At 42.3% G+C, this 144,179-nt stretch overlaps 4 protein-coding genes across 9 annotated transcripts in view; 3 read left to right on the top strand and 1 right to left on the bottom strand.

Moving 5' to 3' along the window:
- The window catches only part of CUNH11orf97 (chromosome unknown C11orf97 homolog), a 16,114-nt gene extending 1,061 nt beyond the window's left edge, over positions 1-15,053 (top strand). Inside the window, exons 2-5 of one of the 2 annotated variants that reach the window (XM_032852785.1) lie at positions 3,314-3,418; positions 10,323-10,448; positions 14,631-14,657; positions 14,689-15,053. In XM_032852785.1, the coding sequence (XP_032708676.1) occupies positions 3,314-3,418; positions 10,323-10,448; positions 14,631-14,635 (236 nt within the window). In that variant the 3' untranslated portion in view covers positions 14,636-14,657; positions 14,689-15,053. Of the gene's footprint in view, positions 1-3,313; positions 3,419-10,322; positions 10,449-14,630; positions 14,667-14,688 lie in introns of both variants that reach the window. The other variant, XM_032852786.1, reaches the window with a different exon arrangement.
- On the bottom strand, positions 6,408-6,881 carry LOC116864943 (60S ribosomal protein L23a-like). The gene has a single exon (XM_032852784.1). The coding sequence runs from the start codon at positions 6,879-6,881 to the stop codon at positions 6,408-6,410; it is 474 nt and encodes a 157-aa protein (XP_032708675.1).
- A 14,192-nt stretch (positions 15,054-29,245) lies between the features above and the next one.
- On the top strand, positions 29,246-112,048 carry PIWIL4 (piwi like RNA-mediated gene silencing 4). 5 transcript variants are annotated; one of them, XM_032852779.1, is made up of 20 exons: positions 29,246-29,350; positions 67,412-67,490; positions 70,503-70,634; positions 72,397-72,611; positions 77,543-77,664; positions 79,203-79,283; positions 80,580-80,777; positions 82,438-82,549; positions 86,864-86,987; positions 90,222-90,339; positions 92,643-92,754; positions 95,283-95,467; positions 98,065-98,137; positions 103,149-103,349; positions 104,332-104,435; positions 106,824-106,894; positions 108,282-108,435; positions 110,190-110,315; positions 110,426-110,573; positions 111,490-112,048. In XM_032852779.1, exons 2-20 carry the CDS (start codon positions 67,478-67,480, stop codon positions 111,604-111,606), a joined length of 2,406 nt encoding a protein of 801 aa, XP_032708670.1. In that variant the 5' UTR covers positions 29,246-29,350; positions 67,412-67,477; the 3' UTR covers positions 111,607-112,048. The 5 variants fall into 5 exon arrangements, with proteins under 5 accessions (XP_032708670.1, XP_032708665.1, XP_032708667.1 ...); XM_032852774.1 differs by lacking the exon at positions 29,246-29,350 and adding an exon at positions 66,114-66,229; XM_032852776.1 differs by lacking the exons at positions 29,246-29,350; positions 104,332-104,435 and adding an exon at positions 66,114-66,229 and having other exon boundaries at positions 106,824-106,881.
- Positions 29,425-31,810, top strand: FUT4 (fucosyltransferase 4). Its single transcript, XM_032852780.1, has one exon. It carries the CDS (start codon positions 29,702-29,704, stop codon positions 30,902-30,904), a length of 1,203 nt encoding a protein of 400 aa, XP_032708671.1. The 5' UTR covers positions 29,425-29,701; the 3' UTR covers positions 30,905-31,810.
- Positions 112,049-144,179: the final 32,131 nt, after the last annotated feature.

Below are 144,179 nucleotides of genomic sequence, written 5' to 3'. Positions count from 1 at the left end.
CTCCCGGGACACCTCATTAAAGAGCCACAGAACCAGTGTCTCCTAGAGAAAGGGCCTCCTCCCTCAGCATCTGTCCCAGTATGACCAGGATACCTCCTCATTCCTTTGGTTACCAACAGCATAGCAGAGGCCTTACCTAGAACAACGAAATCCAGTATATTTACATATTCAGTATATTTAAGGGCATCCTTACTCTGACTTCAAATTCTGTCTGGGAATTTTCCCGTTAAAGATGCTGGAAATGAGAGGTTCTTTAGTCCTGTGGGGTCCTAAAGGTGGGATTGATCATTCACTTGTCAATTCAGCAAATACTGAGTCCTCACTGCATGCCAGGCATTGGGCTAGTTGCGGAGTAGTGAGTGATGAATTAAGGCATGTGTCTAAGCTTTGAGGACCTCAGAAAGTCAGGGTTGGGGCATAAAGCACTGGTGCCTCATCCCCCCAGAGAACCTCCTTTTCCGGCCTCAGCCTGAGTACCCACCCACACCCACATGAAGTACCCGTTCGATGGTCAAATGTTTTTGACATCAGACAGTCTTCTGTCTCTCTGTAGCTTCTACTCCCTAATCAGATATGACCTGAAATATACACAGATGAAATGTGGTCCTTTCTCAGTAAAACATCCTTAAATTATATGAAAGTTGCTATTTGAACAGCCACCAAATTTTTCATAGCCTTCAGAGTCATTTTTAAAATACTTTGTAGCACTCTCCCCATGCTGGCTAACCTCTTCCTACATTCTCCAGTTTATTAAATCACTGAATCCAGTATTCTAGGTGTGATCAGTTTAGGATAGTGTGCTGGGACTATAACCTCCCTTGATCTGAAATGTCTACTTCTATAAAATGGACTCAGAATCAATGAGCTGTTTTGGCAGGCACACTGTATTATAAATACATATAACAAAAGCAGTCTATGTCATCCTTAGTTTCTCTTTCCCCTGTTGTCCAACCGAAAACATTTGATCCAGGCTTTTTCTCTTATTTATGCAGTAAATTTGTTTCATCCTAAATACAAGTCATTATATTTATCCCCATCAGTACCATTCCATGAATTTTAACACTTCATCCCAGGTATAGAAGCAGCCCTTTGACTCCTGAGTTTGCCATTCAGCAAGTCTGTGCCATTCTCACAATCAGTGGGTAGGCAGCTCCTCCCTGTATCCAAATTAGCAAACTAGATGGTAGTTCCAACAGTTCCGAGGATTGTCTCTGGAAGTCCCTGATCTGTCATTCAGTATCCTCAGGGTGGGCATTCTGCCTCCCACAAATACACTTTATCAAATGCCTTGCTGAGAAGAAGCTACACTGTGGCTACGACAACTTCCTAATCGAGCTAGTTTAGTAACTTGGGTTGGGGAGAGTTAGGTAGGCATGACTTTTAATTTGTATGAATAGTTTTGTGATTAATATGTAATATTATAATATTATATTTAATATATATGTAATATTACATAGTAATATGTAATATGCTAATAATATATGTATAGTAGCATTCAATAAATTGCAGCAGTTATTACCAGCTCTTAACAAAAGAAAACAGTTTAGTCTGGAATAATATTGTTCTTAGTAGTTCTCAACACTTAGTAATTACTGTTCCTCATTAGCTGTACTCACAAGCCATCTGTTGGCTAACCCAGTCAAAATGTTGGTGAAGATCAACATAGGTTGTTATGTTAGAGTTTGTAGAAGGTTTTTCTTTTTTCCCTCTTCTCTCCTTACTTTTCTTGCCTTCCTTCCTCTTTCCCTTTTATCCTTCTCTCCTTCCTTCCTTCCTTCCTCCCTTCCTCAATTCCATCCTTTTTTCTTTCCTTTTTGGAATGGGGAATATTTGCCTATACTAAGCTCTTTGCTGTTCTAATTTTTCTCAGTTCCTCAAAACCTTTAGTGATTTCCTCTGTAAATTCTTGTAGCAGCAGGGCTGAAATTCGTCAAGAGACTGAACTTAGAGCAGGCGATCTCATCTGTTCTACTGAACTATTACCAGAATTTTCTTCCCTCTTAGCCATGTTACTTAACCCCTTTTCTATCTTACGATCAAAGCTAACCCCCATCTTACATTCATATGACTCCTAAGTTTTGGGAAACAAAAATGAGAGGCAGAAAGTATCTAATTCTACCTTGTTCATGTCTGAGGGTGTGTTTGAGTCTTCATGACCAGGAGTGACCCAGGACCACAAACAGAGGCAGTGGTCTCTTACCCTGTTTGGGCCAGTCCATACACAAGTCAAATCTCTTCACCTGTGTTCTTTATTGGTTAGTCTGAGAAAAATGATCACATCTGAAATAGCTAACATGTTGGGTTGGTTAGGTTTTCCATGGTTCCTTGCACTGAGCTTTTGAGTACCAAGATTAGAAATACTGGTTCCCTGACATTCACAAGGCTGCATTCACCAGATTCTGTCCTAGGACTCTGATGAGCTGATCAGAAAACATCCCTGCCCTATGGTATTTATGGTCTGATAAGGAAGACATATATTCAAATAATAGTTACATAAATAGGGACATATAAAGCAAATGAAGCCATTTACAAATTGCAATAAATGAAATGAAAGAAAAGAGGAGAGTCCTATGCAAAAAAAGGATCCAGGTACATGGTACAGTTAGGGAAAGCATCCCCAAAGAACTGCGCTTTAAGCCTATACTTGATATTTGAGTAGAAGTTACCCAGGCAAAAATATTAGGAGAAAGGCAGTTCAGGCACAAAATAGAATGTACATAGGCTTTGGTGTGGGAGAGGACAGAAGGGCCAACGATGGAGTGAGATATTGGTACTTAGAACAAATAAGCTGGTCCTCTGATGTCCTACATGGCCAGGCTTAGAGGCTAGGAAAAAGTCATATGTCCATAAGCAATTCGCTACTACAGCTCACATTTACCTCTCAAAATGATGATTAAATAAGACTGAGGTTGTCCTGTGTTATGTAGCTGGATTGTAAGCTCCATGGGCATATCTGTCTTATTCATTGCTTGTCCTCTGCCCCTAGCCCAATGCCTGGCACTGAGTAGGTCTTTAATAAGGATTTATCAAATAATTGAGTTTTCTTAAAGCTAAGGAAGGAAACTCCCTATATTTCTTTCTAACACCTAAAAGAGGTGCTGAAATTTAACCATAAAAGTTCAGGAATTATGTGAAAGTATAAGGTCCCAAAAGAAACAAAAAGGGATCTTTCCAAAATAGAGTCGTAGCATGAATCAGCTGCTGTTTGTGTGGATGCATGTATCTTTTTAAGAAATATTGATTCATGTAGGTATAATGGAAAGTTTGGCATAATATTTATGATAAATAATCAATTTTATTAATGTGTTTGCAGGGAAGAAATTCTTGTATTCTGAGCCACATAAGAGAATTAAGGAAGTATTAGAAGAAGAACTTTATATTAAAAGAGATGAATGCCACATTAAAAATCCACCTGCAGGTAATCTCTGTGACAGACAAAGTGTACTTATGAAATGAATACGAAATTACCTATTTAATGGTAGAGTGATTATTTTATTTATTTATTTATTATTCTTTTTTAAAGATTTTATTTATTTATTTATTTATTTGACAGACTGAAATCACAAGTAGGCAGAGAGGCAGGCAGAGAGAGAGAGGGGGAAGCAGGCTCCCCGCTGAGCAGAGAGACTGATGCGGGGCTCGATCCCAGGACCCTGGGATCATGACCTGAGCTGAAGGCAGAGGCTTTAACCTACTGAGCCACCCAGGCGCCCCGATTATTTTATTTATTACAAAACCATGGCTATCAAAAGAAAAATGGATCCTTGGGAAATTCTTGAGCTAATTTCATACTTATTTTGCCTGTGTCCAAATAAGCTTATTTTTACAAAAAAAATTGCCTAAGTATCAGTATCTACATTGCTGTCCCACATTTTTGGCAGAGTTATTTCTATTTAATGAGAAGTAGAATTTTTTCCAAGAAAAGCACAGTAACATCTTCAATCTTTATCAATATAAATGTGACCAAGAACAGTGGTTCCCAGAGTTTAGATTTCATCAGAATTACCCAGGAACCTGTTCAAAGTGGGCTACTGGTACCTATCTCTAGAGTCCCTGGCTCAGTAATTCCTGGGTAGGGGGTCAGCAATTTGCATTTCTACCAAGTTTCCAGTTGGTTTTGGAGCTGATGGTCCAGGGATTCGATCTGAAGATCACTGACCCAGAAGAATCGAAGTCATTTACATAGGTCAAATCATCCCAGGATTTTACTGTATATACATATAGTTTATGGGTTATCTCTCTAGGCATTGATAGTTCATTTGAGAAAAGACATGCTTTAAAAGCCCAGAATCCCTCACAGACTTTTTTTTTTTTTTTTAAATAGGCTCCATGTTGTGGAGCCCAATGCAGGACTTGAACTCACAACCCTGAGACCAAAACCCATACTGAAGTCAAGAGTCAGAGGCTTAAAGGACTGAGCCACTATTCCCCTAGTGGTTAGAAAAAATTTGAAGTCTCATGCTATTCTATTTTGGGGTTACTTTCATTTATACACTTAAAAATTTTATAACATATAACAGTTAGATGATGTATTATTCTTATTGGATGCATTCGATTGTGAGATAATCTAAGTGATTATAAAAATCCATTTTTCTAAGCAATCTTTTTAAAATGTCCCTCAAGTAAAATGGAAATGCTTGGGCTGCGTTCTCATAACCTCCACCAGAGGTCGCACAGAGGTGCTCTTTTAGCCTAGAAAATCCGTCAAAGCTGAGAGTGGATTCTGTAAGGTTAAATTTTAAAGGGGCTTTACTTATGGAAAACAAGCTACTAATTTTGTTTTTCTTTTTCTGTTCTTAAAAAAAAAAATTAAAATGGCTGGACGCCCCGTGCGCTTGGCTACAACAGGAATCCAGCCTCTGGAGGGGGTGTCGTGCCTTCTGCTTACTCTCCAGGCATTGGCAGCTCTGGGCGAGCCACTGAACTTTCTATTGCAGGATTTTCTTGTGACATACTCCTTTAAATATATGCTGAGAGCTGGGGCTTCATATACGCTGAGAGCTGGGGCTTCTCTTTCTGGGGAACACAGCTTGTCACATACATGCAGAATTCCGCATAAAACTTTTAGGGACTCGTATGGCTCTGACATCCTCGCTTCCTGGATGTTAAGAGTAAGTACACTAGACCCATTGTCTCCACTTCTCCACTTCTTGTTTACTCCTTCACCCATTGCAAATAGTCTTTGGTTCCCATGAGCCTGTTCTTTTCCATGAAACTGTTCTTTTCCAGATGGTGAATGACCTTCTCTTGAAGGTCAAATCCAATGATCTTGAGAATCTAATACAATCCAGAAACTCATCAAACTCAACTTCTCTGTATCCTCTGATGTAATTGTTTACTCCTTCCCTTTGGGAACACTTTAGCCTGGAGGTCAGAATGGTTCAGCCTCCTGGTTTTGCTGGTACGACTCCCCATCGTCTTTGCTGGCTCTCCCTCCTCCTCACCTCTAAACTTTTCTAAGCTCAGTCACAGGCCCTTTTCTCCATCTATATTCACTCCCTGAGTGATCACATCTAGTCCTGTGTGCTAATGACTCTAAAATTTCTATCTCTAGCCTCTGCTTTCCCTGTTGAATCCCAAAAGCCTGTTTAACTCCCTACCTGTGTGTCTACTAGGTCTCTTGCACTGAACATGTCCAGAATGGAACTCTTATTCTATACCACTCTTCAACAGCTTTTCCTCATCTCAGGAAATGGCATCCCCATTCACTCTGTTGCTTACACCAAACACTTGAAAGTCAAATCTTCACACTTCATATCCAGTCCTCAGCTCATCCTGTTGAATCTGAATGGAAATACATTGCAAAGCTGCCCAACTAAAGCCTTGTCCAAGCCGCCATCATCTCTTACAAGCTCAGTAGTAGCATCCTCTAGCACCTTCTACTGCTGTCCCCACAGTGCATTCTCTGCAGAGAACCCAAAGGGATCCCTTACAACATAAGTTATCGTCCACCACCTCCATGTTCAAGACCCTCCGATGGCTCCTTATGATTCTTAGGCTAGATTTCAGGCCCCTGGTATGGTCTGCTCACCTTTCTGAAGCTCACCTTTCTGAACTCAGCTCCCACACTTTCCCACTTCACTTTAGCTATACGGCTTTCCTTGATGTTCTGGAACATGCCAAACCCATTTTCACCTCAGAAACCTTCCACTTCCCCTAGACCATCAATTGTCTTTTTCCCTCTTCCTTCAAGTTTCAGCTGAAATGTCACCTTCTCAGAAGTAACCTTTCTACCAGGTTAAAGTAGAAACTACTTACTCTCTCAATTACTCTCTAATCTTTTATACAACTTTCTTCTTTCTGCTTTTTTAAAATCACTTCTTGAAGTTACATATGTGTCTGTATATTCTTTTTTTTTTTTTTTATCATGAAAAAACTGTATTTAGATTTAGCCAGCTGGACTCAGTTTAGATGATCCCAATTTTGTTGGCAACATCCAAAGCATCATAGTCAGGGGCCAGCCGAACATATGCCTTCTCCTCTCCATCAGGCCTGATTAAGGTGTTGACCTTGGCTACATCAATGTCATAGAGCTTCTTCACAGCCTGTTTGATCTGGTGCTTATTGGCCTTGACATCCACAATGAACACAAGTGTGTTGTTGTCTTCTATTTTCTTCATGGCTGACTCAGTAGTCAGGGGGAACTTGATGATGGCATAGTGATCAAGCTTGTTTCTCCTGGGGGCGCTCTTTCGAGGGTATTTGGGCTGCCTTCGGAGACACAGAGTCTTGGGTCGTCGGAACGTAGGTGATGTGCGGATCTTTTTTTTGTGACTGTGGACGCCTTTCAGCACCGCTTTCTTGGCCTTCAAAGCCTTTGCTTTGGCTTCGGCTTTGGGAGGGGCAGGGGCTTCCTTCTTAGCTTTCGGCGCCATCTTCATAAAAGGCGTGTCTGTATATTCTTTATTGACTATCTGTCCCACAAGAACATAAGCTGCATGAGGACAGGGTCTTTATTTTGCTTACTACAAATCCTCAGGAAAGCCGTGTGATATAGGTATTATGACAATCCCCCCCCCTTTTACGGATGAGTAAACTGAGATTTTGAGAGGTTTCTACTGTCCAAGGTTATGCATTAAGTAAGTGGCAAAACCGGATTCCAAACTCCAGTCTGATCTCAAATTCATTGGCTTTTTACCCACTATAGTGTTTCTAGTGATGTATTTTGACCAAATCCCATGGTCCTGTTCTGCCCTTGGCTGGCCTGAGATTTCTGCACTACTTGACATAATTGATGGTTCTCTCCTTACACCTTGTTTTTCCTCAAATTCCTTGACACTGAAATGTCCTTATTCTTCTCTTCCCTGGATATTTCTTCTTATTCTCCTTTAAGAAATTTGTTTCACTCACCCTCAACCCAAAATACTCATGTTTACCATGGTGTTGCCCACAGTCTTCTAATCTTGTTCCACTGGCTCTCCCTGGATCATCTTGGCTATTCCCATTGTTTCTACCACTACCTCACTGTGATGGTCCCTGTTGAAGTCTGTGTGTCCAGGCTCAGCTTCCCTTACTGGATGTCCCCTAAGTACTCAAGATCAACATGACCAAAATGAAACTCATACCTCTCCTCAACTTACTCCTCCCTGTATATCACCCATCCAAATGCATGACGTGGCACGATGGCCAAGTCCAAAACCACAGAGCCATCCTCCATACCCACTCCAGATCACCATGACTTGTATTTAATTAGGCTGTCGGGGTATCTTAGTTTGGTTCAGGATCCCAAATAGTTGACCCTTATACCAGGCTCATCTTGCAAACATATAGATATTTTTATTAGTTCTGCATTGTATTATTTTTAAAGATTTTATTCATTTATTTGACAGACAGAGATCACAAGTAGGCAGAGAGACAGACAGAGGGAGGAAGCAGACTCCCTGCCGAGCAGAGAGCCCAATGCGGGGCTCGATCCCAGGACCCTGAGATCATGACCTGAGCCGAAGGCAGAGGCTTAATCCACTGAGCCACCCAGGCGCCCCTGCATTATATTTTTTAAATAAAGCAACCAGTTGTCAACATTTAAAAAATGAGGACTTTTTACAAACGAATCTAGATTTCTAGATTATCTTGGGTGAAGATGGAGAGGAGGCAGAGAAAGAAAGATTGACAGCCGAATTGTCATTCACACATGGCAGCAGGGACTGGAGTTGGCTTACGCTGCCCTGGCTGGCTGCCCATTCTGTCACCCATCGGCATGAAGGTCCCCAGCCAGGTGGGGCATATCACAAACTATGCTTACACAGAAGATTCTGAGCTTCTGGAAGGGATTTAATTCCATTCTCTTAGCTTCTCTCTCGTCCTGCCGCCCTTTCCTTGTCAGGTTGTGTGCCAACACTGTGGCCTCCCTGGCTGGCCTCCCTTCTTTGTCTTTCTTCTTCCTCCTGGAATGCGCATGTCCAGAGGGAGTTGGATTTCTCCTAAAAAAAAAAAAAAAAAGGCGTTTCCAAGGACATTTGTTCTTCTTTCTAGACCTCTTTTTCTTCAGTGGAACATATCACCTCCTGTAACTTCTTCACCCTAACATCATATGAAATCAAAGTAGCGCTGTTTTTTTCTAGCAGCCTCTATTCCTGAGTATAGTAAATACTTATCCATAATTACATTTTGCTTTTATTTTTCTCACCCGTTTCTGAGCATCTGCATTTACGTTTGAGGTATTTTCCCTATTAAGTTGTAAACTTCCAGATACTCCTGGATTCCAGATTGCATCAGGAAGTGCACAACTTGATTAGATTAGTATAATTTTTCTATCTAATTTAATGTGGTTTTTCTACATAGTTCTGCCTCCTGAACTTGAACTGTTTTCCATTTGCCAGAACATCTCTCAATGTGGAACAAATCTAAATCCACTTCTTTGGTTTCTTCCCGGGAGGTATATACAGGAGGCATTTCCTAAACATCCGTGGACTCCTAAATCTGAGAGTCTCTAATCGAGAGGCTGGAGAGCAGCTCTTTTCTGTCTCTAGACAGGATAGAAGAGGAGGAAACTGGCTGGAAGGGTGGGGAAAGATTTGGGTTAGATACAAGGAACAGCTTAAACTTTGTAAGGTTTTGACAGAAGGAGATTGTGGAGTTTTCCTTGAAGGTCTTTGAGGGTGGGGGAAGAAACGAGCTTGGCCAGATACCTTCAGCTACTTCATTCAGGAGTGGGGAGGGAGAGGACAGTATTGACATTCCACGTGGTGAATCAGCTCATCAAAACAGAATCTGAGTCCATGCTTAGGACAGGAAAATCATTGTCCTTGTAAAAATAATAGCTACCATTTACTGAGTGCAAAGCACTGTACATCCATTTCATCCAAATCCTGTAATAATTCTTTGAGCTAGATATTATCCCCATTTCAAAGCTGAGGAAACAGAGACACGTTGGGTTCACTAACTTAACCAAAGCCATACTCCTGGCAGATGGTGAAGGAAAGACGGAAACCCAGATCCCTTCTAAACCCAAACACCGTGCCCCTAATCATTACAGGGTCCGGAATCCTTTAGGGAAGAATCAGACGTTAGCGTGGTTATCAGTAGGCAACCTCGGATCTGTGGACATTATTTGGGCATTATAATTTGCAGCTTTAGAAATGGTAAAAACAACATATTTAACTAACTTGAATAACCTTACTTGAGCTGGGTCACTGTTTTTTACAAGACAGATTTTCACCAGAGGCTTGTTGACTGACTCTCAAGTGCTTTTAAGATACGGAGGACATTTCAGTGCAAATCAGATCACTAACAGTACTTACTAAATGGCATCAGGAGTTAAGATGACAATTTGCTTTGTATCAATGAGTAGACATTGTGTCTGGAGTATTAGTCTATGGTGTTTCCAGTGAGCTTGTTGTTTTCATTCAAGGGGCGATTAAGTAGCATCTAGGTCAATTTTTTAGAAGATTGTTGAAAGTATTTGCTAAATTAATATGGTAACTTTGGGCTATATTATCTTTGGAAATATTTGTATTTGGACGAATTAAATCAAAATCAGATAGGGCAGACCCCATGAAGTGTCTGTATTAACCAGTTTATTTCCAATCCTTTTGTGTGTCGGTGTATGTGTTTCTATATTGACTTCTCACCTCTGTCTTCAGGGGCCAGGTAAATGATCTAATAGCACTGTAGAGGTTTAACTGCCTATGAGAATAATTGAATGAACTGGAATAAGAGATGAAACAAATGCTAAAGACCTTGGGTAGTTTGATTAATCAAGCAAAATTAAGCTCCAACCAAATGACTGCAAAGATAATCACCAAGTAAATACTTCTAAAAGATGTTGTACTAAAAAGAAACCTAGCTAATAATTGTCATCTTGCTTCTGAAAATATTGACAGTGGCCCTGGAAGGGATTTGGAGCATTAAAAGGAATCTCCCAGTGGGAGGCTTGAAGCTGGGACCGCCGAGCAGAAACAGTTTGCTGCCGCAAGCCAAGTTCTATTCAAGGCACGGAGGGCTGAGAAGTAAGATCCTGATATTCTTGACTTCTGCTGAAAGCCCCAAGTGTGCTGATTAGCTCACAGCTCAGTGGTGGATGTTTTATTTCAAGTTTTCAATCAAGATGCAATCTTTTTTTTTTTCTTTTAAGATTTTATTTATTTCTTTGACAGAGAGAGACACAGCGAGAGAGGGAACACAAGCAGGGGGAGTGGGATAGGAAGAAGCAGGCTTCCCACTGAGCAGGCAGACCGAAGCAGAACTCGATCCCAGGACCCTGGGATCATGACCTGAGCCGAACGCAGATGCTTAAAGACTGAGCTACTGAGGCACACCCCCCATTTTTTTTAAAGATTTTATTTGTTTATTTGAGAGAGAGCACAGACAGAGAGGGAGAAGCAGACTCCCCACTGAGCAGAGAGCCTGACTCGAGGCTTGATCCCAGGACCCTGAGATCATGACCTGAGATGAAGCAGAGCCTTAACTGACAGAGCCCCCCAGGAACCCTGAAATGCAATCTTGTTTTGATTTGCTTCTCCTGAAGTTACTTTTGGCTTAGCCACACTATCCCATTACGGAACTTAAACAGTTAATAGTTAAGCTGGGCAAATTTCCCCATGGATACAATAGAAGTTCATACTCTTGAGTTACACTTGACTCTTTACTTTTTATGTACGAAGACTTTCTGGCACACAGCCAGTCTGGGTGGACTTCCTGGCACACAGCCAGCCTGGGTGGGGAGGAATCTTGCACTGTCCCCTTTTTTCCAGATCTTTGCTTCCCGGTGGAAATGAGGAAAGGGAGATAAGGGAATTAAGGAAGAATCAGGCAACTACTTTGCCTGGCTCCCTGAGTTTCTCCCTATTTGACGTAAAGGCCACCCAGCTGGGCCCGACTCACTGGTCCCCACAGACATAAAGGTTGGAACAAAATATTACTCACTCCTCACTGTCATAACCAGTGTCTGCCTGAAAATTGGTGATAGAATGTGGAGAACGTGGGGGTCTTGGCATGGAAACACCAGCAGTGTCCAGATACCCTAGGGACCTGAAATAGGGTATATGAATCCTAAAAATAGTTCTGCAATTGGGAGGTCACCCTAGGATGAGAAGAGAGAAGTGGGTAAATGCCACGGTTGGGTAATTTCACCCAAGAAATGACTTGTAATAGCAAATGCTGTATCACACTTATTTTTCTAGATTCTTCATGTATAACCTTCGCTTTAATCTTTACAAGAATCACGTGAAACAGATAGAATTCAGTTTTTTAGATTAGGAAATGGAGGCACAGCAAGGCTGAGTAATTGACTGAGAGCCACTCAGCCTGTGAGTGGACCTTCTGAGATCGGAACCCAGACAGCCAGTCTCCAGTGGCTTTTAACCACTGATATGATTGCCTCTATGAGCCAAACTGTGCCCAAGAGTTGAGGGGGGTCTGTTGAACCTAGAGTGGGGTGATACCGCAGAGAAAGTGCCGCAAAGGAGAAGGGTCTCCTGGGAGGCATCCTCTAAGATCTGAATTCAGTAGGGAGAAAATATAGTCACTGAGAGACTGAGTAACATGGTGAAAGAAAGAAAAAAAAAATTTGTTACCGGAGGGATTCATGTAGCAAAAAGGAACCAGTATGGAGATTTGGGGTCTACGATAAAGTAGTAGAAGCCACCATTTACCATGTGATGGGCACAACGGTCAGTGTTTTATGTAGCTATGTAATTCACATGATCGCATAAGATGGGAGTTTTAATCTCCATTTTCCCAGTGAGGAAACTGAGGCACAGAAACATTACATTACTCAAGATCCTGTGTCTAGGAGGTTGTGAGGGCAGAACAACAAACCTGTGTCCCGCTGGCTTCTGAGATGATTCTCTTAACTTCCAGTAACTTCTAGTCACTGGACAACAAGGGTGGAACCAGTGGGGGTGGTAGTTAAACCCACACAAAGGCCAGGGCTGAGGGCACGTGGGGTTAGAATGATCCTGGGAGACGACTAAACTCAAAATCCACAAAGAGAGCAGTGTCCTGAAGTAATGGTTGATTCAACTCAAGTCTGGGCCTCTTGCCCATTGGGGGCTGTTTATTTCAACTTTCCACTCAATTTGTCAGGTTCTAATTATAGTGTGTAAATCCATCAATCCAAGAAAACTCCCAAAGCTATTTATTTTTAAAATGAATGATTTTCTAAATGCCATATTATAAAACTGGTTTGAAGAACAAATTACCTTCATGTGAAGACATTAAAGTCCAATTGATGACTAAATTCATCAGGTGGGAGCATCTGATTTTTGAAAAATGGGTGTTTGACTTTGACCATAATTGCATTATTTTCACCCATACAGTGTAGGAGAGACTTGTTCATTGCTCCCACTCATTTTTACTCACCCACAGTAACTTCTTAGTGGCCTCCAGGCCTCTATCTACAGCCCATGTCAAGCACTTACAGTGATCATGTTATAAACTTTTTTTGAGAGAGAGAGAGAGAGAGAACATATGCGTGTGAGTGGTGGGGGCTAGGGAGAGGGGAAGAGAGAATTTTAAGCAGACTCCACACACAGCATGGGGCTGACACAGGGCTTGATCTCACGACCCTGAGATCATGACCTGAGCTGAAACCAAGAGTGGGACGCTTAACCAATTGAGCCACCCAGGTGCCCCAACAGTGATCATGTTATAATATATAACTGCTATAGTTATATATCTTAGTTTCATATCTGTTAGTTATCAGCTGCATTTTGCTGTATGAACTCCTACCATCTGCTATACCAATCACAACTGATCAATCTACATGAATCAGACTGATAATGAAGAATTAGACTTCTCTCATTATCAATAAAAAGGTAGATGAGAGGCACAGAAATATCGTAGATGAACACATTCCACAGAGAATTTTACAACATTGATCAGCAGTAATTCATACACGATCAGAAACTCCAGGAAAGCATAAACTGTGTCTCTTTCATTCACCACCATGAACGTAGCATGGTGCCTGACCCAGCAGGTACTCGGTCACTTGTTGTCGTGAGAATGACCAATGAATGATGAACCAGGAAGCATATGTTGGATGCCTACTATACGTTCGGAATCGTCTTGCTGCTGACCCACATAAATCTCTCCCTCCCCAGAAGTATTAGGCTTTCCCTACCTGAGTCTGCTAAATGAAACAGAATGTAAACAATAGAGGGAAAAGCAATGGAACCTATTGATTTTAGTGTGTCAATCGTGAAAAGTTGCATATATTGTACATACACCTTAGAACCGATTCTTTCAAAGACAGGTTTTCCATAGATTAGCATAGTTCCAGGAACTTCTATAAGATATACTTCCTTTAGATAACTCAGCCAGTCCTTAGGCCATCTTTTTCCTATTCACTTGAGCTTTTTTTTCCTCTTTCTCATGAATAGCATGGTCATTGTAGTTATGACTCTTCCGACATTTAAGACACATTTAAATTTTAAATAATTTAAAATTTAGAATCATAATTATCTAATTTTAGTTCTAAAACATGTTTCTCTTAGAAACTGCGAAGCAGCCACTGTCTTCATCATACTAATAAGTTATATTCCTTTCCTTCTGTCATCTCCTTCTTGTTCTGTGGCATATAATACAACAACTAAAGAAGTTGTCTAGCCCAGTATTTCTCAAGCTTTTATGTGTCTGTAAATGAGAATCTTATTAAAATTCAGATTCTGATACAGTAGGTGTCGGGTAGGGTCCAGGGTTTTGCATTTTTTTTTAAGCTCTATTTACTTATTTGAGAGAGCATGTGCACATACACATGTATACAAGTGGGGGAAGGTCGGAGGGCAAGGGGGAGGGAGACTCTCAAACAGACTCCTTGCTAAGTGTGGAGCCTGACACAGGACTTGATCTCACAACCCACAAGATCAGGACCTGAGCTGAAATCAAGAGCTGGATGCTTAACCAACTGAGCCACCCAGGAGCCCCTACGATTCTGCATTTCTAACCAGCTCCCAGGTGATGCCAGTGTTACTGGTCAGGACACTGTACTCTGAGCAATGAGGATCTGGAAGACTGAGCAGTGGGTTCTTTAGTTACCTGGATCCCATGGGTGTGGTTGTTATATTCTGCTCTACCAGATGAAGTGCTGTTGGGAATATTAAGTCAAATTTAGATTAAAATGGGATTGGGATTAAAGAGCATTTCACCAAAGTAAAAATTTGCTGATTTTTTCACTATTTTCTTTACTCTAGGATAAGATGAATACGTTTTTTTCCATCAAGAAGACACTTCCTCCAAAAAAAAAAAAAAAAGAAGACACTTCCTCCACCTGATGTCTGAAAAACAGAACCCAAGCTTGTTTCACAGTTTAAGATGTATAAAAAAATCTATATTCTTATTGTTGGTAATTAATTCCAATCTATAAATTAATCCAAGGCAAGGAAAGACTAGTGGCAAAATTTGCTAAGCATCTGGAAACAATGAAGAAGAATATTATACTTACCTTTAGTTGGCACATTTGAAATACACTGGGTTTCTAGTTAGGTTATTTTATTAAATATGTGAAACATGATAAAAATGAAGGCATGTTTATTGAGTCTTTACTTGAAGGTAAGCATTATAAACCTTAACCCTTCACTATAGTATAATTATGCTCATCCATTGAAAAAATAAAGCAAAACAAAACAAATAGAGGTGCCTGGCTGGCTTAGTCTGTAGAGCATTCAACTCTTGCTCTCAGGGTTGTGAGTTCGAGTTCAAAGTTGGGTGTGGAGCCTACTTAATTAAAACAATAACAGTTTATTTACAAATGTATTTATTTACAAATAAATTAGTAAAAGAAAAATGTGGATGAAAAGTCTCTAACTCAGAGACAACCATTTCAATGCTAGTTTTGGTAGAGCTCATCATTTCTCTAGAATCTGTCCACTGAATAGTAGGGAGCCAGGTAATTTATGGAGATCTAAAAAAGAATTTTACTAATACTATGGAGCTAAAAAGAGGTTAAAAGGAAGAGGAGAAAAATTCTCCCCTACCCCTTGTCAAAAGTAATATATGTGCAAGTATAGAAAAGCTGGAAAACAAAGAAATATAAAGAGAAAAATATCTAAAATTTAATTCCCAGAAATAACCACTGATAACACATTGATGTTTTTATTCTTTTTTCCTGTGCATGTTTTATTTTACATGTTTGAAATCACTATGTGGAATATATACATTTATTATTCCTTTTAAGGTAACATTATACAACTTCCCATTCATTAAAATAGAACTTTTTTGGTGGGGGGGTTGGAGTAGAGTTGGTACACAATGTTACATTAGTTTCAGGTGTACAGAATAGTGATTGGACAACTCTATACATTATGCTATGCTCACTACAAATGTAGCTACCATCTGTCACCATGCAACAGTGTTACAATACCACTGGCTATATTTTCTATGCTGTACTTTGACCCTTATTTATTCCATAACTAGAAGCCTCTACCTCCCATTCCCCTTCACCCATTTTGCCCATCCTCCCCTCCGGCAACCACTTGTTTGTTCTCTGTATTTACAGGTTTATTTTTGCTTTGTTTATTTCTTTTTTAGATTCCACATAAAAGTGAAATCATACAGTATTTGTCTTCTCTAATTTATTTTACTTAACATAATATCCTCTAGGTCCATCTCCGTTGTCACAATGACAAGATCTCATTCTTCTTTATGACCGAGTAATATTTCATTGTATATATACACATTGTATATATACATATTGACATCTTCTTTATCCATTCATCTGTCAATGGACACATAGGTTGCTTCTTTATCTTGGTTATTGTAAATAATTCTGCAATAAACAAGGAGTGTGTAGATCTTTTCAAATTAGTGTTTTCTAAAATATAACTTTATATGATTACATTTAAAAATCATAGGTCCTAAATTTTTGTGTCTATCACTCTATTGTTTGGACATTTGGGTTTTTTCAGTTTTTCATTTTATACATAACTGTTGTAATAATTATTCATGTCCTCTTAAAAAATTCTTTTTCCCTTTATCCTGATTTTATACCTTTCATTTTCCTTCCTTTCTAGGCTAAGTTCATCTTAAAACATTTTTCTGTTCTCATTTCAAGTTCATTTCTCAGTTTTAATGTAATAAATCAAGTTAAGTCAACAAACGTTTGTTGACTAGGTATGTCCCTTTCCTACTTAAAAATATTTACACTGTGAAATAGTCAATAATCTCTTGAGTCAAGATTCAAACTTTTCCAGATTTAACATAAAAATTTCCAGTTAATAAATGCACACTACAGGAGATCCTACATGTCAAACAATTCCAGCCACCACCATGTTTATGGAACTCTCTCACCACTGGCTACTTAAAAAATGGTGCTGTGGGCCAGTGGCTAAAATCGGAAGACTAAATTTTAAATTAGTCAAGAAATATAACACCCCAAACCACCTGGCATTGGGTAAAGCCTTCATTATTCTTATAAATCTAAAATCTCAACCTTCTAAAAATTCTTGCTATCACCTTTTTTGCATGTTTATTAGGATACCACACCAAAAGTATAGTGGGTAGGGAATACAACTTTTTTCATCTGTTGAAATGACATCTTGTTTGCACTTGAACTCCCAGTGTGGCTTTCAAACTCATACACAGGGATTTCCTTCCTCATTTCCACTCTACTTCTAACCAATATACAAACTCACCCTTGTTTATCCCCCTTGCGGCCTGGTGCTCTGTTTGAGCCCCCCACTTCCTGATCAGCTGCTGACCAACAAGGACTGGTCACGTGGCTCAGTTTCCTTGCTAGGGTTTCTATCCTTATTCTACTTTGGGTCACTGATTCTTTTGGTGGTTAAATTCTGTTCTTCATTGCCCCAATGTACATCTTCCCAAATGGATTCCTATACAGGGTTTTTCATGCCAGCATTATGTATAATAGTGAATAACTGAGACCATCTAAATGCCAAATACAGGGATGTTTTAAAAAAATTATTATATGAGGGCTGCCTGAGTGGCTTAGTTGGTTAAGCATCTGCCTTTGGTTCAGGTCACAGTCTTGGGGTGCTGGGATCATCAGGAGTCCACTTCTCCTTCTCCCTCCGCCCCTCCTCCTGCTTGCACACACTCTCTCTTTCTCTCAAATAAAATCTTAAAAAAATAAAAAATTATTAAAAAATGATTATATGATACAGCTTTTGTTTTAATTCAGTAAGCGTTTTATTAAAATAAAAACTCTTTGAAAACCATAGTTATAAGGACACTTTTTCAAAGTGATAAAAATTTATAGCCATCTTAAATCAATAGCCATTTTAATACTTTTCTTCAAGATTTTATCTTTAGGTAATCTCTACACCAATGTGGGGTTTGAACGTACAATCTTGAGATCAAGTCATGTGCTCCAAGTGAGCCAGCCAGGCCCCTCATTTTAATACTTGATGAAATATACTAGAAGTGTCCCTTCTAAGATCAGAAATTTAAAAAAAAATTCTTTTTTCCTAGAGATGTTTGCAGCTTGTTCATTTTTAGTTTTCATTTTATATGCTTCTGGCCCAAGAAGTCCTTGAATTTTCTAAGTTCAGGCTGAAGAAGTTTCTGTAGGATAACTTGATGTCATAGGGCTTGCATCCCACTTCCCAATTTAGCCAAGGAGTCACAGCAAAAGTATCTGGGAGCCACACAGATGATAAGATTAGAAGTAGAAAATAAAAAGTCAAAATGATTGGGAAAACTATTAGTTGCCCAAGATGGGACAACTTTTTTTTTGAAAGACAGCATTTTCATCTTACTTTTAAAGAAATGTATCCACTGGTTTCTCTTAACATATTATTTGTTTTACAACTAAAATATTTGTAAAGATAAAAATTATGCAGTAAGAAGAGTTTGTTGCTGTTGTTGTTGTTTGATTACCATACTATAACATGACAAGTATCTTAGAGCCTACTGTTGGTGGGGGGCGGGGGTGGTCGGGATCTATCAGGCAGATGACCTCGCTGGTACTGATCAAGTAATTCTGCATCGAGTGGCTGCAGGTCACATTCCTGGGAGAGGCAGACACTGCAATGAGGTTCAATGTGAAGTCTTGGTTTGCTCATGTGGGGCTCAGACACAAGTGTGTCCATGTTGGGCTTGTTGTGGTTTGTTTTTAACAATCTTAACACTACACAAGTACAACTGAGGCCTCCTGTGCCACCCAGTGTGACATAACATGAAGTATCCAGCCTTCAAGGAATATCCTTATCAAAAGAGTGGAGTGTACTCAAGCCACAGATAACTTTGTTTCATAGGAAGTGTGGAGATGGGGAACAAGTTAAATGACAGCACCGGGAGGCAAAGGCAAGTCCAGAATGTGCAACACAGCACAGAACACTGACCCAGTTTCTTTGCGAGTCAATTAATTACGCAGGTTTAAACGTCATGGGGCACTACTTGAGAAAAAGAGAGACTGAACAGATCCAACAACAAAATGTAATGTTCAGACTTCGTTTACATAACTGATTCAAACAATGCCTGCTAAAAAAGATAACTTGGAGACAACTGAGAAAATTTTAACTTTCATTTTAAACATTTAATTTAAAAACTGGACTGTTTTAGAAAGAGTTTAAAAGAATTTTTGTCACATTTGTAGTCTGATAATAGCATTGTGGTTATGTAAGAGAATGTCTATATATTTTTAAGATGAATGCTGAAGTACATAGGAGTAAACTGACATAACTTAGAGGATTTACTTTAAAACAAATCAGAAGTCAAAGCAAGGGGGTTACAAGTGTTGGGTCCCCAATGTTGGGTCCCCCAATAATGGGTCCGTGATTAATGGAGCAAGACTGATACAAAGCAAAGGCCAAGCAAAGCTTTATTTCGCGCCAAGCATCAAGAATCAAACCAACCGTTGTCAAACCGGTCGGAGCCTCCCCTTACAGAGAGGGCGACCCCTCTCTGTTTCACAGACTAGCTTTTATAGAGCAAAGGCCATGTGGTTGGGCCTGGCCATGCACCAGTGGCCAATGAAATTGTAAAACACAGAAAAAGCTGCACAGTCATGCTAGGTCACACATAAGTGACCAATTGAATTACAAATTACCCTGGTAGACATTTGAACCAGCCTATCACCTTGGTCAGAATTGGTGCCCAAAAGGTACCCAAAGGGCGGGGCCCATACTCCTTGGTAGCTAGGAGACAGTATGCGACCCCACTGATTCAATACCTCCACCTGGCCTGACCCGCCCTTGTACTTGGACTTTGTTACCTGGGACTGGTTTCTGGGACTTGTTTTTAAGTAAGTTCCCCTGGGGTGGGGGGGCAGGGGCAGGGTCAATTTAAGTTTTACAACAAAATGGCAGTTCAGCTGGGGTGCGGCCGCTCTGGTTGAATAGGCCCTTGCACAACAAGCACACGTGGGAGATCTTAACAATTGTTGAATCTTGAAGGGAATTAGGGGTTCACCCTCTTATTTCTACTTTTTTGTATGTTTACAAGTTTTTCATAATAAGTTCTTTTCAGGTATTTACTTCAGATAGAAGGAAAGATTTATTCATGGAGATAATAGGAGGGTTAAGGATATTCCTTCCTTGGTAGTCTTTATTTACTGCAAAGCAAAGCAGGGAGGCCTGGGTGGCCCAGTTAGTTAAGTAACTGCCTTCAGCTCAAGTCATGATCCCAGGGTCTGGGGATTGAGTCCCACATTGGGATCCCTGCTCAGCGGGGAGCCTGCTTCTCCCTCTGCCTGCTCTGCCTGCCGCTCCCCCTGCTTATGCTCTCTCTCTGACAAATAAATGAATAAAATCTTAAAAAAAAAAAAACCCAAAGCAAACATAGGAGTTAGACCCCCTCTCTAGAACTGTTCAGCTCATAAAGATATTCCTTCCTCCAAGAACTGCCCACTACCCTATCCCTAATTCTCTGCCCACCCCCCAACCCAATCCACGGACCACCACCACTCAGGGTTCTCTTCTAGGCCACAGCTAATTTCACCAGGACAGACAAAGCCCAAGATGTCCCAGTTGGATTCTTGCTGCCAAAGATTCAAAATTCAAAATCTGCCCATCAGACTCTGCTGCTAAAGAATTCTGGAACTAGGGAATACTATATTCTACCAAGAGACGTGGAGAAATACAGAAAGGCTGATCTAGGAGGGTGCGAGTAGAGCTGTGAAGAAGAAAATGAAGCAGGTACAGCACTCCAACAGCGTTCCTTGCCCAGAGGGCTAGCTGCAGTCCTCCTCTTGGGCTCTAGGAGACCCACTTCTCATGTGATAGTAAATTATGTCCAAGTGAGCACTCTCTCCTGGGCCGGCCTTGGGTAGAGATGCCAAGGCCTTAGCTGCCAGTGAGTGACAGATGAGAACCTGGCAAATGCTGGTGGTGGAGGATGTTGCTGGAGACTGTCCCTCAGTGGAGGGGGGAGGGGGCTTTGGCCTCACAGAAGGGTTAAGACCCTCATTATCATTTCAGGAACATTCTGCCGAATAATTGTTTAACATAATTAGCTTTTTTACTATCTTTCATAAAACCCTTTATAAAACAAAGAGGGTCTCGGGGCACCTGGGTGGCCCCGGCAGTTGTGCGACTTGACTCTTGATTTCAGCTCCAGTCTATGATCTCAGGGTTGTGAGTTCGAGGCCCACGTCGGGTCCATGCTGGGCGTGCAATGAAGCCTAGTTAAAAATAAAAATAACAAATAAATAAGTAAATAAGTGTTAAAAAAAAGGGGGGGTTCTATGAGGCTCAGTTCTCACATGAACATAACTTGTGTCCCCCACCGTGCCTTTTTTTCTGGTCTAAATCTGCCTCTAGTGAGTCATTATTACCATAACTAAAAGAACCTTTACTAATACAATGGTTTTAGTTTTGCCTGGCCTAATTATAGTGCTTGGGCTAAATCGCTTCCCTCTGGTTTATAATTCCACATCTCTGTAACTAAGACAGAGGGAGAGCGGAAACTACCTTGTGGAGAGACTCACGTCTACCCCCTTTCCCCAATGGAAACGGGCTTTCCTTTCATTTAAAAAACTTCCTTGACAGCCTGACAAACTTTGTCTAATGACTTCTACGTGGAGAGGAGAGAGTTGTAAAGACAGGCGGCCTAAAAGATACTTCCAGTCTGACCATGTCCCTTGATTCATGCAGAGGTGGCAAAAGGCAATTGAGGTTAATTGTTCTGGAAGCCAATGGGCAGGGTTACTGAAGACCAACACATCTCAGGTTCTGATATCAGCCTTTGAACTCTTTAGATCTGGACTTGCTTTAAGTCCGGACTTGTTCTTTAAGTCTAGACTTGCTCTAAAACTGTGATTCAACAGGGTGGATTTAGTGGGATAGCTAGCATGTCCTCCAAGGACAGAAATGTTTGTCTGTTTGCCGATACAGGACTCAGTTCCAGGACCCTGACATCATGACCTGAGCCGGAGGCAGATGCTTAACTAACTAAGCCACCCAGGCGCCCCCTTTTGTAAGTTTTATAAGCCCAAACAAGGTCTGACCCTAATGCAGCCTTTAACTGTTAATATAGGACAATTCTCAGTCCTGTATTGTTTGGAAAAACAAACAAACAAACAAACAAACCCATAGTTCTACAAGCTGTTAAAGACAAAGCTATCATGCCGAAGTATATCTAAGTAAAGAAAAACTAAAGTATTTCATCTTTCAAAGGAACACAGCAAATCCTGGGGCTGTCATATCGAAATCTTCAGACAACAATCCCCATCACTCTTTTTCAAACCATGGATGGGGAAATGGGCTAGAAAGCTTCAGGGGAGCTGAGAGGCAAAAGAGCTGTTCCATGGTGGAAGGAGGGAGCTGGGGGCTCTGTGAACAGGGGGTCAGACAGCATCTACCACATACACTCACATCTAATCTCTCTAAGAGTCGCTGGTATTTCCTTGCTGTCTTGGATGATCCAGGAAATGAGGTCTTTGCACAATGAGCTCACTGGAGAAGGAAGCTTCCTTTTGATGCGGAGCCCAGTGGTATGTGGTGTGGTTAGATAGTTGGGGTTGTGCTTTTTCACCTGTCTCTCTTTCTCCCAAGACCAAACGTTTGTGGCATTGCACTGAACATTACCAAGTGTAAGGACAGACCAACGTTTCTTTCCAGAACTGCTGAAAATATTCCCATTATAACCAGCATTACTGATGTGATTTCACCCTTTGGTGTCATGCGAGACTTCTGGGCTGTGGCGTATTTGGCCACAGGAAGCTTGACCTGGAATCATGAAAATTTGGCTATCTTACTCCTCTGAGCGACGTCCACTTTACCTTCCCTTTCCCACACTTCTCCAAAATCATTTGTATGTCACTGATGTAGTTCGCTTTCACCCAACAAGTATTTCTTAATATTGCAAGTGCCTCAAACCCTTTTTTTAGGGGTAGACTCACGGGAATGGACGCCATGGAACCCAGTCTGACCCCCATTCTGTTTTGATGGGCTGCTTGAGGGGTATTGACTGATCAAGGCAGAATTACCTGACTTTTAGGAAAAAAATGCATCTTCTCTCCATTTTTTTTCATGAAGTATGCACTGGGGCTATGTGAGAAGTAGGGTCAGGACAAGATAGGGAGGAGGGGCAGGTAGTCAGGAGCCCTTCTTCAATCTGCAGAGCGTTGGGGTGCCTCCCCGAGTTAAGGTCTGGTCCCCAATAAGGTTCTGGTTGCCTTGAGTATAGCCACACGCAAGTACTAACGTGGGTCAGGTCCCACAGTAAACCCTGTTCAGAGATGTTTGAGTTTCTGAAACTGTAGGATTTGTCCTAACTCACTTGACTAAAGACCCAAGTACACTTGGGTTGGAAGTAGAAGGACAGCGCTGGTGAACCTGAAGGGGATTGGGGGAGGCCAATATGATGCCTATAATATTTACTCTACGCTTGTGCTATATTATTTATCCTTTTTTTTTTTTTTTTAAAGATTTTTATTCTTACGTTCTCTCTACACCCGACCTGGGGCTCGAACTCACAACCCCAAGATCAAGTCATGCGATCCACCAACTGAGCCAGTCAGGAGTCCCTAGAGTCCAAAGTCTTTTGCACAATCTTCGTGACTGTAGAAATGGTATTGTTTTCTATGTGTCTCATGAAATGTAAAATTAAGTGTGATGTTCATTCATTCATTCACTCATTTACCTATTCATTTATTTCACAAATACTTATTAAACATCTCATATGTACCAGGCGCTACACACTGTGATATTAAAATATTTATTTCCATGTCAAAATAATTTTTTTGTGTACATTTTATATTCTATAACTTTCACATGTGACTACAAATAATCTCTATCTTAGGAGAAAGTCGTTTAACAGGAAAAATGCAAAGGTAAATCTTCCAAATATTTATTTACTTATTTAATTTTTTAAAAAAGATTTTTTTTATTTATTTGACAGAGAGAGAGATCACCAGAGAGACGGGGTAAGCCTGCTCCCTGCTGAGCAAAGAGCCCGATGTGGGGCTCAATCCCAGGATCCTGAGACCATGACCACAGCCGAAGACAGAAGCTTAACCCACTGAGCCACCCAGGTGCCCCAAATATTTAAAGAATCGTGTAAATATTTCTGACTTTAATTAAAATTTCACTATGTACATTTTTCTGAATATCCAAACTCTTTGTATTACCTTGCAGTCAGGTAAGTGTCTAAGAAGAACTAGAGTGCATAAAGAGTAAACACCTTAAGTACATATAGTAAGTTCTCATATTGACTATTCCTAACAATGTCTTTCAGGGCCAGGAGATTATTGCACTTGGATAAAAAGGAAAAACCTTGTAAGTTGGTTTTGGTTTTTCTACTCATGATTGAATAGGGCAACAAACCATAAACTCTGGATGGTTATTGAATTTATGTAATGCTTATAATTTTTTAAAGATATTATTTATTTGACAGAGTAAGAGGCAGCGAGAGAGGGAACACAAGGGGGGGGGATGGGAGAGGGAGAAGCAGGCTTCCCCGCCAAGCAGAGAGCCCCATGAGGGGCTTGATCTCAGGACTCTGAGATCAGGACCTGGAAGGCAGATGCTTAATGACTAAGCCACCGAGGCACCCCATGTAATTCTTATAATTTTTAACTAACAACCATTTCCACACTCAACTGCCCAATGATGCACAGTTGAAATATTGTACCTTACAAAGGAAACAGTCTCCACCTATTTGCATCCGTGTTAGCCTTTCCAACCACACCTGCTTGTGGACGGCAGCTCATTCCCCAGTAAGTACATAATCCAGGGAGGGACTCTGAATTGCCCTTTTGTCTCTTCAAGTTAAAAAAAAAAAAAAAGGAAAGTGTACTCAGCAGGTCAATGTTCGCCACAGAAATCTCAGATCCAATCACAAATAGCAACCCATCTGAGGGCAGCCTCATGGAGCCTCGCTGACAGCTGGGAGCCCAAGGCAGTCAAAATGTGGTCCTCGGTTCCCAAAGAAGTATCAGATCGTTAGGGGCAATACCATTTCTTTTCTTTCAGTGCCCTCGGTTCTTGGCCACTTCGAAGAATGAAAAGGTAGACCAGACAGAGTGTTGGGCAGCAAGGTTTATTGAGTGATAGTATAAAGCCCCTAAAGAGAGAGGGGATTAGAGAGGGTTGCCGCTGGAACTTTTTTAAATTAATTTTTGAAGATTTTATTTATTTGACCTTGAAAGAGAGAAAGTGCACAAGCAGGAAAAACAGCAGAGGGAGAAAGAGAAGAAGACTCCCCACTGAGCAGGAAGCCTGATGTGGGGCTCGACCCCAGTACCCTGGGATCATGACCTGAGCTGAAGACAGATGCTTAACCAACTGAGCCACCCAGGCATGCCACCACTGGCATTTCTAAGTCTAGGGGTTTTTATGGGCTTGTTGGTGGGCTGTTTTCATCTGATCAAGCCTCTGTGCATGTCACCCCATTGGGTTTTTGTCATCTATCTACCGTGTGGGAAAGGGTGGAGGGCTCCTTCCAGGGGTGGTATAAAATTCTTTTAAGGGTGTTTCCTCTTAGTGTGGGGGCCCATTGTCCATGCCTGCCTTTCTTCCAACTACCCTTCATCAAAATGTCTCTGGTGAGGAGCACCAGGACAGCTTACAATTAACATTTCCCTGAGGAAGAGCAAAGAATGAGTTAGACTTTTAGCAACTGGAGATGTCTTTGGCTTTGGCCTCAGAGAATTCTGATACTAAATTCTGGGACTGAATAGATCATCCTTGGACACATGGGGAAGTGACGACTCATTCAGCTAGAGAACATGCACCTTGAATTACGGACCTCTCTTCTACCTTGCTTTAGCAATCCTCAGGGGCCCAAAGCCCTTCTTTATACCTGACCTTGTCTCCATGCTTGCAACTGAAAGCCATTCTTCCTATGGAACATTCTGTGGAAACTAAAAGGGCTCTAAATCTACCAGAAATATTTGTTTATTGTTACCAAATTAAGATGAATCCAAGAATTCTCCATTTTTTTTGAATTCTTAAAATTCCAAGGTGATTTAGAGTTCATTTAGAATGACAATTCTTTTTGTATGGCTAATAGATATGTTGTTTTGGCCTGCCCACCAACCGTCCCATCTTCAGATAACAGCACTCAATCTTTTACTTAGGAGAACTACCCTCCCCTATTGTTAGTCCAAGAGGTTTAGATAAACCTGTCCTGTAGCTCCAGAAGAGGATCTCAAGAGTCTCCTGACCTCAGTGATTGTTTCAAGAATGAGCACTTGGTCCAGGTCAGGCCAATGGGAGTCCTGCTAATTTGATGGAGTTTTTGATGCTTGTCATCAAGGTTCTAATTCATGTGTAGCATTTACCCCTGAAAGCTTAAGGGGCTTCTTAATGTCACAGCAAATAATTCATGTAGCCTTTTTTCCTGATACTTCCACCCTTTCTAAGGTGTAAGATACCAACAGATTGTTGTAAAATACCAAGAGAGATACCAACAGATTATTTCAGCAATACGAGCCCTCATTCATTCAACAAGAATTCATTGAGATGATGGATACTACTCCATGCCTGGTTCTGTGCTAGGGATGGAGTTATGAATGAAACGTAATCCCTGCCCCCACGGTATTCTGGGAGACGTATATATGGGAGCATATAGGAGGGTCATGGAATCTTCCCAAGATTTGTGCATATGGGAAGGCTTCCTGAGGAAAAGGCCTGGCCTCCTACCTATCTTTGTTCTCCTTTAGTTTTAATTTAATCTCATTCTCCCATCTACTATTTTAGTTCAGGCATTTTGTTTCATATCTGAATTATAGCAATAGCTTTCCAACTGGATTAGATATTTCTGCTCTTATCCTGGTCCCTAATACCCAGTTCATCCTTCACTGATGAAAGAATGATTTTTTTTTTTTAACTTAGAAACATTTTACTAAAAACAACAACAACAACAAAAACCCCAAACCCAAAACATTTTACTAAAGTATAAGATGCAGACACAAAGATACATATGCAAGTCTACAGTTTAATGAATTTACTCAATAGAACACACCCATTAACCAGTGTGTATGTCAATAAACAGGGCTAGCACACCAAAGCCTATCTTGTGTCAACTTCCATATACTCGCCACCCCTCACAATGAGCTTGTACAAATACTAATCCCATTATATTGCTCCCTTGTTTTGTTAAAGCCTTTTGAAGACTCTCTCCAGCCTTCAGGCTAAAAACTCCCATCTCCTTAGCCAAACTAAACCGTAGTGACTTCTAACCAACCATCCTCATCCTCACTGTCTGGCTGTTGGTATGCTGCCCCTTCTGTTTACACTAACATTTCAGCCTGCTTCCTGATTTCAATGGTCCCTAATTACTCCAGGAGCCACCTTCTCAAAGCCTTCTAGGATTCCTTCCCTCTGTTTCAGATTCTTGAAGGTAGAAATAGTATTTTTTATTCCAGTTTCCCAACTGTTTAAATAAATAAATAAGAATACTCTATTCCTTTAAAATAAGAACAAACCATGACCCAGGGAGTAAATGAATCACTCGGTTGTAGAGAAGTCATGATGGGTTTTTATCAATCCAACTATACCCTCTTCTATCCCTTCCCTTAACATCAAGATAAGACTAAACAGAGAGTTGTATCCTTCACACTACCAAAATAAGTAGAGACCATGGAAATTGATGTTCTTGAGATGACTCTGACAATAGAATTTGACAGAAAAAGAAAGAGAGAGAACACAAGCAGGGGGAGCGAGAGAGGGAGAAGCTCTCCCCAGGATGCTGGGATCATGACTTGATCTGAAGGCAGACACTTAACTGACTGAGCCACCCAGGTGCCCTGCTTTTTTGTTTGTTTCTTTTGTTTGTTTGTTTTGTTTTTTAATTAAAAGTGTAAGAGTGGAAGTGAAATTCCTAATTTCAATGACAAATTGGCTTAAGTAGCTTGAAAATGATTCTGTGAAATTAAAAAAACAAAACACACAAGTAAGGTTTTAGTGTGTAGGAAAGTGTCACTAGGTTGATGGGTACAGTCAAAACTGTCACTGTGGGCCAGGAGGCAAGGCACATGAAACCATCTTTATAGAAGCTTTTATAATCTATACTTGATTTTTAAAAAAAAGATTTACTGTTTATTTGTGGGGGGGGGGGCAGAGGGAGAGGGAGATACAGTCTTAAGCAGACTCCCAGCTGAGCCCAGAGCCCATCTGGGTGGGTGTGTGTGGCGGGGGGGTGGGGGCTGGATCTCAAGGCCCTGAAATCACAACCCTGAGATCAGGGACCTGAGCTCAAACCAGGAGTCTGACACTTAACCCACTGTGCCACTTAGGTGCCCCTACAATCTGTACCTGACTTTTAATGAGAAAGTTCTTCCCGGGAAATTCTAATGGCAAATCCAGGTTTATCTTCTGTATGCATAGCATCAACCATACCTGACAGGATGGCCCCATTCTCAGCAAATCTATTTCTCCTCTAACATCCTATAACTTAATATGACACTAGGCTGGGGGAACCACCATGCACAGCTGTGTTCTACTAAAAGTTCTCTCCCAGCTGCCGCCTCTCCTTAGGTCAGCAGCCCACCTATGGCCTATTGGAATTTCACTGAATAAGAGTTTAATAACTTAAGTGAAGGCCCAAGTTCTGGGTCTAAACCCAGAAATCCAAATTCAAGCTGTAGGGGAAAAAAGGCTCAAGTGACTGTAGAAGTGGATGCCTGGGTTGTGACTCACTGATGCAGGAGGGATTGAGATCCTTATCTTTTACATCCTAAACTTGGGTGCTGTAGTTAATTATCCTGGCCATCATTTTACAGTCCAGAGTGTTCTGCGTCATCTTCATGAGTACAGAAATTCGGTTGTTTCTTCCGTGCTTAGTCAAATGAATAGTGCTGTTCATTCATTCCTTTGACTGAATAGGCAGGAAGTGCCTTGAGCACAAAGGCCACAAGGGCCATACCTTTATCTTCCGCTTACAAGTCCTCCTAGCCCCATACCAAGAAAGCTATGGGCTAGCACTCAGAAGTTATTTCGAGACGGAGGGAGGGAAAAGAATGTTTCCATTGCTCAGAAAATGTTTTATTCCTCCGATCCTCTCCTCGAGAGGCAGGCAAAGGAAACGTTCTTGTGACATCAGGGTTTAACTATCCTCCCTGGAAACTTGGTTTCACAAAATGCACTACCGCTCTGTGGGTCGCGCTGCCGGCCGGTCTCCGCGGGTCTTGAGGTCACGGTCACCGCCACGGTGGCCGCGCCTCAGCCCGCACGTCCCCGCGGCCTCTCGGGCTCCCTCCCTCCGGCAGGCGTCGCTGGCCACAGCAGGGCGGTGAGGAAGGAAGAGCACCCGATCTTCCGTCCCCGCCCCCCCCCGGGGTCTCGGCACCCCCGGCCCTCCTTGCCCAGGAACCCGCGCCTGCTCTGGGGCTCTCCGCACGCGCCCAGCGATGAGCCGAGTCCCCGATCTGCAAGGCGAGGGTGCAGGCCACCGCGACTGAAAGCCGGGGCGCAGCTGGGAGAGAGCCGCGGGCAGGCCCCGGCTCAAGGCCAGGGTGCTGGACGCGCGCAGAAAGGCCCGGGACCCCCGGAGGCGGGATCCCGGGGAGCGGGTGAGCGGCCTGGGCCGCGCGGCGGGGCGTCCGGGAGCTCCGGACGGGGTGGGGGCGGGCGGAGGCGCGGCAGGAAGGGCCCGCGGCAGCCGCGGGGGTCGGGCTGGGGGCACGGTGGAGGGGAGGGACGGGGCGGCGCCCGGCTGGGCTGCCCGGCCGGCTCACCTCGCTCAGGCGGCGCGCCCTGCGGGAACTCGCGGGGAGGAGAGCCAGACCCGCGAGCCTCGGGATTCCGGGACCGCCCTCTCCCGCCCCAGGGCCAGCGGCGAGCGGCAACGACGGCTAGAGCCGCAGCGGCAGCATGAGAGCTGGCTCCGCCGCTCTCCGCCCGCGGACGTGCCTGCGCGCGCCATGGGGGCGCCGTGGGGCCGGGCGGCGGGTCGGGGCTTCGGGCGGCGCCGAGGCCGGGGGTTTCCGCGGGGCGCTTCGGCGCTGGCCGCCGGCCTGCTGTGCACCGCTCTGGCCGCCTACTCCTGCTGGACTCGGCTGCCGCCGCTGCCCTGGGCGTCCCCCGCCCCGCGGCGGCCGGTGGGCGTGCTGCTGTGGTGGGAACCCTTCGCGGGGCGCGACAGCGGCGCGCGGCGGCCCCCGGACTGCTGGCTGCGCTTCAACATCAGCGGCTGCCGCCTGCTCACCGACCGAGCGGCCTATGCGGAGGCCCAGGCGGTGCTCTTCCACCACCGGGACCTCGTGAAGGGCCCCCCCGACTGGCCCCCGCCCTGGGGCGTCCAGGCGCGCGGGACGGAGGAGCTGGAGTTGCGGGTGTTGGACGACGAGGCGGCGGCCGCTGCCGAAGCCCTGGCCACCTCGGGCCTCAGGCCCCCGGGCCAGCGCTGGGTGTGGATGAACTTCGAGTCGCCCTCCCACTCCCCGGGCCTGCGCAGCCTGGCGGGTAACCTCTTCAACTGGACCCTCTCCTACCGGGCCGACTCGGACGTCTTCGTGCCTTACGGCTATCTCTACCCCAGGACCCATCCCAGCGACCAGCCCCCGGGCCTGGGCCCGCCGCTCGCCCGGAAACGGGGGCTGGTGTCCTGGGTGGTGAGCAACTGGGACGAGCGCCAGGCGCGGGTCCGCTACTACCACCAGCTGAGACAGCACGTGGCGGTGGACGTGTTCGGCCGCAGCGGGCCTGGGCTGCCGGTGCCGGACGCCGGTCTCCTGCACACGGTGGCCCGCTACAAGTTCTACCTGGCCTTCGAGAACTCGCAGCACCTCGATTACATCACCGAGAAGTTCTGGCGCAACGCGCTGCTGGCCGGGACCGTGCCGGTGGTGCTGGGCCCCGACCGTGCCAACTACGAGCGCTTCGTGCCCCGCGGTGCCTTCATCCACGTGGATGACTTCCCTAGTGCCTCCTCCCTGGCTGCCTACCTGCTCTTCCTCGACCGAAACCCGGCAGTCTACCGTCGCTACTTCAACTGGCGCCGGAGCTACGCCGTGCACATCACTTCCTTCTGGGACGAGCCCTGGTGCCGGGCCTGCCAGGCTGTGCAGACCGCCAGGGACCGGCCCAAGAGCATACGCAACTTGGCTCGCTGGTTTGAGCGGTGAGGCCGCTCTCCTGTGCGTGTATCCCTGGGGAGGTCAGATGGGCAGCTTTTTGAGCCTCGGCTGTGCATCTCCTGGACTCCTGAATCATGGGACGGAGTTTTCCAGACACCCATTTGTACTCTATGGGGAAATGGTAGTTTCCATATGGCTAATCAATATTACTCAGCGCAAAGACTGGGTGGGAAGAATTCCTGGTTCTCATGGGGTTTTTGCATAAACAGCAGTTGGGCTCTGTCTGCTGTCCCTGAGCATCAGTGTTCACCTGTGAAGGGAGCCCTTCCTTACCGTGTAACTGGTGCAGAGGAGAAGAAATAGCTTATCTACCGGAAGCCTTTGAGTTAGTTGCTCTGGCTTTCCTCATCGGCCCCAGGCCACGTTTGTGGTCTGTGTGGACTCCAAATCTACACTCCCGTTTCACTGCGCCAAGGTGCAGCAAGCCTGGGGTTTAAGAAGGCGCCCTGTTGTGGAACAGTGATAGGACTAGGCCACCGGTGGGTCCTCTTTGTTGAATTCTGAAAAGCCTCATCTCCTAAGAAGAAGGAATATGAGAAGGAGGGTCACCCAAAAATCCATTGACAGTTCCTTAACAAGTCCTTTTTATTCCCCTGCTCTATGAATGCAAAGAAGATGTTAGATTGCCCTTGAAGGGGAGTTCAGATGAATCTATAGGTATACCTCACTTTTACAAATGTATTTTTGAAATGTATTTTTGGAAAGCTGCTTTTAGATCAAGTCCCAATCACTGCTTTAGGAGAGTTCAGAATTTAATGCAGCCCTATGGAGAATCCCTTTGCAATGTGAATGATCATCTAACTTATTTCCTCTGTGTCTATGTTTTTCTATAACTTAAAATTTTTAAGAAGTGTATTGAAATTACAGATGTGAAAATAAAGTGGAAGCAACCTCTCCCCTCTTTCCAGAAAGCCAGCCGTGTTTACAAACAGGAGAAGGAAGCCACGGTGTCACTTTCCACAAAATTACTTGTTCTCATCTATTTCACTGGACCAAAATTTCAGCAGGAACATCAGTCTTCCAGGGGTGCTGATATTACCTGTTTGCAGAACAAGGAAAGATGGTACTGCATTATGGAATCATGGAAGAGGAAAAAAGTATCTGTTAGTGCTAGTTTTTTTCCCCTTCCAGTCAGTTTTTGGTAAACTGTTTAGTTGCTAGGGAGTGGAACTAAATTAGTTTCTGCAGTGAGCTTTCGGTTTTGTTAAAATCCAAATCTGCAACTTTGCTTAGGGCCAGCAGGTTCCCCTCCTGGTCTGCATGGTAGTCAAGTGCATCTTTACCTTCCTAGTATCCTTGATGCAGTATCCTGGGGCCAACTTTGAAAATACATGTTACTGCCTTGGAAAGTTGTTGAATGAATAGCTTAGTAGGTGTCCTCGTGTGCCTGCTCTGTGCCAAACACTGGGCTGCAGGGGCCAGGAAAGACAAAAAAATGTGTAAGGCAAGGAAGGTCCTTTAAAGTCTCCTCGAATTGCCACTGCCAACAAGTAAGTAATTAACTTGATAAATCAGTTGGCAGAACCTATTTGTTTAAAATGACATTCTTTAATGTAATACAGGCTATAGGTCAATAACTAGAAAGCCGGTTGATTTACAGCCTCAAACAATGGTTTCTTTTTCTCCTAGATTTATTATTTTCTTCTAGCTATATTAAGAAATAATTAGCACATGTCACTGTATACGTTGAAGGCATAGAGCATGATGGTTTACATAAAATGTGTGATGGTTATTGCAATACGTTCAGCTAACATCCATTATCTAATACAGATACAATATAAAGAAATCCTCGATTTATTATAATAAGGACCCTCAGCGACTAATTATTATGGGTGTGGTACAAGATTAATCAGGTTTATATAAAGTTCTGCCGTAAACAGCAATTGTGCACTTGATTAGGACAATTAGCTGAATCATAGAGTAAGTACTGTGTCTGCATTTGTTGCAGACTCACTTGAAAGGCTGACTAAAATCCAACCGCTTCAGTTCTTTTTCTTGAAAGGAGAGAGTAAAGGGGTTCCTGGGTGGCTCAGATGGTTGGGTGTCTGCATTCGGCTCCGGTCTCTGGTCGTGGTCCCTGTCATGGTCCCCATCATGGTCCCCATCATGGTCCCCGTTGTGGTCCCGGGGTCCTGGGATCTGGCCTGCATCGGGCTCCCTGCTTGGCGGGATGCCTGCCTTTCCATCTCCTGATGCTTGTGTTTCCTCTCTCACGGTGTCTCTCTGTCATATAAATAAATAAAATCTTAAAAAAAAAAAAAGAAATTAAAGCCCACCGATAAAATTGCTTTATTTAAATATTACAGTGTGGGTGGCATTACAAATTATTAGCTAGCCAATAAAGAAAAAGTTAAAAATTCTATTCTTTTAAAAAAATACTTTATTTGAGGGAGAGAGAGCACACATGAGCGTGAGCACGAGTGGGTGGAGGGGCACAGGGAGAGGGAGAAGCGAACTCAGATAATGACCTGAACTAAAGTCAGAGTCATTGACTGAGCCACCCAGGTGCCCAGAAAAATTCTTTTCTTGAAAATGAGTATTTATGAGATACTGGTGTTAACGGGGAATCTACATGGGGCACCGGGAGAGTGGATTTTGGAGGTAATCTGGCTTAGATTTGATTCCAGCTGTGTGACCTCTGCAAATTAGTAATAACCTTGAACCTCAGATTCCTTATCTAGAAAATGGAGGAGGACAATACTTCACAGCTCATCGTGAGCATTTGGGGAAGTAAAATAAATAAAGATGCCTAACACATAGCAGTCAGTTGGCAAAGAGAAATTTTTTCTTTGCCTTTTTTTTTTTTTTTTTTGCGGTGATTTCAGGGTTCCTCCTTATGTGTTTGTATGTCTACAGTTCTCAACATATATTTCAGGATATATCTGAAATAAAAAGGGGCCTCATACTGTATTTCAAATGTATCCCTAAAGCTAAACCATATGATTTCAAGAATCACCATTGTTACTTAGATTGAACTTGCATTTTCAGACTAGGAGGAAGCACCTATGCTTGCTTTGAAAAAAAAAAAATTATCAAATTACATAGCTACATGAGTAACTATTATTTTACCATGCTTTTCTTGGTGGTAAGTCTATTTAAAACTGACCATATTTATTAAATATTTTGCTGAAGGAAGGTATACTTGAATTTTTACTTACGTGCAAATTCTGGGTATAGAAGGAACAATATTTTTTAGACTGATCTTGTCAGAGTAAGAAATACAGCAGTTGCTCATTTTATGTTGTTTTTCATACTCTTAAATTGAGTAGGTTAAAATTCATATGCCCAAAGTGCATTGTACTCAGTCAAGTGCTACAGAGTTCCAGTACACTCTAGATCTTCAAAGTTCTAGAGCAGGGTGAGCAAACCCGCTGTAAAGGGCCAGAGTAATTATTGCTGGCTTTGGAGGCCATCTAGTTTCTGCTGCTGCTAAACTCTGCTGATGTAAGGGCAAAAGCAGCCTTTGCCAATACTAAACAGTTGGAGGGGCCTGGTTTTGGCCGTGGTTTGTCAATGCTGTGCAAGACTTCCAGCCATAGAAGGAATTTGGGAACCCACCTGATGGGTATTTCTTAGAAGGGATTTAAGAATTGGAATGAAGGGATTTTGGAGGCAAATATTCCTGGGTTCCAGATCAGCTTTGCAACATTTCCTAATTGTCTTATCTTGGGTACATCATCTAAGCCTTCTGTGTTTTGATAGTCCCATTTCTAATTGAAGGTAATCATCTATAGTTTACGGAGGTTTTGGAATAATTAGATCAGACACTTAAAGTCCTTGGTTTAGTGTCTGGCACATAGGAAGCACCTGGAAGATGTTTGCTGTGACTATCACCAGTCCATTGTACAAAGGAAGGAGTCCAGACGTGCCTAAGTTTACGGTCATAGTGGCAGAACCAGCTGTGCTTATCACAGGTCAAACCCCTTTGAGCCTCTGTCACTTGAACTGCAAAGTGAGGGGGTTGGACAACGTCTTTTTGGGGGATCTCCTAGTTTCACTTGCCATCATTCTGTCGACTGGCACCCCAGGGCTTAAGAACTAATTCACCTCCCCATGAGCCTTCCTTACAGTCTGAAAATGACTTCCTGCCCAGCAGCAGTAAACTGGCAGAAAGTCAGGCAGCAGAAAACCCGGCAGCAGAAAGGGAGAGACTGGTTTAGCGTAAAAACATGCATCTATATATATGACACACACACATATATCCAAGTGTCACCTGCCTTAGATATGAGAGAAGGGAGCCAAGTTCTTGGTAATTGGTATGGTGAATAATCGCATTTAATGTGCTTCACGTCATTTTTGGATGTATCTCAGGGACTTTTTATGCTGCACATTCTTATACCAAATGAAGTATTTATGTATGCGTGTTCAGATTATTTTGGTAAAATGATTAAAGTGTTGAGATGGAAAGCGACTCCTTGTTTATAATATCTATCCCCCAGGCACTGATATGTACAACCGGGACATGTGGGGTGTTTATTGGTTGAGGGGTTTCTGTAAGGTCATCAGTCCTGGATTAGTCACTAAAGTGTGATGGTTTTATCTCTTCCGAGATGTGCCAGGTCTAATTCAGCTCGTCCTCTTTTCTTTCTTGCCTGGCTTCTTCACTTGAACCTGGTGACTTGTCCCCAAGAACATAAGTAGGGTTTTCCTTTCTCTCATTCCAATTTATTTTACTAAGTGCTCCAACACACTCCTGTTTGGTAAGCTGAATAATGCCATTTTAATCGAATTTATTTTATTTTTAAAGATTTTATTTATTTATTTGACAGACGGAGACCACAGAAAAGCAGGCAGAGAGAGAGGAGGAAGCGGGCTCCCTGCTGAGCAGAGAGCCTGATTCGGGGCTCGATCCCAGGATCCTGGGATCATGACCTGAGCCGAAGGCAGGGGCTTCAATCCACTGAGCCACCCAGGTGCCCCGAATAATGCCATTTTAAAAGAGAATAAAGACTGGGAACAGGATGGTGGGCAGAGGCATCCTTCTTAACAGCTGATGCTTAAATGATTGAAAAGGGAAAAACATCAAATATTTTCTCTGCATTCCTTTCTCCAACACAAACACACACACACACACACACACACACACACACACACACTGATGTGTTCATTTCAGTAGATTGTGAAAAGTGATGATGACCAGTGGAGAGTAGGAGCAGGCATGATAAGGGGATTCAAAAGTGAGGACTCAATAGTGAATAATAAATGAGTGCAAAGGAGGGTGCCCCAGAAAGTCGGACAGCTGGTGATCATATGTGGGAAGTGCAGACAAAAAAGGAAAAGGCAAAGACATTGAAGTAATGGAGTGAAGTGTTCGAAGAGCAAGTGAGAAGAGCAAATAGAAAAGAAGGAGAGGGAAGATAAGCAGTAACTGACATGTAAAGAGGACCAAGGAGGAACAGAGGCGCAGAGAATGAGGGAATAGAGTAAACTCTCCATTTGGTGCCATGTTCTGAAAGGCAAGCTTTGTTCCACCTTGAAATACAGCATTTGTTGGCACACGGGAAGTGAAATCAAGAAGTCTGAACTCACCGACGGGGAAAGTCAGGACCTTAACAAGGAGTACACTAACATTTCAGCAGATACAGAAAACTGTCCCCTGATTTCATTACAAGAGATTCTTGAACTCTTGTGAATGCTTCTTTTTTATCTTGCAAAACCCACTTTTGTTGCAGGTTTCTGTTTGTTCATTTTTTTTTCTTCCTGTTTTTGTTCTTTTAATTCCTGGTTGGCATACTTCAAGTGTACTCAGTATCTACTTGTAGAGAAATTTATTATTTTTTTTATGTAGCCATAATCACCGAATGACTCCTTTGAAAAAGAGCCCAAGGGAAATAAGAGACTCAGTACATTGGACGGACTAGTTTCATGGGGAACCCTGTGACAAAACTATTTCAAGTAAGGGGTACAGGATTGGATTTTTGAGATCTTTTAATTCATGGGTTTTTTTTTTTAAAGGTTTATTTATTTATTTTAGAGAGAGAGAGTGTGTGTGTGTGTGTGTGTGTGTGTGAGTAGGAGGGAGGGCAGAAGGAGAGAGAGAGAGAGAATCCTTAAGCGGACTCTCTTCCCCTACATGAGGCTCAATTCCAGGACCAAGAAATCATGACCCGAGCCAAAATCAACAGTCAAATGCCCAACAAACTGAGCCATCCAGGTACCCCTCAAATTCCTGTTTTTAAAATATATAGACTTTATGGGGTGCCTGGGTGGCTCAGTGGGTTAAAGCCTCTGCCTTCCGCTCGGGTTGTGATCCCAGGGTCCTGGGATTGCCGCTCGGGTTGTGATCCCAGGGTCCTGGGATTGAGCCCCGCATTGGGCTCTCTGCTCAGCAGGGAGCCCGCTTCCTCCTCTCTCTCTGCCTGCTTCTCTGTGGTTTCCGTCTGTCAAATAAATAAATAAAATCTTTAAAAAAAATAAATAAAATATATAGACTTTTATCTAAATATACTAAAAAATATTGCCCTGTTAGACCATGAGTGCTAAACATTTTAATCTGAGTTGTTTTTAAGAGCGGAGAAAAATGGGCTATTCAACACTTCATGAACATTTCTTTAAAAAAAAAAAAGATTTTATTTGTTTATTTTGAGAAAACACAAGCAGGGGAAGGGGACGGAGGGAGAGGGAGAGAGAACCTCAAGCAGGCCGAGTGCAGAGCCTGACTCAAGGCTCTATCTCACAACCCTGAGGTCATGACCTGAGCCAAAATCAAGAGTTGACCTCTTAATCCACTGAGCCACCCAGGCGCTCCATTAACACACATTTCTTGTGAGGTCACAGACTAAGTCTTTTTTTTTAAATCTTGACAGAGATCACAAGTAGGCAGAGAGGCAGGCAGAGAGAGAGGAGGAAGCAGGCTCCCTGCTGAGCAGGGAGCCCGATGTGGGGCTCGATCCCAGGACCCCGAAATCATGACCTGAGCTAAAGGCAGAGGCTTTAACCCACTGAGCCACTCAGGTGCCCCCACAAAGTCTTTTTGATGTTCTTCCCCCAGATGTACTTCTGGTCTCAACACTTACCTACCTGATTATTTTCACTAATACTCCAGTTAAAAATAAATGTCATTATGAAGTATTGCCTTCAAAATGACTAATCTCTATAGGGATTTTGCTCTCCTAGCAACTAGGAACAGCTTGCCCCTACCCACTGATTTTTTCTCAGTAGGTAAACATTTCAGAAATTTCTGTTGCACTACCTGAAACTTAGTCTGAGATACAATTAAGCACAGTTATCTTAGTGATCAAGTCTTTAGATAAAAATGAATCTTATCTAATAATTTATCATGGCTCTTTCTTGGAGAGGTACAAATTTGTGGCTTTTAAACAAGAATTGTTTGCCAGAAGTTCACTAATATTTATTACTTATTAGACTCCTACTAAACACAGGGTGCTTTCCATATATTTTTCCCCTTTACATTGAAGCCATTGTGGTAGGCAACCTCTAAGACGACATTCATTGGTCCCCCACCGCTGGTATCCACGCCCCTGTGTCATTATCTCCCTTTGAGTGTGGTCTGGATTTATAGACTCAATTACTTTTTTTTTTTAAGATTTTATTTATCCATTTATTTGAGAAAGGAGGAGCAGAAGTAGGGTCAGAAGGAGAGGAACAAGCAGAAATCTCTAAGGTGGGGGTGGGAAGTGAACCCATGACCCTGAGATCATGACCTGAGCTGAAATCAAGTGTTGGATGCCCAACGGACTGAGCCACCAGGTGCCCCTTTAGGGACTCATTTCTAACGAATAGAATATGGCTGAAGAGTAAGGCTGAAACTTTGAAATATGGTTACTAACAGTTTGGTTTTCTGTCTTGGGAGCCCTTTCTTGCTTTCTAGCTTGCTGGCTCTGAGAGAAGCCAGCTGACATGGCGTGAGCTGCCTTGTGTCAAGAGACTGAGGAAGGCCTGGGAAATTCATATAAGTTGCCCTCAGTCCACCAGCTCAAGAGCAACTGAGTGCTGCCAACCAGATGAGTGAGCTTAGAAGCAGTTCTTCCCAAGTTGAGCTTTCAGATGTGTCCTCACACTCCGCTACCACTTTTTTTTTTTTTTTTAAAGATTTTATTTATTTATTTGACAGAGAGAGAGAGCACAAGTAGGCAGAGAGGCAGGCAGAGAGAGGAGGAAGCAGGCTCACTGCTGAGCAGAGAGCCTGATGCGGGGCTCAATCCCAGGACCCTGAGATCATGACCCGAGCTGAAGGCAGAGGCTTAACTCACTGAGCCACCCAGGCGCCCCACTCCGCTACCACTTTAAGGGCAACATCAGGAGCGACTGTAAGTCGGAGGCCCCCAGGTGCACCACGCCTGCATTCCTGACCCACAGAATCTGTGAGATGATGTTTCTCGTTTTAGGGTTTGGAGGTATTCGTTGTGTAACAATAGCTGACAAACGCCATCATTAACCCTATTTTAGAGATAAGAAAACTGAGAATCAAACTGGATAATCATTTATGAAGATAATACCTGAGCCCAGATTCTGGCTCTGTTTGGTTCCAAATCTTTCTTTTACTAGTATCCTGCTTTTCACTAAGTCTCATTCTTGTATTGACTGTGATGTAGGCTCCTCTGTCCTGGTTATTTCACTTGAGTTTCACTAGTCCTCAGCTACTGATACGGGTAATCTTCTTAAGTCCTGTCTGTTTGGGATATGGGGCATATACTCAGCACTGGCTTACCAGGGAGCTTGCTGGGACTTCCATGGCTGGGCATTTGGAAAGACATTTGGTTAGATTAGTTTTGCCTACTCACTCACTAGAAGCAAGGCCTTTGGTTGCGTGCCAACAACCCTTACTATAGTATCTCCTAGAGCCTGGAGACCTCATGTGAGGGCTGATATCAAGCTAACAGCAGTTGTGATCTTCTGGACTAAGTACAAGAGTCTCCAGGTGGACAGGATGAAGGTCCAGACAGGTAACTGCAACCTAGCTAGTTAAGATGTTTGGTCCATGTGATTTAAAGCAGGATCTCCATCCCATGCTAGAGCCCAGTCCCTAGAGGGAGGAGGTTGGTTAGAGCTAGAGAAGATTCCAGGTCTTCTGAGCAGAGCTGGGGTGAGAGAGGCTGGAAAACACAACTGGTCTTCTCGACTGGTCCCTCTGGTGCCAGGTTCCTCATGACACTAGCTTTCTAGCTCTCTGCATTCTCAGTGATGGAATGACAGTGAATACTGGCCACATGAAGAAGTAGTGCTGGCCCTCAAGCAGCGTGTAGCTGAAGAGAGCATTGATTTCAGCTCCCGACTCACTGTAACCACAGCTCTAGATTTTCCCAGATCCCCCAATTTACAATATTTTGTCATGGATGCACATTCATCCCATTTCCTAATACTAGATTTTAAAAAGATACCATAAGTTTCTGCCATCTGTGGTACATTCCCCAATTCAAACGTGACAAAATCCTTTTGGCGATGAGTGAATGGAAAGAAAAAGGGTATGTGTGTGTTGGAGGCCAGAGAGATGTTGCTGAGCTGCCTACTGGTGCTTTGATTATTTTTTTGCTTTTAGAGAACCAGAAATTTAGGGATTAAGGGTTTTTCTGTGTTCAGGAGATGCTCTCTTGGATTGAATCTGAAAAATCTGAATACACTAAAAAAAAGGTTTGCAAAGGGATTTAATAGCAGTCTATAGAATTTTGTCTCAGTACGCATTTTGATGTGGTATGGATTTATGGATTTCCTACATGAAATCTAAAACTTCTCTAAAACTGTGACACTAGAATGTTGTCTAGCTCTTAAATATCAGCTGTTTGTCCTAGAGTCATAGCTCTGGACTTATGTTCATATATCAGGTGTCTTTGTTCTAGAATTATGTTTCTATTATTAATAGGTTTGTATTATTTAAACTGTAGGCAAACACAAATAACTAGAAGCTATGAGCAAATGTGGGCAATAGTTCCAGTTAGCAGAACTCAGAATCATTGCACTGACCTTCAATAGTGTTTTAACACTAACAGCCTGACAATTGGTTGCTTTGCTTTTCATACCATATTATATGCATATTTATCATAATCATTTATATTACTTGAATTGCATATTGTACCAACTTACTAAGTTTAAGAGTATCTGGGAGAAAGCATTGTTATGCCAAAAGTACATTTTAAAAGTATTTTTTTTGAAGATCTTATTTATTTATTTGACAGACAGAGATCACAAGTAGACAGAGAGGCAGGCAGAGAGAGAGAGGAGGAAGCAGGCTTCCCGCTGGGCAGAGAGCCCAATGTGGGGCTTGATCCCAGGGCCCCGGGATCATGACCTGAGCCGAAGGCAGATGCCGTAACCCACTGAGTCACCCAGGTGCCCCTTAAAAGTATTTTTTAATTATTAGATTTTTCCCTCATGCATGGTTATTTAATTTATTCATTTTGCTTAATTCATCTAAGCCTAGCTCTCTGTCCCCGTTAATTATCTAAGTAGAGCATAGTGTCCTTTTCTGCCCATTCCCTGCCACTTCTCCTTTTTCTCAATGCAGAGGAGGAAGATTACAGTTATATTTTAGCTATTTGATGCTATTTTTGAGATTAAATGTGGGCCTATAGAACCATGATCAAACTGGAACAGTACATAGTAACTGTCTGATTTGCTGGTCATCTTGACGTTGTCTAAGCCATGAGACTTGTATTTCCTGAAAGGTGCTGCCATATAGACGATCCACAGCCAAGCAATGTTAAAATATGCGAGTCCCCTCCAACCCCATATGTACTATTTTCTGCAGCTATTATAATCTAACTTAATCGGTATGCATTTCATATCTGAAAACAGGGAGTGGTGGTGGGATAACTAGAAATCCAAAATCAGTCCATCAGATTTATTGATGAATGAGAAAGTAGAGAAATATACATTTACATACTTATTTTATAGCTTTTATTGATGTATCCAGCCATCGTTCATCCATCCACATCCATCCACTCAGCCATTCATGTAATCAATACATATTTTCACGTAATAGGTATCATGCCAGACTCTAGACACAGAGGTGAAAAACGTGGTCCCTGTCCTCAAGGAGATGACAGGCTAGAAGCAGACACAAATGAAGCAATGATTTTCAGTGGACTGATTAGAATCAGAGCACAGGAATGTATGAAGCGTAATGGGAGCACAGATGAGGGCTGTCAACTTCTGCTTGGGTGCTGAGAGTGAGCAGAGATCATGGAAAGTGTCCCTTGATTTTGAGATGTTTGAGTGAGTCCTTAAGTATGAAGAGGAGTTACCAGCACACTTTCGAAGCGAAGAGAAGAGGTACGTATTTAGGAGGAACTAGAATAGGCAGAGCCTGTAAGTATGAGAGAATATGGTGAGTTAGAGGAATACTGTGTCATCCTGGACAGGAAGACAAGGGCATACTGGGGCAGGAGGAATGTAAGGGGGCTAGAGACCATTCTAGAGAGCAAATCAGGATCTGATCGTGAAAAGTCTTATAAATGAAGCTAAGAATTTTGGATTGCTTCCCAAAAGGGGAGAGAACCATCAAAGGCTTCCTTTTGGTTTGCCTGAAGTAAATGTCAAAGAGGAGCCATGGCCTGCCTTTGCGGCTGCTTCCTCATTTTACAGATTTCTGAGCAGATAGCCATCTTAGATGTTCACTTCCTTGGGCTCATTTGCATGTCTGAAATCTAATGAAATGTAGATTTCATTAATGAAAACTAATGAAATGTTAGTTCAGGTAATTCACTCCAGTGATTCTGATGGCACAGCACTGCCGGTGCCCCTCCAGGATCCAGGAAACAAGTCTTGCGGTCAAGTTCCATCATTCCCTACATTTTCATTCTGCCTCTTTGGGCACAGTCTCCCCCCACCCCACCTGGTTTTAGCAACGCCTGATCTGTTCTCTATTGCCATATTTTGCTTTTTGCTAAAACATCATAAATAAAACTGAGCACTAGGTAGACTTTCAATTTGGCTTCTTTGGCTTAGCATAATGCATTTGGCCCACTTCAATATTATTGCATGGATCAGTAGTTCTTTTAAAAATTTTATTTAAATTCGGGTGCCTGTGTGGTTCAGTTGGTTGGGAGACTGCCTTTGGCTTGGGTCATGATCCCAGGGTCCCCGGATCGAGTTCCGCATCGGGCTCCCAGCTTCATGCAGAATCTGCTTCTCCCTCTGACCTTCCCCCCTCTCATGCTCTCTCTCTCACTCATTTCAAATAAATAAATAAAATCTTTAAAAATTTTTATTTTCTTTAAATTCAATTAATTAACATATACTGTATTATTAGTTGCAGAGGTAGAGTTTAGGTCTTCATCAGTTGCATACAACACCTACTGCTCATTCCATCACGTGCCCTCCTTAATGCCCATCACCCAGTAACCCTATCCCTCCACCCTCTTCCCCCCCAGCAACCCTCAGTTTGTTTCCTAGAGTTAAGAGTCTCTTATGGTTTGTTTCTGTCTGATTTCATCTTATTTTATTTAAGTAGTTCCTTTTTATTGCTGAAGAGCAGTCCATTAAATCTTTGTATATTCTGTATACATGTTCTTTACCTTTGTGTGTGTGTTTGATAGACTTTCTATTTTAGTTTTTTTTTTTTAATATTTTATTTCTTTATTTTAGAAAGAGAGAGAGAGAGCAGAGAGGGAGAGAGGGAGACACAGACTCCCTGCTGAGCAGAGTCCCACATGGGGCTTGAACCCAGGACCTTGAGATCCTGACCTGAGCTGAAGGCAGACGCTTAATGACTGAGCCACCCAGGTGCCCCAACTTTCTGATTTAGAGCAGTTTTAGTTTCACAGCAAAATTGAGAGATAAGTACAGAGATTTCCCAGATGTCCCCTCACCCTCATTGTCAATATCTCCCACCGGAGTGATACATTTGTTACAACTGATGAGCCTGCACTGATACACTGATAATCACCCAGTCTGTTTACATTAGGGTTCACTTTTGGTGTTGTACATTTTATGAGTCTGGACAAATGTCTAATGACGTGTATGCACCATTACAGTTTCATACAGAGTAGTTTCACTGCCTTAAAAATCCTCTGTGCTTTACCTCTTCAGCCCCCACCCCTCAAGCTCCTGGCCACCGCTGATCTTTCTACTGTCTCCATAGCTTGGCTTTCTATAATATCATACGGTCAGAATCATACAGTATTAGCCTTTTCAGATTGGCTTCTTTCATTTACTAATACGCATTTAAGATTCTTCTACGTTTTTTAATGGCTTGAGAGCCCAATTCTTTTTAGCACAGAACAATATTCCATTGTCTGGATAGACCATGGTTTCTCTATCCATTCACCTACCAAAGGACATCTTGATTGCTTCTGAGTTTTGGCAATTATGAGTATGAGTAAGACTGCGATAAACATCCATATACAGCTTTTGAGAATGTAAGTGTTCAACTCCTTTGGGTAAATACTAAGGAACTCAATTACTGGATCATATGGTAAGAGGTGGCTTATTTAAGTTTGTCCCTTGAACCGTACCACTTATCCATAATCTCCCAGGTTTTAAAAATGAGTAGAAATAATAATAATAATAACAATAATACTTATTATTATTATTATTTTGAGAGAGTGAGAGAAAAAGGATGCAATTGGGGTGGCGGAGGGGAAGAGGCAAAGTGAGAGAGGGAATCTTAAGCAGGCTCCATGCCCAGCGTAGAGTCTGATATGGGGCTCAGTCTCATGACCCTGACCCTGAGATCTTGACCAGAGCTGAAATCAAGAATCAGAGGCTTAACTGACTGAGCCACGTGGATGCCCCAAGAAATGATTTTATTGTTGCCTTAGTAACTACAACTACATTCTTCTTCTTTGTTGTTGTTATTTAAAGGTCTGACAATACTGTCCTTTTTCTTGATGTACTGGGAAGAAGATGGTTCAAGATACTCCTGTCTGGGAGACAAATATGGCCCGTGGGCCAACTTTGTGTGGGACCATTCTTGGCTTTAAGTCAGTACCACTGTCTGGGTCAGGACACTTAGTAGACAACTCCATACTAATAACTAGGCAAGTCCTGTTATTCATTTATTGAGAAGGACTGATACGGTATAAAGATCATTAGTTCGTATAGTACTGGCAGCTTGCTCTTAAATTCTTATTCTGTAAAGCAAATCAGCGAGACTGACTATAGACTGCTTACTTTGTTTTCACTTAGCCGTGTATCTGTTTGAGTCTTCAGGGCATAAACACTTTGCCTGCATTATTTTCTGAGTCACACTTTTTTTTTTTTTTAAGATTTTATTTATTTATTTGACAGACAGAGATCACAAATAGGCAGAGAGGCAGGCAGAGACAGGAAGGGAAGCAGGCTCCTGGCTGAGCAGAGAACCCGATGCGGGACTTGATCCCAGGACCCTGGGATCATGACCTGAGCCGAAGGCAGAGGCTTTAACCTACTGAGCCACCCAGGCGCCCCTGAGTCACACTTTTAAATGAGCTTCTGTTTATCATGCTCCATACATATCTGAACAAAGAATCCTTAGTAAGGCAGATACATTTTTTAAAATTTCAATAATAGATCCATTTGCTTCTTTCTTTTATACCTTACCGTATTGTATTTATTCTTTCCACCAGTCTTAACAGATAAATTCCTCTTGGAAAAAGAAACAAATGTCTGTGCTCATTACATCTAACTTATTTTAGTTGAAAGCATTTTTACTTGCCAGCAGTCCTCTAGAATGAGTAATAAAGTTCCAAACTTTTTTTCATATTTCATAATAAATAAAATAATTGAAAATATTATAGAGTACTCTTGGAAATTAGTCATACCCAATTCCTTCTTTAAAGGTTTAACAAGGTACTTTATGGCCTAGTAATTCCATAAGCATGTAGCATACATCATAAACCAGAAACCACAATTATTTAGACATCAGTTTTGGCAGAGCGGCTGTTCTGCTTGAAATTCCATTTACATTCTTTTGGGATTATGGGTGTAATGTCTCGCTTTATTTATTATGTATGCTAGTCCTGGACTAGACTCTGAGCAGTGAGCAAGTTGAACTAAGTAAGCAAGATACAAGTTTCCGTGTGTCATAACGCACGAGAGTGAATAATTTTTTGTCTTATGTTAGTAATCTGCTTTCATACGTGCCAAAATTGCTGAGTCATTTGGGAAACAAGATTAAAGAGTTAGAATGCAAATTCTTTACAAAAAAAAAAAAAGTGAAGCAATGGGACAGTATTAATCAGAGAAGAAAAAGTGATGGGGAGTTTCCTCCTGGTCTTCAAGCATCTTCAATCATCTAACAAATAATTTTGCGAGGCGCTGGGACCAGAGTAGTTGCTGGGGATAAAGTATCAAGTATACAAAGTTCAAGTTCTCTTGGTGGAACCATATGGAGGGAATGAAAAGTGTACAAGTAACACAATAAATAAAATAATTTTCTATAGCACCTGAGGGCTCAGGATGTTCAGGATGATATCCAGCATCTTTTATCTTTCCGGGAGCCCAAAGAGAAAACAGGTTTTGCACCATAGAATAGGAAAGAAATTCCTTTTGCAGGGAGAGTAGGTAGGGGTTGCCCTAAGGGGGCAAAGCAGCAAAGAGAAGGTGAATGTTACTGAACCTGCTATGGAGCCATCTAAGCCGGATACTTTCTCACATGTGTGAGAGTCTCTATTTTACAATCACAACACACCCTGTGAGTTAACTTTTTTTTTTTTTTAAGATTTTATTTATTTATTTGGCACAGAGAGAGATCAGAAGTAGGCAGAGAGGCAGGCAGAGAGAGAGGAGGAAGCAGGCTCCCTGCCGAGCAGAGACCCTGTGGCGGGGCTCCATCCCAGGACCCCGGGATCATGACCTGAGCCGAAGGCAGATGCCGTAACCCACTGAGCCACCCAGGGGCCCCCTTGTGAGTTAACTTTTATGATCCCCATTTTGCAGATAACGAAGCGGCCACTTACTTGCTTAGGGCTGCATATCTCATCACTGCTGAGCTGGGGTTGATTCTCTTGGACTCTAAGGCCACTTGTTTTCACTGTGCATGGTCTTGAGTGCTTGGAGATGAAATATTGCCATTCTAAATCTTTCAGCTTGTGCATAGGAGTCCTTAAGTAGCTTCTTGCTCAAAAGTAAGGAAAGAGACTGAGTCTCACACCTGTTTTTTTAAGGAGGAGAGTCTAGTTTTTAATAGGACTTAGTGTGAGATACCACTATATAAAACAGATAAAGCAGACCAGCCCTGCTAGATTTGGGGTGCATTGTTAAGAGCTCACCCCCCTTCTGATGAATCCCCCTCAGTGAAGCTCCACTGTGATTCAGGAACTTTCTCCTTGCCTAGTGGTGGACATTTTAAAAATAGTTACTAAGAAACAAAGTGAATAAAGCCAAGTACTGATAGGAGGGAAACAAAGAGGAAACAGAAAGGGGTAAGTCAGGAGACTCAACTCATCCCCACAGGGTGGGAATCTTTAGATATTCATTTAAAAATGGGATGAATAAGGGTGCCTGACTGGCTCAGTTGGAGGAGCACGTGACTCTTGATCTCAGGGTCATGAGTTCAAGCCCCACGTTGGGTGAAGTGATTGCTAAAATAAATAAATAAGTAAATTTAAAAAAAAATGGGATGAATAAAATGGATATCTGTGGGGTTAAAACAATTTAATACAGCACTACCTAATGTTGGGTGGGACAAAGGGACTCCCTACTGCTCTCCCAACGTTAAAGGGCCCCAAACAAGTCTACTCTATTTACCCCTGTTTGGAGAAACTCAGGAAGTTAAAATGCAGGGATTGCAAGGAGGAAACTTGACCAGCAATACCCCGGGGCAACAAGCCAATTAAACAAGTTAAAGAGTCACCAAAGGGCCTGGGCCCCTTGTTCAACTCCCAGCTGGGAACCCAAAGCCTTTTGCACAAGAGGGTCAGGGGAGTGGAGAGGAGAAGTTCCCACGATTCTTTGATTCAGGAGTCCCACAGACTGTGGTACCAAAATCCACTGGTGAGGCCCTCACTCAGGGTACAGTTAGTTTTGAGAGCATGTAAAGTAAGGGTCTGTAAAATGATGAAAAAAACTAGAATGTTGAACCAGGCTTTATGTGAAGTAACTGTGTCTCATTGCTGATCTTAGGAGGAAATTAACCAGTATTTGTTTTGTTTTGTTTTTTGTTTTTGTTTTTTTAAGATTTTATTTATTTATTTGACAGGCAGAGATCACAAGTAGGCAGAGAGGCAGGCAGAGAGAGTAAGGAGGAAGCAGGCTCCCTGCCCAATGTGGGGCTCAATCCCAGGACCCTGAGACCATGACCTGAGCTGAAGGCAGAGACTTTAACCCACTGAACCACCCAGGTGCTCCAATAACCAGTGTTTTGCCATGAAGTATGTTTGCTATAGTATTTCTCATATTTATGAGAATAGAATTTCCTTCTACTATTAGTTTATTGAGTGTTCTTTTTGTCATAAAAGGGTTCCAGATTTTATCAAATACTTTATTTTTTCCATCTGTTGAGGTAAGCATGAGTTTTTCTTTTTTATTATTTTATTATATTATTTATTATTTTATTAATATGGTATATTATGTTAATTGATTTTTTGGATGTTAAACCAATTTTACATTCCTGGAATAAATTCCACTTAGTCATGTGTATATTTCTTTTTATTTGTTGCTAGGTTTAATTTGCTATATTTTCTTGAGGATTTCTGTGTCTATACTCAGGTATTGGCTTTTCTATCCTTGTGATATCTTTGTCTGGTTTTGGTGTCTGATTAATACTGTCCTCATAGAATGAGTTGGGTAGTGTTCCCTCCTCTTCTTTTTGGAAGTTGTTTGTAAATAATCATTATTAATTCTTTAAATATTTAATAATTTAAATATTTAATTATTTAATTAAATATTTAATTTAATAATTTAAATATTTAAATAATCATTATTAATTCTTTAAATATTTCGTCAGTGAAGCTATTTATCCTAGGCTTTTTGAGGGGGCGGGGGGAGAGGATAGTTTTTGGTTATTGATTGATTCAATCTTTTATCTTGTTATAGATATATTCATACCACCTGGTTCTCCTCGAGTGAGTTTAGTACTTCGTCTTTCTATGAATTTGTCTATTTTGTCTAAGTTATCTAATTTCTTGGAAAATAATTGTTCATAATATTCTTTTATAAATCTCTTTATTTCTCTGTGGTCAGTCATAATGTTCCCTCTTTTATTGCTGATCCTAGTAATTTGTCTTCTCTCTCTTCTTCCTCCCTCCCTCTCTCCCTCCCTCTCTCCCTCCTTCTCTCCCTCCCTTCCTTCTTTCCTTCTTTCTTTCCCTCCTTCCTTCCTTCCTTCCTCCTTCTCTCTCACTCTCTGTGAGTCTAGGTGAAGATGTGTTAGTTTTGTTGCTCTTTCAAAGGACCAAGTTCGATTTAGTTAATTTCATGTATTGCTTGTATTCCCTTTATTTCATTAATTTCCCCTCTAACCTTACTTTTTCCTTCTTTGTGCTTACTTCTGGTTTAGTTTGCTTCTCTTTTTCCTTTGATGTAAGGTGAAAGTTTAGGTAATTGTTTTGAGATGTTTATCTTATTTTTTTATTATTATTTTTTATTATGTTAGTCACCATACAGTATGATATATTTCTCTCTCTCTCTCTCTTTTTTAAAGATTTTATTTATTTATTTGACAGAGAGAGAGAGGGCACAAGTAGGCAGAGAGGCAGGCAGAGAAAGAAGGGAAAGCAGGCTCCCTGCTGAGGAGAGAGCCAGATGCTGGGCTCCATTCCAGAACCCTGGGATCATGACCTGAGCTGAAGGCAGAAGCTTGAATCACTGAGCCACCCAGGTGCCCCTGTTTCTCTTTTTTTAATGCATACATTTACAGCTATAAATTTCCCTTTCAGCACTGCTTTAGTAGCATCCCATAAAATTTGCTATGTTGTGTTTTCATTTTCATTAATCTCAAGTATTTTCTAATTTCCTTTTGATGTCTTCTTTGATCCTGGTTTTATAGAAGTATGTTGTTTAATTTCCACATATTTGTGAGTTTCTCAAATTTCTTTCAGTTACAGATAAATTTCTAATTCCATGCCACTGTGATAAGAGAACATATTTTGTATCATTTCTATCATTTTTAATTTTTAGAGGTTTGTGGCCTAGCAATGGTTTATCCTGAAGAATGTCCCATATGCATTTGAGAAGAATGTATATTCTGCTATTGTTGGGTGAAGTGTTTTGTAAATGACTGTTAGTTTATCCTGTTGGTTCATAGTATTATTCATGTCCTCTTTTTTTGTTATTGTTGACCTTCTACATAGTTGTCTTACCATTATCAAAAGTGGGATATTGAAATCTCCAACTATTGTGCTTATATTGTCTATTTCTCTCTTAATTTCTGTCAGTTTTGTTTTCATGTATTTGGTACTTGGTCATTAGATGCATATGTGTTTGTAATTATTTTATTTTTCTGATGGATTAATCCTTTTATCAGTATAGAATGTCCCTGTTATCCCTATGCATATTTTTTAAAAAGTTTCTTTTGTCCACTCCAGCTTTTTTTTTACAGTTGCTTTTTGTCTGGGATGTCTTTTCCCATCCCTTTAACTTTAATCTATTTGTAATTAAATCTGAAGTGTGTCTGCTATAGACAGCATAGTTGGTTCTTGTTTGGTTTTCAGTCTAACAATGTGCACTTTGATTCACTTGTTTAATTTATATTTACATTTAATGTGAATACTGATACAGTTGAATTTATGATGCCATTTTACCTTTTGTGTTCTGTTTCTTGTGTACTTTCCTTCATCTTTTACTGACTTCTTTTTTATTTTTTTTTTATTTATTTTTTTTTTTTTAAAGATTTTATTTATTATTTATTTGACAGAGAGAGATCACAAGTAGACAGAGAGGCAGGCAGAGAGAGAGAGAGAGAGAGAGGGAAGCAGGCCCCCTGCTGAGCAGAGAGCCCGATGCGGGACTCGATCCCAGGACCCTGAGATCACGACCTGAGCCGAAGGCAGCGGCTTAACCCACTGAGCCACCCAGGCGCCCCTGACTTCTTTTTTATTAAGTAGATGTTTTCTACTATAATTTTTAAATTATCTAATGGTATTTTATTATGTTTCTGAATTATTTTATTTTTTAAATTATTTATTTATTTGAGAGAGAGAGCGAGCAAGTGAGCATGGTGGAGAGAGGGGCAGAGGCAGAGGGAGAAGCAGACTCCCTGCTGAGCAGGAATCCTGATGTGGGGCTCAATCCCAGGACGCTGAGATCACCACCTGACCCAAAAGCAGATGCCCAAACAGCTGAGCCATCCAGGTGCCCCTGAATTATTTTCCAAGTAGCTTTTTTGTCATTTTTATTGCAGGCATTTTAAAGTTTTTTTTTTCTTTTTATCATATATAATATGTATTTATGTTACGTATTTATATAAAATTTTGATTATGTTATGTTCTGTGTCTCACAATTTCAATATTGAATTTTTTTTTAAAGATTTTGTTTTTATTTATTTGACAGACAGAGATCACAAGTAGGCAGAGAGGTAGGCAGAGAGAGAGAGGAGGAAGCAGGCTCCCTGCTCAGCAGAGAGCCCAATGTGGGGCTCGATTCCAGGACCCTGCGATCATGACCCAACTGAAGGCAGAGCTTTAACCCACTGGGCCACCCAGTCACCCCTCAATATTGAATTTTTATGAACTTCTTTTTACCATATTTTCCTTCTGCTGATTCTCCTAGTTTTTTTTTTTTCCTGTTTGTACTTATTCATTTCTTGCCGTAAGTTGCTCTTTTTTGTTATGAAATTATTTGTGTAAATTCTTTGACACCTAGGTTAAATATAGATTTCGCTAGGGATTTTTGTTTCTTCCAATTTTTGGGTTATCACAAATCCAGGGCCACTAGAAAATGAAATCATAACTTGGGGTTATTTTGGCCCAAATAGTAAAGCAAATTTAGACTATAAATGACAGATGGGTTAGCTCATGATTGCAAATTCCCCCAAAACAGTTGTTTACTCCTTTTTTTTGCTGTCTCAAATGAAATTTTCTTAGAAAACTCTTCTATTAGAGGGTAGAGCAGATTTTATTTTGTTTCATTCTTATTCTGAGAATATGAATTTTGCTTTCTCAGATTTTCAGGGAGGGGATATCTCACATGCTCCCCACATGAATAAACTCTGGGCATCATTTCCTGTCTGTTACAACTCATGAGCCTGAGAAAACCACAGCTAAGATTTTTCTAGATTTGGCAAATGCCCTAAGGTTAAAACCAACTGTTCTCTCTGGGTTATTGCCCACATTTATATTTTTGGGCCAAATGATTATTCTCTTGATAGTTGTACTGTACTTTTTGATTTTTTTACATTTTATCAATTATTTTTCATGGAGGAGGCAACTTAAAAATCAAGTCTGTGTAACTAGACATGGAATCCCATTTAGTTTTTTCACTATTTTTTACTCCTATTCTTCCCCCCCCCCCCACTCTATTTTTTCACTCCTGTTCTTTCATCTGGGACCAGGACAGGTCCTGGAATATAAGCTACTTTGTGTCTTCAGTAGTAAGCCAGTGCTGGTTTGTGAACTATTTGTTATCAAGATACAGACGGGAATTGAAAGTGAGTATGAGCAACTAAACCTCTACCTTATCTTGTCCCAGACTGGTAATTCCCCCCCCACAAAAAAGAGCATTTATATCATGTCAGTGGATCTGCTGAAGACTGATAGCTCTTCACGGTCCAGAGATGAGTAGCATAACTTCTAAACAAGAAATTTTTTTTAGACTTTTGCCAGGACCGCATAGAAACTGATGTGTTATGGACACTCTCTCCAGAAATATGTGCACATAAAGAGAAATAAAAAGTTAATATAAATTATCAGTGTATATATACACTATTCTCTGAAATCTTACAGATCTTGTTTTTTTAATCTTAGCAACAAAGGCAAGGAGATTCTGAGTAATCATTTCATCATTCAGCTTATTTGCCACTCACTTATTTGTGAGTGTAAACCAAAGTGGACAAAAGGGGGGACCTCATAAGAGACTATCAAGGGAATAAGTTGAAAGATGTCATTTGTTAGTCGTTCATTCATCCAACCACACCAAAGTGCCTACAGTGTACCAGATCAAGTTCTAGATCTCAGATCATTGCTCCCAAAATTAGAATTGACCATTCTTTTTTCCATTGCCTACCTCCAAGTTCCGCTTCTGGAACCTGTACCCTGCTTCCACATTAGAATCCCACACTGACAGTCTAGGTAGGAAGCAGAGCCCACTTTCCTCCATAAGAGAGGAAAACTCACCTTCCCAAACATTCTTTTTTTTTTTTTTAAACTTTTTTTTTTTTAAAGATTTTTATTTAGTTAGTTGACAGACAAAGATCACAAGTAGGCAGAGAGGCAGGCAGAGAGAGAGGAGGAAAACAGGCTCCCTGCTGAGCTGAGAGCCCGATGCGGGGCTTCATCCCAGGACCCTGAGACCATGACCTGAGCCGAAGGCAGAGGCTTTTTAACCCACTGAGCCACCCAGGTGCCCCCCAAACATTCTTCTATTGAAGAGAGCACGAAGTTTCAGTATTCTGGTGGTCCTGAGTCAGAGGCTGGCACGTGGTCAGCAAACCTTACCATAAGCTCCAGTGTCCACCATCACAGGAGTCAGTGCTGTGGACAATGACGTTTTTGTTCAGCACCAGGGGCTTCTTAGAAATTCGGAACCACATAGGGTGAGATTCTGGATTCTGTTCCCAGCTGTGTAGCCTCAAGCCTATTCTGTGGTGTTCCCTGAAATAAAACAAGGTGTGTATATATATGTATGCATGCCTTCCTTCTTCCTTCCTTCCTTCCTTCCTTTCTTTCCCTAACCCCCCTCCCTCTTTCTTTCTTCTTTCCTTCCTTCCTTCCTTTCTTTCTCATTCTCTCTCTCTCTCTTTCTTTCTTTCAACTCAATTAGAACAACTTGGAATCTGTTGTTCACACCAAGAAGTGAAAAGAGAATTTCAGGTAAGATATAGTCTCAGCAGGGTTTCAGAGATTTGTTTTTCAGTTTTATTGAGATGCAGTTGACATATAACATTGGATAAGTTTCAGATGTATGCCTGTTTTAAAAAAAATGTACACCTGTTGATTTGATACACTTATATATTGCAAAACGATCGCCATCCCAAGGTTAACTACACCTGCAAGTTACATAATTACCATTTCTTTTTTTGTGGTGAGTACATTTAAGATCCACTCTCTTGGCCACTCAGAGATTTTCTTTATGTTGAGTGGCTAATTTCTTCCTAAATCTTCCACCTGGCTGTACTCTGATAGAGAAAACAACGTGTATCACTCTCTTGACTTTTTGTTCACAGGAAAAAATAACATTGAAATGTGGACTCAAGTCCCATCACCACTCTGAGGGCTCTGCCAAAATTGCCCCTCAGCGATAGAACTTATGCTCCACAAGGCTGGCAGTGTTTACCTGTTTTGTTTTGTTTTTTTTCCACTGAGGTTTCTTACATCAAAGAGAGTCTGTCATATATCTGCCACACAACAAATATCAGTTGAATGAATAATCAGTATAGAACACCTCCCTGCTCTAGAGATAATATCTTTATTAATGCGACCTTTAGGCCAAATGCTGTTTTGTGGCAGCCACAGCACCCATTCACTCACTTTGCCTTCAAAGTGCTGCTCTCCTTCCCTCTGTTAGGCTCCTCCCTACACACCAACCCTCCTGCACCGCACAGGATTACATTTCTTTCTTCAGAAAAGATGACTCTAGGCTATGGGTCCTATTTTCTAACCAACTGTGAATCTAAATTAAACTCTTTCTTGTAAACCCATGAGTTTGGGCCCCTGGCTAGCTCAGTCGCTTAAGCGTCTACCTTTGGCTCAGGTCATGATTCCAGGATCCTGGGATCAAGCCCCACATCAGGCTCCCTGTTCAGTGGGGAGTCTGCTTCTCCCTCTCTCTTTACTACTCCCCTGCTTGTGTTTTCTTTCTCTCTCTCTTTGCTGAATACATAAAATCTTTTTTTTTTTAAAGATTTTTATTTACTTATTTGAGAGAGAGACAGTGAAAGAGAGCATGAGCGAGGAGAAGGTCAGAGGGAGAAGCAGACTCCCCATGGAGCTGGGAGCCCGAAGCGGGACTTGATCCCGGGACTCCGGGATCATGACCTGAGCCGAAGGCAGTCGTCCAACCAACTGAGCCACCCAGGCGTCCCTGAATACATAAAATCTTAAAAAAAAAAAAAATCCATGAGTTTGCATTGAGAGCCAGCACTTGAATAACTGGAGGGAAGGGCAGAGGAAGGGGGCAAGCTGCAGAGAAGATAGCAACCCAAGAGGAATTCAATTAAGATGAAAACTGTTGGATCCCTCCTCTCTACTAATTCCAGAATCTGATTCTTTAAAAAAAAAAAAAGGTTGGTAAAAATGGAACAAATAACCCAGGACTCAGCCCTAGAAGGAGGGCAAGACCGGGATGAATGTGAAAATGAGTCTCTTGAAGCTACAAGAGGCCTGTGGGCAGGGGTTCCCTGGGATTGGTAAGAACAATCACAGGCAGAATGACTCCTGCTGTGAGAGATGGGGGAAGCCCAGAGGAATTGAGGCCAGAACTCTACACATGAAAAAGAAGAGGCAGAATCCAAAAGAACCCACAGAAGCAAAATATAAAGACACAAAGGAGAGGGGCTGAGGGCTGGACCCAGGCCTGAACACAGGCCGACTGAGCTACATGAACCTCTTGCTGCTCAGGGACCTGGAAACAGGACAAGCTCCCCATGATGTCCTAGTCCTTCGGATCACAGGTCCTAGTGGGACAAGGTTCTACTGGAGGGACAAGGACAAAGGAGCAGAGAAGATGACCCTGCCCAAGAGTGACCGTGGTGAAAGCCCACACAGCCTCGTCCATGGCCTTGTCCATGCTAGGCTCCCTGCAGCCTCTCCTGTCCCCACCAGCAACAACAGCACCTCCAACATGCAGATTCTGGAAGGTTCTCAGTGCTTCCCCTTACTTCCTGTCTCAAACTTTACGAATCTTCTTTATTAACCCAACAACCCCATGTGACAAGAAGTAGAAAAAAGAAACTCATATCCAGACCTTTATTTTATTTTATTTTTTAAGGATTTTATTTATTTATTTGAGAGAGAGAATGAGAGAGAGCACATGAGAGGGGAAGGTCAGAGGGAGAAGCAGACTCCCCGCTGAGCAGAAAGCCCAAAGCAGGGCTCAGTCCTGGGACTCCAGTGTTAAGACCTGAGCTGAGGGCAGTCACTTAACCAGCTGAGCCACCCAGGCACCCAATGGATTTTTATTTTAAATAGGGAAGTAGGACATTACTATTTAGTGGGACATGAAGTAAAAACAGGGAGGGAGACAGCATAGCTTTTCTTCTGCTGGAACCGGAAAGTTGATGAGGGAAGAAACATGTAGGTCAATGTGGGCAGGGGGTCCTCGTGGGCAGGGGTGGGCCAGTATCCTTAGCTCCTTGCATCATGCTAATAGGAACACAGACATGTCCAGATGCCAGTGGCAAAAAGAGAAGCCAGGGGATCTGGAAGTCATGTGCTGGGAGTGGGAACAAATCTTGCATCACCAGCCTGACACAAGGCACCTGTCTCATACTGTAGGAAAAAGTAATCACGAACGAATTCAGGTTGGTCACACAAGGGTTTTGTTTTTGTTTTTGTTTTAAAGAATTATTTATTTATTTGTCAGAGAGAGAGAGGAAGAGAGAACGTGGTAATGCACCCAAGCAGGGAGAGCAGAGGGAGAAGCAGGCTCCCCCGCTGAGCAGAGAGCCCAGCCTGATGCTGGGCTCGATCCCAGGACTCCAGGATCATGACCTGACCTGAAGGCAGATGCTTAAATGACTGAGCTACCCAGGCATCCCGGTCACACAAGTGTTGACATTCTCAGCAGTCCATTAAATGCCCAAAATGTCCCACTCAAAGAATCTCCATGACACCATTGTGTCCCCTCTGTCCCAACCCCTCCCATACCCCGGGCCCTCCAGGGTCTCACCTTTAGGAACCCTAGAGACACATGAGAGCCCTAGGCACTGTCACTGCCTGGATTAGAACAATAATGGGATGTGGTCCAACCTCAGAGCGGTAACTAAAGGAAGAACCATGGGGTGGGCGAGCCTCCCCTACCTTACCCTGACCATGGGCGTAAGGGTCTCAGGGATCAACCTCCTGACCCAAACTCACTTGCAGCTGAGCATCAATCCCCTTCCTTTTTTCCTGTGGGAAGAGAATGCCATGTGAGAGCCCAGGGAGAAGACTGGACAATGAAAGCCTAGACATCCCCAGCCCTGGGCCAGAGGCTCTTGGCACACTTAGGATCTTAGTTTTGCATGTTTAGGGATCCATCTTGTTCCATGAAGGATGGTGTATGTTACCAGCCGCACAAGTGTCTCAGCCTGCTTTCTCTTCGAAGGTTCTCTAATAGTTATCCTACACCCACCCCATAGCTATATTTGTGTTTCCCAGTCCTGCCCCGAGTCTTCAGTCACAGAAGAATTTTAGGGCTCTCTGGGACTCCTTTCATTTATACTATCTTTTCACCTTTTACTGAAAACTTGGGGTATTTATGTAAATCTAGTTCTCCTAAAAACTCTCTTCAAAGTCCAGCCTCTGATTTTGAAGTCAAAGTACTGCCTGATTCCAAAGCTACGACCTCATTTTAATTTTTTTTGCAACAGCGCCCCATTCCAAGACACCAAATCCTGTAATAGTAACCTACTACTGTGTAACAAATTACTTTAAAAAAAGAAGACAACTTGAAACAGTGAACATTTATTGTCTCAATCCATTTCTGAGGGTCTGAATTCTAAGAACAGTCTAGCTGGGTATTTCTGGCTAGAGGGTTCTCATTGGGTTACTATCAACAGGTTGGCTGGAATTGCAATGATGAGGGGGCTTGACCAGGGCTAACGGATGTGTGCTCAAGCTCACACATGGGGCTGTTGGCTGGAAGCTTTGGTTCCTTGCTGGCCTCTTAGCTGGAAGCCCTGGCCTTTGACTACATCTTTATGACATGGAGCATGGCTTCTTCGAAAACACAGGAGCAAAAAGGAGAGAGCAAAAGACCACAGACCCTTTTATGACCTAAGCTCTAAAGTCACGCAACATGGCATCCACTTTATTCGTTAGAAGTGAGTCACTGAGTACAGTCCACACCCAAGAAGAAAGGAAGTAGTTGGACCCCTGGAGAGGAGGAAAATTAGTTTGCAAACATTTTTAAACTACCACACCCTATACATAAGGTATTATTATCTCCTGCTGCTTTCCAGATTTTTTTCCCTATCTTTGGTTTCCATCAGTTGAAGAGAGATGTGCCTGGGTGGTCTTCTTGGTGGTCTCTTTTGGTGTATTGAGCATCTTGGATCTGTGTGTTAAAGTTGGGGCCTTCTAAATGTGATTTCTTCAAACTTTTTTTCTGCTCTTTTCCTTCCTCCTTATTTTTGAACTCTGAATGATTGTCTATTGCCTATTATTGCCTTTTATGTATTCTTCCATGGGTTTCTAAGGATTTATTCATTTTTCATTCTCTTTTTCTCTCTGTGTTTGTGTGTGTGTGTGTGTGTGTGTGTTTTGTTTTGGATTGGGTAATTTCTATGGACTTCTATTCAACCTCACTGCTTTCCCAAGATCTTCTTTTGCGCCCGTCCACTGAATTTTTATTTCAGTTTGAGAATTTTTATTTGGCCCTTTTTATACTTTTCATTTCTTCATTCAGATTTCCTGCCTGTTCACTCTTTAATACCAAGATTTCCTTTAATTCCTTCAACATGTTTTCATTCAATTCTCTGAATTTCTTAGATCCACGTGGGAGTCTTTGAATGCTGAATCCAATATTGGGACATGCTGGGAATACTTTTTTATTTTTTCTGGGAATACATTTCTGTTGACTTTCTCATTATGGTCACATATTTCTCTTTCTTTGCATGTCTGATAATATTTAATTTAAAAGTGGGCATCAGAGATATGTTTTAGCAAATCTGGAACCTATTTTATTTCTCTGAGGATGGCCTTTATTTTTTTTCCTAGAAAGTGGTCGACCTGCCTGGACCACACTGTGAAATGGGAACCCCTGCCATGTGCAACGGTTGGTGGGTCAACTCCATTTTCGAGTATCCAGTTGCTGCATTTTTATCCCGAATCTTGAGCAAGGATCTATCCTTGCATCTGTAATTTAGTGGCCAACCAAGGATTTCGACAGTTTCTACTCCCATTTTGGCCTCACTGCCTCTGTGGTCACCTTGTTCTTGGCCCTCACTGTCTCTGTGGTCACTTATTCTTGGTATTTCCCCTAAATTTCCAGATGGACCCCAAACACACGTTCTGACCTTAGAAACCTCAAAACAGTAAGGTTTTTGCTTTCTGCTGCCTAAGCTTTGTGGTAACTGAAGAATTCATCAGTCGAAGTGTGGACTTGCAGAATTCACCAGGATCTGTCTGGTTCTTACTGCATTTTCAGCAGTTTCTCTTGAGGGTCCCACAACCACACGCACAGTTCAGCATCAACCAGAGATTTTGTTGCAGCCTGTATTTGGGATCTCAATACTTCTGCTGCTCTCTTGCTTTCATATTTTCCCCTCTAAACTTCCAATTACTCTGCACCATGAATGCCATCACCTGCCTTCTTGAGCCATGGGGGCTGCAGTTATCAATAGTCAAAGAGAAGGAGAGAGTGAGACAAGAAAAGAAAGCAAAAGAGTTAGGAGAACATGCCCATAGGTAAGAAGGTGACAACTTGCAGCTCCTACCCATTTCGTTCAAGATTCAAGTAATTCAAGATCAAAGTGCTTCTCGTGTTTTGACCTGCCTGTGTTTCTTTTTCAGTGACTTCAAATATTTGAATATTTTTGTCCAGTTTTCATAATTGTCTTCTGTGGGAAGATTTGCTCTGCCTCTTCGTATGGCCATTATCAGATGGCCCACCTTGCAAGAGGGTTTTGGGGAGAGAAGGCCCTAGGCCATCCTTTGATTTCCAGAGACTAAAATAGATCTAGGTAGGCACTATTCAGTTTTCTCAAATGGAAATAAGATGAGGCCTGGGGTCTGGGCACACAAACTCCCTCCGAGGAATCCCTGATTTCATGCCATCCACAATGACAAAGGACACCCCCATGTCATTGCTTCTCTAGTGTTGGAGACCACAAATTACAGACCTGAGAATCTTCACACATTTTCTGAATGAATTCACCAAAAATGCAGCTAAATCTAAACGGCGGCCATAGAAGTAGTTCAGTTAAATCTGAAGCAGGTTCTGCCTTTGTCCTCCATCCTCCTCAGGACTGTGAAGTTATGGGCATCTGTCATCAAACTGATGGCTGTTTGTAGCCTTTGTCAGTGACAGGCCCCTGCTATTTTGTGGGATCTGTCTTATACTCTACGTCTGAGGATTGTAAGCCCCTTGAGACATAACTGCATTGGTGTAATCAAATCCTAGCAAATAACAATGACCAAGCCCGAGGAAAAGTTACGACGTCTCATCCCACTTGGGGTCTTCTCTAAACCAAAGTCGCAAAAGGTACAAAAGCTCCCACATGAAATGGAAATGGCACATCTACCTGAAGGACAAGCCTAGATGCAGAGGCCTTATCAATCTGCATCAAGGGATGATGGGCAACCCATGTGCCCATCACTGCTTTCCCAAATCCCTGGCCACCGAGGGATGTGACAACAGACGTGCCACCTGAGAAAGAAGCCCGTTCCATTGTGGCACCTCTAGAGGAATGCTGCAGCCGTCCACGGTTGAAAGGTAAGTGCTGACAGCCCACGGCGTTGGAGACTCTGTGCAGCTACCTGACTGGCCACGGAGCACACAAGCTGACATGGACTGACACACATAGACTTGTGTGCCTTCACTGATGGAGCCGCTGAACAGTCAGGCCACTGGACTCCTGAATACTGAATTTTGAATGGCACATCACATGGCAAACACTTTTATAGATGCAGGTTAAACCCCAGACACAAATTCAAACTTCATGTTTGATCTTTCATGCCCATGAGAATGGATTTCTGTGTTTCTATATTTAGAGGCTAAATTATTGGATGAACATTAAAGAGTTGTATCTTTCTATTAAACTGACATTGTCCTTATTATGTGGCCAGTAATGTATTATAATATGTCATAATTCTTCTTGCCTTAAGTGTACCTTCTCAGACAGTAAGAGAGCGTCTCCAGCTCTTTTCTGGTTCGCTTTTCATGGTATCTTTTTAACCCCCCTTCTTTTCAACCTACTGCATCCGAGTATTTAAAATGTGTCTTTTAAAGAGCTTGTACTGTTTTTTTTCTTTATCTAGACAGACCATCTTTGTCATTAAACTGGTATATTTAGCTTACGTACTCTCTTTTTTATTTACATAGAGGAAAAAATTAATCTTCATGATATACTCAATGGGTTTTCGCAAATCCTAGAGTGTATGTCCATTACCATAGTCATCACATGGCAGAGTTCCATCTCCCATAAATTTCATCATGTTATACCCCAACTTGGCAATGATCTGTTCTCCATCCTTCTCGTCTGTCTTTTCTAAAATGTCATGGAAGTAGAGTTCTGCAAAGTGTCACCCTTTGAGTCTGGCTACTTCCACTTAGCAACATGTTGAATGAATCTCAAATGAGATTCATTCATGTTGTTGTGATCATCAGTATTTCATTCCTTTCACTGCTGAGTAATAGATGTAACACAGTTTGCTTGTCCATTCACCTATTGAATGGACAGTTGAACTCCCAGTTGCTGATGATAACTAATACAGCTACAAGAACAGCGACTTACGTGAATGTAAGCGTTCAGTTCTCTTAGATCAGTGAGAGTGGGGTTGCTAGGTTATAGTGTAAGTACATGTTTAAATCTATGTGACACTGCCAAACTGTTTTCAGAAGTGGTTGTATCATTTTACACTCACATCAACATACATGAGAATTCCGGTTGCTACAGGTTATTGCCAGCATTTGGCACTGTTGGCTTTGGGGGGTGTTTTGTTTTGTTTTGTTTTGTTTTAGATACTGTACTAGGTGTGTAAAAGGATCACACCACGGTTTTAATTTGCACTTCCCTTATAGCTAATGACACTGAGTATTTTTCGTATGATGTGTTGCCTCCCACATATTTTTTTGGTGCTGTTTTTACCTCTTTGGTGAAGCATCTATTCAGGTCTTTTGCCCATTTTAATTTTTATTTAATGAAATTAATTAATTAAGTTCTGTTTAATTAGTTAATTAATTTAAAGGTTATTTATTTGTCAGAGAGAGTGCATGAGTGGGGAGGAGGGGCAGAGGGAGAAGCAGGCTCTTCCCTGAGCAAAGAGCCCGATGTGAGACTTGATCCCAGGACGCTGGGATCAACACCTGAGCTGAAGGCAGATGCTTAACCCACTGAGCCACCCAAACATCCCTAGCCCATTTTAAAAATTGTTTTTCTTACTGTTCAATTTTGAGAATTTTATATATCTTCTGGGAAAAAGTCCTTATCAAAATGTGATTTACAAGTATTTCCTTTCAGTTTCTTGCTTGCCTTTTCATTGTCCTTATAGCACCTTACACAGAGCAAGTGTATAGTTTTGTTAAAGTCAAATACATCATTTTGTTCTTACAGAGTTAGTACTTTTTGTAGTGCATATAAGAACTTTGTCTAATCAAAGATCATAAATACTTTCTTCTATACCTAATTTCTGGCAGTTTCATAGTTGCACATTTTACATTTAAGTCTACATTCATTTTGAATTAATTTTTATACAAAGTGTGAGGTATGGGTAGATTTTCCCTTGTTTGCAAATAACAAATCATTCCAGCACCATTCGTTGAAAAAAATGATCCTTTCTTCATTGAGTTGCCTTTAAAATTTGACAAATATCCATTTATTGTATTTGTGTGTGTCTATTTCTTCTTTCATCCTCATTATTCCCTTTTATCTTGCTTTGAGTGTACTTTGTTCTTTTTCTAGATTCCTAAGATGGAAGTTTTTAGACTACTGATTTGATAACTTTCTCTTTTAAAAAAGTGCAATGAATTTTTCTCTAAACACTCCTTTAGCTGTATCCCCCAAATTTGCATATGTTTAAGTTGGTCCTAATTAAAAAATTCTTGAGGCATCTGGGTGGCTCATTCAGTTAAGCATCTGCTTTCGGCTCCGGTCATGATCTCAGGGTCCTGAGATGGAGCCCCACATCAGGCTCCCTGCTCAGTAGGGAGTCTGCTTCTGCCCTCCCCCTGACTCATGCACACTCTCTCTCTCTCAAATAAATAAATAAGATCATTAAAAAGAGATTCTTTTGAAACTTCCTCTTTGACCCAGGGATTATTTACAAGTGTGTTTAAAATTTCTCAATACATGGAATCTTTGGGAAGTATTTCAGTTTTCATTTTCTAATTGAGTCTTACATTGGTCACAGCATATATGTTGTATGATTTCTATTTTTTTAATCCTTTAACGTTTGTTTTATAGCTCAGCATATGGTCCTCTTGGTTAATGTCCCAGATACACTTAAAAAGAACTACACTCTGTTGTTGTTGAATGTTCTTAATGTCATTTTAAGTTTTCCCTTTTCATCCCTGATAATATTCATTTTTTCAAAGTCTACTGTGTCTAACAGTATACAAATTTGCTAGGGCTACTGTAATAAAGTACCACAGCTCTGGAGGATAGAAGTCCAAAGTCAAGGTGTGGGCCAGGGTTGGTTCCTTCTAAGGGCTGTAAACGAAGGATCTGGTGAGGATCTCTCGTTGGCTTGTAGATACCCACCTTCTCCTTCTGTCTCTCCACATCATCTTTTTCTTTATGTGTCTCTGTGTAACTTTTCCCTTTTTACAAGGACCCCAGTCATACTGGAGTAGGCCCTACCACAATGACCTCACTTTACCATGATTACCTCCATAAAGAACTAATCTTTAGATCAGATCACATTCTAAGGTACCTAGGACTAGGATGTCAACATATGAATATGGGGGACTTGATTCACCCATAACAGATAGTAGTACAGGTACTTCATTTTTCTTTTAGGTAGGATTTACATGGCATATCTTTTTTCCATTCTTTTAACCTATGTGTGATATTTAAAACAGGTTTTTATGTAGACAGCATATAGCTTGTCTTTTAATTGCCACATTTAGACCACTTATATTTAGTATAATTATTGATACGGTTGGATCAAAATCTACCATATGGCTAGGTGTTTTCTATTCCATCTTTTTTTTTTTTTGCCTTCTCAGGTTAATTGAACATTTTTTAGGATCCTATTTTATCTCCATAATTGACTTATTATGTATTTATAATTGTCCTTATAATTCTTTATTGAATACCCTAAGGTTTACTAATATATCAGTAACTAATTAGAGTCTACCTTCAAATACTATTATAGTGCTTTCTGAATAGTGTTACCTTATAGTAATGTATTCCCAAGTCCTTCCATCCTTGGCTTTTGGCATACATTTTATTTTTACACATGCTATATGTAACTACATATATATATGTATATATATGTATATACATATATATATGTAACAACACATTGCTACTATTTTTGGCTTTGGATTGTTATCTTTTAGAGAAAGTAAAAATGCAAAAAAAAGATATTTTATTTTACATTTATTTATTGCTGCACTCTTCATGTCTTTATATAGATCCAAGTTTCTCTACACTCTCATATTTCTTTAGCTTAAAGAATTTCCTTTTACATTTTTTATTGTATAGATCCGCTGACTCTGAATTCTGTTTCTCTGAGAAAGCCTTTATTTCACCCTCATTTTGAAGGTATATTTGCTGGCTTTAGAATTCTGAGTTGATGTTTTTCTTCTTTGAACACTTCAGAAACTGTGACTGTTTTGTCTTCTAGCTTGCTTGGTTTCTGACGAGAAGTTTGATGAGATTCATTTTTCTGGCAAGTTGTGCTGGTTGCTGACATGAGGCCTCCGGTTTCTCACCCTATAAATCTCCTTCTAAGGTTGCTTGAGTGTCCTCATGCTATGGCTGCTGACAGCCCCCAGAGCAAGTGATTTAAGAGAGACAGAGCAAGGAGGAAGCTACAGTGTGTCTTCCATGACCTACTCACAGAAGACACAACCATCATCTCTGTCACATTCTATTTGTTAGAAGAAAGTCACTAAGAGAATCCCATGCTTAATGGGAGGGAATTAGGCTTGGCCTTTTGAGAGGAAGAGAATCAGAGCATCTGTACAATTATTGAAAAACTGCTACAGGGTTTAAAGACCCTCACTCTGGGGGTACCTGGGTGGCTCAGTTAAGTGACCAAATCTTAGTTTCAGCTCAGGTCATGATCTCAGGATTATGAGATTGAACCCAGAGTCAGGCTCTGCACTCATTGTGGAGCCAGCTTGAAATTTTCTCCCTCCTCCCTCTGTCCTTCCCCCTGCTCTCTCTCTCTTTAAAATAAAATAAATAAATACAATCTTTAAAGAGCTTCACTCTGTAGGGGCTTGTGAAGTGAATTCCTCACCCTTGCCCATACCTGTGAAGGTGCTAATATGATTTGAATGCCTCAGTCAACACACTGTTCTTACCAGCAGCCCTTTTCATGTGTGGACACCGTTACTGGGGCGCATAACTATCTTTTCTTGTCTGAGAAGAGGAAAACATATTCTAAACTTGAGTATATATATATATTCCTGAAGGATAAAAGATAATATGTGAACAGTAAATTTATAAAGTCAATAAAATAAAATATCATCTAATGTCCTTGTAAACTTAGGGCCAGGTAAATGTTCTTTTGAAAAGACCCCCAAAGTACAAGCCATGTAGGTTTGACTACACCAAAATTAAGGATTTGGGTTAGATAAAGGACTTCCTAGTTAAAAAATAACAGGGGATAGATTGGGAGTAGATATTTACAATGTTAAAAAAAAAAAAGGATAAAATTTCTTGCAAATCAAAAGAAAAACACGAGAAACCCAATTCTTAAAATAGCAACAGAAGTAGCAGTTCAGAGAATGGAAAGCTCTGTAGCTATTACGCACAGAAGAGTTGCTTGGCCACACGAGTGAGCAGAGAAGACCACCAGAGTAAAGTGAGTCTGATGCAACCTTACAGACATAACATGGGCAAAACCCAGTGTGTTGGAAGATACCAAATTTGGAGGGGGTGGGGGATGGCGACTCAAGGGAAGTCGGGGCTCCGCCCCGCCCCCGGTCACGTGCTCTCCGGAGCAGGAGGGGTCGCGGCAGGCGGTACGCGCCCCTCCACCCACGCGTGGGCCTCCGCCGTGTCTCCTGCCCTAGGAGTCAGAGACTCGCCGCGACCGCCACCTCGAGTCACAGCCTCGTCCTCTGGACTCGGAGGGGAAAATACTCTTCTTGAGAACTTGCTGCCTGGAGGGTACCCCTGCGCTCGTGGGGAACATGAGTGGCCGCGCCCGCGTGAGGGCCAGAGGCATGGCCCGCAGCCCCAGCGCCGCGGAAGCCGGTCGCACCTGTGCCCCGCCATCACGGTCACGGTCGCCATCACCATCGGTGTGTAGGACTCGTGGCTGACAGGGCCTCGCTCTCTCCTCCTCGGTGGGCTTCATGCACACCGCCTTCCTCTGCTTTTACCTCCTCAGCTCTGCTGGGAAGGAGTGGGGTATCTCTTCCCGCTGGACTTCGGGTCTTTCCAGTTTCTCATATTTTTCCCTTCCCGGGGGGTGGGGTGCTTATCCCAGTAAGATAGTCATGTAGATATTTTTGGCCGGTGAAGAATACTGAAGATTGGAGGCAAGTGCCTCATTCCTTCTGCTTTCTGAGAGTTTAATTACTTAACTCAGTTTTAAATCTCTTGGTAAAAACTGTTGTACCATTGTAGGGCATATGAGCTAATATGATTTGTCTTTCTAATTCCTACGCCTGCATAAGTAATCTCAGACACAGATGTGGTTTAGATTCAGTCGCTGCTTCTTGACCAACCAGCGTGGGTAGGGCTCTTGGTTACATTTAGGCAAGATTAGATTAAATTGGCCGGCGAATCAGCAACTTTTGAGGGATATTACCCCGACCTATCAGTATTTGGAGCAGTCTTTTAGACCAGGAGTTCTCAAGTGTGCTCGTTGTTCCTTTACTTTCATGTCATTGTTTTCCCTTGACTTCATGCGTTTCTTAGCTCACCAACATATACTTCTTGAGTGAACAGAAGTAGTTACTGTGAAAAGAGGAAATATCAATGGTTCCCTTGGCCTATTTCATAAACAAATTTGGGACCCATTTATTCAAAAGAGTCATCACCTGACCTGGTGACCCAGGTCCTCTGGGCTCAAATTGTTTTCTTGCTTTAAATGTGTTTACATCAGAGGCCCCACGCCTGGAGGCAGTGGGAAGCATGAGGTCCGTGTTCATCTCCGCCACCTTCCCTCTGATGAGCTCCCTAGGCATGAGAATCACAGCTCTGCCTCCTTATGCCTCCTATCTGGCTCACAGTCAAAACTAAAGTTTGATAAATGGGAAAAACTATAGCTTGTCCTTATCCTTTTTTTCTAGAATGAACAGTCTCTTCTCATCATCTATAGCATTTTAGGGACATTAGTTACATTAGCTGACATTTGTTAACATTAGTTATTGAAGACTTAGGACATGATACGCTTCTTATTTTGTGATAACCTTTTGGTTTATGACTTAACATCTTAAATCTAACCAAGCTTTTCTGCACCCCACCCCCCATTTTAGCCTACATCTGTTGATACTGGCAACAATGAAGCATCTTCTACCAGTAGCTTCGTGGGAACAAGCAGGATGTCCCAGAGTTGTAAGTGCAGCTTGATCTGCCCTCCACTGCATCCCAACCCATCCCATCCCATCCCATCTGAATGGAACCGGAATGATTGCTAGGCTTTACAGCAGCCCGCTCACTTCTCTGGCATCCCATTTACCTCTTCTCAGAGGACCCCCTGTGTGTGTTTGGTTTCTTTGGGACCCCAAAACACAATCTACCACTGAATTTCCTGATACTCCTTGGCACTTGGGCATCCACAGGTGCCAAGAATCCAGTCTTCTGGTTTTTTCTGTTCATTGAATAATTCCGAAAAATGTTCAGAAGTTCTTTATCACATAGAAGTGTCTGTGCCTACCACCTACCACCCCAGCTGCTATGGTCTCCTCTTTTTTCCCACCATTTGATGGTAGCTGTCTTCACTGCAAATCCAGACTGGGACTCAGGGTACTTGTCCACTGGCTACTGCAAGTTGCCGCTATTCTGGTGTGGGTTGGCATGCCCCGTACCCTGGTTTGCTAGGGCTGTTATGACAAGGTGCTGTAGACTTGGGGGCTTAAATGATAGAAGTGTGGGGTTTCATAATTCTAAAGGCTGGAAGTCCAAGATCAAGGTGTCCACAGAGTTGGTTTCTTCTGAGGCCTCTCTCCAGGGCTCATAGAGGGCTGTCTTCTCCCTGTGTCTTCACATGGTCTTCCCTCTGTATTTGTGACTTTGTCTCTTCTTATAAGGACACAGTCATATTGCATTAGGGCTCATGCTAGTGACATTATTTTAGCTTATTTACCTTACTAAAGACTCTGTCTCAAATACAGTCACATTCTGAGATACAAGGGTTTAGATCTTCAACACGTAAATTTGGGGGACACATAATTCACCCAGTAGCCACGGCTGAAACCTGTTAGCTGTCTCCCTTGCTCGGACTATGAAGTTAAGTGATGTTAGTTCTAAGCACTTAGGGTCTCCCAGACCCTGTGGATCATCAGTCTCTCCACCATCATCTGCTTGGCTGTCTATTCTCCACCAGGGATTTTCTAGCTCGCGCAAGTAGCCTCTGTGCTCTGAGCTCGAGGAAGTGCACTTGGTCACACAGAACACCTGCCCTGGGGGGCATCAGGTCATGACATCCACTGCCCAGCTGCTCTTGGGACTTCCTTTCCACGCCTGATGCACATTCTTGTGACTAGCAAGGCTCAGACATAGAATTTTTTATTTTATTATTTTTAAAAATTGTGGTAAAATATACATAATGTAAAATTTTGCATTTCAGCCATTTTCAGTTGCATACTCCTTTGGCATTAAGGACACTCACATCATTGTGCAGCCATCACCACCATCATCTCTAGGACTTTTTTTTTTTTTTAGATTTTATTTATTTATTTGGCATAGAGAGATCACAAGTAGGCAGAAAGGCAGGCAGAGAGAGAGGGGGAAGCAGGCTCCCTGCTGAGCAGAGAGCCCAATGCGGGACTTGATCCCAGGATCCTGAGATCACGACCTGAGCCAAAGGTAGTGGCTTAACCCACTGAGCCACCCAGGTGCCCCTTTAGGACTTTTTTATCTTACAAAACTGAAACCTGGTACTCATTAAAAATTAACTCCCCATTCTGTCCTCCCTCGAACCCCTGGCAGCTACCATCTCTCTCTCTCTCTTTTTTTAAGATTTTATTTATTTATTTGAGAAAGAGCCAGCTAGAGAGAGCACGAGCAGTAGGAGGGGCAGAGGGATAGGGAGAAGCAGGCTGTCCTCTGAGCAGGGAGCCCAATGTGGGGCTCGGTCCCAGGATCCTGGGATCATGACCTGAGCCGGAAGCAGACGCTTAGTAACTGAGCCACCAGGCACCCTCTGGTAACTACCATCTTATGGTAGATTGATTTTTTATAAACCACCTAACATTTTGAAATCAAGAGCAGTGAGTGATATGAATAATCTAGTAAGAATAATTTTTAAACATTTTAAAGATTTTATTTATTTATTTGACAGATAGAGATTGCAAGTAGGCAAAGAGTTAGGCAGAGAGAGAGGAGGAAGCAGGCTCCCTGCTGAGCAGAGAGCCCGATGTGGGGCTCGATCCCAGAGCCCTGGGATCATGACCTGAGCTGGAGGCAGAGGCTTTAACCCACTGAGCCACCCAGGCGCCCCAATTTTTAAACATTTTTAAAAATTAAATAAATGTGATTTTCCTGGGCGACTCAGACTCCACAGAAAGGGTATGAGCAGTGGTTTTGAGCCAGGGATAGTGTCATTTGAGGGGGTTGCAGTGGCTGTATCAAAGGGTAGTCAGAGTCCTAGAGATTGGTCATACTATTACTTCATAGTAATACTACTACTACACTTGCTTTGTAGTAATACTCTGTACTTTCCTATTTTCACATTATCTTCCTTTCACATTATGCCACGTCATACCCCAACAAACAACATCTCTGTACTTGTTTAAAGAGAAAATGTTCATTTGGAAACAGGTTTTCTTTTCATATTTGCCAGAACCTAACAGTAAGTAACATGCCCTCCATACCTCTTTTGCTGAAAGGTGAAATGCTGGCTTTCATTTTTGAAGAAATGAACTAGCATAAAAACTGACAGCAGTGTTCTTGGAGTTCTTTTCTCGTGACTGAGAGACGTAACAGATTCAGCCCCAATCTGTAAAGAAGTTGGTGTGGACAGTCTTTGTCTGTGAGTGTTCAGAGGGTTACGCAAGAGCTGAAGGAGAGACGCTGCCCTCCATAGCTGTGTGTGGAGGAGGGCATAGGGGATGGGCCTTTTTCTCCTTAACAAAGAGGAGAATCAGACTAGACCTAAACATTATGAGGTAGAATTAACTTGTGGTATGTTCTTTCTAACAACACATATGACGCTTCCTTTACGGTTTTCAGGTTTTAGGCTGAAGACTTCTACATAGTCACGGTTATTTTCAGCAATGTGGGTCGGTTTTCATTAAAGCCACAAAAGTCTGAGCTTCGGTTAGAGACTCAGTTTTGACATAGTAGTTGTAAACAACATCACTAGAATGAAACATGAGATGTCATGGCATTCTCTTCACATTTTAGGTCAAGACGTCGTATCTTCCGGTGATACTGTATGTACTTTCACTGAAAGAGGTGGGAAAATCAGACGGGACTTCAAGGATCTGAATGTCTGTACCAGAGAGAAATTGGCCCATGTGAGAGATTGCAAAAGAGGTATGGAGTAACTGTGTTACTTACTTTTTAAACGTTACCAAATCGTGCCTAAGGAATTTTAATTTCTAGATCTAAAATAAACAAGTTTATATATTGACTTAAAAGACATTTATATTTATATTATATATATATTTATGTATATATATATTTATATTTTATATTTATATTTATATTTTATTATATTATATTATCTGTTATATTTAAAACATTATTTAGACACTAGTTGTTTTAGTCTTAATTCTTTCCTTTATTAATAGAAGTAAGAATATTTCCCCTAAACATGTCACTTTTTGAAAAGATTTTCTCCTTACACTTGGGGTAGGGGTTGAAGGATAGGCTCTGTTTCTTTTCCAACAGTTTTCCTATGGGAAACAATAACGTCTCTGGACTTCAGTTGTAAAAAGAAGGATCTAGTCAGTTTTTGGAATTTTTAACCATTTTTCAAAGTCATCCCTGAAATTACACCCAGAATTATGGGCCTGTGCATCTTCAGGAAGTTAGGTGTTTTCATTAGATTCTTGAAAGGCTTTGTGACACCCTCCCAAAAGTTGGGAAAGACTCCCTGATGCAGATCAGTTTTCTTCAAGCTTTTTACAACCATGCAAAAAATTAAGGAGTAGATACATTGTTATCTAGCATACACACACTACCACAAAAAATGGGAGCCAAGTTTCATGAAAGAATGCTTGCCCTTACTATGTACAAGGCACTCTGGTCAATTCTGTTGCATTCTAGTCATTTCATAAAATGTGTTGGGTCATGTCATATGTTGTCATAACTTTAACTCTAATGGGTCATAATTACAGTGTACAAACACTGGTGTAGGTAATATCCAAGGGTCTTGCCAGATCTGACATTCTAGGATGACTCCTCCTTGTCCCAGGATATAGGAGAACAAAAGAAAGCTTTTCTGTAATTAAAATAGCACAAGAATCACTTGCTCCTAACAGATATCTACCATACATAGAAACTGAGGAAATACCAACACACATATGATGCTCTTTTTCTTTACCACCTTGGGGGCTCATGTTTCCACTTCCTTCATGAAAGGAAGCAAAATAGTGCCCATCTAATAGAATTCCTTTCCATAAGACAAACACTGGATGATTCCCTACAAGGAGAAATCAGAAGTACCTCCCTTGTGCCCTCCTAGATTCCGTCCTAGAGGGATCTGATGCCATCTTGAGCACTGAACAACAACCATAATGAGGCCATCTCTGAATTTGTCTGATACACTTTGAAGAGGTGAATAAAAAATTCTGTAGGGGCTGGAATTTCTGGAAGCTTACCCATGTCTGCAGAAAAGAAGCCCAGAGGCCTTGTCTGTTTTCATGCATAAAAGATGTGTAATTTCTTTCCTTCCTCTGTTCTCCCCTCAATCTCTGAGGGCCTTCTGCTTTTCCCTGACTGAACTATTTCAGAATTGTCAGAAGGATGGGTAACTTTTGATTGTCTCGATTTCCAAGGGGTTGGGGGTTGTGCTCATGGTAAGAACTGGACAGTGTCTTTATAATCTAAGAGCAGCATAATTTCAGAGCAGCATCTGAAAATACTGCTTGAGCCAATTTGCGTTGCACAGACGCAGAGCTGGAAGGCAGGCTCTGGAAGAAATCCTATGACAAGAATGTCAGTATCTTCTCTTAGGTTCTTATGAGGCCTGCTTTTCACATGATCACACAATCAATCTTAAATGGTGTGATTAATATTATCAAGGTGTGATTTTATTTTGGTGAAAAAGAAAGTTTTTTATTTCTCTTCTCAGGTTCCAGTGGAGTACCTGTGAAACTGGTCACAAATCTCTTTAGTTTAGATCTGCCCCTGGACTGGCAGCTCTACCAGTATCATGTGGCCTATGTTCCAGATATAGAATCTAGAAGGCTGAGAATTGCTTTGCTTTACAGTCATAAGGCACTTTCCAACAAAGCAAAAGCATTTGATGGCACCATCCTTTTCCTCTCACAAAAGCTGGAAGCAAAGGTACAGTATGGTTACTTTTTACACCTACACACATGTATATACTTACACTCACCCGAGTATAGTTAAGAGGTTAGTCAATTGTCATTACAGTTGGAATGAGTGTCTCACTCCTTTACTCTGTCCTGAGATGCCTGAGAGCAAAAAGACTTCCTAATTAAGATCTCATCAGTAATTGCTTTCTTAATTAAGAAGCTGATGATGTGGCATTTAAAAAATAAGAGCTGTATTACAAACACTGCCTTTTTAACTACTGTGATTTTTTTTTTTTTTTTTTTTGCAAAGTGTCCCTGAAATAGGCCTCCTTTTTAAACTTTTCCCCAAATAGGCAAGACTTCAACAAACACCATTTAGCCTATGGCTTCAGAGCCTTAAATTTGTTCTTTTGCTCCTGCACAGTTGTACCTGTGTGCCTAAATAACTTTATATCAATCTCTAATTTGAAAGCTGTCATTTCTTTCATCATATGAAGTATGAGTTATTGATATCAATTTTAAGGATTTTTTTAATGGTGTGATCACTGGATATGGCGGTCGCATGATTCATATTCCTTTATCCATGTTTTTGTACGTTCAGCATTTTCAGTCCTAAAATATACTGTTTTTGATGCTTTTATCATATATGTTCTAACACAGTTTTTAATTACTATAAAGAAAAAAGAATCAGTGTCTTTATAAAAAATTAAAGTAGAGCATCAAATTAAAACTTTATGTTTCTATCCCTGAGAAACCTTAATCCTTTAGTTCAACATTTTGGAGAGGATGGTATACCAAGTCATAAATTTAAATTTCTAGACTCCATATAAATCTCTGCGAATTTCCTCAAGAAATGCATTTCTGAGCACTCTTGGGGCCTTTATCTTTTTATGAGAGTCTAAGATTTATACGAGCTGCTTGAGTGATTATTTTCTCTGGATATGGAATTAAAAAATCATACCATAGGCTTAAAATTTAGAGGCTTGGAAAATCTGGATCTGTAAATTTAGAAACATTTTAATTCGTCCTAAGTCCTTATTGATCCTTCAGGGTTTTGTCCTATGACCAGACATTGATAGCATGCTAGTATGGTGTCTCTCGTACTTAAATGCTGTATTTAGAGTGTATTGTTATCATTAAGGATTATCTTGTTCTTGTTGATACATCTGCAGTAACAGTGAATTAAACATGTTAATATTATACGCACCCCCCACACACCATGAGTGGTCCAGCTTTCTTCGATTGTACCTAACCAAAATGGAGAAATTTTGCTCTACAGATGCTCAGAATAAACATATTATTTGTTTCTCATTCAAAATGAGCATGCAGTATGCACCTTAGGGATGGTATCTAATGAAGAGGCAGGTGAGTAAAGAGAGTGTAAAAACATGGTTAGATCATGGTCACTTGGGTGGCTCAATGAGTTAAGTGTCTGCCTTCGGCTCAGGTCATGATCCCAGAGTGCCTGGATCGAGCTCCTGCTCAGCAGAGAACCTGCCTCTTTTTCTGTGCGTTCTCGCTCGCTCTCTCTCAAATAAATAAATAAATCTTAAAAAAAAAAAAAAAGTTGTGAGACAAATCAGGGTTGTTGACTTTATTTCCCAGGTTTCAACAAAAAAGTATTGTCTTATATCTTATCACCCTATGGCCTGCCTACCCAGTGATGGTGAGATAGAAATAATAGAAATAGTGTCACAACAAACATGTTACTGTGCTCACCTTTTTATTCTGGTCTTCACAGTGACTCGGGCTTAATCCTGCACTCCCGTCCGTCCTCTGCACACTTTGTAGGATCCGTGTTTTTGTTGAGAGAGACCCTGCACTCATGCATTCATCACTGCCCCCCAGAGTGCGGTTCTAGAAGTCCTAGTCGGCTGCTTCCTGGCCTTCCACTGTCTTGCAGACCCCATCTGTGTATCTGTGGCCACCATGTGGCCTGCTTTCACTGGTCACATCTAGCTGCCACTCCTAGCATTCATTCTGCCCTTACAGAGAGCCTGCGGTGTGATTTCAAGGTGCTGGCATCATTGAGGGAGCAATGACAGATAAAACACGGCTTGTGTCAAATCCTTTCTGCTCAGTAGGAAAGTTACTGACGACCAAATACAGTGCGAGGTTATTTACAAACGAATATTGTACAAGATTATATTTCTCGAGTCCCTACTCTTCCAGGCTCTCACTTAATCCTCTCAACACCCCTCCAGCCTTAGAGGTTAAGTATCTCATCCAAGGTCTTCATACAGAGCTTGACTAAAGGCAAGACCCTGACCAGCAGGATACTTCAGTGGGAGCTGATACTGGCTCCTGGGGTGGGATTTGGGTCAGTGAAGGGGATGACGGGGAGAGGAGGGATCCCCAGACAAGAGGACAGGGAGGAGCAAAGGCACAGTGATAGAAGGCTGGGGTAGGGGGCATATTTTAGAAACTTCTGATTGTTCAGGTTTAGCTAGGAAGGAATGAAGTTGTGGCTCCAAAGGTAGGGAGAATCTTAAATGTCCTGCTGGGGGATAGGGACCGTCCTCCATGGAGCACTGAAGCCTCAGAGAGAGTGCTTCCATGAGATCTCTGCTAGATTACATTTACTCTGATCACATCCTGCTGGACGGTTGACAGGGGAAAATGGAAAGATTAATAAAGAGCCACTGGAGTCATCTGGGCAGGAGTCAAAGGGGCTTGAACCAAGGGACAATTCATTTAACCTTCCTGCGTGCATGTGCTGTGGGATAAAGATGAGATCAGTGAATTATCCCATTTAATCTTCACAACACTGGGACTTAGGCGAGACTTCCTCCTATTTTAGAGATGGGGAAAGGTCTTAAGGAATTGAAGTGGCTTGCTCTGTGTCACACGGGGAGCTGCAAGAGGCAGAGGACGTGGGTTTGTCCAATTCCCAGTCATGTCCTCCTAAGCCCTGTGGTAAGCAACTGGAGCAGCGGAAACAGACGAAAGACATTGTTGGTGTAGAAGTGCTAAGTCCTGCCAACCAGATGACCATGAGGTGGCTGCTGGGTTGAGAAGTGAAAGCACACTAAGACACAGTCTGGGATGGGAAGCTTGGGGGTTGTGGGCAAGAACAAACACAGGAACCCAAGAGCAGTTGGCGTCTGGCGGGGAAGGTGCAGGGAGCGCAGAGAGTTTGCTTAGATGGCTCTTAGGAATGCAGTTCCTGGAGGGCAGTGTGAGGGGGGTCCTCTGCTGCCACCTGCCCGCCAGCCCCTCAGCCCAATGTCCTTTGTTGTCTGTAGCCTTTGTCCTGAAATCCCCACAGCGGTTTGAAAGCATCTCACCTCTTTTGCCTGCTAGACTTCTCCCAGGTGTTGATAAGCTCTTCCTACAGCTCTCCACCTCTGACTTCTCACAAGTTGAGTAAGAAATCACCTTAGTGGAATACTCACCCCCCGGTGGAAGGACCCGTCTGTCTGTGTCCATGCAATGAGCCATTCCTGCCCTACATTTCTGGTTCAGCCTGAAAGCGATTATGAGTACACTGTAGCTACAGAAAGTAGGGATAAAATACTGGCTAATGTACTGGCCTCTTCTGATTCCTTACCTTCCTGAAAAGTCCTTGGTCATTGATTTTTATTGTCTGATTTGATCACTCTTTTATTCCAAAAGCCTGTACCAAGTCCTGTCTGGTCTGGCAAACTTCATATTTCGTTGGGTAACTGGTATAGAAACCTGTTCATGCAATTGTTCTATTGTTAGAACATTGTTTCTGATTATAAGAAACATGCAAATTTCTCTAGACCTTTCAAAAGTTAGTAGATTCCCTGTGTGTTTTAATGTCTGCTGATTTCTTCTCCATGTTTACTTGCCCTCTTACAAATTCCCTTTCCTTACCTTTCTTTTCTGCTTTTTTTTTTTTTTTAAAGGATTTATTTTATTTACGTGACACACGGAGAGAGAACGTGCCCCCGTGTGCAAGTTGTGGGGAAGGGCAGAGGGAGAGGTGAAAGATTCCTCAAGCGGACTCCCCACTGAGCGTGGAGTCTGACTCAGGGCTTCTTCCCAGGACCCTGGGATCATGACCTGAGTCAAAATCGAGAGTCAGTTGCTGAACCAACTGAGCCACTTGAGTGCCCCTCTGCTTTTCTGTTTATGAATAAACTTTTGAGAGGCCTCTGGAATCCGTGAACCCAGGGTGGGCTGGACAGTCCACTAATAGGCTTCTGGGTGTCAGTGAACCATCTGAAAATGGGTACATTGTTGTGGTATATACATATGTGCAGTTTTCATGGGACAATGCCTATAACTTTTATCAGCTAAATGAGGTCAAGAAACACTTTATCTTTGGATCAAGTCTCTGTATCCTAAGTCTGATTTTGATTCTCCATTAAGAAGTTAGAGAGGTGGGGCGCCTGGGTGGCTCAGTGGGTTAAGCCTCTGCCTTCGGCTCAGGTCATGGTCTCAGGGATCGAGCCCTGCATGGGGCTCTCTGCTCAGCAGGGAGCCTGCTTTTCCCCTCTCTCTGCCTCTCTGCCTACTCGTGATCTCTCTGTCAAATAAATAAGTAAAATCTTAAAAAAAAAAAAAAAAAAAGAGAGAGACAAGTTAGGAGAGGGATGCCTGGGTGGCTCAGTCGATTAAGTAAGCGACTGCCTTGGGCTCAGGTAGTGATCCCGGAGTTCTTGAATCCAGCCCTGGGTGGGGCTCCCTGCTCAGCAGGGAGCAGCTCCCTCTCTCTCTGCCTCTGCCTGCAGTTCCCCATGCTTGTGCTCGCTCTCTCCCTCTCTCAAATTAATAAATAAAATCCTTAAAAAAAAAGAAAGGAGTGAGAAGTGTTGCTTTTCTAGGATTAGCAAGATAGAAAACCCTGCAAGTGCAGTGTGATTAGATTATTACAGGCTAACCCCTGCAGCTCTGTTTGTTAATACATATTAAATTGTGACCGCTGTGTTGTCTCTGATTCCTCACACTTGAGGGTGATCTAGCGTGCACATTAAGTACATCTTTTCCCAGGTCACCGAACTGTCCAGTGAAACTTCGAGAGGCAACACTGTAAAGATGACTATCACTCTGACAGGGGAGCTGCCGGCAAGTTCCCCCGTGTGCACCCAGGTCTTCAGCATCATCTTCAGAAAGTGAGGTGCCTCCCACAGCACTTTTTAGTTGAGGCTAACGACACCGTTCGATACAAGTCTCGTGCTTTCGTGTAGCTGTGTGGTGATGGGCCCCGCAGTCCCTCACAGCCTCTCACTGGCTGCCGCCTCATCATCCAGAGCTCTCTGAGTTGGGACAAAGAGCTCAAGGGTTGTGGGGTCTCAGTGGTGGCAGGGCTGGAGTGGGGTAGGGTGGGGTGGGGCTGCCTTTTCTCTCCCTTCTTTTTCTGTACTCTCTCCTGCCCTCCCACCCAGGCTGAAAAATCAGGGATGTCTGGGTTTGTCATGAAAGATTTGTTATTCTCCAACACCACCCGCTGCCCCTCAGCCCCCTGCCATGTGAACCCCTGGGGCAGAAGGAGGGTTGTGACATCACTGTCCAGTGCCCTTCTAAGTGATGTGAGGATCACTTGCCTCTCGGGGGTCATCTCAGGGGTTGTTGGATGGATCTCCATGAAATGTGGATTTCTTGGCCCCTCACTTGACCTGGTAAAGAGAATTTCAAGAGTGGGGCCTGAAATTCTCATTTTTAGCACGTTTCCTGGATGACAAGTGGGAACACAGAGACTTGTAAACCAGTATTTTCCATGCTCCTGGTTGGACCAACAAGGTGATATGTTCAAAAAGCTTCGGCGCCAGCGCTTTGCTTAATAACAGCCTCTGGACAGAAGAATTTGGGTTTTGCTGCGTGGGATACACAAAAGGAATCCATCCCCACCCCCAGATACGTTCTTTCTTAATTCTAGTCAGACATCTTGCTAAATAGCTTTGGATGGTATTCAGTGTTGGAGGCTGAGGCTCCATGACATTTCATAGCCCAAATCCTGCAGTTGTAACCTCTGTTTCCTGACTTGAAACGCTTACACTTCCCCCATGCAATGGGCAGCCTCAGATCGGTGACGTGTCCTGTTCCAGAGGTGGCCAGGCTTAGTTGCTGAAGGGGCAGCAATGCTATGTAGCCTCATTAGAAACAGCCTCCCAGGGGCGCCTGGGTGGCTCAGTGGGTTAAGCCTCTGCCTCAGAGTCCTGAGATCGAGCCCTGCATCCGGCTCTCTGCTCAGCAGGGAGCCTGCTTCCCCTCCTCTCTCTGCCTGCCTCTCTGCCTGCTTGTGATCTCTCTGTCAAATAAATAAAATCTTAAAAAAAAAACCGACAAAAAAAACAGCCTCCCATCTCAAAACAGGGAAGAGGCCAGAAAACCTTCAAACATGGCTTGACTTATCCCCTCCATGCTAACCAGAATGTTACAATCACAGTCATATTGTGACCACATATTTATCATTGCAGTTAAGTGGAAATAGACAAAAATAATTTCAGTTATCATTCTCAAATAGAAAGAAGTCATAGTTCTTATATATACACTCATAGGTATATTTAGCATCTAAACCCTCCAGTGCCAGAATGAGAGTTCTACAGTTCTGACATATTTTTATCATATATTCAGCGTGGGGACAAACTTAGAATTGTACTGTTACTAACTGATGTTGACCAGAGATTTAAAAAAAAATGTATACTTGCAGGATCTTAAAAAAGTTGGCCTTGTACCAAATTGGACGGAACTTCTATAAGCCTTCTGAGCCCGTGGAAATTCCCCAGCACAAGTACGTTTATTTATATTTTCTGTTACTCTGAAATTGTTATAATGTGAAGAACGTAATTTACGATGCAATATGACACATTATGCCCTCCTGTGAGAGACTCTGTGTTATGAAAAATAAGGATTTTTTAAATTTTCAAGTTTTTTATAGAATGGAGAAAGTGTGAAGCTAGCAGCCTGTTTTCTTCTATTAGCGTGCTAGATCATTATCATCAATCCTAGAAGGAATTCAGAAACTGCGTTTTCTGCGTGTGACAAGTAATAATGAAGGCAGAGTAAGCCGGATGGTGTCACACCATGTAGTTGAAGCTGTTTTCTTGCCGACAGGAAGTTAGCACAGCCAGGGTAGTTGACATTGGGTAAGCAGAGGTCAGACAAACAAGTCAGCTACATGAAACTGGAATTTCCGCTCTAAATGGGAAGTAGGTGTTTCAGGTTAGGTCATCAGCTGTGTCTAGAACGGGTTGTTAGCTCTCCCAGATATGCGGTCAAGCTAAAGATAGAGAGGCAGTTGGTAACCCAAAGACAGATATGTAAACGCAGGAAGGAGTGGGAAAGGTAGAAAACAAGGGGGCAGGCTGTTTCGCCTTGTGCCAGGTCGTGGGGACATGGTGGGGTTTCCGTATGGTAAGTCAGTGTGGCACAGTGGTCTGTGTGAAGCATCCTGTCCGTCCTTGTCACTTGTCCCCTGCCGTGGACAAGAAGCTCTTGTGAGCTGGAGTTGGCACAGGACATATGTTTGTCCTGAAGGCTGGCTCAGGAGCACCGTGAAGGAAGTCCACAAAATAAACTGAAGCAGTTCTTAAAAAAATATTTGCTCTTTCTTTCATGTCATTTCTGTTAAGTTTTCCTTAAGCAGGACTTCGGTCCGTGATAGCCCTAAATGTGGACGGGAGCCGTAGCCTCTGCTACAGTGTCCCTTGTGACCTTGTACATGATACCATCTAGATGATTGCTTACTCTCGTGAGGTCTCGACACTGTCTACGCCATCGAGTCTGTGCGCTTTTCTGAACCCAGAGGTTTTCATTCTGGGATAGAACAGATCCGGTCCAAAATGTCAGTAGTGCCAAGGTAAATTCCTCCTGCTCTGTGGGCATGTAATTCTCATAAATGTATGTTCAAAGGCACTCCAGCTAGAAATAACTAATGTTTTAATCAGCAACTAGAAGGAATCAGACTGAAGGAAAGTAGTTTCATAAAATCTAGAAAGTTGGAATGTAAAATCAGCACTTAAAAACGGTGATTGTTTCATGATATGACATTTCAAATACGTATTTTTCAATATTTATTTACTTGAAGGTTGTCCCTTTGGCCTGGGTTTGCTATTTCTGTGTCACAGTTTGAAAGCAAGCTCCTGTTTACTGCTGACGTGAGTTATAAAGTACTCCGGAATGAGACTGTTCTAGAATTCATGTCTGGTATCTGCCAGGAAACTGGTATGTCCTGCTTTACCCAGATGTGTGAAAAACAGCTGCTTGGGCTCATTGTCCTCACAAGGTAAAAGCCTGCGTTTAAAAAGCTTTTCCCTAGGGAATGCATTCTTTCTGCCTTCTGGGAACAGGAATAGCATCAGGGCTGTGTCCTGAGATCTGTTCGGTTTACCCACCTGTTTAGATGTGGCCGTGCTGGGTTGACTGGGGTTCGGATATCCTGGAGTGGCATTCCGGGGAGCCTCTGCCATAGGACAGGGTCCTGCATTACCCCTTGCTGCGCCCCTCCCCCACCCCCAGTAGTTTGCATTTGGCTGCTTCAGTTGCTCTGCCTGGATTTTCAACCCCGAATTTTGACTTTCTCCTTGACAAAACGCAGCTCCAACAGTACTGCTTTTCTGCAGCCTTCATCTGGCCACTCAGTTAAAATACTCCGTTCCCTCCCCAGTGCTGTGCCGGTGGCACACTGCTCACAGCCGGCTCTTCATAGCCATTTTATTTTGTTTTATCACATCACAGGAGAGAATATTAGGTCCACGGCCCCTCTTATCTGGGAGAGTATGAGATCTTTAAGGCTGAGACCTTTCCAGTCCCTAGACTCTTCTATGTATAATTTGCCCACAGTGCAAATTGAACTGAATTAAACACAAATTAGGTTACTTCCTGAGTACCAGAAAGTCACCGTGTACTGCTGCTAGTCCGCAGATCATTCTTTTAGAGGACGTGCTAGCCTTCTCCTAATCTGGCTTGGAATTGCCACTTAATGTTGATTTTCTGGGTTATACAGCTGGGAGGTGGGACTGGTTGAATTAGCCTTCTGTCCTTCTAGCCTCCTGTCATGATCATTGCGAATTAGTGTATCACACTGCTCCAAAGTAACCTTGCAAAGTACCAAGAGCCCAAGAGAAACCTGACAAGGAGGTTTCTGCCCCAGGGCTGGGGCAGCACACAGAGCTGCTGGGGAGAGAGAGCTTAGAAGGATTTTAATCAGTCTCTTTGGCAGTTCCACTAAGAGTCAGGCCTAGATGGGAGATTAAGTGGGATACTCGGGTTGCATGGTTCATCAGCCTTTTTTGGGTGTCTTTCTTTTCTTTCTTTTCATTCCTTTTCTTTTCTTTCTTCCTTTCTAGATTGATTTATTCATTTAAGAGAGAAATAGCTGAAGTGGGACAGGGTGGGGGAAAGGGAGATGGAGAGAGAGAATCCCCAAGCAGACTCTCCACTGAGTGCAGATCCTGAAGCGGGGCTCGATCCCAGGACCCTGAGATCATGACCTGAGCTGAGATCAAGAGGTGGACCCTTACCCGATTGAGCAACCCAGCCTGCCCCCTGTTTGGGTGCTTTTTATCAGAACAGCTATCTGGGAGCTAAAAAATTGAATGACACCAGAAGCTGATAGGAAAGTTTTGAGCAATGCTTCAGCCTTTGAACTTATAGGAATAATTTATAGTGAAGTTAGAGTGTCTCTCAGTGAGAAATATTGTGGTCTAATGACTTTCTCACCAGTTTTGTTGAAATGTGGAGGTTTTCCTGTATTCTGAAGAGTTAATGAATGCTATTCTCAGATAAAAGCTGATCATTAGGGGGAAAAAAAAGACTATTCGTGTATTACTATTGTAATTTCTGAAAGTTAGGAGTCTAATACTTTGAATTATAACTGTAGTGAAACAGCCACTTTGTCTTGCATGATTTGGGGAAAACGTTGAAAGATTCCTTGCATTTCCTAGGTACAATAACAAAACCTATCGCATCGATGACATCGACTGGTCGGTGAAGCCCACACACACCTTTCGGAAGAAGGACGGCACTGAGGTCACCTACGTGGATTACTATAAACAGGTTGGACTTTTTTACTCTACCCTCATCTCCTTTCCTCTTAGCTCAGAGAAGTCTCCCTAGTCCTTTCCGAATCAAACAAGTCTCCCCAACCGTCAGGCTAAGTCTGTTTCTGACACCATTCTTCGACTTGTCCCTTCCCCTCCGTCCCCACCTTCCCTGGCTTGGCTCAGACCCTCCTCCTGTCTCCTGTTGCCCTTCCTCCTGTAGCCTGGGGCATTTCCCTTCAAAGCATAGCTGATAATATCACTTCCCTGCTTAAAATATTTCTGTGGCTCTCTAGTGCCTCAGGCGCTGGATCTGAGCTCCCCGGCAGTGCCCCTTATGATCTGGCCGCTCCCTTTCCTGAGCCTCCTCTCTTACCACTTCGCTTCCTTAGTATGTTCCGTTGTGTTTCCCGTTTGTTTGAGGTTCCTTCTGTCAGTTATTTCCCTTCGCAGCCGGCAAGTCACTGACCACGCTTCCCTCCTTGGCTCAGCTGTCCGCTCTTAGGGGACCTCCTGGCGCTCTCCCCAGGGTTCCCTTCCTGCATTTGGTGGCATCATATTATCACAGGCAGGATGTGAACCGTCTCTTTTCCCTCCTGAACTTGGAGCTCTTTATTTCCGGATACCCAGGGCTAGCCCAGCACCTTGCACAGAGCAGGTACGCTGACCTTTGCTGATGGAGTCGACTCCCTCAGGAGCTGGATTCAGCGCCATCTCCATGACCTCGGTCCCACCTTCCATCCACAGTTCCTTCCAGAGGCTCCTTCTCTTTGACGTATAATCATACTTCAGTCTCCAAAATCTCACAGATGTTTTCGGAAACAAGAACAAACACATAGCAAGAACTCTTCCTTTCTACACCTTTAAGCAAAGGTTTTTTTTTTTTTTTGTTTTTTTTTTTTCCTCTTTAGCCAATTCCTTTAGAAAGTCATCTTCGCTCGCTGTAAGCACCTCTTCTGTTCTTCCTCCCCGAAACCTCGGTAGTCTGGCATCTGCTCTGCTGCTATGGAAATAGCTCTCTGAAGGTCAAATTCAGCTGCCGTTCTTATTCTGAAGGGCTTTTGGTGGCCCTTGACACCAGTGAGCCCTTCCCCCTGGCTGGAGCTGCTCCCTTCCTTGACTGGGGGGGCTCACCCCTCTCCACCAGATTTTGTTCTTGTCTCAGCCTCCTTAGCTGTTTCCCCTTCCTTTTCCCCACATGTTAAATGCTGTTACTCACCGTAGCTCCCTCCTGAGGAATCTGATCTTCTTGAGACCTTGCAAATGGACTACTTTTTCCTTGCCCTCATTCTTAAATTACAGACTCATCTTCAGTTTCAGACCACATTTGCATGGATGACCCACAGGGATCTCAGAATAGCATCATGCGTGCTGAATGCGTGTCTTCCCCATTCCCACTTCTCCTTGGGAATTCAGCCCCTTGCTGCCTTCCTCTTCTTATCCTCATCTGCTCATTCACTCGTGACTGACATGAACCCTTCTCCCTCTGCACTTGGATTCTCCCTGGAACCCAGCCCCCCACCCCAGCCCTGTTACCCCTGCGGGAATGTAGGACACCTCACAGATTCCCATCTGGGGGATTTGGGTCACCCCTTTATGGTGTCCCTGCCCCAGCAATCTTCACTCTGACCCACCATCCTCACTGCCACCAGAGAGATCCTCCTGAAATACTGCCCAGGAAGGTGGTTAAGAGCATTAACTGTGGAGTGAGGTAGTCCCGGCTTCGCCCCGTGACCTTGAGCAAAACACTGAACTTGGAGTGTCCTATGTAAAGGGGAGCCATTGATCTACCTTCACGGTGCGGCATGAGCACTGAGTGAGGTAAGCGTGTCTGCAGACCTCTCAGCCTGGTACCTGCATGTGGCGAGCTCGGGACATGTGGAGGAGACCCTGCCCCTCTTTTCCCAGCCTCCCCTTCTTCCTCTCTAGCATCACACACTTTCATCTCCTCTCATCTTTCAGCTTCACGTCTCCCCACCTTGCCACCAGGCACCCCATGCTGCTGTCCCCCCATCCACTCACTGCTGCTAAGCATTTCTCAGCCTTTGCTCATGTTCGCTAGACGTCTGCACAAATCCACGCTGCGCCTTTCCCCTTCAACACTAGCTAAAACCCTAGCTTCGAAGTCAGCTGTCACCTCATCAGTGAAGCCCTCTCTGACCCTGCTTCCTGTCACAGTCACAGGAGAGCTAGCCGTTCTCTGAGTATTTGTTCCACCCAACACACATTGCTTCTAGAATGTCTTCCTTGTAGAACAGGGATGGTGTTTGGCTAACCCGAGATGAGTAGTGCTTACCAAAGCATCTTGTGCATGATATGCTCCATAAGTGTTTGTTTATTAAACACCAAGTTTGTTGAACATTTGGGTTTTTTCTTGCCTGAGTAAATGTGTTCCTTGAACAGAGGTATTTTTAGGATCTGTGACATTCTGAGAAGGGAATCGTGGTAAAATCCCTCTCACTTTCTTTGTAATGAGTTGTGGTTTGCTGCATATTTATTGTAATTAGGGAGAAAAAGAAAGGAATTGTGCCAATTCTAGAATGTTTTCCTCTCTGTCTCAGGGAAGGAACACTAAATTACTATGTAACCAGCTCTCACAGTGGTCTTCTTGTTATTAGCCTTTATATTTCCCTGTTTTATCTCATGAAAAGCATTTTCAAATGCTAAGACAATTAGGGTAAGGGAGAGAGTAAGGTTTACTCTATGCCACAGCTTAAGGGGCAGAATTCTTGGCCATGTCACAGATAAATACAATATCCTCTTCCTGAAACATGTCTCAGCTTTGCTACCTGGGACTCCCTGTACTCCTATATTTTCTTCAAGGTGTTCTGTTGGATTCTGCCTCCTTCATGAAGCCTTATCAGCCTTAAATTGTTTCACTGCCACCACCATACCCCACCCCCACCTTCCTCCCCAGGCACCCAGTACTAAATGGTGTAACACACAGAGATCCCCAAATCTTATGGGATAAATGCTGGCTGTGCTAATTTCCAGTTATGGGACCTTGGGAAAATTGTTTAATTTCTTGTAGGTTTCCTCATCTGTGGAGGGGATGGTGATAGTGTCTGACTCGTAGGTGTGTCATTAAGATTAAATGAGGAAAAATGCAAGGGCTTAGCATATCCTTATTGGTGCTTCTCATCTTCTTTGCTTTGTCGATGTGTGGTTGGGTGTAAGGTAGGGGCTGTGCCTCTCTTCCTTGTGTCCACAGCAGCTCCTGGCACATCACAAACATGAGCTGTGTACTGAATTAAAGACATCACAAATAAAAATTCTCCTTCTACGAAGACTTCCTCAAGCTTTTTAGCTGGAGCATTAGTGACAATCAGCCCTTCAAACTGCAATTTCCCAAACTGTTTTTCATTTTAATGACCAGAAGTCCTTATTGAATAGAGAAACTCTCGTTTCTCACTTCCTTAATTATAATTATTGATGTCAGCATCACACAGTGCCCAGACATTTTGTAAATTATAATTCCAGTTGTTCTGTCATTAGTGTTGAGTGAGCTATACTGGAAACGAGTGTTAATTGGGACCTTTGCCGTTGCAAAGGAAATGAACTTTTGGCAAGGTGAGAATGTTTGAAATTCCAGCTTAGGCAGGGAAAGGGGGAGGGATAGGGATGGGCCATTGCCGAGGACTCATAAACCAGACAGCGTGCTGGTGGTTTACGGCAGATGCCTCTGAGCAACTGCTCCCCCCACCCCGTTTCGTACCTGAGGAAAGGTGAGAACTTCCTCAGTGTCCCAGTTCAATGAAGACAACGAACCAGGGATCAGATTTCCATTCATCAGACTTTAGAGCTGCTTCCTTAGTAACGTCAGGCAGTCCTGGAAATCAGGGACTGTCCTGCTTTTGGGGGATCTCTGGAGTCTGACGTATGTAACTGTTGCCTCCAATCTGTGTGTAGATGTTTTCCGAGTGAGCGCACTGGTTATGCACGGAGCAGCCTTGTTGGTCATCAGTGGTGGAAACACCGACCCTGACTCAGCTCCAGGGGGGCCTTTGATGTGCGAGGTGGCTGGAGACGGTTTGGACTCCGGATGAAGCAATGAACAAATCTTTTCTTTTTTTTCTTTTTAAAAAATGTTGCATTATAGAGGCTAATAATTAAAATCATAAAACAGACCCTGAGAAAGGAAAGATGAGTCCTCGGCAGGAAATAAGAAATGAGTGGGGAACCATAAAGATTGGTGGGGATTTTTTGGTTTCTTTATTAAAAAGATTTGCTCATCTGTTCATTTTGGGATGAGCTTGTTGGTTTTAAGTGAGGACGCTCATTTTCCCGTGTTTCATAGTAACTTTTCCCTCCTTCATCTCGCACTCTGTAGCAATATGATATTACTTTATCCGACCTAAACCAGCCAGTGCTTGTGAGTCTGCTGAAAAGCAAGAGAAATGACAGCACTGAGGCCCGGGTGGCCCACCTGATCCCTGAGCTCTGCTTTCTAACAGGTAACGTTTATGCTTTATTGTCTGTCCATCAGGCTCGTGATCCCAGGCTCCGGACATACTCGGCGGAGGGCGGGACCTTCCCCAGCTCTCGGGGACCGGAGCGTTCATCTGACCTGCACAGGGTGGGCCCATGAAGCCATCTGTTGTGGACAAAGTGGGAAAAGAGAGAGCGCTTTGGGAATTGCTTGGCATAGGAAGAGTTGTATGTTTTCCTTAGCTCATGTATTCCCTTTGTTACTTTGACATAAAATAGGCCCCCAGAGATTTTCCTGAAACTAAGCCTCTCTCTCTCTCTCTTTTTTTTTTTTTTAAGATTTTATTTATTTATTTGACAGAGAGATCACAAATAGGCAGAGAAGCAGGCAGAGAGAGAGGAGGAAGCAGGCTCCCTGCAGAGCAGAGAGCCTGATGCGGGGCTCCATCCTAAGACCCTGGGATCATGACCTGAGCCGAAGACAGAGGCTTTAACCCACTGAGCCATGCAGGCCCCAGCCTCTCTTTTTTTATGTGCAGTCTTTACTTTTTTATTTATGTACTTTAGACTGCTTAGTTGAGGTAATGATTGACATGATGAAAGCTCTATAGGGGCGCATGAATGGCTCATTCAGGGTGAAGCGACTTGATATTGGCTCAGGTCATGTTCTTGGGGTTGTGAGTTTGAGCCCCATGTTGGGCTCCACACTGGGTGTGGAGCGAACTTAGTAAAGAAAAAAATGAAGTAAAAGCTGTACATATTTAATGAATACAAGTGGATGAGTTTGAGGTAACTGTACACTTAAAAAACCATCATTACCATCAAGGTCATAGACCTATCCTTCAGCTCCCAAAGTTTCTTACTTCCCCAATTATTATTATTACTTTGAGACACACTATTCTGTTTAACTTCCACGTAATCTTTATGAAAATCCCTATGATTTAAGTATAATTCTTATTGCCCCCATTTAATAGTCAAGGGAGCCGAAGCTTGCAGCTTGCTCTTAGTCCCATGTCTTTTACTAGGCAGAATTTAAGATTTTTAATAAGATTTTATTTATTTATTTGAAAGAGAGAGGGAGTGGGAGAGAGAGAAGGAGCAGGGGGAGAGGCAAAAGGAGAGGGAGAGTGAGCAGGAGAGAGAGACCTGAATGGGAGGAGGGGCAGAGGGAGAGGGAGAAGCCGACTCCCTGCTGAGCAGGGAGCCTGATGTGGGGCTTGAACCCTGGACTACCACATCACGACCTGAGCTGAAGGTAGACGGTAACAGCCTAAGCCACCCAGGCACCTCAGAATTTAGGATTTAAACTTTTACCTGTTCAACTTCAGATCTTAATTTCTTTTTATGATCCTTCTCATCCCAGAATGAGCGAGAGGATTCAAGGGAGTTAACTGAAACCAGAACCAGAAACCTTTACAGTGGTGTTATCTAATTAGAATGAGCTAAAAGGGAGTAGTCAAAGAACCAGTCCACATTACTTTATTCGGGAGAGACTCTAGAGCTGCTAGTAACTTAATAAGAGATAAACTCTCAAGGTCAAAGTTTTCTAATCCAGGACTAGTTTACCAATGGTAACACCACGTCTACTCTTACCTCACTGCCTTTGCATTAGCTGTCCCCTGTGCCTGAATATTCTTTTTAAAAATTTATTTATCTTTTTAATTCCAGTACAGTTACTGTTCAGTGTTATATTAGTTTCAGGTGTACAATATGGTGGTTCAACAATTCTGTACATTCCTTAGTGCTCATCCCGATGGGTGGGCTCTTAGTCCCCTTCACCTCGCTCACACCCCCACCCCCGCAACTCCCCTCTGGCATCCACCAGTTTGTTCTTTAATTTAGGAGTCTGTACTTCTGTTTGTCTCTTTTTTTCTTTGTTTGTTTTACTTCTTAAATTCTACATATGAGTGAAATCATATGTTAGTTGTTTTTCTCATTCTGACTTAATTCATTTGACATTCTACTGTCTAGATCCATCCATATTGTTACAGATGGCAATATTTCATTCTTTTTTATGGCTGATAATATTCCATTGTGTATGTGTATGTGTGTTTGTGTACACGCATGTATATATATGTGTGTATATGTGTGTGTGTGTGTATATATATATGCACCCCACATCTCTTTATTCATTCGTCTATTGATGGACACTTGCGCTGCTTCCATATCTTGGCTATTGTAAAGAATACTGCAGTAAACATAGGGGTGCATGTATCTTTTTGAATTGGTGTTTTCGTTTTCTTGGGGTAAATACCTAGCAGTGGAATTGCTGGATCATATTAAACCAAGCTTCTCTCCAGCATTTTTGAGCTTCATTAGTGTGGGAAGCAATAGGACTTTGATTTTCTTTAGGTACATTGTTTGGGTGGTGCCAAAATGACCTTTGTTTTCCTTCTGCATGAGTTCTAGAAGGTAATTCTCACCATACAGTAGAATATGAGCACTTTTGATCATGTTCATTTGATTAACAGGGCGGGACTAAGCAAGGAGGACTTTCCACCTTTTACGTTTTGTTATCAGTTACAATGGGTATATATTTATTTCACAATTAGAAACATCAGTAAGGATATAATTCTCGAAGGGAGGGATGCTGCTCATTCTTAATGGCATTCTGATACTCTGGATCTGCACAGTCCCATTTGGCAGCCACTGGCCATATAGGGTTACTGAGCCCTGGCAATGTGGCCAGTGCAACTGAGGGGCCAGCTAGAGACAGGCTGTGAGTGTAAAATACACACTGGATTTCTAAGACTTAGTGTGAGAAAAGAGTGAAAATCACTTGTTAATTTTTTTAATGTTGATCACATGTTGAATTGATAACATTTTGGATATATTGAATTAGGCAATATATACTATTCGAATTACTTCATTTTTTTGGCTTTTTAAAAAACAGATCAATTTATTTTAGAGAGAGAGAGCAAGCAGGGGGAGGGGCAAAGGGAGAGGAAGGGAGTCTCAAGCAGACTCCCAGAGAGCTGGGCTGGGGCTCCATCTCACGACTCTGGGATCATGACCTGAGCCGAAAGCAGGAGTCAGATGCTTAACCAACTGAGCCACCCAGCTGCCCCCGTTTTTGGCTTTTCAAAACGTGGTTGCTAGAAAATTTAGAATGACATGAGGGGCTTGCATTTTGGGGGGACAATGCTATCCATGGGCTAGATCCGAGTCAGTTTAGGTGCAAAGCTTAAAATCTGGCAGAGCTGGGCTGGGTCACATTGCATGCTGTTCATTTCCCCCTTTGTTTTCACTTCCATTAATAGGGCTGACCCGCCAGGCAACCTCTGATTTCCAGCTGATGAAGGACGTGGCTGGAGAAATGCGTCTCAGCCCTATGGGAAGGCAGCAGCGCCTGGCCAGGCTCGCTGACGACATTCAGAGGTACTGGGCCAGAGTGTATCCTGCTGCAGGCCTGGTTTATGGAATTGGATGGTCTACAGAATGTCTCATTCCTTGATGGAATGTCTCTTTGCTGTTGACTCAGGGCAAGGCACCTTTGGGTTGTGTGGCCCAGAGCCAGACGTTCATCCCTGATGCCTCAGGGATCACAGACGGGGGAGGGGGGTTGTTGGAGGGGAGGAGGTTGGAGGCCACGCCGGCCGAAGTACCATCCAGCTTCAACCAGATGACCCTCCTCTCATCTGTTTAATACACGGAGGTTTTGGATAAACATTTGAAGAAGGAAAGGGTTGGAGATTATAAAAACAGAAAACAGAACCACAGCAGACCCCCTCATATTCGAGATTGAGAATGTTCAGATCTTAATATGGTGGCCTCAGCACATTAATCATTAGAAAGATTCTACTGTGCAATCTTTAAACTTAGGAATACCTTTGTGCCCTTTGGTTTAGCCGGCCTATCCTCACGCTGCATTCCTGTTCTCATTCTGACAGTTTGCTGTCACCTGGAATGCCAGTAACAAGCAGCTCCCGTTTCTCCCTTCTGACCTACAAAAACGTTGCTGTCCAGTGCTGTAGCCTCATGACATTGCAGGGCATATGGAATGCGGTTACTGCCACATCTTGAAATGATCACATTTTTAATTTATTGGGCTAAAGGACATATATTTTCAAAATAGTTTTACTTGGCAATTTTTACTTTTTTTAATGCAGCTATTAGAAAACTTAAAAATTATATATGTGGATGGCTTTATATTTCTGCTGGACAACATTGTAGAATGGTCTTTTTTTCTTTAAAGATAAAAAACTTGGAGGATGAACTTGGAAATTTCTGCAAACAGAAAAGAAATGCATGTGTGTGCACACTCAGTAAACATTTATTTCATGCATGAATGAATCATAATTGAATGGTGTATATTGTCTTTGATATTTTCAAATGCATGTGACCATGTTCTTTTTAGGAAAATGGCAAAGTACTGTATATCGTGTTTTGTAATGTGCTTTTTCTTGAACATTTCTGTAGGGTAAATGTGCATTTCTGTTACGCTTGTACTCTCATAGTTTTCCATTTTGCGGCTACACTTCACGTCATTTATCCTGGATATCTCTCAGACTTACACCTCCTGGAGATGCTTCTCTCCCCTTATTCTGGGCTGTGGATTACTCTCCCGGATGCCTCTCCTTGCCATCTTTCAGGAATCCCATCGGCTTCAGGAGCCAGTTTCTTGACTGGCGATTACTTCACCCATCTCATCTTGAGCAGATAGTATCTGAAGCCAAATAATTAATTCAAAGTATTCCATGTAACCAGACCAGACAGAGCATTACTAGATGGAAATAATGAGCTGTTGCAAGGAGGTTTGAGCTCCCCTAAAGAGAGAGGGGAAGCTTTTCGAGGTAAAGCACGAGTCTCATCCGTCTCTCTAGTGAGGGCCTGGCTCCCTTTGTGCCGGCTGCCATGTGGAAGGCCTGGAGGCAAAGTCAGGATGCTTGCTCTCCTGAAGGAACTTAGCGCTTACTAGAGATGAGCATGTATCATAATCCAAGGAGATCACACATCAACTACGATTAAGGTTTACTAGTTCTAATCTGAAAGTACCATACAAATATAAAGCCGTGATTACTGCTGACACTAATACTCTCCTCGCGGTCTTCCTCCTGCCGTCTATCCCATGAACCTTCCAAAGCCCAAGTGTGTATGTTCCCTTCCTCTGTCATCTTTCATCCACTCCTAGGCCAACCAGTTCAGATATTCACAGAAGACATCTCTACATGCAGAGGCTCCATAATGTCTCTTTATTAACATGTTTATTATCGGGAGAAATGGCTCACCTTTATTGAGCACATAGCATATGCCAGGTTCTGTGGTAGTGGTTTCCACATCAGCTTGATCTTTAAAATCAACCCTCGGAAGTTGCTAGGCTTATTATCCCTACATTTTACCAATAAGGAAACCGTAGCTTTAAAAAATTTGAGTCTTATTCAAGGTCACATATTGTGAAATGTCAGCGCTAGGAGTTAAACCAGGGTCTGTCCGGCTCACAGGCCCATTTTGCTGACCAGGGTGCCACACCAGAAACCTTCTTCATCTCTGCGTGTCCCAAATGGGTTTGGTTGTCCCCATCATTTGTTTGAGGGGGGGAAATGGTGAGTAGAAATAGAAGTCAGGAATCCTAAAAAAAAAAAAATTAGTCTTTGAACAATTCAGTAAGTTATATTTCTCTCTCTAATGATCAGAATTCTTTAAAAAATTATTAATGATTTAAAACTCAACTCTATCAACAGAAACAAGGATGCTCGTTTTGAGCTGGAGAGCTGGGGGCTGCATTTTGGATGCCAGATGTCTCTGACTGGGCGGGTTTTGCCTTCAGAAAAAATATTAATGCAAGACCATGTAGTAAGTACTGTGATTCTATTTTCATTTAAAAGTATTTACTTGAATATGTGTGTGTTTGATCATATGCAGGGGTGACTAGTGGGCTTATAATAGTCATTTGGTTTCTCTGTGTCCATGTCCACGTCCTCCCTTTGTCCTAAACCTTGAAGTCCCCTCTGTTTTCCTTTTCAATCTGAGTATACTTGCGAGGACTTATCAGCACCCACTGGACGTGATTTAGGTCAGTGTGGTTTGGTTTCTCATTTAAAGACATATTAGAAAAATGTGTATTTCAGGCTATGACAATTAAAATATGCCCACCTGTTATTAGGTGTTATAGTACTCTCGTATCTCTTTCTTTCTCTCTCTTTCTCTCTCTCTTTCTCACACACACACACACACACACACACACTCACACAGACACTCACTCCACAGTACCTGAGAAAATGTTTTAACTGGTGAGAGGTAATTCCAATAGACTACGTTTTCTGATACTGGGGTTCTTTCTTTTCCTCCAAGTAAAATGCTGCTCAGTTGGCATCAACATGAAGGAATGTGCCCAGAGCCCGTCCCTAGCCACACAGCACTTAGTTAGAGGGGTTTTTTGAAACCTGAAGAGACACTTCTCTTTCAGGCTTCAGTTGAAGAAATGAACCTATTTTATGCAAAATGGTGCATTATCTTTCTACTTTTCCCATAGTTTTGCTCGTTTTTAAAGCCAGTTATATATTTTATTTTTAAAGGCCCTCTTCTCATCTTTCTCAGGTGACATGTCTAAATGAATGTAACTGAGAAACGGAAGTTTTGTGCTGGTGGCACGGGAATTTTTCAGCATTTCTTTTCTGTCATCCATCCAAGTTACCAAAACCCTCACTGGAGAAGCTGAGGAAAAACTACTTTTAAAAACAAGACAGAACCAAAGTGTGAAAAGTACAAAAAGTAGGTCCCCATTAAGATTTTGGTCAGGAGTCAGTAAAGAGAAGGTCAGTTTCGGTTCCACATATGAAGCAGGTTATAAATATTTAATATGGTCTGTCTCATCATCTCTGTAAGCAAAATCATTTCTCAGAGCTTTTTTGTTGCGTCCAAAATGCAGCCCCCAGGTCTCCAGCTCAAAACGAGCATCCTTGTTTCTGTTGATAGAGTTGAGTTTTAGAGGGAAACTGGTTTTTCTTAGAAGGGGCACTAAAATGGGAGAAGGCGCCCCCTAGCGGTGGTCGTGGCTGGTGAGCGTTGACGGTGCCCTGGGCTGCTTGCTTTTCTGAACTTGGGTTCTAGGAACTTAGTAGACTAAAGATTCACAGGCCTCAGAGTGTTTTGGGGCAGTTGTCCTGGGTCTTCCGCCAGCCCATAACAAGTAGGAGTGAGATGAGAGGGCCCTGGCTCTCCTCATGCTGGTGGTAACGGAAAGAATGAACCGCGACTCCAGAGAGAACCGGCGATGGCCGGCTACCCTTGTCCTTCTTTTGCTAAGGTCACCTCCTGGAACAGAGTCCCTGCCTGGCCACTTAATGGCAGGGCATTATGAGGGTGCCTGTGGTAGGATTTCAGAGTTTGGTGGAAAGTACAGCCTTCCTGATTGCAGCCTCAGGAAGACCAGACTAAACCTGTCACTGGCACCAACTGCCTCCATAATGTCTCTCAGCCATCGCTGGGGCGTCTGTGGAACAAGGGGATCGTAATACTTCCTTAGGCGCTCACGTGCTGACGAGTGACTGGGAACATGTTAACATGCAGATTCCGATGCAGCGGGTCTGGGATGGGCCCCGGGACTCAGCGTTTCTGACAAGCTCTCGGGAGATAGCCAGGCCGAATTGCCAGGGACTCGATTACAGTGTGGTCCTCTTCAACTCTAACCGTGGCTCTTCCCGGCCCGCTGGACCAAGGACATTCCGTTGAGTTCCGGTGTGTGGATATCAGCAGAAGGCTGGTAACCCGTCTAAAATCTCTCCTTTTCAGTGCAGGGAGCATAGTTTTCCTGGTCCCTTGGGGCAGGGACTGTCCAAGAGTGAGAAAGGAGCTGGTGCCCTGGCCTCATCTTTGCTTCTAGATGTAGCTACTCCTGGCGTGATGCATGTTCTTCACTGCCCCATAGCGTTTGTGAGCTGTAGTTGGATACCCTGGAGTACGAGTAGTCAGCATTTTCCCCTTCAGATAGCTTCCTGCCTCAGGAGACCGAGTCAGACAGCCCATTGGCCTGCAGCATTCATATTAAAGACCATCGATCTTAGAGCTGGAAGGGAACCTGGAGATCTTTGAACCAGATACCTTTCTTTGCACACAGCAGCAGCCCGAGGTAAAGTGACTTGCCCAACTGTCTGCAGCCAGGGACTGGCTGGCCTGCGGTGATGCTCAGATGCCTCCCCTTCCAGGAGGCCCATGTACTCTGTCCCGATGTGCAGTGCTTGGATCAGCGTCTTAAGTCTGTGACTAGCAAGCTGTACTCAACAGGTCTCTTATGACGAATGTGGACCATCTTTGCACGACTTTTGTTTAGCTGCTCTCTGAATAAATGTGCTCAACCCTTTCATGATCATTATTTTTCTCAGTGTCAGCCTGGGTCTGCTGCTGAGTGGTCCAAGGATATGCGAAATTGCAAGATTTTAAGTGCACGGTCTTTGAATAAATGGCTGATTATATGCAGCAACAGAGATGAAAAAGTGACCGAGGATTTTCTGCACTGCTTGAGAAGAGTTGGAAGTTCCATAGGATTTAATGTGGACCACCCCAAAACGTGAGAATACCCGGAAAATCGTCCCAGCTCTTTTCATCTATTAATTTGGTTTAAAGATCAGAAAGGATGGCTGATGTAGCTACAAAAGCTTTAGCTCAGTAAAGTTTCCTAATACCAAGAAAACAGTTTTCTTGTACTAACAAAATAGTTATAAGTAGATAGATTTGGTAGTGACTGAAGTTTTATACAGTTAAAACATATTTTTTTGTTGGTTTTTATACAACTGCTTTCACAGTGCTTTAGGCAATAGTCTCATTACCCCCAAGATCTTTTCAGTACTAGTTGGGCCATAAATCCTTAATAAATCCATTAACTTTTTTCCCCCCTTAATTATTTCATATCAGTTATTTATAAAACTTAATAGGAAACAGGGTATTGAAAGATACAAAAGTTGCATTTCCTGGCTTATTTGATAGATTTTATGTTTTAAAATTTAACATAAGAAAGAGGGGCACCTGGGTAGTATGGTTGAGTAAGCATCTGACTTTCGGCTCAGGTCATCATTTCAGGGTCATGAGATCTAGTCCTGCATCAGGCTCTGCACTGGGCATGGAGCCTGCTTGAGTTTCTCTCTCTCTATCCCTCTGCCCTTCCACCTCACCCACTCTCTCTTAAGTAAATACACCCTAAAAAAGTTTAATGTAAAAACAGATCTGAAATAGGCTTTTCTGATTCTGTTACTGTAGCCCAAGATTATTTAGATAGTTCTCTGATAAAACCAAGGGCATTATTCTTTGAACATTTATTGAGAGTCCGCTGTATACTAAATGCTATGCCATTTGCTGGGGATGAGCATATGGCATATGCTCTCAGTTTAGTAAGGGATCCCTACATATCCAGTTACTCAGAATCGGATCTTGTTTGCTTTTAGGAAAGCAATCGAGTTGGTCATGCCTTATTTCATTGAGCTTCGTATGCTTCGTAAGGAGGAACGCCTACTTCTTTTTAATGCTGACATAGTGAAGGGACAAATGTCCTAATTGGCAAGGTGGGAAGTTATTCTTTAAACAAGTGGTTACTAATTAATTGCATCAGCAGTGTAAGCATCGTTGAAAACCATCGATGTCCCCAGAGTCTCATTTTATACTGTAGTTAGAATGGTCCTCTTATCACATCTGTTAACAAATCGTCTGGTTTCAGTTTCATCTGCTCTAATTTCTCTTAACCCAGGAGCTAAGAAATCAGGAAGAGATGAATGAAAGAAGCCCCAGTCACAGACCCTGGGGTGACGGTGCAAGCTCTTTATTATGTGAATTCCACGCACAAGCTTGTGCTGTGTTCTTTTCTTAGCCTGTTTTATTTGAAAGCCCTTTTTAAAATTTAATTTAATTTTATTTTTTAAAAGATTTTATTTATTTATTTGACAGAGAGACACAGCAAGAGAGGAAACACACGCAAGGGGCGTGGAGAGGGAGAAGCGGGCCTCCTGCCAAGGAGTGAGCGGGATGAGGGGCTAGATCCCAGGAGCCTGGGATCATGACCTGAGCCAAAGACAGATGCTTAATGACTGAGCCACCCAGGGGCCCTGAAAGCCCATATTTTATTTCATTCTTTTATCTTTCCCATTTATGTTTTATTTTTATTTATTTATTTATTTTAGAGAGAGGGAGAGTGGAGAGAGAGAGAGAGAGAATCTTAAGTAGGGTCCTTGTCTAGCATGGAGCCCAATGTGGGGCTCCATTTCACAACCCTGAGGTCATGACCTGAGCGGAAATCAAGAGCTGGGTGTTTAGATGACTGAGCCCCCCCAGGGGCCCCTTGGTTGTTGGATTTATATGCCTAGTTCCTCCTATCTGAAACATTTGCCTGATGAGTTTGGAAAGAATGGATAATAGATGGAGGCTGAGACTGCATGTGCAAGAGATTGATTTGGAAAAGTCAGGAACGTTTAGTTGTTTTCACAGAGCTGCGGGCCATCCCTGGCACTCAAGTTAGAATCAGTGAGCAGGGAACCGGGGTCCTGCCACCTGCTGGGCAAGGCTGAAAAGGCCGCTGGGCATCAGGACCATCCAGCCTGTCCACCTCTCAGAAGCTGATTCTACATAGAGAATCTGTGAAGTCCTCTCTGTGGGAATCACTTCTGCGGCGTCTGGCTCCTAACGTAATGTGAGCACAGAACAGATATGTACTTGCTGACTGACTGGTACAGGCTAAATAGTCCAGGCTCCAAATGAGTGGTCACTGAGGAAAAAAATCATCTTTTAGTCGGAACCATTCAGATTAGCTGAATAGCCTGCTCTCACTCATCTGATGATTTTTGAGACTTTTAAGGTTCTTGTGGGGATTCACTATTAAAGAAACCTTAATCCCAGGTTAACGCGAACCAGTTTCAGATGCCTAGTATTGAGCCTCGTGATTTCAAAACCTCACGTTCAACCTCATTTTGGATTATGGAATTTTTAACTGTAGGGATATATACAGCTGAGAAATTCGCGGTTTCCACCAGACTATTTTCTAAGCTAATAAAAAATGATTAGTGTGTGTTTTGGTGTTGTCTTGTAGTGGGATTATAAAAATCTGTATTATTTTTAACTCTATATGATTATGTGTTACTAAAAAGGGAACTATATATCCTCAAAATTAATCTTTTTATGTAGCATCAAAGTACAAGAAAATCCAGCTGCATTCCTTAGCGCTCTACAGAGACACGTTGATCCTAATGTTCAGTTGGTAAGTATAGGATAATTTTTGTTTTGATGTGTAATTTTTTTTTCTTTATATCTAATAGTCTTCTTTCCTTGGAAGAAGGAATGTGAGCACATTCTCCTATAATATGTTTGCAAATGGCTGTGCATTTCCCCAAGAACCCAAGAAAGTATTAATCTTAGTATTTTAATCAGTATTTTATTTCCCTTTCATATTTCTAATGTTAATTTTAATTTTTTAAAAAGATTTTGTTTATTTGTTTGACAGGAAGAGACACAGAGAGAGGGAACACAAGCAGGGGGAGTGAGAGAGGGAAAAGCAGGCTTCCTGGCGAACAGGGAGCCTGATGTGGAGCCTTTAGTTCCCAGGACCCTGGGATCATGACCGGAGCTGAAGGCAGACGCTCAACGACTTAGCCACCCAGGCACCCCTAATGTTAATTTTTAAATACTTGTATGTACCTCTGTCTTTTTTTTTTTTTTAAGATTTTATTTATTTATTTTGACAGACAGAGATCACAAGTAGGCAGAGAAGCAGAGAGAGAGAGAGGAGGAAGCAGGCTCCCCGCTGAGCAGAGAGCCCGATGCGGGGCTGGATCCCAGGACCCTGGAATCATGATCTGAGCCGAAGGCAGAGGCTTAACCCACTGAGCCACCCAGGCGCCCCTGTACCTCTGTCTTATCCTCTTGGATGTCTACATATTTATTTAAGATTTAAGATAAAGTGACTCCCATCGTATCCCATAAATGCTGGGGCTCCCAGTGTTTCAGTGGGTTCTTGGACGGTTTAGGTTTTTCCATGTCGCCTATGGCTGCTGCCGCTGGACTCTCGCCTCTTTCATGAGCGCCATTCCCCATGCACTGCGTCAGCTCCCACAGCGGCCTCATTTGCCAGAGCACTGCGCATGTGCTTGGGTGTAGTTGACTTGGCGGAGGGTTTGGGACCAAGGCATGATTAGAGCATACCCCAACGCTGCAGACAAGTTAAAACTGGCATCCTTGTTCTGAAAAATCTCTCAGCCATGCCTGTTTCTTGGAAGTGCTTCCTCTTCTCCCAGGCCCCACCTCTCGCTGCACTGCAGTGTCTTACCTGCTCAATGTATGCATCCAGGCTCCCAGCATCCCTCTCTGCATTTCCCGCAAAGCAGCTTGGCCATGTCTGCTTCTCTTCTAGTCAGACACAAAAAAGGCCCATACGGATGATATATTGAACAAAAGGAATTCTAACCCTACGAGCATTTATTTTCACTAAAAATAAAATAAAAACAGATCATAAGAATACTATAAAGAACTGTCATATACCGGTTACCCAGATCCTCCATTTGACATTTTATCATACTTTTTTTATTGTTTCCTTCCTTCCTATATCTATCAATCTGTCTGTCCTCTTTTTTCCTGAACCATTTGAGAATAGGTTACAGATCTGATGCCCCATTGTCCTTGAATACTTCAGTGCATGTTCTCTACAAGCAGGGTCACTCTCCTACAGAACCATAGGACAACCATCAAAATCAGGAAACAGTAAGACCAGCTAATCCACAGACTCCCTTCACATTTCTCCATCTGTCCTCAAAATATGTCCTCTCTAGTAAAAGGATCTGATGCATTGCACTTGGTCGTGCTGTCTCTTTAGACCCTCTTTCTTTCTTTTTTTTTTTTTTTTAAGATTTTATTTATTTATTTGACAGAAAGAGATCACAAGTAGGCAGAGAGGCAGGCAGAGAGAGATTGAAAGGGAAGCAGGCTCCCTGCTGAGCAGAGAGCCCGATGTGGGGCTCGATCCCAGGACCCCGAGACCATGACCTGAGCCAAAGGCAGAGGCTTAACCCACTGAGCCACCCAGGCGCCCTAGACCCTCTTTCAATCTGAAATAGTTCCATAGTTTAAAAAAAATTTTTAAATTTTTTATTAACATATAATGTCTTATTATCCCCAGGGGTACAGGTCTGTGAATCGCCAGGTTTACACACTTCACAGCACTCAACCATAGCACATACCCTCCCCAGTGTCCATAACCCCACCACATTCTCCCTCCCCCCCTCCCCCCAGTAACCTTGTTTGTTTTGTGAGATTAAGAGTCTCTTATGATCCCATCTTGTTTCATTTTTTCCTTCCCTAACCCCCAAGCCCCCCACGTTGCCTCTCAAGTTCTTCATATCAGGGAGATCATATGATAATTGTCTTTTCTGATTAACTTATTTCGCTCAGCATGATACCCTCTAGTTCCATCCATGTCATTACAAATGGCAAGATTTCATTTCTTTTGATGGCTGCATAGTATTCCATCATGTATATATATACCACATCTTCTTTATCCATTCATCTGTTGATGGACATCTAGGTTCTTTCTATAGTTTGGCTATTGTGGACATTGCTGCTATAAACATTCGGGTGCACGTGCCCCTTCGGATCACTACATTTGTATCTTTAGGGTAAATACCCAGTAGTGCGATTGCTGGGTCGTAGGTAGCTCTATTTTCATGAAATATTTCCATAGTTTTGATGACCTTCCAACTTTGAAGAGTATAGATCAGTTACTTTATATAATGTCCCTCAATCTGGGTTTGTCTGATGTTTCCTTATAATTCAATTCAGGTTATGCACTTTTGGCAGGAGTATCAAGCAATGATCCTGTTTTCTTAATACGTCCTCCTGGGAGTTACCCCATTAATTAAGGTGCTATCTACCAGGTTTCTCTGTTGTATGTCTACAGTTCGCTTTATAATTTTCAGGTGTTTTTATTTTTGTTTTGCAGCAAGATACCTTGAGAGTATGTAAATATCCTGCTTCTCATCAAACTTTTACCTGCTAGTTTCAGAATCCATTGATAATTCTTAATCCAAACCCATTGTTACTATGGTGTTTGCCAAATGGTGGCTTTCTAATTTTATACATTTAGTATGTAGCATTGTATTTCCTTCTACATTTAGTAGGTAGCATTATGTTACAATGAAGAGCTTTCTCTTCTCCCCATTTCTTTGTTCATTTGTTTAAATCCTTATGGATTCATAGTTTCCTATTTTATTACCAACTTACAGTCTATTACTACTGTTATCTATTTTGATGCCGAAATCGTTCCTGATTTTGTTAGTGGAAGACCCATTCAGATTGGCTTCTGTGTCTTTTTGACATATCCCCATCTTTGGGGGGACATTTCCTTACTGTCTGGCACAATAAGGTATTCCAAATTAATCTTGAAATTCTGCTGCCTGCTGTGGAATTAGATATTTCTCCAGCGAGCTATGATGCCTTTTGGTAGAGAACAGTATTTAGAAATCAAAATCTGGCCACTGGGTGTGCTCATTTGTTACTGGGGTGTCACTGCTCCCTGGTTTTCTCAATGAGTAAAACTAGGAGTATGTGTAGCGTGGGTCTACATATATGTTCTCAGATGCAGTTGACCCTTGAACAGTGTGGGGATTAGGGGTACAGACCCCTGCACAGCCAAAAATCTCCATACGACTTGACTCCCACCAAATTTAATTCCTTAGCTGATTGTTGACTGGAAGCCTTATAACGTAGTCGATTAACACGTATTTTGTATTTTATATATACCATATACTGTATTCTTACAATAAAGTAAGCTAGAGAAAAGAAAATGTTATTAAAATCGTAAGGAAGAGGAACTACATTTATGGTACTGGACTATACTTATCCAAAAATCTGCACAGACACGGACTTGGACAGTTTAAACCCATGTTGTTGAAGGGTCGACTGTAGATACATACACACATACATCTATGTGTGTCTATGTACATGTTAAACACGTGTTCACACCTTCAGTTCCAACCCAGCAGCACAGGGAAGTGTCCCCCACATCTGTATTTGTACCTCCCTTCTCTGGGGGGAAGCATGGCTCCTGCTGTTCACGTATCACCTGTGCCTCCATCCCCTGTAGACAACCAATCTCACTTGTTTCCCACCTTCTTTTGGTCCCCGTCCCCGCTGGACCACTATCTTGTTCTGTCACCTACCTTGCTTGGTCCCAAATTCATAGGATGGAAGGAAGGAAGGAAGACTCCTCTAAGAGGATTGTGCTGACAAATGTATTTCCCTATTTTATGTAATTAAATGTAAATAATTTTATCCCTTGACATGATGATACTTTGAATAGATCTATAGGTGAAAAATCACTTTATTTGTTCTCTGCTAATCATGACAGTGCCCATTTTTTCTATAATATGGCAGTTTTGAAAGTAAGTAGTACAAGATGGAAGGGAGATGCAGGTAGGTCAGGAGAGGCCCTTTGAAGAGAAGCACCTGATAAGAAATAGGGCCGATGACAGAGATGGCAGAATTTTAAAATACCTGGGGACCTGAAGCTTCTTTCTCCTTATTTTCCGTCCCCCATATCCCTACTCTCAGGTCACAGTAAACAATAGCAACAACAAAATATTGTTGTTTGTTTCTTTTATTTTGGTTGTCTAGTACCTAGTGGGGGAAAACACTACTGTGCAAGCTAATCCTCCTTCTGGCCTATGTGTGGGTGAGGCTGGGGGAGGAGAAGGAAGGGGGTGAGAGCTGGAGAACCACAGGAAGGGGCCGACAAGGGGCGGGGAGGAAGCTGGAGAAGGAGCTAGGTTAGGAGGGAATTTGGGGAGCCTAAAAGAATCAAATCTGAAGAGATGTAAGGCAGTAAAAGCCAAGAGGGATGGGTAGCTTTGGAGTGGGACTGTGGAGCAGGTGGCTGATGAAAGGGCATTTGAAGCAGCGTTGACCCGTTGTCAGTGATTAAGGGCCATTTGAGACAACTTTAGATATGTTAGCTTCTTCAGAACTTAAGGGCAAGATATTTGGAGAATCCCCTTTCTCATTTTTTGTTTGTTTGTTTGTTTTTTAGAGAGAGCACACATGCTCAAGGTGTGGGGGAGCCTGACGTGGGGCTCGATTTCATGACCCTGAGATCATGACCTGAGCCAAAATCAAGAGTCAGACACTTAACCGACTGAGCCACCCTGCCACCCCTCAGTTTTTTTGTAAAGCTACTTCTAAACATAAGTAAGGTGACTTTTCCTTCCTTTTTTTTTGTCTTTTAGGTAATGTGTATCCTGCCTTCTAATCAGAAGAGCTACTATGATTCCATTAAAAAATACCTGAGTTCCGTCTGCCCTGTGCCAAGCCAGTGCGCCCTCACGCGGACCTTGAACAAACAGGGAATGGTGATGAGCATTGCCACCAAGATCGTGATGCAAATGGCCTGCAAACTTGGAGGCGAGCTGTGGGCTGTGGAGATCCCTGTGAGCAGTCTGTCACTCTTCTCCTGTTAGCAATCCCACAATGCTTTCCTTAATTTAACAATGACATCAAGCGGGAGGTATTTTCCCATGATCCCAGAAGTGTTTGTTGTGGTTGTTGGGTCTGTCGTCTGTCTATGGGCTCTGGGCTCTGGCATGACTCAGGACCCCCTCCAGAAGGTGAGGTGCAGTTCCTGTTGCCCGGGAGCTTCGGGTGAGCTGTTGGCATCACGTCTCATGACTGAGAAGCTGGGCTGGCAGAGACTTGGAGGGTCTCAATCTTGAGCCGCCCTGCTGCCGCTACAGGAAATCTGTACTCCAGGGTCTCTGCTTTTATCAGCTTTCAGCAGCTGCTGGCCATCAGAGGAGCTCCACACCCTGGAGGAGGCTCCCCGGGACTCCGCAGCTGGCAGACCTCTGATCTTGGACTGTGGCGGGAACTGAGAAAGTCCTCTTCTCTTTTCCTAACTGTTGGCCACTGTGGAAGGAGGGGAGGGGATGAGAAGTGAAGGAATGTTGTCCATTGCCTTCCATTTCTATAAGCAGGATGTATGCGGGGAGCCCCAGCTGCCTCCTCGGGGCTGCAGAGCCAAGGAGCGAGGTGGGGGGGGGGTCCCCCAGACATCTAAAGAATGGGGAATGCACTTCTCCTTGAGATCCCTGCAGCCCAGAGGCCCGGATAAATGACGGACCACTCACCTTGAGCTTCTTGGGTCACCACGGGCACTTGTCCATCTCCCCAAAGGATGGTAGCCACTACAGTGAGACTCTGAAGCAAAGTGTGTACCACAGCCATCCCTCCATCTTTAAGTCTCTTTGGTGTCTGTTTTAATAGGCTGCTTCCTCTGGCCCTTGGTCTCGCTGGCATGTAACTTCACTTAAATAATTTAATAACTAGGGACAGTTTAAAAAAAAAACTTATTAAATCATCGTTTAGGGAAATAATGCCCCATTCCATTAAATCATGAAAAATTTACTTTTACAGTTAAAGTCCCTGATGGTGGTCGGTATTGATGTCTGCAAAGATGAGTTCAACAAGGGAATGGTGGTGGTTGGATTTGTGGCCAGTATTAACCCCGGAATCACCAGGTGCTTTTACAATTACCCCAGCATATTCTCTAATTATTGTTTGTGGTTTAGCTAAAAACCATAGAGCAGGAAACAGTTTGTGTTCTTCACTCATTTAATTTAATTAATTAATTTATTTTTAAAGGTTTTGCTTATTTATTTGACAGAGAGAGAGGGATCACAAGTGGGCAGAGAGGCAGGCAGAGAGGGAGGGGGAAGCAGGCTCCCTGCCGAGCAGAGAGCCCGATAGAGGGCTCAATCCCAGGACTCTGGCATCATGACCTGAGCCAGAAGGCAGAGGCTTTAACCCACTGCGCCACCCAGGTGCCTCTTCATTCATTTTAAAATATATGAATACTTTAGTCATAAATTATACTTACAGATAAAAACATGTTTGATAATATTAATAGGTAGCCTTATAAAAAAACTGTATTTATGCAAACATCAGGACAAGCTGTCACTCATATACCTATCATATTCCCAAAGTGATGGATGATGGAAATTCTTACGTATCTGTACATCTGCCCTGTTTCGGGTCCCGTACTAGAAGCCTCACGTACATTACGTCCAGCAGCTAAGTTCTGGCTTCACGTTGTTTGGATTTGTATCCTGATCTGCCATGTACTTATTCTGTGTTTGACGTCTGGCTATTTAAGCTTGCTGTGCCTCACTTGTAGTCACCTGTAAAGTGGGGATGTCGGCGATGCCTGTTTCATAGGGCGTGTGTGGAAATAACGTGAGATAAAGTGCTTAAACCACAGGCTCAGGACGCGCAGCACGTGCTTCTTGTTACTGGCACTTGCAGACGGTTGGTGTAGTTGTTCGTGCAGCTGTTGGAAGCAGAAACAGGTTCAGCGGTAACACATTAAATATAGAGTCATGGTACTTAAGTAACTGTAGTTCTTAGAATCGTTTTACCATTTGCAACGAAACAGAGTGTTTTGAGGCTGTAGGAACCGTGACGTATTTTATTCCCGGACGTAAGCTATTTGGTTTACTCCATTAAATTTGTCAGGTATATACTTGGGATGGCGAGAAACAGGAAAAGTAGCGGTGGGGCTCCAAATTCCTTCCAGCTTGTATGAGGTCCCGTTTGTCACTTCATTAATGAAGCAGATAAAGCATTTCCCGTTTGTTAGCCTCATTCCTCCTCATTGTGTCATTATCGGTTCTATAATAATAATTTCAGTGCATACTCACCACTAAGCCATGACTTCCATTTTTCAAGTGGTTTTATTTAATTAATAACTTTAGCAAGAGAACTTGAAATTTAAATAAGTTAATCATGTTCAGATTTCAAGTCCAAAAGGCTCATTGATAGGAGTTGACGTTTATACCTGAGAAATCTTTGAGTATTTTGAAAGTAGATCAGCTAAACTAATAAATTCCTTCGTAACAATAATGTAGTGGTTTATATTTATTATTGCTTATTTTGTGCCAAGTACCATGCTAAGTCCTTTATGTAGATTATCTAAGTTAATTTTTACAACCTTATGAGGTAGTAACTACCTGACCGCCTTGTATGTTTTTTTAGTACAGACGAGGAGACTGAGGCTTAGGTTCACATGGCTGGTGAGTGTGCCAGCCAGGATTTGAACCCAACTGTATCTGATGCCAGTACCATGCTTCAGTTTCTCTTACCAACAAATTTCTTTTGGGGAAGGGGGTTTTTAATTTAATTGTACTCATGTAGCATATACAAAATCATGAGCATTAAGTTTTACTCACAATGTCTGTTTCTTTTTATTTCGATTGAGGCATAATGACATACATTACATCAGTTTCAGTATTCAGCATAATGATTCGATATTTGTACATATTGCAAAACGATCACCACAGTGAGTCTGGTTAATATCATCACATAGTCATAACATTCATTTTTCTTGTGATGAGGACTTTCAAGATCTACTCTTTTAGCAACTTTTAAATATACAATAATAACAGTCTTATTAACTGTGCTCACCAAGCTGCTCATTACGTCCCCAGGACTTCCTTATTTTGTATCAGGAAGTTTGTATCCTTCGATCTCCTTCACCCCATGCCCCCATTTCCACCCCCTGCCTCTGGCAACCACCAGTCTCCTCCTGTATCTAGAAGCTTTTCTTTTTCCTCTTAATTTCACGTATAAGTGAGAATGTACAGTTCTTGTCTTTCTCTGCCTGACATATTTCACTTAGTGTAATGTCCTCAGGATCCATCCATGTTGTCACAAATGGCAAGACTTTATTCTTTGCTGTGTCTAAATAGAATTCTGGGTGTGCATGCACGTGCAGCCTCACACATACATCTTTATCCATTCTCCCACCGACGGACACTTTGGTTGTTTTCTTTTTCTTCACTTAATCCTAATGTACGTCTAGGGTAGACATTTTGAATCTGAACTTCACTTTTGTGTTCTTCTCACTTTAGGTGGTTCTCTCGCTGTATCCTCCAGAGAACGACAACAGATGTTGCAGATTGCTTGAAAGTTTTCATGACTGGTACTCAAAGTATCGCAGTGTGGGTGGGCTCCATGCACTATTCTTTCCGGCCTAGAGTCCGTGTGCCCATAGCAGACCAGACCGGGGAAGCAGATGCCCTAAGCCTGCCCGAGTAGACCATCTCCTGGTTAGAGATTTCCAATGTTCTGTCCTGACTCATGCTCACAGATGTTGGAGAAGCTGCACGTGTCCTGTGTGTGTGATATAAACAGAAAGCCAAGAGGAAGGGCAGTTTTTAGCTGCTGGTGGCTCTGGCAATCAGGGCAAATACCAAAGGAACCTACCCCAGAGAAACAAGGATTGTGACAGAGTGGTGTGAGGTCTAGAAACAGGAAGGAAGCCTTTGGGGGCGGGGATAGAATAGGATGCTGGCAGAGGAAGGGTGGCATAGCAGGAGAAGATGGGGAAGAAGGCAGGCGGGGAAGGGTGTCTTCTATGTAGTGGGATGTGATGGGAACAGTGTCTAGGGCTCCCGTCTCCTCTCCAGACCTGGTCGGTGCCTGGCCTTGGTGCTACCTCACGGTGTGGCTTGTACAACTCACTTCCTCTCCTGATGTGCTTTTCCCATCCATAAACTCTGGGGGTGGGGGGACGTTGTAAATGTTTCCTAAAAAAAGTGAATTTGGTGATATGTGTTGGTTATGACCTTACCTATATGATCATCATCTGTTGAACTAAAATTTCCTGGAAAATAAATTCTTCTGAAGCAATTGCCCAATGTATACATGAAAATAAGTATTATGTTACTTTGCCCTCACTTCAAAACTTGTTTTTTTTTTTTAGTAGTTATGAAAAGTTTCTGTTGATAGGAGTTACTGTCTGGTCTCTGCTCTTGGGGCAGTTTTTAGCTGGAGTGGGTGGAGATGTTCTGAGTTCACATTGTCGGTGCAACTTAGAATCAAATTGGGTGAGTCCACGGTAAGAGATGCTCTCAGAGGAGCGACCACATCCTTTCCTTATGTCTTCATATTTACGCTCATTGGGGAAGGAAATGACATGGAGTTATCCAGCCTGTATCTATCGATAGCATTTAAAGACTCGAAGAAGCCAAATTAGTATTCGTTTGGTTTTGGGAATTTGTTTATTGCATGACTTCGTTGATTGCTTGAATATCAAAATGTCACAAAAGAGGCACGCTAAGTTCAAGAATACGTTATGCCATAGAAACCATTATGAGTCCTCCAAGAGCAGAGATGCCGAATGTCCCCCTAGTTACCCGCTTTTATATTATTTATATTATTGCAGATACAACTCAGGTCTAGGAATTACCCTCTTTTACAGTGGTCTGTAGTAACACACTTCTCTAAAACCCTGAGCTCTAGGGGGATGTTACTCTTTGTTGGTGCTGGACGAGCCATTCTCTTCTCACCAACTACTCCTTCCGCAGGAGCGCTCAACAGATGGCATCGGCACAACCGTGGCCTGCCCGCGCGGGTGGTCGTGTACCGGGACGGGGTGGGGGATGGCCAGCTGCAGACCCTGCTTGAATACGAGGTTCCGCAGCTGCTGAGCAGTGTGACAGAGGCAAGTTCCAATACCAGGTAGGCAATCACTGTGCGTTCCCCCCTCTTGCGGTGATAGCACATTAGAAGTGTTAAAATTCATAGACGCCAGCATCTTTTTTTTTCACACAGTGAAGGTTGGCTCTGTGCCTGCGTCATGTGGGTGCAGACGATGGTTCGCTCTCCCGCAGCTTGGAGCATTATTGGGATGCTCTTCCTTGAAGTGGGGGGAGGGGCACCCGGAGGAAGGCAGGTGTCCTTCCGCGCGGCTGACACAGAGATTCAGCTGGGTCGGGGGAAGACACTTCACACATACTGATAAGCCATGGGACTAAGCATGCTGTGGTTTGAAATTCAAGGCCCAAATCAGCCAGGGCTCAGGCCCTGGTATGCGGCCAAGGTGGGTGGGAGGTGTGGACAGCAGTGGAGGGCAGAGCCGGCTGGGCTCCCTTGCCCCCGTCACCAGCCTTCTGGATTCAGGGATGTGGTAGTGAGTATGTCAAGTGGCAGGTGCAGGGAAAATACTAGAACTGACAAACAGGGGAGGATGATAATCTCAAATTGGCTTCTTAAAATATTTGGGGAGCACCTTCCTCCAAGCAGAGCCCTGTGTTTATCTGTCCGGGACACCATCAACACCAAAGGTGGAGGCGTGAGCCCTGGAGGAGCTGAGACCCGGCCACATCAGGATGGGGCAGCCAGGGGGGAGGGCGTAATGTCTTGGGGCGGGGGCCAAGCCCCCAGGACGCGCCTGCCGCTGTGTCCAGACCCTCACAGCCCAGGTGACTGTGTCTGCTCCCAAGCACAAGCATGCAGTTGAGGGCCAGTGGAAGTACATACAGCAGCCGACCGTGCTAAGGAATTCTCTTTCAGTATGACATCAACTCTGAAAAGTTTCTACATTGAAAACAATATATTTTTCAAATAAAATGATTAAAGTGAAATTTCCCCATAATTTTTGCATCCCAGTGGTTCCTTTGGGAATGATGGCCAGTATTTGGATATGGCCTTGGCTTTAGCGAATCCTGACTTTAATTCCTGTTCATTTAACATCTGGCCCAAATGTACATTTGGTCGGTCCATCCATCTATCCTCCCCAGGTGTGTGTCTTGCGGGATTCAGGAATGATGATTTGAGGAATAAGAGGAACCTGTGGGTCTCTTTGCTATCCCGAAATTGAGAGGAAGGGTGAAGGTGAAATAAGGGGGTTATTGCTAATGGAAAAAGGAAAGCTTGTCTCCATGGAAAATTCTGGAAAGTCTTCCTTTAGAGGTACTAGTTGAAGCTCATTGCCTTACTAACCATTCTCCCCTGTCCCCTTCAAGGGATAGAAACCAGCAGAGTGACTGGACATAGCACACTCTTGCCACAAGGAAGAACAGCCTCTAATTTTGAAAACTGTGTATCTTGGGGAGAGTTGATGTGGGGGATAATTTTTACTTTCTTCATTTGGCAGTGTTTTTCTTTTTTCTTTTTTCTTTTCTTTTCTTTTATTTATTTATTTGAAACAGAGAGAGAGAGATCACAAGTAGGCAGAGAGGCAGGCATAGAGAGAGAGGAGAAGCAGGCTCCCCGCTGAGCAGAGAGCCCGATACGGGGCTCGATCCCAGGACCCTGAGATCATGACCTGAGCCGAAGGCAGAGGCTTAACCCACTGAGCCACCCAGGCGCCCTGGCAGTGTTTTTCTAATGAATGGATTAATTTATTTAGAAATTACCAAAAAAGATGACTAGAAAGCTGCAGGCTTGGTTTTGGCTCTCTGCATCTCCCTTTCTGCCTTTCTGGTTCCAAGCGCCAGGCTTTCGGTGATCGTGGTCAGGAAGAAGTGCACACCCCGATTCTTCACCGAAATGAACCGGTCGGTGCAGAACCCGCCGCTCGGCACCGTGGTGGACTCCGAGGCCACACGTCCTGAATGGCAAGTGCTGTTTGAAAGCCAGTTTTCCGCGAAGGGTTCGCTGCCTGTTCTTCACATTGGGCCTCCTCGGTTGGCCTTCTTTCTCACACTCGTGCATGTTTTCCGCTCAGGTACGACTTCTACCTGATCAGTCAGGCAGCCGGCCAGGGAACGGTTACCCCCACCCACTATAACGTCATCTATGACGACAACGGCTTGAAGCCCGACCACATGCAGAGACTCACCTTCAAACTGTGCCACCTCTACTACAACTGGCCGGTGAGTGACGCTGTGGGACACTGACACGTGGCGTTCCTGCCCGGGGTCGTCACCCAGCTCACCTAGCACGATGCCAGACTTCCCGAAGGAGGAATGAATGAATGCATGCATGCGTGAGTGAATGAATGAATCCTAAGTCCACAGTAGGAGAAACCCAGTCTGTCATAGAAACGAAGCAGCAATAACTGTTAACGTTATTATTATTACTTCTAGCACTAGTATTTATCATTCCCGGAGGACCTTATTCTGTGCAGAGTCTTAAGCACACTAGGGAGGAAATCAGGGTGTTATTTCCAAGTTGCAGTTGGGGAAATTGAAGCCAACTCAGACACTGTGTGTGGTGGGAACGTAAGGATGCATCTGTTCTGTGTTTCTGTGCACAAAGCCGAGGGCCGCTGTCAAAGTCCAAGGCCAAGGTTCGCTCTGAGCCCCTTGGAGCCTCAAGTCACAGGAAACTTAGATGAGTGCTAAGTGTGATGGCTCCCAGCTCCCAGCTCTGTGGAGCCAGATGGGCCCCCAACCCCATGTCCTTTGGTGAGTCTGTGCTCCCTGTGATGCAGTTGCCCTTTGTTGGTTGAGTTTAGGTGGTTTACTTGCGAATGCATTCTGCTGTGTGTGGAATTAGCAGAAGATAAAACTCAGAAACACAGATTACTCTAAAGAACAGGCAAACCGGGGCGCCTGGGTGGCTCAGTGGGTTAAGCCTCTGCCTTCGGCTTAGGTCATGATCCCAGGGTCCTGGGATGGAGCCCCACATCGGGCTCCTTGCTCAGTGGGGGGGTCTGCTTCTCCCTCTCTCTCTGCCTGCCTCTCTGCCTACTTGTGATCTCTGTCAAATAAATGAACAAAATCTTAAAAAAAAAAAAAAAAAAAACAGGCAAACCTCGTAATTGCTGTCAATATGTTTTCTCCTTAGGGCTTAATCAGCATCCCAGCCCCCTGTCAGTACGCACACAAGCTGACCTTTCTGGTAGCACAGAGCATTCACAAAGAACCAAGTCTGGAATTAGCCAACTCTCTCTTCTACCTGTGATGATGGGAACTACAGGCGTCCCAAGAGGAGCCGTCTGAGGAGTGGGTGGATTTTGTACAGACCTGCCGCAAGTGCAAAGCTGTGACTGGGGAAAGGAGATTGAGCTTAGTTTCAACTTTTGGAAAAACACCCAACACAGCTTAATCTGAGGTGGTTCAAAAGAAATGCGTGGTGTTTTATTTTGAAGAGTTTTATGCTCTTGGTAAATCCCCATGCTGGTAAATGGAATTAAAATGTGCCATTGTCTGTAAGTAATTCCACAAACTGAATATCCTCTAAGAAAATAAGTGTTTGAACTTAAAAACAAAAAGTGTTTTTGATGGTAGGAAAATGGGGTCTAATTCCCACCTTAAATTTTGCCCACGTTTTGTTAAATAATATTGTAGAACGTTTTGTAGAGTGGTTCAAGTAGTTATTAGAAAATAAAATTCAGAGCATTGCATATGTGTTTACTGTTGTTTGAATTTCAGTTGAAGTTACATGCAGACCCCATGATTGGTTTTCAGCACAGACTTACCCACTAACCACACCACCACCCTCTGAGCAATGTTTTGGAACCGGAGCACATCTCCTGCTCTCTGGAAGGTGCTTGATCTCACTTAGAAGCAGGTGCTCTCATTGATGACCTTGCCTCCCATCGCACTGAGAAAACGGATTCCAAAAGAGGGCTGGCCCAGGCCCCGTCCCTTGCCCCCACTGCAGGGCAGCTGTGTGCGGACCCCCCTCACACCCCCCCACTGCCCCCAACCCCCGTCATCATAAATGAACCCTGTCACTGCTCCTGCAGGTACCAAATCCCGCTCCTGCTCTGGGAATTCTCCCTCTCCCTCCTGTGGCAGCCGTTCCTCCCTCACACTGGATCATTGCCGGCACCATCGCCCCTATGCTGTTACTCCTCCCATCTTGAAGACGAGCCTTCTTCCTCCTCCAGTGACCACCCCATTTCTTTGCTCCTCTTTGTAGAAAAAGTTCTCAGAGAGTAGTTGATGCCTGATCTACCAAATTCCTTACTCCAGTCAGAATTCACCACACCCACTACGGCAACAAGGCTTTTACCTCCGCTTTGTCAAACCGGATTGTCGGTTCTCAGGCCTTGCCTTCCTAAGGGATCCCAGCATTTGACCTGGTTGGTTATTTCCTCCACCCTCGACACTCCAGTGGCCTCTAGGAGGACATGCTCTCCCGGTTTCTCTTCTACTGTGTCAGTCCCTCAGTCTCCCTCTGTCTCCTTTGCTGGCTTCTTATCTTCTCGTTCTTTATACATGAGAACGCCCCAGGAATGAAACAGGACTCTGGAAACAATACTTTCATGCAGGGGCGTGAGGAGGGCGGCAGGTTCTCTCTGAGGTGTGAGATCCCATGAGATGGCCCTGAGAACACTGTTTCCTCCTTGGGAGTTCTCCCCAGGACTGGTCAAAAGGTGCCCACCATCAGTGATAGCGGTACTCACCCTTTGCAGGGCTTGACGGTGGAGGTTAAAACCCTGCAGGCCCAGAGCCAAAGGCTTTACATAGATCTTTACTCTCCATAACAGTTTATCCATCAGGCGCTAGAATGACCATTTTACAGGGGATAAAACTGAGGACTGAAGATAACCATGGGGCTCACCAAAGCTTATAAAATCCATAAATTGTAGAGCTAGAATTTGTCCTCAGGTATGTTGGACTCCAAAATCTGAGATGAACCACAGCCTACTGTCTTAATAACAGATTCTATAAGAACTTAAAAATTTCTCGCTGCGTTCTTGGATGAGGAAGCATCTCATGTGATTTCAAGTTGGAGTTACATAAAAGTCTTTGGAGGCAAGGCACTGTACCGATCCAGAGTGGTTGTGTTTTTGTTTTGATGCTGTTGTTTCCTTCTTTCCAGGTGCGGGGATTTTGAAAAATGCCATCGACCTAGCCACTGCCTTATATAAATTAACACAGGGCGTTCAGATTAGCAATACAGAAGCCTGGAGAGCTCCTTCCTCTTTTCCACCTGAAGTACTGCCCAAGACCGTGGCTCCGTACCGTGTTAGCCCACCAGGGGGCAGACAAGAACCGTCATATGGGCACAGCCTGGCCCCCTTTGTCCACGTGGTGCCAGGGATAAGTGGGAGAAGGTCAAGTAATGGTCAAGAGGGTAACATGGAATTAGGAAAATCTTCATTTGTGTTCTGTTTCAGACACTTTGAGCTGTGGAATTTGGAATCTCATAATCTCCCCGCTCTGAGACCCAGTTTGCCAATCTGTAGTAAGAGAAGGGGTTGGTATAAATCAGGGCAGCTCAATCTTGGAAACAATAGAAATTCCCACATGTAAAAGTTTTTTTAAAGAATAGAAGTGTCTAGGCCCATCTCCAGAAATAGTGATTTAATCAGTCTGATGGGCAGCCTGACCATCTGAATGTATTAAATTTCTGCAGGTGATTCTGATGGTTAGCCGGGGTTGAAGACTTGCGGTTTGGAGCAGGACTAGGTTTGAACCCAGAACCACTGCTTACTAGCTGTATGACCTGGTTAAGTTCTTAACCTCACTAAGCTTCAGTGTATCAACTTGTAACAATACCTAACAATGTCCGAATTATAGGGTTTTTATAAGGATTAGAAATATCAAATCTAAAGTATCTGGCTTTAGGGGCACTTGGGTGGTCAGTCAGTTGAGCATCTGCCTTCCTCCGATCATGATCCCAGGACCCTGGGATTGAATTCTGCATCGGGCTCCCCACTCAGAGGTGAGTCTGCACCTCCCTCGTCCTCTGCTGCTCTCCCTGCTTGTGCTCTCTTTATCAAATAAATAAAATATTTAAAAAAAATAAGTATCTGGCTTAAATTAAGAACAGCCTATCATTATGCCTCATAAGAGGAAAAGAATCATAGAAATACTATTGTATCCGGTAATTCCACTATTTGGTATTTACCCAGGGAAAATGAAAACACTAACTCAAAGTATATGCACCCCTGTGTTTATTGCAGCATTATTAACAATAGCCATGGAAACAACCTAAGTGTCCATCAATAGATAAATGGATAAGAAATAAATTCCACATAATGGAATATTATACCGCCATAAAAAAGGAAGAGGTCGTGTCATTTGAGATGACATGGTTGGCTCTAGGGGTATTATGTGAAGTAAAGCAAGTCAGGCTGAGAAAGACAAATACCATATGATTCTCATAAATGGAATTAAAAAATAAAAACCAGAATCAGAACTATATATACAGAGAACAAACCAATGGTTGCTGGGGGTGGGTGTGGGCAAAATGGGTGAAGTGGAGAAGGAGATACAGGCCTCCAGTTATGAAATGAGTATAAGGAATGCAGTCAATGATACTGTGATAGTGACGTAATGAAACAGACAGCAGCTTTACTTGGGGTGAGCATAGTCTCATGTATAAACTCATCAAATCACTAGGTTGCACAGCTGCAAATAATGTAACTGTGTGTCAACTATACTCAATAAAAAGGATCAAATAACAAGCTAGTCAACAAATCTCAGGGGTACATGTAATGCGCTTAGGAACCATCCTAGGTACTGAATTCTTCTACAATCCCATTTAAAGGAAAGCTCAATATTTTCTCTAGATAGAAACAGCCTACCCCTTGTTGTTTTATGGAGATGGTGTTTGATTTTGTTTTTATTTCGATGGTGAGAAGGAGACTTTGAGGAGAACATACTTTAAATACATTACCATGGTATCCAAGAGATGCCCCACTCCAATGTCCCTTAGCTGGTTGGTGGGATTGACCACAGTGTTGATGATGAGGTATGAATCACCGCTCCCACCCCTGCCAGCTCTCCCCTCCCCCCACATCTCAGCTGCTCATAGCCACTGACTGAGTTCAGCAGAGGTACTGGGTTTGGGCCATTTCTGCCCAGCATGGGAATCCCCTATTGGGCAGTCTTTGCCAGAATATTCCTGTTTGACCAAACCAGGGCAGTCTGAGAACTGCCCATTAGTTTGAGGGGCTCTTCCAACCTTTTAAATATTGGACTTTGAGTTAGCAATTTTCTACGGGACAAGTTACTCTTAAACATTTCTAACACACTTAAAGATCTCAGACGTGGAATGTCAACTGTTTTTTGAGAACTATGGTCAAATGTTTGAGTTTTGTTGTCAGACGAACCTGCACTTTTCCCTTTCAGTTTGATCCAGTGTCTGCTGGCCAGAAATAACTTAACAGTGTCCACTAGAAAGATGAGATAAGGACTCATTTCAAAGGGGGAGAGGCCCAGTACAACTGAACAATTTACGGCTGAGTGAAGTTTCTTCCAATTTATTGAGAAAGCTTTCTTAATCTTGGATTTAAACATTATAAAAATGCTAGATGTGCATTTTGGAATATTTGGAAGTTACAAAAATGTATAATGAAGTAGAAAAACAACATCAGTACAAATACTCCCCAGAAGTATATACTGTCAACACTTTGATATATACTTTGCTTTTTTTTTTTTTAAAGATTTTATTTATTTATTTGACGGAGATCACAAGTAGGCACAGAGGCAGGCAGAGAGAGAGGAGGAAGCAGGCTCCCAGCCGAGCAGAGAGCCCAGTGTGGGGCTCCATCCCAGGACCCTGAGATCATGACCTGAGCCAAAGGCAGAGGCTCTAACCCACTGAGCCACCCAGGCGCCCCTGATATATACTTTTCATTTAGTGCTTTAACTATTTAACTATAATATGCTGTTATATATTATATATATTATATTATATATTATACTGTAAAATATATTTATATTATAAAAATATAATAGTTTTCTATGCTCATCTTTCACATATGAAATGGCATGATTATTTTCATATTTTATTAAAATATTTTTGTAACATGAGTCTTTTAAAATATTTTTAATTCTAATATAGTTAACAGAATGTTATATTGATTTCAGTCGCGGTTCAGTAATTCTATGCATTAACTCAGTGCTCTTCATGACAAGTGTACTCTTACTCTCCTTCACCTATTTCATCGATCCCCCCCACCAACCTCTCCTTTGGGAACCATCTGTTCTCTATAGTTAAGAGTTTAGTTCTTGGTTTGACTCTTTTTTTGCCTTTGTTTGCTGTTTTATTTCTTCAGTTTCACATATGAGTGAAACCGTGTGGTATTTGCTTTTCCCTGACTGACTGACTTCGCTTAATATTATACTCTCTAGATCCATCCATGCTGTTGCAAATGGCAAGATTTCACTCTTTTTTATGGCTGGGTAATATTCTATTGCATAAATATACTGCATCTTTTTCATCCAATCATCTACCAATGGACACTTGAGTTGCTTCCACGTGTTAGCTCTCTTAATGCTGCAATGAACGTAGGGATGAATATATCCTTTCAAACTAGTGTTTTCCTATTCTTTGCATTACCCAGTAATGCAATTACTAGATAATATGGTAGTTCTATTTTTAACTTTTTGAGGAAACTCCAAGCTGCCCTCCACAATGGCTGCACCAATTTGCATTCCCAACAATGCACAAGGGGTCCTTTTTCTCCACATCCTCACCAATTCTTATTATTTCTTGAGTTGTTGATTTTAGCCATTCTGACAGATGTGAAGTTGTATCTCATGTGGTTTTGATTTGCATGTCCCTGATGATGAGTGATGTTGAGCATCTTTTCATGTATCTGTTGGCCATTTGGATGTCTTCTTCGCAGAAATGTCTGTCCATGTCTTCTGCCCATCTTTTAATTAGGTTGTTTTTTGGGCGTTGAGTTGTATACGTTCTTTATATCTTTTGGATATGAACCCTTTATTGGGTATGTCATTTGCAAATATCTTCTCCCATTCTGTAGGTTGCCTTTTAGTTTTGTTGGTTGTTTCCTTTGCTGTGCAGCACCTTTTTATTTTGATGTTGTCCCATTTGATGTTGCTTTTGTTTCCCTTACTTCAGGAGACAGATCTAGAAAAACGTTCCTATGGCCAATGTGAGAGAAATCACTCCTGTGCTCTCTTCTTGGATGTTTACAGTTCCAGATCTCACATTTAGGCCCTTTATCCATTTGAGTTAATTGCCTGTTTGGTGTAAGAAAGTGGTCAAGTTTCATTTTCTTGCATATAGTTGTTCAGTTTTGCCAACACTACTTGTTGAAGAGACTATCTTTTCCCCAGTGTGTTCTTGCCTCCTTTTACCAAAGATTATTTAACCATTTAATTGTGGGTTTGTTTCTGGACTTTCTATTTTGTTACACTGACCTAAGTGTCCATTTTTGTGCCAATATCATACTATTTTGATCACTACAGTGTAAGAATAAATCTTAAGGACTGAGTAGTATTTTCTTGTATAGATGTAATAGTTTACTTGTTCCCCTCTTTATTATACCTCTAGGTTGTTTCCAATTTCTTTTATTTATTTATTTATTTATTTATTTATTTATTTTTAAAGATTTTATTTATTTATTTGACAGACAGAGATCACAAGTAGGCAGAGAAGCAGGCAGAGAGGAGGAAGCAGGCTCCCTGCTGAGCAGAGAGCCCTATGCGGGGCTCGATCCCAGGACCCTGGGATCATGACCTGAGCTGAAGGCAGAGGCTTTAACCCACTGAGCCACCCAGGCACCCCTCCAATTTCTCTTTTAGATGACAGCATGAAGTTTTTTCTCCTCAGTATTTGGAATTGGTGCCTTGGGTTAGATTCCTAAAAGTGAAATTAATAAGTTAAAACACTTAAAAAGAGAGAATACTTGTAAGTTGCTTAGTACATAGTGTTAAATGGTTTTCAAAACTGTCATATTTTATGCTCTCACAGTGGTACCCTAGTAAGCTTTTTATATTCTTATTAAAAGCAAATTATTTTAATATGGTAGATGTCAGAGGTGCCTGAATGGCTCAGTCTGTTGGATATCAGTCTCTTGATTTTGGCTCAGTTCATGATCTCAGGGTTCTGGGGTCAAGCCCTGAGATGGGTTGCAAGCTCAGTGGTGAGTTGGCTTGAGTCTCTCTCTCTCTCTCCCTCTGCCCCTGCCTCTCTCATTCTTTCTAAAATAAATAAATAAATCTTTAAGAAAAGTATGGTAGGGGTGTCTGGGTGGCTCAATTGATAAAGCAATCAACTTTGATTTCAGCTCAGCTTATACATGGTCTCAGCATCCTGGGAGCCCCATGATGGGCTCCATACTCAGCACAGAATCTGCTTGTCTCTCTCCCTCTGTTCCTCTTCCTTCTCTCTCTCTCTTTCAGATAAATAAATAAATAAATAAATAAAATCTTAAGAAAATAATATGGCAGATATCAGAGAGTTATTTTATTACTATTTATTAATCATTAATAATGGAAGACAATTTGAAAGTGTTTCTTAGCCATTTGTATGTTTGTTTATGTTTTCTTATCAACTTCTAGGAGTCTTTTATATTTTAAAGGTAGTAATATCTTGCCATACTTTTGTAGTTATGTACCCAATTTACTATCTGGTTTTAAATTTTGTTTATGCAGCTTCTTTAGCTACAGATACTTAAAGTTTATATATTCAAATTATCGCTTTTTTTTAAGATTATGAAAGCTAATCTGGGATTTGAAACCTAGAAAATCTATTCTCATCTAGAAATTTGAGAAATCTTTTTTGTTTTTATTTCCTTTCGTTTAACTCTAAATCCATCCAGATTTTATCATAACGTAAAGTAGGTACTAACCTATTTTTTTCCAAATAATTCTGGAAAATAATTGATGGGTTGAAAAAGAACCAGGTAAGAATCCTATAAATGAAAAATAGAATCACTGAAATAAAAATCTCAATGGATATTTGAAGACCAAAAACAGATAAACATAGAATTAATAAATTGGAAAGCAGCCTTTGGGAAATCACGTAGAATGCTATACAAAGAGATGGACACGGACTGTAACATGAATCACCTCACCACACGTTTGGTGGAAATTCCAGACATAGGCAATATAGAGAACAAGGTGGGAGACAGAGGCAACTTTCAAAGAGTGAATGCCCAAGAGTGTTCTGGATTGAAATGTACATTCTTCTTCTTCTTCTTCTTCTTTTTTTTTTAAGATTTTATTTGTTTATTTGACAGAGAGAATGATCGCAGGTAGGCAGAGAGGCAGACAGAGAGAGAGGGAAGCAGGCTCCCTACTGAGCAGAGAGCCTGATGTGGGGCTCAATCCCAGGACCCTGAGATCATGACCTGAGACGAAGGCAGAGGCTTAACCCACTGAGCCACCCAGGTGCCCCTGAAATGTACATTCTTACAGTGAAATAAGAAAACCACAAGTAGGATAAAAAAGAAATTTCATACTTAACACATTGCAATGAAACTGTAGAACATCAACAATAAAAGGAAAATCCTAAAAGATTCAGGGAAGAAATGCAGACTTGCAGGCTGCCTGCAAAGAAGCAAATACACTGTTTGGAAGTGTCACACTGCAAGAATTGGTGAGAAAACATAGAATATCTTTGAAGTTTTAAGAGAAAAGAATAGTGAAGCTAGAACTCTGTGCACAGCTAAATGGTTTTTGGAGAATGAGTGATAAATTCAAATAACATAAATGTTTACTGCCCGCAGACCCTTGATGGAAGAACTACTAAAGAATGTGCTTCAGCAAGACAGAAAGGACAGCAAGACAGAAAACAAACCCATTGAACAAGGCAAGGAGGAGCAAAGAAATCAACAAATTATGTTGGAAATCTACAATAGTTTGGCTGTTTTAAGAAACAAACAAAGCATGTTCCTTGTTCTTGTTAATAGAAGGTTGGAAGTCAATGTGCATAACAAAAGAGACTAGAGCCTGTAGCAGGAAGTTAACATGTGTACAGGTCCTTCTCTTCTTAAGGAGGAGGTTAGACATAGTAACTTTGAATTTCATTAGAAGATAAGGTTAAAATGTGTGTGGGTATCTTCTAAAAGAATAAATACCCCATTACCCTGAATCAGTAGAGAGGAAGAAAGAGAATAAATGATACTATCAATTCAATAAAGGAAAAGAAAAGAGAAGAGGTAGAGTAAAGAAAAAAAGAACAGGGTAAACAGAAACTAAACCAGATCAGATAAGAATGGTACATATACACTCAAAAACAGAATTCACCTATATGTAATACATGTATGAATATATTTCACTTATTACTGGAGACTAGAATAAAATAATATTAGGAATAAAAAAATGTACAGTAGAGGGGTGCCTGGGTGGCTCAGTTGGTTAAACAGTTGACTCATGATCTTGGCTCAAGTCATGATCTCAGGGTCCTTGGATTGAGCCCTGAATTTGGCTCTGTGCTCAGTGGGGGATCCGCTTGAGGATTTATCTCCTCCCTTTGCCCCTCTCCCCACTCGTGCATGGGTGCATGCGGTCTCTCATGGGTGCACGCATTCTCTCTCAAATAAACAAACAAATAAATAAGTATTTTTTAAAAAGATTTTATTTATTTATTTGAGAGAGAGAGTACAAGCAGAGGAGAGAGGGAGAAGCAACCTCCTTGATGAGCAGGGAGCCCGACATGGGGCTTGATTCTAGGACCCTGGGATCATGACCCAAGTTGAAGGCAGATGCTTAACCCAGTGAGCCACCCAGGCGCCCCTAAATAAATCTTTCTTTTAAAAAGTACAGTAGAGATTTTAAAATATCATGCGAATATTATAATACTCTTATGCCAATAATTGTGAAATTTTGAAAGAAAGGTATAATTTTCTAGGAATATGTAAATTAATGCAATTTATCAAAAAAGAAACAGAAATTTGCTCTACTGTAGGGGTTAAGAGCACAGATCCTACAGCCAGACTACTTAGGTTTGATTTTGGGTCTGCCATTAATATGAACTTGAGCAAGCTAGCTAACCCCTTTTGCCTCAGTTTGCTCATAAGCAAAATGGGAATAATAATTGGACCTAGGTCATAAGACTCTTGTGTTGATTACATAAGAATTAGTTGCTGAAATGCACAGCTTAGAACAGGGACTTGGCACTGTGTGTTACCTATCCTTAATACAGGAATAACAAAATAATGAGATTGCATCAGAGGTAAAAAATGTCCTCCCTAAAAAAAAAAACAGAGTCAGAAGATTCACAGCTGAGTTTTTCTGTAGTCACTAAGGAAGAGATAATTCCTATCTTATACAAACTATTCCAGAGAGTAGACAAAGAGAAAATGCCATTCAACTTATTTTATGAGACAATATAATTTGATTCCAAAACCAGTTAAAGACAGTGTAAAATGGAAAATATTTATATGCCAACTTCACTTATAGACATAGATGTAAAAACTCCAAGTAAAAGATTGAGATCTGGTTTAGGAGCATGGAAGAATATATTTTCAAAATAAGACCAAGGTTTATCCCAGAAACACACAGAAGCTTGAATGCAAGACAATCTATCAATGTCATTCACCAAGAGCAGATTAAAAGAGGCAATTCACAGGATCACTGCAGTAATTTCTACCAAGCATTCAGGAAAATTTACAACTTAACTGTGATTTACTAAAACAATTCTTAAAGTACAACTAGAAGGGAACTTGAACATACAGGACTTTAAAAAAGACATCTAACAAAAATCTCTATCATATCATGATACATCTTATCAAAGATCCTAAAGTAAGTGTTTAGAGGCTTTTCCAGGAAAGTTAGGAACGAGACAAAGATATCTGTTACCATGCTGATAATATACTTATTATCAGAACTGTGGTAGAACTTCTAGCCAATAAGGCAATGGAGAAACATGGATGAAAAGTGAAAAGACATGCTGGAAAGGAGGTGGGTGGGGGGATGGTGTAACTGGATGATGGGCATTAGGGGGGCACGTGATGTGAGGAGCACTGGGTGTTAAGTGCAATGGATGAATCAATGAAATCTATATCTGAAACTAATGATATGTGATCTGTTAACTAACTGAATTTAAATAAAATAAGTTAAAAAAAGGAAGAGACAAATAATCATTATTTGTTCATGGTTTGATTATTTATTTATATATTTTTAAAAGACTATTTATTTGAGAGAGAGAGAAGGGCTGGGGGAAGGGCAGAGGGGGAGTGAGAGGGAGAAGCAGACTCTCTGTTGAGCAGGAAGCCTGACTCCAGGCTTGATCCTAGAACCCTGAGATCATGGCCTGAAGACAGACACTTAACTGACTGAGCCACTGGGCTCCCCATAATTGTCTATTTGGAAGATCTAAGAAATTCTACAGAACTAATAAAATTATTCAACAATATAGATCATATAAAGCTACCTTCAAAAACAAATACTATTGCTTTTTTATTTTTTTATTTTATTAACATATAATGTATTATTTGCTTCAGGGGTACAGGTCTGTGAATCATCAGTCTTACACAATTCACACACTCACCATAGCACATACCCTCCCTAATGTCCATAACCCAGCCACGCTATCCCTCACCCACACCTCCAGCAAACCTCAGTTTGTTTCCTGAGATTAAGAGTCTCTTATGGTTTGTCTCTCTCCCCGTTCCCATCTTGTTTCATTTTTTTCCCTCCCCTCCCCCCACAACTCCCTGCCCTGCCTCTCAAATTCTTCATATCAGTGAGATCATATGATAATTGTCTTTCTCTGATTGACTTATTTCACTTAGCATAATACCCTCTAGTTCCATTCACGTCATTGAAAATGGCAGGTTTTTGGGTTTTTTGATGGCTGCATAGTATTCCTGTGTGTGTGTGTGTGTGTGTGTGTGTGTATTTCACATCTTTATCCGTTCATCTGTTGATGGACATCTAGGTTCTTTCCATAGTTTGGTTATTGTGGACATTGCTGCTATAAACATTGAGGTACACATGCCCTTTTGGATCACCACATTTGTACCTTTAGGGTAAATACCCAGTAGTGCGATAGCTGGGTTGTAGGGTAGCTCTGTTTTTTTAAAGATTTTATTTATTTATTTGTCAGAGAGAGAGAGAGAGAGAGAGGGAGAACACAAGCAGGCAGAGCGGCAGGCAGAGGCAGAGAGAGAAGCAGGCTCCCCACCAAGCAAGAAGCCCAATGTGGGACTCGATCCCAGGACCCTGGGATCATGACCTGAGCCGAAGGCAGCGGCTTAACCAACTGAGCCACCCAGGCATCCCCGGGTAGCTCTATTTTTTACTTTTTGAGAAACCTCCATACTTGTTTTCCGGAGTGGCTGCACTAGCTTGCATTCCTACCATCAGTGTAGGAGGGTTTCCCTTTTGGAGTTCCACAGTTCTCACAGATCAGTGAACATGGTCTTGGCTGGGTGTTCTTGCTGATCTTCTGGGGGAGGGGCCTGTTGCAGTGATTCTCAAATGTCTTTGCCCCAGGCGAAATTGCACTGCCCTTGCCAGGGGCTGGACTAAGTACTCTGCTCAAGTTCACTCTTGGGAGCTTTTGTTCCCTGAATGCTTTCCGTAGAGCTCTGGAGGACGGGAATGAAAATGGCGGCCTCCCAATCTCCAGCCAGAGGATCCGAGAGCTTGGGGCCCCACTCCTCAGTGCGCCATGGAGAAAAGCACTCAATCACTCCCGTCTCCCTGGTCTCCAGCCCCACTCCGAGATCACCTGGCCTGTGACCGAGTGTTCTATCTCTGGCGCATGGCCCTGTTTGAAGTCTCCAAACCCAGCAGATTCTTGCCACTTGCTCCCATGACACTCCTCCTGGAGGAGGAAGTGAGTCACCCTGGATCTGCCACTTGTGGGTTCCCTGCTTGAGGAACAGTGGCCTGAATATGCCTTGGATCATGGTTTAAGGTAACCCAGAGCTGAGAGTGCACTCCTCAGCTCCGTCTCTGTAGTCGGCTTCCCCACTCTGATACCTGGCAGCTCTGCCACACTCAGACAGCCCCAGTCTTTCTGTGACCCTGCAGGACCTGAGACCACACTGTCTCCAGAAGTGTTCCACCCCCACTTAACCTTTGGAGCGACGTCCCTCAATGGAGCAGACTTCTAAAAGTTCTGATTTTGTGCTCTGTTGCTCCACTGCTTGCCAGGAGCTGGCCCCTCCCCTGGTGGTCTATCTTTATTTTTTATTTAAAAAAAATTTTTTTTTTAATAAATATATAATATATTATTAGCCCCAGGGGTAAAGGTCTGTGAATCGCCAGGTTTACACACTTCACAGCACTCACCATAGCACATACCTTCCCCAATGCCCATAACCCCACCACCCTCTCCCTACCTCCCTCCCCCCGGTCCCCTTCAGTTTGTTTTGTGACATTAAGAGTCTCTTATGGTTTGTCTCCCTCCTGATCCCATCTTGTTTCATCTATTCTTTTCCTACCCACCAAGTCCCCCACGTTGCATCTCCACTTTCTCATATCAGGGAGATCATATGATAGTTGTCTTTCTCTGATTGACTTATTTCGCTAAGCATAATACCCTTTAGTTCCATCCACGTCATTGCAAATGGCAAGATTTCATTTCTTTTGATGGTTGCATAGTATTCCATTGTATAAATATATACCACCTCTTCTTTATCCATTCATCTGTTGATGGACATCTGGGTTCTTTCCATAGTTTGGCTATTGTGGACGTTGCTGCTATAAACATTCGGGTGCACGTGCCCCTTTGGATCACTACATTTGTATCTTTAGGGTAAATACCCAGTAGTGCAATTGCTGGGTCGTAAGGTAGCTCTATTGTTGACTTTTTGAGGAACCTCCATGCTGTTTTCCAGAGTGGTTGCACCAGCTTGCATTCCCACCAACAGTATGGGAGGGTTCTCCTTTCTCTGCATCCTCGCCAGCATCTGTCATTTCCTGACTTGTTAATTTTAGCCATTCTGACTGGTGTGAGGTGGTATCTCTTTTTGTGGTTTTAATTTGTATATCCCTGATGCCGAGTGATGTGGAGCACTTTTTCATGTGTCTGTTGGCCATCTGGATGTCTTCTTTGCAGAAATGTCTGTTCATGTCCTCTGCCCATTTCTTGATTGGATTATTTGTTCTTTGGGTGTTGAGTTTGCTAAGCTCTTTATAGATTTTGGATACTAGCCCTTTATCTGATATGTCGTTTGCAAATATCTTCTCCCATTCTGTCAGTTGTCTTTTGGTTTTGTTAACTGTTTCCTTTGCTGTGCAAAAGCTTTTGATCTTGATGAAATCCCAATAGTTCATTTTTGCCCTTGCTTCCCTTGCCTTTGGTGATGTTCCTAGGAAGAAGTTGCTGTGGCTGAGGTCAAAGAGGTTGCTGCCTGTGTTCTTCTCAAGGATTTTGATGGATTCCTTTCTCACATTGAGGTCCTTCATCCATTTTGAGTCTATTTTCGTGTGTGGTGTAAGGAAATGGTCCAATTTCATTTTTCTGCATGTGGCCGTCCAATTTTCCCAACACCATTTGTTGAAGAGGCTGTCTTTTTTCCATTGGACATTCTTTCCTGCTTTGTCAAAGATTAGTTGACCATCGAGTTGAGGGTCTATTTCTGGGCTCTCTATTCTGTTCCATTGATCAATGTGTCTTTTTTTGTGCCAGTACCAGACTGTCTTGATAATGACAGCTTTGTAATAGAGCTTGAAGTCCGGAATTGTGATGCCACCAACTTTGGTTTTCTTTTTCAATATTCCTTTGGCTATTCACGGTCTTTTCTGGTTCCATAGAAATTTTAGGATTATTTGTTCCATTTCTTTGAAAAAAATGGATGGGATTTTGATAGGGATGGCATTAAATTTGTAGATTGCTTTAGGTAGCATAGACATTTTCACAATATTTGTTCTTCCAATCCATAAGCATGGAACATTTTCCCATTTCTTTGTGTTTTCCTCAATTTCTTTCATGAGTACTTTATAGTTTTCTGTGTATAGATTCTTTGCCTCTTTGGTTAGACTTATTCCTAGGTATCTTATGGTTTTGGGTGCAATTGTAAATGAGATTGACTCCTTAATTTCTCTTTCTTCTGTCTTGTTGTTGGTGTAAAGAAATGCAACTGATTTCTGTGCATTGATTTTATATCCTGACACTTTACTGAATTCCCGTATAAGTTCTAGCAGTTTTGGAGTGGAGTCTTGGGTTTTCCACATATAGTATCATATCATCTGCAAAGAGTGATAGTTTGACTTCTTCTTTGCCGACTTGGATGCCTTTAATTTCTTTTTGTTGTCTGATTGCTGAGGCTAGGACTTCTAGTACTATGTTTCCTGGTGGTCTATCTTCCAGTCACTTCAGATTCACTTCTTTTAACGTCTTACCTTCCAGAAAGTGGTCGCTTTTCTGTTCATAGAATTGCTGTTATTCTTCTCTTTGATCTCCTGTTGAGTTTGTAGGTGCTCAGAATGGTTTGATGACTATCCAGCTGAATTCCTGGGACATGAAGATATTGAGGTCTCCTGTGCCTCTGCCATCTTGCTCCTCACCCCAGCATCACTTTTTTAAATGGATTTTTCTTTGTTTTGATGGGTGGTTTATTATTATTATTATTATTAATTAATTTATTTATTTATTTTGAGAGAGAGAGAGAGTGAGCGAGGTAGAGGGGAGAAGGAGAGAGCAAAAATCCCAAGCAGGCTCCATGCCCACCTCAGAGTCCAACATAGGACTCGATCTCAGACCCTGTGATCATGAACTGAGTTGAAATCAAGAGTCACTTAACTGACTGAGCCACCCAGACATCCCCAAACCAAATAGCATTCCTATAACCTAGTATTTACACAAAGACACTGAAAAAAATCTCATCTAGCGACAGAAGTAATCTGATGTATGAGCATCGATAAAACAAAAAAAGTAAAATTTTTTGCTGAGATAATTTTAAAAACTGTTTTGAAAATATATATGTTTTCAAAAAATATACTGTCTCATGAATCGGAAGACTCACTATGGTAAGAATGGTAATCTTCCCACAGGTAAGTCTATAACACTCATGCAATTCCAATAAAAGCCTTACTACGGTTTTCTATAAAACTTTATAAAGCTGTTTTTAAAAATCACGTGGCAGAAGAGAGTGCAGAAATATCTAATGCAATTCTGAAAAAGAATAACTAGATGGGAATGCTTATTTAACGGGAGATCAGAGTTTATTGTGAAGCTAAGTACAATAGTGTGGCTTTGGCTGGTCCATCAATAAAAGATCAGTTGACCAGATGAGAAATTCCAAAACAGGTCACTGCATCTATGGACGCTGTCATTTAATGAAGCTGGCATTACAAGTCAGAGAGAAAAGGATGAATGATTTCAATGAAAGGTCCTGGGCAGCTGGGCTTCCTGCACAGAGAAAATCAGATCTTCATCTTATGCAGAAATAAAGGGGGGACAGTGGGAATTTCACGGAGATTAAGGACCTACACATTAAAAACTTATAAAAACTTGTAACAACTAGAAGAAAACACAGTGACTATTTTTAGGATATTAGGGTAGAAAAAAACTTCTTCAGCCATATACAGAACAGCGTAAATGCTACAGGAAAAGAACAAAAATTTTGACCATATCAAAATGTCACATTCTGAATGACAAGTGAGAATAGTCATGTTGAAAGAGAAACAGCAGACTAGCCCCGTGAATTTGTAACATATCCAACAGGAAAGGATTATTCCCTAAAATATGTAAAAAAAAATTCTATCAAGTTAATTAAAAAACAAACAAAAAAGAAGACACCCAATAGTAAAGTGGGCAAAAAAAAGAAAGAAAGAAAGAAAGAAAGAAAGAAAGAAAGAAAGAAAAGAGCAAGCAATTCACAGGCAAGGGACCCAAACTCTAAAGAACATATGAGATGATGTGCAAGTTCACCAATAATCAGGGAAATTAAAAATAAAATACCAATGAAATTTAATTTCACATTGGATGTTTGGGAAAAATACGTGAAAGTCTGCTTAAACTACCTGTTGCTGGGAACATGGGGCAAGGAATGTTGCTGCTGGAGTGTGAACTGGTTCGGTCATAGCAGAAGGTTCACACTGTACAAACCAGCAGTTCTATCTCCCGGTGTGCACTGCAGAGCCTCTGGTGCGTGTGCCCTGTGAGGGAATGGGTAACGTATCCTGCAGTCACACTATAGAATACGAAGTTGAAAGACAGGGGTGCTGGCTAGGTCTGTGTAGATCTCCCCGAATGGTTCTCAAAAACGATGCTGGGTGAAACACGAGTGAGGCGTGTGTGATGCCATTCATGGAGAAGTGTTAAAATACACATAACATAGCATCAGTTTGCCTGGTTGTGCCGGTGCACGTGTGCACAATGGAGAATGGGAAAGTGGAGATGGACCATCACATGTGGAGTCTAAGAAGGTTGCATCTATGAGTCTGGGAGTGTTTTGGGGGCTGTAACAGATGCTCAGAACAGGGATCTAATTTCCATTTGTTTTTAAAAAATGGATCAAATATCACAAAAATGGTAACAATTGGCAATTCTGGATTGAGAATATGTGCATCTTTAAACTCCAGGCTAATAATGAGAAAGACAACAAACAAATCCCAGGGAGAGGACACCATAAAAGGTCTGGCCAGTATTCCTCAGCACAGATGGGCTCATAAAACACAAGGAAAGGCTGAGAAACTGTGGTAGGCAAGAGGGGCCCAAGGAGACATGATCGCTGAGTCTAGTGTGTTTTCCTGGATCTGATCCTCCAGCAAAAGAGAGGCACTGGGACCTAAATAAGGAAATCTGGAAAAAGTATGGATTTTGTTAACAGAAATGGATTGATAGTAATCCATTCATTGGGACAAATGTGGGGACTACTGGGCATGAAGAATCAGATGCAGGGCATTTGGGAACTCTCTGACCATCTTCGCAACTTCTGTTTAAATCTAAAATTACTCAAAAATGAAAAAGCTAATTTAAACAGAATAGGTATAGAATCATTCCAATTTTGTGGGAGTATGTGAGAGAGTGTGTGTGTATGTGTGTAAAAACAGAAAGATAAGAGAGATGTTTAGCAGAAATAGCAGACAATGGTTGAGTCTGGATGGTGGGATTGGGAATGGCTTTCACTTTCTCTTTTGTTCTTTTTTTTTTTTTTTAAAGATGTTATTCATGTATTTGACAGAGCAAGAGAACAGAAGAAGGGGGAACAGTAGAGGCAGAAGGACAAGCAGACTCCCCGCTGAGCAGGGAGCCCAATGCAGAACTCAATCCCAGGACCCTGGGATCATGACCTGAGCTGAAGGCGGATACTTAACCATCTGAAACACCCAGGTGCCCCTTTCTTTTGTTCTTTTATTTTTCTTTATTTTCCACTTATCTAATTCATTTTGATAAAAAAATATATATATCCTTTTTCAAATTCCTGCCATCCATTATATTGCAAGTGTGATATATGGACACATGCCAGACATGGGGATCATTGTCAAGACCCGATACTGTTCGTATCCGCACTCAGGAATTACTGGGTGTATTCTCCTAACACCTATTTCCTAGATTTGCCCAAGGTGCTTGTTGAAAGTGCAAACTCTAAGCTCTCTGCTAGGAATTTCTGGGGAAGAAGCTTGAGAGTTTATTTTTTAACAAGCCTCCAGGTGATTTTTTTTTTTTTTTTTTTTTTTTTTTTGGTGGTGGCAGTTCAGATAAGTTTCGGAAACAGACTCTGCTAATTCTCTCTCAAACTCTAAGACTCAACATCAGTGACACTGACAAGCTTTCTTTACCCATCTCAGGCACCTATGAGCTCCCCTCTCTCTGTCTTCAGGGCACACCACGCACAGAACTCCATCCTTGCTTGGCTGGTAAAGTACTGTCATTGTTTGCTTAAACATTGGTTCTCTGGCTGTTCTGCATATTTTTTTTTTTTATCTCAGTGAAAGCGTATGGTAGGTTCTACGTGTTATTTGGGTAAATATATGGAAGGATAAGCAGATGGATGGGCTGCTTTTGAATCGGGCAGGTCTGAGAATTTCACTAGCACTTGCATTGGAGGCCCTCGTATCCCTGGGTGCTTTGCGACGGGCACCCTATACAGTGAAGCGTGATAATACTCATTTTATTCCATTCTCTATCGTTTTAGACTTGGATCACGGTCAGAGGAACTTAAAGTATAAATATGTTTCTGCATATCTGGGAAATTATCCAAACCCAAACTCGCTTATGCGAGGGTGGGCTAGTCAGTGCGTAGAGCCGTGCTATTCAATATAGCAGCTTCCGGCCAGCTACGGCCTTTGAAAGTTAAATGTAAAGTAATTAAAACTAAGGGGAATTTAAAAATTCTGTTTCTTGGTCACATGTTCTCAAGTGCTCAAATGTCACATGTGGTGATAGCTGCTATGTTGGAAAGGGCAGATGTAAGACATTCCCAGGATCACAGAATGTTCTAGAGGAGAGCACTGACAGAATATTCTTCTTTAGCCTTCAAAATCCATGTCGGAGGCCTTTCCGCATCCCTCCAAGCAAAGTTCTGTTTGGTTCAGATGCCGGGCATGTCCTCGGCCCTGGGAATTCAGAGATGGGGAAAACATCGACGCTGCTGTGCCAGGTTTTAAAGCAGGAGCTTCTCAGCTGGGGCACTTTTGCTCCCCAGGGGAAATCTGGCCACATCCAGAGACACTGTGGGTTGTGAGAGCTGGTGGTGTTGTATGTGCGTGAGTGCACGTGCGTATGTTGTGTGTGTGTGGGGGGGGTGAGATATTGGCATGCATGGCACAGAAGCCAGGGATGCTGTTAAACATCCTGCAATGTACAAGACAGCCCCTCTCCCACCAAAAATGTATCTGGTGCAAAATGTGAATAGTGCTGAACTTGGGCTTAAAGCCCTGTTATGGGGAGATACCCAGGAGCAGATAAGGCCAAGTAATGAGAAAAGGGAAGAGAGAGGGGAGGTGTCCAGAAATGGGGTCAGGACGATTCCAGAACCGAGTGTGGGAGGAGCTGGAGGGTTACTTGATCCATCTCCCAGGATCCCATAACACTCGGCATTTTCCTCTAAATGGCACCTCACACTGCATTGTATTTTGACCACTGGCTTACACATATTTCTAGCTGTCACACCAAGCATTCTTCAGGAGCAGACTCCAGGTCTGATCCACGGGTGTGTGCCCATGGTTCTGGTCAGCCACTGGGCCACAGAGTAGAAACAGCAGACAGTTTGCACAGGTGAATGGCTGGATGTGTGGGTGGCCTCCCACTCCTGTTCCCAGACACAAGTGCATCCTGGCTGTGTCCTCGCCCAAATCATGGTGCTGCCTGTGAAAGCATTTTCTAAAACAAGGTGCAGCATTCTGTTGGGTCCAAGTTGTCATCAGAGCTGATGTTTGCAGAAAGAAGCCTGTCCTCAGGCAGTTGTTCCAGAGAGAAACAAGCTGGGGGATTTAGTTCACATACTTCCGTGGCTTAAAATGCTGCGCATTTCTGCTTCCCTGACAGCATCAATTCATCAGGCAGGATGTTGTCAAGTCAGAACATTCAAAGCCAAAACCAGTGATCTCATCTCATGATGCAATCCATCTCGAGCCAGGGCTCAAGGGGACAGCAACTCCAAGGAGAAGAGAAGGCCAGCCTTCACTTAAGGTAGCCCTTTTGAATTTGCTATGCTTTCCTGTTCATCTCCAGTACTTTGGGGGAAAAAAAAATCCCCTAAGTGAGCAAATATGCCCTTGTCTTTGGCTGGCCTTTTCCTTTTCTTAAAGAATGATTGTACATGTTAGGCTGATTCAGATATTACATAAACTCAACCTGAACTAGTGAGTTTGGTTACGAGTCACATTTTATGCGAAAAGGTAGCATCCACAATAAACATATGGGCTCACAAATCATAAAGGAAAAGAGAAATAATTCAATAAAATGTAGGGGAAGGATCTAGAGACACAAGTCACAGGAGGGGAAACCCAAATGGCCAATAATTATCTGGAAGAGATGCTTGCCTTCATTAGTGGCCCAGAAAAGGCCAACTGAAACGACGGTACGGTCCGCTTCACACTCATTCTGTTGGCAAAAGTTAAAACATCTCAAGCACCAACAGCTGGTGAAGATAAGAAATAGTAACTCTTACATGTTGTTGGTAAAAATATAAATTAGTACAACCATCCTGGAGAGTAACTGAGCAATTTATAGTAAAGTTGAAAATAGTCAAACCCTCTGAGCCTGGGAGAAAGGCTGCTCATTGTAGCACTGTTTGAACAGTGAATATTTTGTTTTGTTGTTTTTTCAAGATTTTATTTATGTGTATGTGAGAGAGAGAGCGTGAGTGAGCATGAGCAGGGGGAGGGGCATAAGGAGAGGGAGAAGCAGGCTCCCCACTGAGCAGGGAGTCCAATGCAGGGCTTGATCCCAGGACCTTGGGATCATGACCTCAACTGAAGGCAGACGCTTAACCCACTGAGCCACCCAGGTGCCCCTGAAGAGTGAATGTTGAAAACAGTGTACATATCCATCAGCAGGAGAACAGATAGAGTGGGATACTATTCAGCAATTAAGATGAATGAAATATATTGATATATACTAGCCAACAAATGTCTTCAAAACACACTGTTGAAGGAAAAAAGCAAATCATAGAATTATATACACAACCTGAGAACATTTATAGAAATCTTAAAATGCCAAAATCACGTTCTCCTGTGTTTATTTATATACATGTAATAAAAGTAACAGAAAAACAGATTGTGGACACAGAGGGCATACACCAAATCTATGAAATTGGCTATCTCTGATGAGGAAGGGGAATTGGGACCAAGGAGACTTCTGTCTGTAGAGTTCTATTTATTCATTTTTAAATGAGAACCAAAAATAACATGATGTTACCATTTCTTAACTCTGGATGAGGGGTGACACCCCAGTCATTCCCTCTTGCCCTCCAGAAGCACATTTACTTTCCCACCCCAGCTGTGGCCCAGCAGGCTGGCCTCTCTGCTCGGGGAGCCGGCCTGAGGTTTCCACGGGGGTTCTGCCAGTTAGGAGCAGGGCTGGGTTGGGAGGCAGAGAGGAGTGGGACTCTGGGATAGGCTCCTTTCAGTGAGCCTCATCTTGTCAGGTTCTTGACTGTTCCCAAACTTGCCTCTTAAAGAGGCTAAGGTTCCTGAAGCTTGGGTTACAGAACCATCTCTGCGGGTTTCCTAACACCTTGCTCATTCCTTTGCTATGCATTTCCTGTCAGGCCCTTCTTGATACAGGGTCTAAAGGGGTAGCTCTTTCTCTGTAATTTCTGCATTTTTAAAACTACACAAAAAAGAAAAGTCATAGAGAAAAAGGAATCGAGAGGAAAGAAGCCCCCGAGTATGAAAAGCTCCCCAAGAAACTGGGATGCCTTGAAAAACCAGGTATGAGTGAAAACCCACCCCGCCACCCTTGCCCAGAAGTGCCACACAGGAGTCCTTTCCTCTTTCAGAGCCACAGCCTGGGACATTTGCCCCTACCCTGTCATCAACTTGACATGGAACAGAGATACTGCGATAAGCCAGCAATGTTAGGTTGTGTTTTGTCCACGTGATGGAGCATCTGGGTTCTGTCGGCCACGGAGCCTGCCACGGCAGGTACAGTAAGTAAGGCTGACCCTGTTCTCCAGGACTGTACTGCTGGTGGCAGAACGCTGTCCCTGAAGGACCAGCCTTTTCAGCATGAAGTTGAAACTTTTATTTTACTTTTATTGTGGTAAGAACACTTAATGTGAGCCCTACATTCAACTAATTTTTAAGTGTACAATGCACTATATTTTACTATAGATACAATGTTGTACAGTAGCTCCCTAGAGCTTGCTCACCTTGCTTGGTTGAAACTTTCTGCTCACTGATTAGGAACTCCCCTTTTTTTCCCCTCCCCCCACCCCCAGGTCCAGCAACCACCATTCCATTCTTTGGCTCTGTAAAGGGGAGTATTTTAGATCCCTCATGTAAGTAAAATCATGCCGTATCTGTCTTTCTGTGACTAATTTCAATTAACATAATGTGCTTCAGGTTCACCCCTACTGGTTTATGTGCAGAATTTCCTTTTTTTTTTTTAAGATTTTATTTATTTTTGCAAGAGAGAGAGTACAAGCAGGGGGAGCTGGAGAGGGAGAAACAGGATCCCCACTGAGCACATAGCCCCATGTGGGGCTTGATCCCAGGATCCTGGGATCATGACTTGAGCCGAAGGCAGATGCTTAACCCACTGAGCCACCCAGGTGCCCCACAGAATTTCCTTTTCTTAAAAAGACTGAATTGTATGCAAAAGACTCCATTGTATGCACGTATCACATTTTACAAAATCTCACCTGTTGATGGCCACTTAGATTGTTTCCACATGGTATTGGTGAATAGGGTTTCAGTGAACATAGGAGAGCTAATGATCTCTTCAAGACCCCGATTTCAGTCCTTTTGGATAAGTACAGGTGGGATTGATGGATCATAGGGCAGTCCTATTTTTAATTTTATGAGGATCCTTCATAATGTTTTCATAGCCGTGAACTATTTTGTGAGGGTTTCAATTTCTCTACATACTCACCAGCACTTGTTATCTTTGCTTTCTTTTCTTCTTTTTTGCTTTTTGAGTTTTAATTTTTAAATTTATTTTATTTTATTTTTTAAAAGATTTTATTTACTTATTTGAGGGAGAGAGAGTGAGAGAGAGAACACAAGCAGAGAGAGGGGCAGAGGAAGAGGAAGAAGCAAACTCCCTGCTGAGCAGGGAGCTCAAAGCGGGGCTCCACCCCAGGATCCTGGGATCCTGACCTGAGCCAGAGGCAGACACTTAAACCACTGAACCACTCAGGTCCTCCTGTTTATTTTAATTCCAGTACAGTTAACATACAGTGTTAAATTAGTTTCAGATGTACAATATGGTGATTCAATACTTCCATATATCAGCCAGTACTCATCATGATAAATGTACTACTCTTAATCCCCATCACCTGTTTCACCCATCCCCCCCCCGCCTCACTCACCTCCCCTCTGGTAACCATCAGTTTGTTCTCTATAATTAAGAGTCTGATTCTTGGTTCTTCTCCTTTTCCCCTTTGTTTTGTTTCTTAAATTCCACACATGAGTGAAATCATAAGGTTTTTGTCTTTCTCTGGCTTATTATACTTAGCATTATACTCTCTGGATCCATCCATGTTGTTACAAATGGCAAGATTTCATTCTATTTTATGGCTGGACAATACTCTGTATATATATACATACATATATATGTATATATATATACACATATACACACAATACATAATATTATCTCTATATATGTGATATATATCATATGTGTGTATGCATATGTGTATATATGAGATTATATATATACTATATGCAATGTATATGAGAAAAAAATATATATATCTCACATTTTCTTTATCCATATCACATTTCTTGCTTTCACACTTTGGCTACTGTAAACAATGTTGCGGTGAACATAAGGGTGCTAATCCCTTCAATTAGTGTTTTCCTATTCTTTGGGTAAATACCCAGTAGTGCAAATACTGGATCATATGGTAATTCTATTTTTAATTTTTTGAGGACCCTCCATGCTGCCTTCCACAGTGCCTGCACCCATTTGCATTCCCACCAACAGTGCACTAGGTCCTTTTTCTCCACATCCTCACCAACTTATTATTTCTTGAGTTGTTGATTTTAGCCATTCTGACAGGTGTGAAGTGATACCTCATGTGATTTTGATTTGCATGTCCCTGATGATGAGTGATGTTGAGCATCTTTTCATTTATCTGTTGGCCATCTGGATGTCTTCTTTGCAGAAATGTCTGTCTGTGTCTTCTGCCGTTTTTTAATTGGATTATTTGTTTTTTGGGTGTTGAGTTATATACGTTCTTTATATCTTTTGGATATGAACCCTTTATTGGATATGTCATTTGCAAATACCTTCTCCCATTCTGTAGGTTGTCTATTAGTTTTGTTGGTTGTTTCCTTTGCTGTGCAGCAACTTTTTATTTTGATGTAGTTCCAGGAGTTTATTTTTGCTTTTGTTTCCATTGCCTCAGGAGACAGATCTAGAAAAATGCTGCTTTGGCCAATGTGAGAGAAATCACTCCCTGTGCTCTCTTCTAGGATTTTTATGGTCCAGGTCTCACATTTACATCCTTAATCTATTCTGAGTTTATTTTTGTGTATGGTGTAAGAAAATGGTCTGGTTTCATTCTTTTGCATGTAGCTGTCCAGTCTTGCCGGCACTATTTGTTGAAGAGACTGTCTTTTTCCCATTGCATATTCTTCCCTTCTCTGTCAAAGATTAATTGATCATATAATCGTGGACTTTTTTCTGGGCTTTCTATTCTGTTCTGTTGATCCCTGTGTTTGTTTTTTGTGCCACTGCCATACTGTTTTGGTTACAGCTTTGTAATATAACTTGAAATATGGAATTGTGGTATTTTCCAGCTCTGTTCTTTTTCAAGATTGATTTGGGTATTCAGGATCTTTTGTGGTTCCCTACAAATTTTAGGATTGTTTGTTCTAGTTCTGTGAAAAATGCTGTTGGTCTTTTGATAGGCAATGCATTATACCTGTAGATTGCTTTTGGTAGTATGGACATTTAAACAATATTTTTTTCTTCCAGTCCATGAACATGGAATATCTTTCCAATTGTTTGTGTCATCTTCAGTCTCTTTCATCACTGTTTTAGAGTTTTTCAGAGTACAGGTATTTCACTCCCTTGGCTAATTTTATTACTAGGTATTTTATTCTTTTTGATGTTATTGTAAAGGGAATTGTTTTCTCAATTTCTCTTTCTGTTGCTTCATTATTAGTGTACAGAATGTAATGGATTTCTGTATATTGATTTTCTCTCCTGTGGCCTTATTGAATTCATTTATCCTAGTAGTTTTTCAGCAAAATCTTTAGGGTTTTCTGTATAGAGTATCATGTCATCTGCATATAGTGAAAGTTTTACCTCTTTCTTACCCGTTTGGATAAGTTTTATCCCTTTTTGTTATCTGATTGCTATGGATAGGACTTCTGGCACTACACTGAATAAAAGTAATGAGAGTGGACATCCTTGTCTCATTCCTGACCTTAGGGGAAAAGCTCTGTTTTTCCTTTTGAGTATTATGTTAGCTGTTGGTTTTTCATAGATGGCCTTTTGTATGTTGAGGTATGTTCTCTCTAATTCTACTTTGTTGAAAGTTTTTATCATGAATGGATGTTATACTTTTTCAAATGCTTTTTCTGCGTCTATTGAAAAAATGATCACGTGGTTTTTATCCTTTCTCTTATTGATACGATGTATCACATTGGTAGCTTTGCAAATATTGAACCACACTTGCATTCTGGGAATAAATCCCACTTGATTGTGTTGAATGATTTTTTAAAATGTATTGTTAGATTCAGTTTACTAATATTTTGTTGAGCAATTTGGCATCTATGTTCATCAGGATATTGATCTCTCTCTCTCTCTCTCACTCTTTTTTTTGGAGTGTCTTTATCTGGTTTTGGTATCAGGGTAATGCTGGCTTCATAGAGTGAATTTGGAACTTTTCCTTCCTCTTCTGTTTTTTGGAATAGTTTGAGAAGAATAGGTACTAAGTCTTCTTTAACTGTTTGGTAGCATTCACCTGTGAATGTGTCTGGTCCTAGACTTTTGTTTGTTGGGAGTTTTTTGATTTCTCATTCAATTTCATTGCTATTAATTGGCCTATTCAAATTATTTTTCCTGATTCAGTGTTGGGAGGTTATACATTTCTAGGAATTTATTGGTTTCTTCTAGATTGTCTAATTTGTTGGCATATAATTTTTCATAATATTCTCCTACAGTCTTTTGTATTTCTGTGATGTCAGTTGTTAATTCTCCTCTTTCATTTTTGATTTTGTTTATTTAAGTCTTCTTTTTCTCTTTTTTGATGAGTCTGGCTAAAGTCTGGTGTTTATCAATTTTGTTAATCTTTTCTTTTCTTTTTTTATTAAGTAAGCTCCACACCCAACATAGAGCTCAGCATGGGGCTTGAACTCACCACCCTGAGATCAAGACCTGAGCCTAGACACTTAACCAACTAAGCCAGCCAGGCACCCCTTTGTTGATCTCTTCACAGAACCAACTCCTGGTTTCATTGATCTGTTCTATTATATTTTTGTTTCTATGTCATTTATTTCTGCTGTAATCTTTATTATTTCACTCCTTCTACTGTTTTGGGTTTTGTTTGCTCTTATTTTCTAGCACTTAGGTGTAAAGCTAAGTTGTTTATTTTCCTTTTGTCTTGAGGTCAGCCTGTATTGCTATAAACTTCCCTCTTGGAACCATTTCTGTTGTATCCCAAAGATTTGGGGCCATTGCATTTTCATTTTAATTTGTCTCCATGTGTTTTTTGGTTTCCTCTTTGATTTCTTGGTTCACCCATTCATTGTTTAGTAGCATGTTATTTAACCTCCATGTGTTTGTGCTCTTTCCAGATATTTTTCTTGGGGTTGATTTCAAGCTTCATAGCCTTGTGGTCAGAAAAGATGTATGGAATGACTTTGATCTTTTTGAATTTGTTGAGACTTGATTTGTAGCCTAATATGTGATCTCTCCTGGAGAACATTCCATGTGCACTTGAAAAGAGTGTGTATTCTGCTGTCTTAGGATGGAATGTTATGAATATATCTGTTAAATCCTTCTGATCCAGTGTGTCATTTAAAGCCACTGTCTCCTGGTTGATATTCTGTTTGGTTCATCAGTCCACTGAGGTCAGAGGAATGTTAAAGTCCCCTACTATTAATTTATTACTATCAATCAATTGGTTCCTTTTGTTTGTTATTATGTTTTATGTATTTGGGTGCTCCCATTTTGGGTGCATAAATATTTACAATTTTACATCTTCTTTTTTTTTTTAGAGAGAGGGAGAGAGAGTGAGCAGGTGGGCGGGGCAGAAGGAGAGGGAGAGAGAATCTTAAGCAAGTTTCACACTCAGCCCAGAGCCCAATGCAGGGCTTAGTCTCACAACGTCAAGATCATGACCTGAGCCAAAATCAAGTCAGACACAAACACTGAGCCACCCAGGTACCCCAATTTTTATATCCTCTTGTTGGATTATTCCCTTTATGATAATATAGTGTCCTTCTTTGTCTCTTATTATAGTCTTCATTTTAAAGTCTATTTTGTCTGAATCAAATATTGCTACCCTTACTTTTCAATCCATTTGTATGATAGATCCTTCTCCGTCCCTTCACTTTCAGTATGTATGTGTCTATAGATCTGAAATGAGACTTTTGTAGGTGTCATATAGATCAGTCTTGTTTTTTACCCATTCTATCACCCTATATCTTTTGATTGGAGTGTTTATTCCATTTATATTCAAAGTAATTATTGATAGATATATACTCATTGTCATTGTGTCACTTGTTTTGTGGTGGTTTTTGTAGTTCTTTGTTCCTTTCTTCCCTTGTTCTATTCTGTCATGATTAGTTGGCTTTCTTTAGTGATAGGCTTGGATTCCTTAATTTTTTACATATCCTGTTTTGTTTTTTTTTTTTAAGATTTTATTTATTTATTTATTTGGCAGACAGAGATCACAAGCAGGCAGAGAGGCAGGCAGAGAGAGAGGAGGAAGCAGGCTCCCTACAGAGCAGAGAGCCCAATGCGGGGCTCGATCCCAGGACCCTGGGATCATGACCTCAGCCGAAGGCAGAGGCATAACCCACTGAGCCATTCAGGTGCCCCACATATCCTGGTTTTTGATTTGTGGTTACCATTCAATTTGTGTGTAACATCTGCACATAGCAGTCTATGTTAAGTTGATGGTTACTTAAATTTGAATCCATTCTTTACTCTTTCCCCCATGACATACGCATTTTAGGTATATGGGGTCATAATTTCCATCCTTTTATTTTATGAGTCTCTGGACTGATTATTGCTTTTGTGCTTCCTACTTTTCTTATTCTTACTTGTGGTTTTTCCTTTCCGCTCAGAGTCCCCTTTAACATTTCTTGTAGGGCTGGTTTAATGGTCATGAATTCTTTTAACTTTTGTTTGCCTGGGAAACTATTTAGCTCTCCTTATATTCTGAATCACAGCTTTGCTAGATAGTGTTCTTGGCTGCAGGACTTTTTCCTTTCAGCACTTTGAATATATCATGCTACTGTGTTTAGGCTTAGAAAGTTTCTGCTGAAAAATCAGCTTTATGGGGTTCCCTTCTATTTGACTGTCCACTTTCCTCTTGCTATTTAAAATTTTTCTCTTTACCACTACTTTTCCCACTCTAATTATGATGTGTCCTGGTGTGGCTCTTCTTGGGTTGAATTTGTTGGGGGATTTCTGTGCCTTCTTGATCTAGATTTCAGTTTCCTTCACCAGATTTGGGAATTTTTCAGCTATAATTTCTTGGAATAAATTTTCTCCCCTCTTTTCTCTCTCTTCTCTTAGGACCCCTATATTACAAATACTTTTATGCTTGATGATGTCACCAAGTTCCCTTAGTCTATTCTCATTTTTATAATTTTTTTTCTCACTGCTCAGCTTGATTACTTCCCATTAGTCTGTCCTCCAGGTCACTGATTTGTTCTTTTACTTCCTTGAGTCTACTATTTATTCCATCTAGTTTATTTTTAATTTTGTTTATTGTGTTCTTCATCTCTGATTGGTTCTTTTTGTTTCTTTGTCAAAGGTCTGACTTATGTCCTCCATTCTTTTCTCAAGTCCAGTGACTATCTTAATGATCACTACTTTTTTTTTTAAGATTTTATTTATTTATTTGACAGACAGAGGTCACAAGTAGGCAGAGAGGCAGGCAGAGAGAGAGGAGGAAAGCAGGCTTCTCACGGAGCAGAGATCCATATGTGGGGCTCAATCCCAGGACCCTGGGATCATGACCTGAGCTGAAGGCAGAGGCCTTAATCCACTGAGCCACCCAGGCACCCCAATGATCACTACTTTAAATTCTCTATCAGACATACGACTTATTTCTGTTTCACTTAGGTCTCTTGTTGTGATTTTTGTCCTGTTCTTTTATTTGGGAACTATTCCTCTGTATCCTCATTTTGTCTAACACTCTGTGTCTTTTTCTATATGTCAAGAAAATGAGCTCTTTTTCCTGCTCTTGAAAGTAGTGGCCTTGGGGAAGAAGAGGTCCTGTTGTGGCCTGCAGTGCAGTGTCCCCTGCTCACTGGAAACTGATGCTTTAAGGGTGTCTCCTACATGTGCTGCATGTGCCCTGCTATTGTGGCTGAGCCACTTTCCACTTCAGTCCAGTCATCTTCAGTGGCTCTGTTTGCCTCTTGTGGGCAATGTTTCATCCCTGTGATGGTAATGGGCCAGTCTGGGGGGACATGGGGCTTGAGTTGAACCAGACTAAATGCTTGTGAGATGTAGTAGCATGAAACTACTGGGTGCTTTCCCTGCGTTGTCCCCTGAGAAGCTTTTGTTGGTGAATGGGACCTATAGTTAAGACCAGCCGTCTGTCCCCAGCCCACTTCTGGGACTGCAATCTGACTGGTGGATCTGCTGAAGCTTGAGGGGCCCGATTCTTGGTGGTAGCAAGTTAAGTAGTGTGTGTTGGTGACTCTGGTTCCTGCAGGGGGCTGTGTGCTTATGCTGGGAGGTAGGGCAGGGAAATGGCACCTGCCAACTCCTTTGTTCCTGGAGAAGTCTTCCAAAGATCTCTGTCCCTCTGGAACACACCCTGAGCTGGGTAAACAACTTTCCTTCACATAGGCCTCAGATGTTTTTCAAACTGCTGTTTCTATGCTGTATCTCTTCAGGCTATCTGTTGTGCTGTCTCTTTAAGGGCAGGAACTCAGTTTCCTCTTGCCCTCCCAGCTCTCCTAGAACAGAGTTCACTATTTTTAAAATTCTGGGTTTTAAGTCCCACTAGTTGTAAGAACTCATGGAATTCAGCCTCTCTGGTTTTCAAAGCCAAAAGTTATGGGGATTCATCGTCCTTGTAGGGGCTCCCCAGTATGGTAGTCTGTTTTTATTCCCTCTCCCTGCCTTTGGGTCCCTGTCTCCCATGGACAAGCCTGTAGGTTAGTGTAGCTCCCAACCAGATCTCTGCCCTCATAGCCTCTTCAATGTAGCCTCTTCTCTACATTTAGTTGTGGAGTCTGTTCTGCCAGGCTTTGGGTCATTTCCTGGGTTATTTACACTGATATGAGTGTTATCTAGCTGTATCCATGCGAAAACATGAGCTTAGGGTCCTCCTACCCCACCATCATCCCAACAATCTTATCTTTGTTTTCTCGATAATGACCATTTTGACCAGCGTGAGGTGACATCTCCTTGTGAATCTGATTTGCATTTCCCTGATGATTGGTGATGTTGAGCACTTTTTCACATAACTATTGGTCATTTGTATCTCTTCTTTGGAGAAATGTCTGTTCAAGCCTCGCCCACTTTTTAGTTGGGTTATTCGTGTTTTTCTCGCCATTGAATTATAGGAGTTCCTTATATATTTTGGACATGAATCCCTTATCAGGTTACATGTGGTTGCAAGCCAGGTATACGATTTACAGATATTTTTTTCCCCATTCCATAGGTTGCTTTTTCACTCTGTTGATTGTTTCCTTTGCTGTGCAGAAGCTTTAGTTTGACTTAGTTTGGTGTTTAGTTTGGTTTAGTTTATTTTGATGCAGAGTTTGATAAGACAGTGTTTTGCCCCGGTCTCAGGGAACCTAGAATGGAACTCAATGAAGCCTTCCATGCAGAAATGAAGATGAGGCTGAGATCTATCAGAAGAGTATAATTGTTATTAGTTCAAGGAATAGTTGTTGAACACAATGCTGTATGATCCTAATACGAGTTCTCTAAGGGGTACTGAGGAGTTTGCACCTTCCAGAGCAGCGCTGTCCCCTAGAGCTCTCTGTGATGAAGGGAACATTTTATTTGGTATCACTAGCCATGTGCTTATTAAGCACTTGAAATGTAGCTATCGTGGTAAAAGAAGCAAATTTTAAATTTTATTTAATTTGAATTAATTTAAATTTAAATTTGAAAAACTATATGTGGTGACATATTGGACATATCAGACAGTGTGCTTCTCAAAGATCACAATCTACTAGGGTAGATAGCAGATGAAAATTCTAGTTATTATATGACATGGGAAGTATAAGTAATCTTTTTTTTCATTCAATAAAAAATTTTTGAGAGCCTAATATGTACCAGCATCATAATATGGAGATGACTAGGCCTTGACCGTGTCACCAAGATGTGCCCTATCTAGTGGGATTCTAACACCAGTCAAATCAACTTCCCACTTTTGAGAATTTTATGGTAGCATAAAGAACATCTCCCTAAAAGCTTCACTGAAAAATGCCTTACCAAACCAAGGTCTTTTAACGACATGGGGCTGGGGAGTATTTGCCCACTCTGATTCGGCCTACTCTGACATCAGAATCTTGACTATGATCATCAGTAGAGACCCGTTGGTCCAGATGTACACATTTACACAAATCTGACAACTTTGAAAATGATCTTTTAACTTTGAACTATATAGTAAGACCACAGAAGAATCTGGTGATGATTCACCCACATCCTACAGTGAGAACCCACACTGAGTTTACATATCACTATATACATCTATATAAGGCAGCTGTAGGACACACAAGGGATTCTGATAGAAATTCCTTATAAATACAACTTGGTAAGAGACCTTAAGCAGCTTCTGGCCCTGTCTGGATTATTTTTTGTGTGTTTCACTTTCTTCTAATCAGAACATGAGCAGTACAGTCTGTGCTGGAACATTCCCTCCCTCCTTCCGGGCTTTTGGTTACCCAGACCTCTTTTGCTTTATGCATGTACTCAAAGCATGCTCTTCCTCAGCTGTTCCTAGGAAAAGTTTTGTAAGATGTTACTGTAGCTCATATCTAAATTGGGCCTTCTGCTCCTATACCTGCCTTCTCTGCAGCTGCTACGTTCTTTCTGGGAGATGACCTTTCTTCTAAGTGCTGTGCTAATGGGAGCTTAGTTTTAAACTCATT

The sequence above is a fragment of the Lontra canadensis genome, unplaced genomic scaffold (assembly GCF_010015895.1).
Source record: "Lontra canadensis isolate GAN:19392208 unplaced genomic scaffold, GSC_riverotter_1.0 scaffold7, whole genome shotgun sequence".
Lineage (NCBI taxonomy): Eukaryota > Metazoa > Chordata > Mammalia > Carnivora > Mustelidae > Lontra > Lontra canadensis.
Note: the sequence above shows the minus strand (reverse complement) of the source record. Positions and strands in the feature narration are given on the sequence as shown.

Excerpts from the sequence above, each read along its gene's own strand:
- FUT4 (XM_032852780.1), top strand. The coding sequence starts at position 29,702 with ATGGGGGCGCCGTGGGGCCGGGCGGCGGGTCGGGGCTTCGGGCGGCGC.
- LOC116864943 (XM_032852784.1), bottom strand. The coding sequence starts at position 6,881 with ATGAAGATGGCGCCGAAAGCTAAGAAGGAAGCCCCTGCCCCTCCCAAA.
- PIWIL4 (XM_032852774.1), top strand. The coding sequence starts at position 66,119 with ATGAGTGGCCGCGCCCGCGTGAGGGCCAGAGGCATGGCCCGCAGCCCC. Across the intron at positions 90,340-92,642 it reads CTCGCTGACGACATTCAGAG|AAACAAGGATGCTCGTTTTG; the intron begins GTACTGGGCCAG and ends CTCTATCAACAG. Across the intron at positions 95,468-98,064 it reads AATGTGGACCACCCCAAAAC|CATCAAAGTACAAGAAAATC; the intron begins GTGAGAATACCC and ends CTTTTTATGTAG.